General features: G+C 44.5%; 1 protein-coding gene and 1 long non-coding RNA gene across 2 annotated transcripts; both read left to right on the top strand.

Moving 5' to 3' along the window:
- The first annotated feature begins 1,428 nt into the window (after nucleotides 1-1,428).
- LOC116981855 lies at nucleotides 1,429-61,862 on the top strand. The gene is made up of 7 exons (XM_033035034.1): nucleotides 1,429-1,458; nucleotides 3,493-3,724; nucleotides 23,780-23,933; nucleotides 29,620-29,732; nucleotides 33,221-33,320; nucleotides 51,245-51,358; nucleotides 61,600-61,862. Exons 1-7 carry the CDS (start codon nucleotides 1,429-1,431, stop codon nucleotides 61,664-61,666), a joined length of 810 nt encoding a protein of 269 aa, XP_032890925.1. The 3' UTR covers nucleotides 61,667-61,862.
- Nucleotides 61,863-69,846: 7,984 nt separating this feature from the next.
- Nucleotides 69,847-79,436, top strand: LOC116975204. The gene is made up of 3 exons (XR_004412569.1): nucleotides 69,847-69,857; nucleotides 73,656-73,666; nucleotides 79,342-79,436. It is a non-coding gene; the product is annotated as an uncharacterized LOC116975204 (long non-coding RNA).
- Nucleotides 79,437-121,896: the final 42,460 nt, after the last annotated feature.

Below are 121,896 nucleotides of genomic sequence, written 5' to 3'. Positions count from 1 at the left end.
CAAAATGTATAAAAATGGCCTTTTATAAAATCTGACAATGTGCACTTTAACCACGTGATTTTTTTTCTATTACAAATCTCAAATTGTGAAGTAGAGAGGCAAATAAATAAATGATGGGTCATCGTCCCAAACATTATGGAGGGCACTGTGTGTCCTCACCAGAGAGGCACCCTGCCCCCTCTTTTTTCTGTATTTGTATCACAGGTGTAGCATCTATGTTCTTAAATTACGGAGTTGCTGGTCCTGTCCTTCACTCAGCCACCTTTCTGTTATGGCTATGATATCCCACTCCTCTGAGCCAATCCAAGCCCTGAGTTTGTCTGCCTTTCCTGTTAACCCCCTTACGTTGAAATAAATACAATTTAGACCACCGGTCTTTCCTCTCTTTACCATGCGCTTGCTTATCCTGTCTGCTAATCTTGTTTTCCTTGAGTACTATATTTTCCCACAACCTCACATTTGCTTCCTTTCTGCTCTGGAATACTCCAGCCTGCCAATCTAGTTTAAATCCTTCTGAATCGCACTAGTGTATGTCCCTCCCAGGACATTAGTCATCCTCCACTTCAGCTGCAACCTGTCTCTTGTACAGAACACCTCTGACCCAATGATCCAAAAATGTAAACCGCTCCACCAGCTCTTTAGCTATGTATTCATTCAGTCTATCCTGCTATTGCTGTTCTCGTGGACTATTCCCAGAGATTATGTCCCATGTGGTCCTGTTTTCTAACCACTTTCCCAACACTTTATATTCACTCTGCAGGACCTCATCCCTTTTCCTACCTGTGTCCTTGGTGCTGAAGTGCACAACCACCTGTGGCTGCTCAACCTACACCTTAATAATGTTCTGCAGTATCTTTAGATTTCCTGGACCCTGGTACCAGGAAGGCAACGCACCATCCTGGAGCTTTTTTTGTGGCCAAATACATCTCCTGTCTGTTCTGCTAACCAATGAGTCTCCTATCACAATCTCCCTCTGACTCGACCCTTTCCAAGTTTCTCAGAGCCAGGCCTTTTGCTGCAGACCTGAATGCTGGTCACCCTCCCAACAGCATCTAAAAGGGTATACAGTAAAAACCCGTTTTAATTGACCACGGGGGGAGGTCGGGTCTGTTATTGCCGATTGTCCAGTATAATCTATTAAGGGATTATCATTGTATAAATAGTAGGAACAAATAACTACAGTTGCTGGTTAATATACAAAAGTGCTGTAGTGATTCAGCGGGTCAGGCAGCATCGCTGGAGAACACGGATCGGTGACATCTCGGGTCCAGACCCTTCTTCAGACTCTTGGTCTGGAACGGGACTCGGAAACCAGGTGAGGCGATAGCTGTGGGAGAAGCGTGGATCGGCGCAGTCATTGGTTGCATACTGCAGGCGGCAGGAGTACAGGCAAGGGTTGACAGTGGTGGTGGCCACGGCGTGGGCGTGATGACAGGAGTGGCATGTGAGGCGGCACTGGTAGCCCAGCCTGGCAGTGAAGGTCGGTGGGTCGGTATGCTGTAAACGAAATCCGCTATAAAGAATTCCGTAACAACAAGGGTTTACTGTACTTGGAGGGAATTGGCCACAGGGGATTCAATAGACAATAGGTGCAGGAGTAGGCCATTCGGCCCTTCGAGTCAGCACCTCCATTCAATATGATCATGGCTAATCATCCCCAATCAGTATCCCATTCCTGCCTTCTCCCCATATCCCCTGACTCTGCTATCTTTAAGAGCTCTATCCTGCTCTCTCTTGAAAGCATCCAGAGAGCATGCCTCCACTGCCCTCTGAGGCAGAGAATTCCACAGACTCACCACTCTGTGAGGAAAAAGTGCTTCCTCATCTCCGTTCTAAATGGCTTACCCCTTATTCTTAAACTGTGGCCCCTGGTTCTGGATTACCCAACATCGGGAACATGTTTCCTGACTCTAGCGTGTCCAAACCCTTAACAATCTTATATGTTTCAATGAGATTCCCTCTCATCCTTTTAAACTCCAGTGTACACGCCCAGCTGCTCCATTCTCTCAGCATATGACAGTCCCGCCATCCTGGGAATTAACCTTGTAAACCTACACTGCACTCCCTCAATAGCAAGAATGTCTCTCCTCAAATTAGGGGACCAAAACTGCACACAATACTCCAGGTGTGGTCTCACTGGGGCTCTGTACAGCTGCAGAAGGACCTCTTTGCTCCTATATTCAATTCCTCTTGTTATAAAGGCCAACATGCCATTCGCTTTCTTCACTGCCTGCTATACCTGCATGCTTACTTTTATAAAAACAAGACCTAACTTTTTCTTACCGTCACCCTATGCTTGGCCTTCTCGCCAAAGCCCCTCCAGCCAATGCCTCAACACATCTGCAAATTACAACTCTTGCACCTTTATAACACTGCCTGTCCCAGAACGCAGCTCCCAATAGGCTCCTCTATTTCTTGACTCTTTGTAGGATGCTGTGATTCAGAATGGGCTAATCAAACTGCATCTGCAATTCCTTTCCACATAGTGCTTTTTTTAAACCTTACTGCTGCTCTGCTTTGCCTCCTGGCTTGAAAATCTCCGATGCAGGCAAAAAGGATTAATGTGGACATCATGGACATGGTGGGCTGAAAGGGAGTATTCCTGTGCTGTGTGATTCTATAACTTGCCTCTTTATAAATTGGTCCTGTAGTTGGCCTGAAATTAAGGCGGACAGGAGAGCTCTTCAGAGCATCATCCACAGAGAGCAGAAGATCATTGGGACACCGCTACCAGCCTTGGAGGGCATCTACCGCACACGATGCTTCAGGAAGGCCGTCAGCATTCACAAAGAATCCTCACACCCCTGTAATGGACTGTTCGAACTACTTCCTTCTGGCAGACGTTACAAGGCCTTCTACGTCCGCACCTCCAGACTCAGGAACAGCTTCTTTCCCAGAGCTATAGTGGCTCTGAACCGGCCCTGCTGAGTGCCCCCCAGCCCCCATGGACTGTCTCCCTCGGATGGTCACGTCGCACAGACACATCTGCACTTTAGTCTGTTTTGACTATTTTACTGTTGTAATGTTCTTTGTACAAACCATGTTCTCGGGATATCTAAAACTAAATTTTAGTAGCTACTTAAGTTATGATGTCGGTTGGAAGCTGCATACCCAAATCTCGTTGCACTTATGTGCAATGACAATAAAAGATATTATTATTATTATTATTATTAATAAAACCACCAATTTTCCTATTTCTAGCTCAGACTTTGCAAGAATCCGTTAAGCTTTCTTAAAAACTCAAATGAAGAAATTATAAACTAGATATTTGCTATACTTTCTTTATCTATTATTGTACAATATATATCAACACATTTCAGTCATTGGTATTAAAAAGCAATTTGGGGATCTTTTCGTAGCGAAAAGCCAACTGCCACTCGGTACCCAGACTGCACAATTACGAAGTACCAAGTTTTTCTTGATTTTGATGATAAATAGGTTATTGGAGTTCACAAGGACGTTGTTTTTATTTTACACTCTTGTCCATTAAAGCTGAGGTGCTGCAGTAAAGACCCCGACTCCGCCTCGTACGCTGAGGGCAGTGATATCCTACGAGCAGCGCACGTCGCTGGCTCTGTGCCCAGAGGGCGGCCAGTAGTGAGGCCACACGATGGAAAGGCAGCCAAGCTCTCGGCGGCATTAATACTTTGCGCCGAGTCCCGGGGCAAGATGAGCCTACGCATTTTGCTCCTGGCATCCTTAGCACCCATCGTTCGCACTGAAGGTAAGAGTTGAACAAGAAAGCAGCGCTGGCTACACGGTTGACTGAAGACAAAGGGGAAGTTTGCCTTTGTTCGTGTTGATTGACGCCCCCGGTATCTAATTAAACAAACGGACTACAATGCCATGGACCAATGAGAGTCCAAGTAAATGAGAGATTTTGAATAGTTGAAGCAGTGTTTTAAACTTTGCTCATTGGAAGGAGGGGTGCATGGTAACACTTGTTTGTGCCATGGCATTGTTGTCCAACCGATCTTCTCACGCAGTAGCTGGAGGTGGATCAACCGCTCATCAAAGGCACTGGCCGACCACTGATTTGATGGCATCATTTCTACCTAGTGCTTCACAACACCCCCGTCCCGACCTCGCCGCTCCCACACTTCTGACCCGTTTCTTCCTCGCTTTATTGTGTTTCAATATGCAGGCAACTTTGGGAAGTATTTTCCATCAGCCTGGGGATTCCTAGATGCGTCTCTATTGCAAGACTTTATACACACAGGCAATTTAATTTGAGTAAAACACAAAGTGCTGGAGTAACTCAGCGGCTCAAGCAGCATCTCTGGACGACATGTTTTGCGTCGGGACCCTTTCTAAAGACCCCAGTCGCTTATCCATGTCCCCCACAGATGTTACCTGAACTATTTATTTCATCCTGTTCTTTGTGTTATGCTCATGATTCCAGCATCTGCCGATACTTTGAACAATAAGTTTTATGCCATCTCCCGGCATTCCTCTACTTCTGGCTTAGTATGGGTATGATGACACCTTCCCGAAGCCTGAACTATACTGGAAAGAGTGAGCTGACTCGTTCCATTGGGCTACTTTAATCGCATTAATTGCGAATTGCATGAAATAACGAGAGAGGTCAAGGAGTTAAGATTACCATAACGGTGGGAGGGTTCAGATAACGATACATTACAACTGCAGTGAAAACTCATGTTCGTGGAGCTAACAACTAGGATAAGTATCAAACATTGTCGGGGTAGATAGTTGATCAGTGGTAAAGCAGCATTTTGTTACTACGGCGCCAGGGGTTTCATCTAAATAAGTAGGGGAAGTAACATGGTGGAATCATCAACTCTCGTTTAATTAATGGCAAATAACGCTCAACTTGATGCAATGTAACAAAATGCATCACGTCGTTCTTAACGGCAAATGGATACTCAATATACACAACACTGCTTGCATCTAACATACAAACAGCCCACAGAACAATAACAATCCACATATGCAACACTTTCAATGAACTATATACAAACTCGTGAATGCCAATCAGATATTTACGAGCTGGAAAGTAAATGAACCAACAGATTTCTTGAATCTGCAATTAACGGCAAATGTGTTTTTATTTTTAACAACTCGAGTTCCACCTTGATTCCGCGAAGTTGCCTCCACCTGCAGGCTAAGTGTTATCTGTGCAGCTTTTGGTCCACTGTTGCCACTGATCCATATCCTACCAAGCTAAAGTTGTGACCCAATCCTGTAACTCAAATTTAGGCTCATCCTGCCCATGAATTTGATATGAACTTGCTAAAGTTGATTGGAGTAGGTGGTTTGCGGGCAAAGTGATGCCCTGATAGTGAGATGCTTTTAAAAGAGTGAAAGAAACAGTTTAGGACATGTATGTTCCCATGAGAGGGAAGGACGTCTGAATGATGAGAGAAATTGAGACTCTGGTTGGGGAAAATGGAGGCGTGGTATAGGCCGATGAGATGAACCTGTGACTAGTTCTCAGGGTTCGGTGCCGATCCCATTACTGTTTGTGTAGGAAGGAACTGCAGATACTGGTTAACACTGAAGATGGACACAAAATGCTGGAGTAACTCAGCAGGGCAGGCAGCATCTCTCAATAAAAGGAATGGGTGGCATTTTTGGTTGCGACCCTTCTTCAGACTGAGAGTCAGGGGAGAGGGAGACAGAGATATGGAAGGGTAAGGTATGAAAATGTGACATCAAAGGGGATGAAGATCAAGCAAAGTGAAATATGAGGTGCTGTCCAAGCGAAATATAAAGTGCTGTACCTCCAATTTGCATTGGCCCTCTGACAGTGGAGGAGGTGCAGGACAGAAAGATTATCATGTGTCCCTTTACCTCCGCCATCGACTCTGTCCAAGGACCCCTAATAGTCCTTTCAGTTGAGGCAGAGGTTCACCTGCACCTCCCCCAACCTCATCTACTGTCTCTGCTGTTCCAGGTGTGGACTCCTATATATCGGGGAGACCAAGTGCAGGCTCGGCGATCATTTTGCTGAACACATCCGCACAGTCTGCCCAAACCTACATGATCTCCTGGTTGCTAAACACTTTAACCTCCCTCCATTCCCAAACTGACCATGTTATAGGAAAGATGTTGTCAATTTGGGAAATGTTCGGAGAAGATTTACAGGGATGCTGTCGAGGGTCTGAGCTGTGGGGATTGGTAGAGCAGGTTGGGACTATTCCTTGGCATGCAGAAGGATAATGGGTGACTCAGGGGTGTGTAACGTTATGAAAGGGATAGATCGGGTAGACGCTCAGAATCTCTTGCACAGAGTAGGGGAGTCGAGATCTAGAGGACATAGGAGTTAAGGTGAAGGGGAAAAGATGTAATAGGAATCAAAGGGGTAATTTTTTCACAAAGGGTTGTTGGTGTATAGAATGAGTTTCCGGAGGAATGTAGTTGAGGCAGATACTATCACATGGTTAAGAAACATTTAGACAGGTATATGGATAGAGGGATGTGAGCCAATCGCAGGTAGGTGGATGGGACATGTTGGCCGGCGTGGGGAAGTTAGGCCGAAGAGCCTGCTTCCACGCTGTAAGACTCTAACTCTGTGAAAAGGAGTTAAAAGGGTGTCAGATAAAAAGAGGAGAGGAATGAAATATGGGTGGAAAGGAAGCGTGTCAGCGTCATGGAACCATACAGTATGGCCACACGCGCCTCAATCTGGCGCCTCAATCTGGCGCCTCTTGTATGTGGCTCAGTAGACTATTTCTGTACTCTTTGCTAATCGGGAACATGTTTGGGTGTGGCAATACATTACTGAACTATGTAAGAAAATAATTTCACTGTGGTGCAAATAAAAGCACCATTGAAAATGATTAGCATACGGGAGATCCTGCAGACCTTGGCAGACACAGAGCAAAACGGTTGCATAATGACATTTGGTCTCACCAATGCAAGTAAACATGCCACAGCGTGAGCACCAAATGCAGTGTAGGATTTTGGAGAGTTGCATGCGAATCTCTTGTCGCTGTAGGCTCTAGAAGGTGCAACTTCTCCTGCAGCTCATTTCCTTATCCTTCTCGCATCATTCCCAGATCACTATTTTATGGTTTTGTCTCCGGGATGGAAAATTTATCTTCAGCAGAATTGTGCTTGTGCTGGCCCACTTGAAAAATATCACAAACCCCCTGCAATTTGCATACCGGGCCAATATGATGTCTAGATAGATCAGTGGATGACGCAGTCAACCTAGGCCTGCACTTCTAGCACCCAGACCGCCAGGGGACCTATGCAAGGATTTTGTTTGTGGATTTTAGCTCTGCATTCAACACCATTGTGCCAGAGCTACTACACTCCAAACTCTCCTAGTTAACTGTGCCTGAACCCCTCTGTCAGTGGATTATCAACTTCCTGACAGACAGGAAGCAGCATGTGAGGCTGGGAAAGCATGTCTCTGACCAGTAGACACTCAGCATAGGAGCTGCGTATTCTCCCCTCGCCTTCGTTCTCTCTACACCAATGACTGCACCTCCACAGATTCCACTGTCAAGCTTTTCAAGTTTGCGGACGACACAACTCTGATTGGACTGATCCAGGATGGGAAGGAATCTGCCTACAGACAGTGACACAACTGGCGTCCTGGTGCCATCGCAACTACCTGGAGCTCAATGCTCTTAAGACAGTGGAATTGATTGTAGACTTTAGGAGAGCTTCCCCTCCCCTGCCCCCACTCACCATCAACAACACCACAGTCACATCTGTGAAGTCATAAGTTCCTTGGAACCATCATCTCCAGGGACCTTAAATGGGAGGCCACCATCGACTCCACAGTCAAAAAGGCCCAACAGAGGATGTACATCATGCAGCATCTGAGAAAACACAATCTGCCACAGGCATCGATGGTCCAGTTTTATATTGGCATCATAGAGTCTGTCCTCACCTTCTCCATCATGGTCTGGTTTAGCTCAGCCACCAAGTATGACATCCGGAGGCTGCAGCGCATCATTCGATCAGCCGAGAAGGTTGTTGGCTGCAACCTTCTCCCCATCGATGAACTGTCGACGAAGATCATCTCTGACCCCTCTCACTCTGGCCACAAACTCTTTGAATCACCCCCCTCTGGAAGGCGACTCCGGACTGTCAAAGCCGCCACAGCCAGACATAAAAACAGCTTATTTTTCCCCCCACGAGCAATAGCTCTACTCAACAGCCCAAAGTCTGTAGCCTCCTTTTGCTCTGGTATTTCACTTAATTCTTCACATGTTTAAATTATAATGTTTTATTTTTAATTGCCTACAGCATATCGTGGTGTTACTTGTGAGCAAAGCACCAAGGCAAATTCCTTGTATGTATACATATTTGGCTAAAAAAAACAATTATTCAATTGAATTGTAATGTCAGATCACTTTTTTGACGTCCTATATTCCAATGAACTCAGTGAAACAAAATACAGCATCAAATGGCCTTTAAAGTAAGTAAGTTTATTGACCAAGTATTCACATACAAGGAATTTGCCTTGTTGCTCCACCCACAAGTAACAACATGACATACAGTGACAGTTACGAATGACTCAGAAAACACTAAACATTAATTAGCAATGTTACAAAATTTTGAGATTTTAAAAATCAAGTCTGTAATTTATCCCATCAGATAAAGCATAAAAATAAGTTTAATTTGACACCTAATTCACTTTCATATCTCAAGTATTTAAAAAGTTATGGCCATTTTCATACTCGGAAATGAGCATCTTGTTCCCTATTGATTTTCTATGGACATAACAAAAAAGTTGTGATCGTGAACAGTCAAAAGCCCATAACTTTCTTAAAAATTAAGAGAACTGAATGAAATTTTCAGTTATCATAGATTGAAGCATTCTGAAACAAATATAAAATAATCTTACTTGGATGACCTGAAATTAAAGCATATAATTAGTTAGTTACCTAATTGTAGCTAATTTCAGACTTCAATTACTAGATCTAAACATCTATCCATTTCTTAATAAATGATTAACATTTTTAAATAGCCTAAATGTCCAAATAATATTCACAAATAATTCACAATAAAACATGATTTTTAAATCTCATTTACATTAATTTATAGGCCAAATGGAAGGAATTCAGTGTTCAATTGCTGTATATAAATGCCCATTTAAATCAGCTTTCCAGTGGGTCCCTGTGGAACGCGCTGGTGTAGAACGTTCACATTGCGGTAGATTTGTGCCCTCAAATGCCCAGAAAAATACTGCGCGATATAATGGGCCCAAAATGAGCTACTCGCAATATTAAACTTTGTATAACGGGATCTTTAGAAGCCCTTTTTAATGTAAAAATATACAACCTTCCTTCAGTTGTCTGCTTTATGAGACCCTGCGGTTGCTGGCGGTCGCGGGTTTAGAGATTGATTTTTAAACTACTATAACTATTATTCAAGGCCTTTAAACCTAATAATAGCTTTTGTGACGGGGTCTTCCAGCGATTTTTCGTTAATAATTAACTAGGCTGAACATCTTCGATTTGAACAGCCTAGAGAAAATCGCGTTTTAAACCCGCCCCCTCTAAACGGCGCCAAAATCGCGCACACCCGTAGCGGCAGATTTTCAAAGACGCTTCAGGTAGGCTTTGCAACATACCTACATTAATAATAATAAAACATTAATGATAAAACACCATTGATCAAGCATTGTGAACCAACAAAATACCAGATCAAAGAGTGGCTAAATGGTGATTGAGGCTATACTTTGTATTTCAATGTGGTTCAATAGCTGCCGTGAGTTTAACTTCTTGGCAGAATTCTTTAGCATTTCTTTGGTCTTAATTATAAAGTCACTTTTATTCTTGCTGTCTGTGCAGTAGACTTGCGAGAGAATGATGCCTTGAGGAATCCTACAATACAAATTGATAACAAATAATGCAGGAGCATTCTTTATAACTTGTATTTCTGGTCTTAGTATTGGCGTGTTAACTTGTTTCACAGTAGACTGAGAAATTCTAAATATACGTCAATGATATATAGTTTCATTGGAACGTTAATGGTCCACTGACTGAGTTCATTGTGTTAAACTCTCAGAAAAGTTTCAATCAGATGACACACCCATTTAAAGGTACTACTACAGAATAAAAGTTGAGCGTCTTTTATCTTTTCATTTCATCATCGAGATTATTTTTCAACATGTTGGACATAGAAAACATAGAAAAATAGGTGCAGGAGTAGGCCATTCGGCCCCTTCATGCCAGCACTGACATTCAATATGATCATCTAAAATCAGTACCCTGTCCCTGCTTTTTCCCCGTATCTCTTGATTCCTTCAGCCCTAAGAGCTAAGTCCAACTCTCTCTTGAAAACATCCAGTGAATTGGCCTCCACTGCCTTCTGTGGCAGAGAATTCCACAGATTCACAACTCTCTGGGTGAAAACATTTTTCCTCATCTCGGTCCTCAATGGCCTACCCCTTATTGTTAAACTGTGACCCATGGTTCTGGACTACCCCAACATCGGAAACATTTTTCCTGCATCTAGCCTGTCAACTCTTTTAAGAATTTTATTTTATATGTTTCTATAAGATATCCTCTCATCCTTCTAAATTCCAGTGAATACAAGCCCAGTCGATCCATTTTTTCATCATATGTCAGTCCTGCCATACCAGGAATTAACCTGGTGAATCTACGCTGCACTCCCCCAATAGCAATAATATCCTTCCTCAAATTAGGAGACCAAAATTGCACACAATACTCCAGGTGCGGTCTCACCAGGGCCCCGTACAACTGCTGTAGGACCTCCTTGCTCCAAAACTCAAATCCTCTCGCAATGAAGGCCAACATGCCATTAGCTTTCTTCTCTGCCTGCTGTACCTGCATGCTTACTTTCAGTGACTGATGTACAAGCACACCCAGGTCTCGTTGCACCTCCCCTTTACCTAATCTGACACCATTCAGTTAATAATATACCTTCCTGTTCTTGCCACCAAAGTGGATAACCTCACATTTATCCATGTTATACTGCATTTGCCATGCATCTGTCCACTCATCCAACCTATCCAAGTCACACTGCAGCCTCATAGCATTCTCATCGCAGTTCACACTGCCATCCAGCTTTGTGTCATCCGCAAACTTGGAGTGTCACATTTAATTCCCTTGTCTAAATCATTAATATATATTGTAAATAACTGGGGTCCCAGCACTGAGCCTTGAGGCACCCCACTAGTCGCTGCCTGCCATTCTGAAAAGGACTTGTTAATTCCTACTATTTGCTTCCTGTTTGCCAACCAGTTTTCTATCCATGTCAATACCCTACCCCCAATACCATGAGCTCTAATTTTGCACACTAATCTCTTGTGTGGGACCTTGTCAAAGGTTTTTTTAAAGTCCAGATACAGCACATCCACTGACTCTCCCTTATCCATTATTCTGTATTTGTACCTTATCCCCATAGGTACCTCCCACCTCCCAACACACACTAACAAATGTAATATGTACAGTTATATTTACATCAAAATAAAATGTCCATGTATTTTTACAGGAATGAAATGAAACTTGGAGGTAGAGGCAGAGTGGTGCAGCTAGTAGTGCTGCTGCCACACAGTGCTAGATACCTAGGTTTGGGTGCTGTCTGGAGTTTGCTCATTCTCCCTGTGACTGTTTGGGATTGTTCTGGGTGCTCAGTTTTCCTTTGATATCCTAAAGACATGCGGATTTGTAGGTTAACTGGCTTCTGCAAAATTGCCCATAGTGTGCGCACTGACCTCCTTACCCCTCCTCCACTCTGCTTCCTCTCCCAGTTTGACCTGGTCACCCCTATTGAAATCTCCAAACTCATCAGCTCTTCCAAACCCACTACCTGCTCCCTCGACCCTCTCCCCACTCCCCTGCTGAAGTCCTGCCTCCCCGTTCTCTGCCCCTACCTCACTAATCTCTTCAACTCCTCATTGTCCCAAGGAATTGTCCCCTCCGCTTTCAAAACTGCTGCCGTTACACCAATCTTAAAGAAACCTGGTCTTGATCCCTCCTCTCTCATTAACTACCGCCCAATCTCAAACCTCTCCTTTCTTTCAAAAACCCTGGAGCGTATCGTTGCGTCGCAACTTCATTCCCACCTCCTTGCGTATAACCTACTTGAACCCCTCCAATCTGGCTTTCGCCCCCTCCATAGCACAGAAACTGCTCTCCTCAAAGTCCTCAACGACCTCCTCACCTCTGCTGACACTGGTTCCCTCAACATCCTCATCCTCCTCGACCTGAGCGCAGCCTTCGATACAGTGAACCATAACATCCTGCTCACCAGACTCAAAGACCTCGGCATTGAAGGCTCTGCACTCAGCTGGCTCCGTTCCTACCTTTCCAACAGATCCCACTTCATCTCTCTCCACAACCACACCTCTGCTACAGCCGCAGTCACTCAAGGCGTTCCCCAAGGCTCCGTACTCGGCCCCCTCCTCTTCATCATCTACATCCTCCCCCTTGGTCAGATACTCCGCCACTTCAATCTGGACTTCCACTGTTACGCTGATGACACCCAGATCTACCTCGGCACCAAATCCCCCCCCGACCCCCCCCCTCTCCCATATCAACTCCTGTTTGTCAGCTATAAAAACCTGGATGCAACATAATTTCCTCAAACTCAACAGCGATAAGACAGAATTCCTCCTCATAGGCTCCAAAGCCACACTCAGCAAAATCAATAACCCCACTCTCACCATCGACGGCTCCACTGTCTCCCCATCTCCCCAGGCCCGCAACCTTGGCGTCATCTTTGATTCCACCCTCTCCCTTGAGCCTCACATCCGCCATGTCATTAAAACCTCCTTCTTTCATCTCCGCAACATCGCCAAACTCAGACCCTCTCTCACACCGCCTGCTGCTGAAAGACTCATCCATGCCTTCATCTCCTCCCGACTGGACTATTGCAACTCACTTCTCCTTGGCATCAGCTCCACCTACATCAACCGACTCCAACTGGCCCAGAACGCAGCCGCCCGACTCATCACCCACACCAAATCCTGGCATCACATCACTCCAGTCCTCAAAAAACTTCACTGGCTTCCCATCTCCCACCGGATCACCTACAAAATCCTGGTCCTCACCTACAAAGCCCTCCACCATCTGGCCCCCCCATATCTCACTGACCTCCTCTCCCCCTACCAACCCTCACGGTCCCTCAGATCCACATCAGCCGGTCTCCTCTCCATCCACAAGTCCAACCTCCGCAGTTTTGGGGACAGAGCCTTCTCCAGGGCAGCTCCCAGGCTCTGGAACTCCCTCCCCCAACTGATCCGCAATTCCGTGTCCCTCACCATCTTCCAGTCCCGCCTCAAGACCCATCTCTTCACCTCTGCCTATCCTTAGCCCCACGTCCCCGTCCCTTTTCATCTGTGCATTAATTGCCTCATATTGTGTTTTGTATTGTATTCTGTCTTTACTTTGTGTACTAGTCATGTTTCTACTATTTATTTCATTCCCCTTACATGTTTTTCCTCTACATGCTCAATTTTTGTAAGGTGTCCTTGAGACTCTTGAAAGGCGCCCATAAATAAAATTTATTATTATATTATTATTATTAGGGAAAATCAGTGTGAACAGATGATCGATGGTCGGCATGGACCAGGTGGGCTGAACAGCCTGTTTCCATGCTGTATCTTTCAATCAATTTCCATTGAGTCAAATCTAGTCTACTGCATTTGGTGCTCTTGATGTGGCCTCCTTTAAATCGGCAATTCCAAGTGTGGACCGTTTTCATCAAACAGTTGTGCTCCGTCTGCCAAGGTGTTGTATATGAATGCGCGAAGTATAAGAAATAAAGTGAACGAGCTTGAGGCTCAGTTAGAAGTTGGCAAGGATGATGTTGTGGGAATTACAGAGACATGGCTGCAAGAGGGCCAGGGCTGGGAACTGAATATTCAAGGGTATACCTCCTATTGAAAAGACAGACGGGTGGGCAGAGGGGGTGGGTAGCTCTGTTGGTGAGTAATGAAATTCAGTCCCTTGCAAGGTGTGACATTGAAACAGGAGATGTGGAGTCAGTATGGATGAACTAAGGAATTGTAAGGGTAAAAATACTCCAATGGGTCTTATCTACAGGCCCCCAAACAGTAGCCTGAACATAGGGTGCAAGTTGAATCAGGAGTTTAAATTGGCATGTAGCAAAAGTAATGCTGTGGTTGTTATGGGAGATTTCAACATGCAGGTAGACTGGGAAAATCAGGTTGGTACTGGACCCCAAGAAAGGGACTTTGTAGAGTGCCTTTGTGATGGATTCTCAGAACAGCTTGTATTGGAGCCTACCAGGGAGAAGGCAATTCTGGATTTAGTGTTATGTAATGAACCGGATTTGATAAAGGAACTTGAGGTTAATGACCCATTAGGAGGTAGTGACCATAATATGGTCAGGTTTAATCTACAATTGGAGAGGGAGAAGGGTAGATCGGAGGTGTTAGTGTTGCAGTTGAATAAAGGGGACCATGGGGCCATGAGGGAGGAGCTGGCCAAAGTTGACTGGAAAGATACACTAGCACGGATGACAGTGGAACAACAATGCCACGTATTTTTAGGAATAATACAGAAGGTGCCGGATCAGTTCATTCCTAGGAGGAAGAACGATTCCAAGGGGAGAAAGGGATGACCATGGCTGACAAGGGACGTCAGGGACAGTATAAAAATAAAAGAAAAGAAGTACAACGTAGCAAAGATGAGCGGGAAGCAAGAGGATGAGGTAATGTTTAAAGAGCAACAGAACATAACTAAAAAGTCAATACGAGGAGAAAAGATGAGGTACGAAGATAAGCTAGCCAAGAATATAAAGGAGGGTAGTAAAAGCTTCTTCAGGTATGTGAAGAGGAAAAAAAAAAGTTGGGCACTTGAAGACCGAAAAAGGTGAATTTATTATGGGGAACAAGGAAATGGCAGATGAGTTGAACAGGTACTTTGGATCTGCCTTCACTAAGGAGGACACAAACAATCTTCCTGATATAGTAGTGGCCAGAGGATCTGGGGTGACGGAGGAACTGAAGGAAATCCACATTAGTCAGAAAATGGTGTTGGGTAGACTGATGGGACTGAAGGCTGATAAATCCACAGGGCCTGATGGTCTGCATCCCAGGGTACTTAAGGAAGTGGCTCTAGAAATCATGGATGCATTGGTGATAATTTTCCAATGATCTACAGACTCAGGATCAGTTCCTGTGGATTGGAGGGTAGCTAATGTTATCCCACTTTTTAAGAAAGGGGTGAGAGAGAAAACAGGGAATTATAGACCAGTTAGCCTGACATCGATGGTGGGGAAGATGCTGGAGTCAATCATAAAAGAAGAAATAGCCGCACATTTGGATAGCAGTAACAGGATCGGTCCGAGTCAGCATGGATTTACAAAGGAGAAATCATGCTTGACTAATCTTCTGGAATTTTTTGACGATGTAACTAGGAAAATGGACAAGGAACAGTCAGTGGATGTAGTGTACCTGGACTTTCAGAAAGCATTTGATAAGGTCCCACATAGGAAATTAGTGGGCAAAATTAGGGCACGTGGTATTGGGGGTAGAGTGTTGACATGGATAGAAAATTGGTTGGCAGACAGGAAACAAAGAGTAGGGATTAACGGGTCCCTTTCAGAATGGCAGGCAGTAACTAGTGGGGTACCGCAAGGCTCAGTGCTGGGACCGCAGCTATTTACAATATACATCAATGATTTGAATGAAGGGATTCAAAGTAACATTAGCAAATTTGCAGATGACACAAAGCTGGGTGGCAGTGTGAATGGTGAGGAGGATGCTGTGAGAATGCAGGGTGACTTGGACAGGTTGGGGGAATGGGCAGATGCATGGCAGATGAAGTTTAATGTGGATAAATGTGAGATTATTCACTTTGGTATCAAAAACAGGAAGGCAGATTAATGGCGTCAAGTTGGGAAAAGGGGAAGTACAACGGGATTTGGGTGTCCTTGTTCATCAGTCTATGAAAGTCAGCATGCAGGTACAGCAGGCAGTGAAGAAAGCGAATGGCATGTTAGCCTTTATAACAAGAGGAGTCGAGTATAGGAGCAAAAAGGTCCTTCTGCAGTTGTACAGAGCCCTAGTGATCCACACCTGGAGTATTGTGTGCAGTTTTGGTCCCCTAATTTGAGGAAGGACATTCTTGCTATTGAGGGAGTGCAGTGTAGGTTTACAGGGTTAATTCCCGGGATGGCGGGACTGTCATAGGCTGAGAGAATGGAGCGGCTGGACTTGTACACTCTGGAGTTTAGAAGGATGAGCGGGGATCTTTTGAAACATATAATATTGTTATGGGTTTGGACACGCTAGAGGCAGGAAACAGGTTCCCGATGTTGGGGGCGTCCAGAACCAAGGGCCACAGTTTAGGAATAAGGGGTAAGCCATTTAGAACGGAGTCAAAGAAACATTTTTTCGCACAGAGAGTTGTGAGTCTGTGGAATTCTCTGCCTCAGAGGGCGGTGGAGGCCGGTTCTGTGGATACTTTCAAGCGAGAGCTAGATAGGGCTCTTACAGATAGCAGAGTCAGGGGATATGGGGAGAAGGCATGAACGGAGTACTGATTGGGGATGATCAGCCATGATCACATTGAATGGCGGTGCTGGCTGAAAGGGCCAAATGGCCTCCTCCTGCACCTATTGTTTGCTGAATCTCCCAGTTGTGAACCATTTTAACCTCTTCCCATACTGAAAATTTGATACTGCTGAAAAGAGTAGAGAGGATTTATGAGGATGTTGCCAGGACTTGATGGTCTGAGCTAAATGAAGAGACTAGGGCAAGCTACGTCTTTATTTCTTGGAACACAGGAGGCTGAGGGGTGATCTTGCAGAGGTGCATAAAATCATGAGGTGAATTGAACAGAGTGTTACCCAGAGTAGGGGGATTAAGAAACAAAGGACATAAGATTAAGGTGAGAGGGGAAAGATTTAATAGGAACCGGAGGGGCAGCTTTTTCACTCGGTGGGTGGTGGGTATATGGAATCAGTTGCCAGAGGAGGTAGTTGAGGCAGGTACAATAACAACATTTAAAATACACTTTGACAGGTACGTGAAAGGTTTAGATTGATATGTGCCAAATGGGATGTGGTATCTTGGTCGGCATGGATAAGTTGGGCCGATTGGCCTAACTGTGCTGCATCACTCTATGATTACAGTGGAGATACTAGGTTTGATGAACAACAGTTTAGTCAACTTGGTAGCTTTTAAGATGCATTATAATGGAGTAAAGGTGGCATGACTCTGTATAGGGAGGTAATTGCAAAGGTAAGGGGTTTATAAACTGAGGCATGGTCAGCAAAGATGCAATTTATGCAATATATGATTTTGGCCTTTCATGCCCATGCCAAATATGCCCAATAACTTTAATCCTAATTTCTTGGAGTGTGAATAATAATAATAATAATAATAATAATAATAATATCTTTTATTGTCATTGCCCATAGGTGCAACGAGATTTGGTATGCAGCTTCCATCCGATGTCATAACTTAAATAACTAATAAAATTTAGATTTAGATACCCCGAGAAACATGATTTATAAAAGAACTGTAAAACAGTCAAACAGTCAAACAGTCTAAAGTGCAAATGTGTCTGTGCCGGGTCGATGTGCGACGTGACCATCCGAGGGAGACGGTTCATGGGGGAGGGGGGCACTCAGCAGGGCCGGTTCAGAGCAGCTATAAGCTCTGGGGATGAAGCTGTTCCTGAGTCTGGAGGTGCGGGCGTAGAAGGCCTTGTAGCGTCTGCCGGAACGTAGGAGTTCGAACAGTCCATTACAAGGGTGTGAGGAATCTATGTGGATGTTGACGGCCTTCCTGCGGCACCGTGTGTAGTAGATGCCCTCCAAGGCTGGTAGCTGTGTCCCAATGATCTGTGCTCTGTGGACGACGTGCTGAAGAGCTCTCCTCTCCGCCTCCCTGCAGCTGAGATACCACACAGAGATGCCATACGTTAATATGCTCTCTGTGGTGCAGCGGTAGAAGGTTGTCAGCAGCTGTTGGGGCAGACCAGTCTTTTTCAAAGTTCTCAGGAAGAACAGTCGTTGCTGTGCCTTCTTGACCAGCGCAGCGGTGTTGGTGGACCATGTGAGGTCCTCTGAAATGTGAGTGCCCAGAAACTTAAAGCTGGACACTCTCTCCACACTGTCCCCGTAAATGGAGATTGGGGCGTATTCTCCATTATGGGACCTCCTGAAGTCGATAATCAGCTCCTTGGTCTTGGAGGTGTTTAAGGACCAGTCCGCCAGGTTCTGCACCTCCGCTCTGTAGTTTGTTTCATCACCGTTGTGTGCTCTGCAAACTTGACGGTGGTGTTGGTGTCGAATGCAGGAACACAGTCGTGTGTGAAGAGGGAGTAGAGCATGGGGCTCAGTACACAGCCCTGTGGTGTGCCGGTGCTCAGGGTGATAGTGGAGGACAGGTGCGGGCCCAGTCTCACTGCCTGCGGTCGCTCCGTCAGACAATTCAGGATCCAGTCGCATATCGGCGAGCTGAGTGAGGCCTAGCTGATGAAGTTTGGTGGTGAGTTTGGTGGGGATGACTGTGTTGAAGGCAGAGCTATAGTCTATGAAGAGCATCCTCACGTACGTGCCCTGTCTTTCCAGGTGAGTCAGGACAGTGTGAAGAGCCAGAGAGATGGCATCCTCTGTGGATCTATTTGCCCTGTATAAATAAGTAATTGGTAATAAGTAAGCAATATAAGTAATTGGGGGTGTTTTCTGATGAACTGATTAATTGATTAATTTTGAAAAAAATGAATAGTCATTAATTAATCACATTGCCACTGCGATTAATTTTCAAAAATCATGTTTTCATGACTTTCAAATTAAAACTCATTCCTTCTTGGCGAATTGGCCTTTATTTCACAAATGTAAACCTACTTTAGACTGTCAAAGATCTCAATAAACATAAGGTCTCAATGGTCTCATTACGCAATGCTGTGCGCAGTTTCGTGACAAAGAGGCCAGCAGCACTAAAACAAACTTCAGATTCAACAAAGCGACAAAAAATTGTCATGAGTGCTCTGAACATTTTTTCTCATTTCAAAATCTTCTAGATGTCTTGCGGGTGTGACTATGGGTATGTTGACTTCATTTTCTTGACTTGCTTTCTGGAGAGATTGGCATTGAGCTGTTATTAACTTTGCCTCACAGTGGGGTCAGCTTGATCACTATCTTCTTCACCATTGTCATCAAATGATTCATCGTCTTTGAGAACAGCTACATGGAAATGTCTCTCACCATTTTGGAAAGATCATTTTGGTGGAAACGCAAGTCGGGAATTTCAGGCAGCGTCATAATCCATTGGATCACCCAAGTACATGAGGAGTCGTGAAATACCTAAGTTTCTTCTCTGCTCAAACCTTATTTAATCAAATATTTTGTCAGCTTTGACTAAAGGGGCTGTCCCACTGCGGCGACCTAATTAGCGAGTTTAAAGGAGTTTGAAAAAGTGTCATGTTAAAGGACCTCCTTCGACTACGTTGAAGACTAGCTTCGACTAGCTTTGGGAAAATTGGGCACCGAGTAGTGGAGAGTGAAGACAACCTCCTTCGATCCCCTTCGACCTTCCTTCGACTATGTTGAAGACTATCTATGACTACCGACGTCTACCGTTGATTACCTACGAATAACATGCTGACCTACTACGACCTACTTCGACTAAACCTAAGTGGTGACCTTTTTTACTCGCGGGCATTTTTCAGCATGTTGAAAAATACAGTGCGACCTAGCTGAGGCCTCGAGTACGCGGGGGCTACTCTCGAGCATGAAGGAGGGTTACAAAGACCTTCTAGGACCTCATGTCACCATGCTGCGAGTATGAGTCGAGGGCAAAGTCTTCTAAACTCGCCAATTAGGTCGCCGCAGTGGGACAGCCATTTAAGTCGCAATCACGTCGTCCAAGGGCGAGGACACTCATTTCAATCAAATCCGGACTTCCAGCTAACTCGGATGCCTGCTACAACTCAATTTCAGATGGGAATACATAGATAGATTAAAACTCACTAAGCACAGTTGGAATTACACAGGGGTCGCGGAGCGTTTTTGAAAGTGGGGAGGCTGAGCGACCACTAATCACCGGCCTCGGGGGTACCCGGCGAGGGAGAGGAGCGACTGAGTGGTGGGAGGGTGTGGGACGGGGGCACCCCCCATCCCTTGGTAGGAACGTTTTGAAATTTGATGTATTAAAATCATGTTTTAATGCATGTTTTAGTGCATTCAGTGTTTTTTGTTTTAAGTATTTTTAAGATAATGTAGGGCCTACATGAGAGATTATTCTACAGGTAATTATTCTTTTAGTTATTGCTCGACCTCCAAAAAGTTTTGCCCAGAGCAGGTGAATCGAGGACCAGAGGACAGATTTAAGGTGAAGGGGAAAAGATTTCATAGGAATCTGAGGGGTAACGTTTTCCACACAAAGGGTGGTTGGTGCATCAAGCTGCCAGAGGAGGTAATTGAGGCAGGGACTATCCCAACATTTAAGAAACAGTTAGACTGATACATGGATAGGACAGGTTTGGAGGGATATGGACCAAAAGCAGGTAATGTAGCTGGGACATGTTGGCAGGTGTGGGCAAGTTGGGCCGAAGGGCCTGGTTTCATGTTGTATCACTCTATGACTACGTTATACCTCCACCATGCATGAATGCTTCAAAATCAAGTGGTCGAGATTTATTGTCATAAACTCAAGCATGAGCAAGTTACATAGAAACATAGAAAATAGGTGCAGGAATACGCTATTTGGCCTTTCAATATGATCATGGCTGATCATCTAAAATCAGTACCCCTTTCATGTTTTTTCCCCATACCCCTTGATTTTCCTAGCTCCAAAGGCTAAATTTAACTCTCTTGAAAACATCCAGTGAATTGGCCTCCATTGCCTTCTATGGCAGAGAATTCCACAGATTCACAACTCTCTGGGTGAAGTACGTTTTTCCTCATCTCAGTCCCAAATGGCCTACCCCTTATAACTGTGACCCCTGGTTCTGGATTCCCCCAACATGGGGAATATTTTTCCTACAGTTACAGTAACGGTGAAAATCTAGCACCTCAAAACCAGCACTTCCTCCAACATGGACCCATATCAATTCGCATATAGAGCCAACAGGTCAGTAGAAGACACAGTCAATCTGGCCATCCATCACACTCTGCAACACCTGGAAACCGCCAACACTTACGCCCGCACCCTGTTCATGGACTTCAACTCTGCATTCAACTCCATCAACCCGGTCAAACTCTTCCATAAATTAACGGACATGAACATTGACCCCTGCATCTGTCACTGGATCCATAGCTTCCTTTGGAACAGACAACAAAGGGTGAAGATACACAACACCACATCTCACCCTCTGCACCTCAGTACAGGAGCCCCTCAGGGCTGCGTCTTGTCACCCTGGTTATTCTCACTCTATACAAATCAACTCACATCCCAGTATAGTTCAGTCAAAATATACAAATACGCAGATGACACAACCATCATAGGTCTCATCTCTAACAACAACGAAACAGAATACCGCACTCAAACACACAAAGCAGTCACTTGGTGCACAGATAATAACCTCCTACTCAACACATCAAAAACCCATGAACTTATCATCGACCTTAGACGTAAGGCACAACCCAAGACCCCCCTACTCATCTCTGGCGAACCCATATCCACCACTGACTCATTCAAATTTCTTGGCACTCACATAAGCAATAACCTCAAATGGAAAACCAATTCAGATCACATTTATAAAAAAGCCAACCAAAGACTCTTCTTTCTCCGTCAGCTCAAGAAGTTCAGAGTGAGGAAACATCTCCTAATCCGATTTTACACAGCCATCATCCAAATCATGCTCACTTCATCAATAACAGTTTGGTACAGCAGTTTAGACACTCACTCCCGTAATAAACTACAGCGCATTGTCAACAAAGCATCCAAAATCATCAGCACCCCCTCCCATCAATAGAATCACTCAATCTCAAACGGTCCGTGTCAAGGGTGAAGAAAATCATTTCTGATCCCTCCCACCCAGCTCACCACATCTTCCACCTGCTGCTGCCCTCAGGGAGGCGCTACAGCTCACTGTCTGCCAAAACATCACGATTTAAAAACAGTTTCTATCCATATGCAATTCGAACTCTGAACTCTATGATAATATCACAAAGCCACCTCGTGCATGTACTGTATACTGTATGTTGTTTGTTTTATGTTATGTTTGACGGGAATCAGCTTATTGTGTAACATCCTGTACTGAATATGAATTCCACCAGCTTGACTGTGTGGTCATTAAATAATCTTGAAATCTTGAATCTTGAATTTCTTCCTGGATTTTTGTTCCAAACTTCATGACCATATCACAAAATTCTTTCTCTCATACTTGACATTTTCAGACTTTGTGCTTTCCAACTATTTTTGTTGTCCACACTTTTGGTCAAAGTTTTAAAATGTGTTGTAAGAGTTGTGAAATGTGCAATAACAAACTCGGGTGTTTTTATTGATTTCTTCTTGAAATGTGAAAGAATAGTTCCCGGATTTGTGCAGGATGAAATGCCAACTGCCGAGTTTGAATAACTGGGTCAAATTTGAAGGCATGTTTGTGTTCTAGATGATATTTGAATGGGGATGGCTTATATTTGAAAGTTGCTTCATAATGCTTCCACGTCACTAAATCCCCATTGTTTTAGTTCACAAGAAGGTTCCAACAAACGTCCGAATCCTTACCTAGAACATCAATCCAGTTATTTGACAATTTGCCGTTTGAAATTTTTCTGAACGCATTTAACTGATTAAATTAATCAATAAATGAATCAATAAATTTATCAATTAAAGAGCTGAGAAAAACATAAATATGATTATATTTATGTTTTTCTCAGCTCTTTAATTGATAAACGCTGAAAAAATACCAAATATTTATTTACAAAACAAGGAATTCTCGTACCATCCTACTCTTGTACTAGCCTTAGAAAAAAGAGAGTTTAGAAATGTAATCACTTTAGTCGATTAATCGTGGGTGATTATTCATTAATCACTTTTTTGATAAATAAGTGATGCATTAACAATTAGTTTTTTGAAGCCTTACTTTGAAAAGGTTTGAAATTTTGAAAATAACATTTCACTTTTATTCTTCATATGCATTTGTTGAACCCTGTAGATTTCTATGGGTGGTCGAAAGGTTTTTGGCACATTGGCGTTCATCAGGTGTTTGAGGTTATAGTATAGAGGTTGAGAGGTCATGTTGCAGTTGTATAAGACGACGGGAGGCCACATTTAGAGTATTGTGTTCAGTTCTAGGCACCGTGTTATACGAAATATGTTATCAAGCTGAAGGGTATAGAGAAGATTTATGAGGATGTTGCCAGGATTAGAGGGTCTGAGCTATGGGGTGAGGTTGAGTAGGCTGGGACTATTCCTTGTACAGGAGGATGAGGGGTCATCATGTATAAAATCACGAGAGGAATAGAACAGGTAGATGCACAGTCTCTTGCTCAGAGTAGGTGAATCGGGAACCAGAGGACATGGGTTTAAAGTGAAGGGGAAAAGATTGAATAGGAATCCGAGGGGTAACGTTTTCACACAAAGGCTGGTGGGTGTATGGAACAAGCTGCCAGAGGAGGTATTTGACCACCATCTGTAGAAGTTTGTAAGAGTCGTTGGCTACAAACTGAATGTTCTCAGTCTCCAAAGGAAGTAGACCTTTGGTGTGCCACCTTGGCTGTTGCATCAATATGGTTGGTCACAACAGATTGTTTATAATATTCATACCGGAGAACTTGAAACTCAACCATTTTCATTTCTGCACCATTGATGCTGATTGGGGCAAGGGGCATCTTGATTGGCATGGATGATTTAAGGTATTTTTGTGCTGTATCACTATGACTCTCTCCATGTTGTTTGTTACAGGGAACTCAGAATCACATGTTGGTGTGCATTTGGAAGTGGAGAACTCTACTACCCTACATATTGAGTGGGATTCGCATATTTTATCCGTATTTGAATGTGTCCTCCTGATCTTTGTAAAAGGAAGGAAGGAAGATGAAATATTCCTCCTGCCAAGGTAAAACAATGTTCTTCAAGTGTTGGGAGAATAAAGGGATCTCTGAGATTTTACCAAAAATGTTCTGCTGAAAGGGCCAACACTTTGCCTGCATCGGAAATGTCCTCGTTCTTCAGGGAACGGGGATTCCCCTCCGCCACCATAGATGAGGCTCACACCAGGGTCTCATCCATACCCCGCAACACTGCTCTCTCTCCCCATCCCCGCACACGCAACAAGGGCAGAGTCCCTCTGGTCCTCACCTTTCACCCCACCAGCCGGCAAATACAACACATAATCCTCCGCCATTTCCGCCACCTCCAACGTGACCCCACCACTCGCCACATCTTCCCATCTCCCCCCATGTCTGCCTTCCGCAAAGACCGCTCCCTCCGCAACTCCCTCGTCAATTCTTCCCTTCCCTCCCGCACCACCCCCTCCCCGGGCACTTTCCGTTGCAACCGCAAGAAATGCAACACCTGTCCCTTCACCTCCCCCCTCGACTCCATTCAAGGTCCCAAGCAGTCGTTCCAGGTGCGACAAAGGTTCACCTGTATCTCCTCCAACCTCATCTACTGCATCCGCTGCTCTAGATGTCAGCTAATTTACATCGGTGAGACCAAGCGTAGGTTGGGTGACCGTTTCGCCGAACACCTCCGCTCAGTCCGCCTTAACCTACCTGACCTCCCGGTGGCTCAGCACTTCAACTCCCCCTCCCATTTCCAATCCGACCTCTCTGTCCTGGGTCTCCTCCATTGCCAGAGTGAGCAACAGCGGAAATTGGAGGAACTGCACCTCATATTCCGTCTGGGGTCCTTGCGCCCTTATGGCATCAACATTGAATTCCCCCAATTTGGCTAGCCTGTGCTGTCCCCTCCCCTTCCTTCACCCTCTAGCTGTCTCCTCCCACCCTCCCATCCGCCCGCCCTCGGGCTCCTCCTCCTCCCTTTTTCCTTCTTTCTTTCCCCACCCCCCATCAGTCTGAAGAAGGGTTTCGGCCCGAAACGTCGCCTATTTCCTTCGCTCCATAGATGCTGCTGCACCCGCTGAGTTCCTCCAGCAATTTTGTGTACCTTCGATATTCCAGCATCTGCAGTTCCCTTTTGAACACTTTGCCTGCCTTACAGGTGTTGGCTAACTTGCTGTGTATCAGCCATGAGAAGGGACCTGAGCCAAAATGTCACCTTTTCAATCTCTCTACAGATGCCGCCTGACCTGCTGAGTTACTCCAGCACTTTGTTTTGACAAGATTCCAGCATCTGCAGTTCCTTGTATCTCCAGCATTTGCTGTTTTATTGATCAGGTTCTTGTGAATGTATAACCATTTCCTTTAATGTATGAATCAGTAAAACAATCTTTTAAAGTGTACAGTGTAACACATGAATCGCATAAAAGACAATAATGGTATTTTTAAAGCTAAGTAACTTTGAAATTAACATTATTAGATTTAATAAGATTCAGTACAATAAGAGTAGTTAATGATGTTCCTTGATTAAGAAGAGAGGTAGAAAGAATCCAATAAATTATAGGCCGGTGAGCCTCACGTCAATGGTAGGGAAGCTATTGGAGAGGATGGAGAGGATTCTTTGGGATTGGGTTTACTCCCGCTTAGAAGAGAATGGGTTAATTAGGACTAGTCACCATAGCTTTGTACATTGCAGGTCATGACTTTAATGTCGGGTCGGGTCGAGTCAGGACGGGTGATCTCTTTAATGGCTTCCGCTTTCCATACCCCACTCCCTCATCTTTGCTGTGGACGTTCAGTCACTCTACACCTCCATCCCCCACCAGGAAGACCTTAAAGCCCTCCGTTTCTTCCTCTACTAACACTCTCCTCCGCCTAGCGGAGCTGGTCCTCACTCGTAACTTCGACCCCTTCCACTTCCTCCAAATCAAAGGCGTAGCTATGGGCACTCGCAAGGGCCCCAGTTATGCCTGCCTCTTTCTAGGATACGTTGAATAATCCCTGTTCCAGGCGTACACTGGCCCTATCCCCGAACTCTATCTCAGTTACATTGATGACTGCATCAGTGCTACCTCCTGCACCCATGCAGAACTCATGGACTTTATTAACTTCACTACCAATTTCCATCCCGCACTCAAATTTACTTGGACCATCTCTGACACCTCCCTCCCCTGTCTTAATCACACTGTCTCTATCACAGGAGATAGACCATCGACTGACATCTATTACAAACTCACTAACTCCCACAACTATCTCATCTACACTTCTTCCCACCCTGCTTCCTGTAAAGACTCTATCCCCTACTCCTAATTCCACCATCTACACCGCATCTGCACTCAAGATGAGGTGTTCCATACTAAAACATCCGAGATATCCTCAATCTTTAGGGAGCTGGGGTTCCCCTCTTCCAACATCGATGAGGCCCTCACACATGTCTCCTCTGTACCCCACAGCTCTGCCCTTGCTCCCCCTTTCTCTAGTCCTTACCTTTCACCCCATCAGCCATCACATACAACACATAATTCTCCGGCATTTCAGCCACCTCCAACGGGATCCCACCACAAGTCGCATCTTTCCATCTCCACCCATTTCCGCCTTCCCTCTGCAACTCCTTGGTTAACTGATCCCCACCTAAACCAACCCAGGCCAGGTACTTTCCTCTGCAACTGTAAGAGATGCAACACCTGTCCCTTGACCTCCTCCCACGACTCTGTCCAGGGACCCCGGCAGTCCTTTCAGATTAGGCAGAGGTCTTGCACCTCCTCCAATCTCATCTACTGTATCCGTTGTACAAGAAGTTGACTCTTATACATCGGCAAGACCAAACGTAGATTGGGCAATCATTTCGCAGAACACCATCGCACAGTCCGCCTGGACCTACCTGATCTTCCGGTTGCTAAACACTTTAATTCCCCTTCCCATTCCCACAATGACCTTTGGAACCAATGTCCTTGGGGGAGTGTTTGCTAGTGCTGTCGGGGAGGATTTAAACTAATGTGGCAGGGGGATGGGAGAATGAGCAGAGAGACAGAGGGGTGTAAAATGTGGGTAGAAGCAATGGGTTGCAAGGTGAAAAGTAAAAGTGGCAGGCAGACAAATCCAGGGCAAAAATCAAAAAGGGCCACTTTTCAACCTAATTGTATAAGGGGTAAGAATGTTATAAAAACAAGCCTGAAGGCTTTGTGTCTCAATGCAAGGAACATTCGTAATAAGGTGGATGAGTTGAATGTGCAGATAGTTATTAATGAATATGATATAGTTGGGATCACTGAGACATGGCTCCAGGGTGACCAAGGCTGGGAGCTGAACATCCAGGGATATTCAATATTCAGGAGGGATAGACAGAAAGGAAAAGGAGGTGGGGTAGCGTTGCTGGTTGGAGAGGAGATTAACGCAATAGAAAGGAAGGACATTAGCTTGGAGGATGTGGAATCGATATGGGTAGAGCTGCGAAACACTAAGGGGCAGAAAACGCGAGTGGAAGTTGTGTACAGGCTAGACAAGAAAGTTACCCGTGGAGCCGTCGGATTGTTGTTGTGACGGGAAAAAAAGATGGCAGTCTGAAATTGTGCAAAGGCCGCACTGTGGTGGGGTGTCCTTTGCGACGTCTGTCAAGTAAATATGGCAAGTCGGGGCAGGGCAAGTGGGGGCACTGTTTTATTTTGTTTTAAGTTTTAAACGTCAATAACTTGTTTAATTTACATCACAGGACAATGGTGAGTAAGGTGGGCCAAAAATTGTAGCGCTAGAGATAGATGTGGCTGTGTTTTCTTTAGTTGGCCACAAGATGGTGCTATTACTCTTTCTAATGTTAGTGGAAAAACTAATGCTTGGATTTTTAGGGACAGCCAATTAACCTCCCAGGATACACAAAAATGCTGGAGAAACTCAGCGGTTTCACCAGCATTTTTGTGTACCTTCAATTTTCCAGCATCTGCAGTTCCTTCTTTAACCTCCCAGGATAAGTTGAAATAATCAAATGTGTATCCAGAATCTAACGTGAACTCCCACGGGAAGAATAAATTCTAGGCTATGAATCCATTAAGAAATGAATTTTTTGACATGCATTTCAGGTAAATAGATCAAATTAAAATAATTTGTAAATAAGCTAAACTGAAAGATTAAACTTCTGGTTCTAGTAGCCCAGGATCTTAGAGTTTCAGCCTTCCTACTGAGGAATGTTTGTGTTTTCCCAGCTTGTTGAATTTCGCTGTCCTTGTCAAATGATATAATTCCATTTAACAATAACTAATAATAGACTGAAAAAGGCAGTATAAATGAGACAGACACAAAATGCTGGACAGGCAACATCTCTGGAGAGAAGTAATGGGTGACGTTTTGGGTCAATAGACAATAGGTGCAGGAGTAGGTCATTCGGCCCTTCGAGCCAGCACAGCCATTCAATATGATCATGGCTAATCATCCACAATCAGTACCCCATTCCTACCTTCTCGCCATATCCCCTGACTCCGCTATCTTTAAGAGCTCTATCGAACTCTCTCTTGAAAGCATCCAGAGAATTGGCCTCAACTGCCTTCTGAGGCAGAGAATTCCACAGATTCACAACCCTCTGTATGAAAATGTTTTTCCTCATCTCTGTTCTAAATGGCTTACCCCTTATTCTTAAACTCTGGCCCCTGGTTCTGGACTCCCCCAACATCGGGAACATGTTTCCTGCCTCTAGCGTGTCCAAACCCTTAATAATTTTATATGTTTCAATAAGATCCTAATCCTAAATTCCAGAGTTGAGTCCCTTCTTCAGACAATTTATTAACTTAAGCTCTCAATGCTACAAATGTGGGTTCAAAAAAAAAAGGGAAGCCATGGAGTTAACAATGTGTTAATCATTAGGAAAGATTGACAGAATAAGATTTAAAGTTGCCAAGTTCCAAAGTTTAGATCCCTTGAGATTGCTTGAGATTTTGACCCTTGCCTACACTATCCATTTTCTGGGGAGAATATATAGCTCTTGGTGCTAAAATTGTTGGAAGAATCAAGGTGGGTGATATAAGGATCACATTTTGACAAAAGGTGGTGGATTCCAGCCTGTTATATCCATGCAATATTGAGCCCATTGCTGGAGATGATTTGTGTGAGGGTTCTGATCTTGGCACGGTCAATACACATGTTGAGAAAATGTTGAGCGCTGAGATTAGGTTGCATTTCACTTCATTCTTGATGAATTTTGTTGATACCAGGTTAGAAATTGTGCCAAAATGTTGTGTTGCCATCCTTTGCTTTAGAAATGAAACTAATTAAATAAAAGTAGCGCGGCACAGCTGATGGAGCTCACCGTGCTAGAGACCTGAATTTTGATTCTGATCTCGAGAGCTGTCTGCGTGGAGTTTGCATGTTGTCCCTGTGATTGTGTGGGTTTCCTCCGGGTGCTCCGATTCCTCCCACATCTCAAGGATGTGGGGGTTTGTAGGTTGAATGGGCACTGTAAATTGCCCTCAAGCACATATGGAGTGGATGCGAAAGAACATGGAACTAGTGTGAATGGGTGATCGATGGGCAGTGTGGACTCTGATGGCTGAAGGGCTTGTTTCCATGTTATATCTTTAAACTAAAACCTTAAGTCAGAACACCAAGCATATAAAGTTGTCAGATAAATGCTTGAGTAACTTAGTGGGTAATCTCCACAAGCGTATAAAGTTTTTGTGTTTATTATTACAATCGGCTTCTGAGCCCCTTGTTTGCTAGCTTTTCTGTACATTCACCTAACTTCTTAATCATTTTCAGAAATGGAAGTTTAAAGCTTACAGATCGGAAACCCGGGACTCTTTACACCATCAGCTTGACCTGTTTTAATGGAAAAACAATTCTCAAGTCTTCAAATGTCACCGTTGATACAGGTATCAAACTGTAGCTTTTTAGAACTATTTAGTAAGAAGATTTTTTTTCTGCAATAATACAGAAATTGCAAGAAATGTGCAACGTTGTTTAAAGAGAACCAGTTAAAATTTATTTGGGTCATTAAGCATTTTCTCTGTATATCTCTACACAGATGCTGCCTCAACTGCTGAATTTTATGTTATGTTTCAGGTTTCCAGCATTCACAGTATTTTGGTTTTAAATGGTATTTGGTAGTTTGGATTCCTGTTAATAGATTGGTCTTATGTTTGGCAAAAAGTATGAGAATATTTTCGGTTCCTCATATGCAAGGAGAGAATAAACCCAAAGGCTGGCTTACATGCAAGATGTATATTAGTAGTATAATTTTATATTTGTGTCTTCTGTGTGCACCTTTAGTTAACTACAACAGTAATGGAACATCTCTATTTAACTGTTCCTAGAATATTTTTGTTGTGACCCTCGAATCAAGCATGTTTTGCCATGTAGTAGAGTGACCTTGTAATGTTTCGCAAACCTTCTGTAATATGAGGGGTTAAAAAGATACGTACTTTTTTTAATGTCATATTTTCCAAAGATGCTGCCTAATCTTTTGAGCATTTCCAGTATTTTTGTTTTCATTACTGATTTCCAACAGAAACAGTTTTTGATTTCTTATTACTGTACTTTTTCACATGTGGGTCTTTGCACTAGCCTTTAATTTTTCTGGTTCAATATTTAGCAGTTCCTAGTGTCAATAGACAATAGGTGCAGCAGTAGGCCATTTGGCCCTTCATGTCAGTACCGCAATTCAATGTGATCATGGCTGATCATCCACAATCAGTACCCCGTTCCTGCCTTCTCACCATATCCCCTGACTCCGTTATCTTTAAGAGCCCTATCTAGCTCTCTCTTGAAAGTATCCAGAGAAGTGTCTCCAGGCCTTTAGGTTTAAGTTTATTATTATCACGTGTACAGAGATACAAGGTAGAGTAAAGAGAGCGATACCAGAGTGCAAAAGAGTGAGGAGATTGTATTCAATGATAGTAGATCCTCCACTGGAAGCAGCACACACAGAGTCGTCACGGTCAAACCATCTTTGTATTATGCCCTCTTGTAATCAGGTGGAAATATGTCTAATGTAGTCACTGAGCCTTTGTGTACTGATAGTATGCAGGCAATCAGTCGGTCTGCCTTTAGACCCAACGACCTTCACAACAGAGAGAAAGAGCCAGAGTAGTTTAAATTTTTAAGTGGTGTGAAGGATTTTTTGCTGACAGCCTTGGCAGCAAAGCTCTAGCAGAGGAGCCATTTTGAAAAGGGTCTGCTTGAAGGTGTTGCTGATTGATCGAAATGCAGCAGGATATAGATATGGCAGATGTGGGCGGAGAAATGGAAGTTGGAGCTTAATTTGGGAAAGTGTGAGGTGTTGTACTTTGGTAGGTCAAATGTAAGAGGAAAATACACTGTTAAAGACAAGACTCTGAGCAGCTTTGATGTACAGTTGATGGACTTTGGTGGCCCAATTCCACAGGTCCCTGAAAGTAGAGTAGTAAGAGACTGGAAAATGCTTCCAAGGTGGTCGTGGAAGCAGATCCGATAGGTTTTTAGATATGCACATGAGTATGGGGGGAATGGAGGAATATGGATCACGTGCCATCAGTGGGCAGTAGTTTAATATGGCATCATGTCTGGCACTAACATCATAGGCTGAAGGGCCTGGCCTGTTCCTGTGTTATACTGGCTTATGTTTTATTCCAGCTGCCACTAGTGATGACATATCCACATTTACTTGAGTCAGTATAGGAGTGAATCTTATCATTGCTGCCTCGAGAAATTGAAAGATCGGAAAAATAAGATCAAAACTAGGCCTTTAGGTTTTTAGGTACTTTGGTACATGAGATAATAATTTTAGCTTACATTCCTTACCAGATTTGTTTAACATGAATTTATCAATTGAAAACATAAATCTGATATAACATCATGTGCTGTATGAGGTAGAGTGCAAAAGCTCCAACACTCTGTTTAGACTCTTCCGCTGGCAATATATATATATTTTTTATTCATCTAGAAATTTTCTCAGAATGCATTGGAAATGTTGCTGATCTCACCCCTTAACCATAAAATTCCAGACAATCCCTCCTTGTAAATTAATGTTTGGGGTCTAGGTATTCTGGTAAGTCTATGCAGAATTCCCAGCAATGCTTCCTAAGATATTCAATATTGTATTCCTGGTGCTGTCTAACAACGTTTTGTAGCTCGTGATTTATCCTCCAGACCTTCAACCTTCTCTGCTTTATGTTCGTGTGTAGTATTTATTACAATTATTTATTCTATTGCATGTTTTCATAGAGTCATAGAGTGATACTGTGTGGAAACAGGCCCTTCGGCACAACTTGCCCACACCAGCCAACATATCCCAGCTACACTAGTCCCACCTGACTGCATTTGGTCCATATCCCTCCAAATATGTGGATACATGTACCTGTCTAACAGTTTCTTAAACATTGGGATAGTCCCAGCCTCAACTACCTCATCTGGCAGCTTATTCCATACACCCACCACCCTTTGTGTGAAAAAGTTACCCCGCAGATTCCTATTAAATCTTTTCCCCTTCACCTTGAACCTATGTCATCTGGTCCTTAATACCCCTACACTTGGAAACTGTGCATCTACCCGATCTATATAAGATCACCCCTCATCCTCCTGTGCTCCAAGGAATAGAGACCCAGCCTACTCAACCTCTCCCTATAGCTCGCAGCCTCTAGTCCTGGCAACATCCTCGTAAATCTTCTCTGAACCCTTTCCATCCTCTAACGTGCATTCAACACTTGCAACAGTTATCAAGTTTGAAACATTGATCAAATTTCTCAGCTCTACACTCTGCTTACAGTGCTTTCTGTTTGGAAACACTCGTACATCAAATGACCACATGTGAAATGGCACTCTTCATGTTGAGCTTAAGTCTGTCATCATTTTAACAAATCCCAGGTATTTTCCATTAACGTTTTCTTGCAATTTGGTTATCATCAAAACCAGTTAAACCTTTTCACCTAAGCCATGTATTAAACTTTCATTAGAATTCACGATTTTTATGAAAAGTTAGAAGCAAAGGAAAATGTGCCCATTTGAACTTCTTCTTCTTGCGTATGGCATGCACAGCCTAAAGTTGTAGATGTAGTGTCATGAAAAACGACATCTATTTGTTTGTGCACGTCAGGTTGATTGCATTAGTCGAAACAGGGTGGACCACGTGAAGGTTGCAATCTCCCAACCCATTTGATGAAAACTGTTTAAGTCTCTTTATTATTCCAAATTAGTTCTATATTCAATTCTTTGTTTTGAAGCAAAACATTCCAGATTTTACATAGAATAACATATTCTGCCAATCATTTGGAACTATGTCAAACTGAAATGAAAATGCCTTCATTCTGGGTTCTAAACTTACATGAAATAAATGTTACTCAGCTTTGGTGCCTTTTATTTATGTAGTGTTTTTTTTACATTCCAGGTATAGAACCAAGCACACAGTCCACATCACAATCCACATCGAGAACAAACGCACAGTCTAATTCAGATGGCCGCTCAAACCATGCCAAGTTACTCAGCTCGTATGTATAACTAATATTGGTTTTAAAGTGGGATCTGTAACTGATCACTTCAAACTATGTGCATCACATTTTGTCAGCATTGTATGAAACTTGGTTTAAATAATTTACAATTGTTAGGTACATTTTATTTTACTTTATTTTCGAGATACACCGCGAAAACAGGCCCTTCAGCCCACTGAGTCCACACCGACCAGCGATCCCTGCACATTAACGCTATCTACACACACCAGGGACAATTTACAATTATACCAAGCTAATTAACTTACATACCTGTACGTCTTTGGAATGCGGGGCAAAACCGAAGATACTGGAGAAAACCTACGCAGGTCACGGGGAGAACGTACAAACTCCATACAGACAGCACCCATAATCAGGATCGAACCCGTGTCTCTGGCGCTGTTAGGCAGCAACTCTACCAATGAGCGATTGTGCCACCCAGATGTTAAAATCTAAATTAGGGCTCAATTTAGAATCAAATGGCAAAATAAATACTTATTTATAAATTGCATGTATATAAACTTGCAAATATAGCTCTACTGCTTAAAAAGGATAAGATTTTTTATTAAATCGTTATCAGTTAGTCTAAAATCTATTCTGGGGAAAAGTGCTTGAGGATTTCAGCGGCTCAGGCAACATTTGTGGAGGGAATGTACAGGGCATATTTCAGCTTGGGACTTATTCAGACTGAAAGTCCTGACCCGAAAGGTCACCTGCTCATACCTTCCACAGATGCTGCCTGACCCACTGAGTTCCTCCAGGACTATGTGTTTTGCTCAAGATTCCAGCGTCTGCAGTTCCTTGTGTGTCTAACTATTCTGGGGAATTATTGGGAAATGTAAGTAAGGACAGAGTAACTATGCATTTGAAGAAATGCATGGCTGGATGTAACCAGTCAGAGATATAAAGGAGTGGAGACTCGGAGCTCCTGTGGATTTGGAAGCAAAAGCAACAAAGAGAAGCAGGAGAAAACACTGATTGGCTCTAGCCCGAGTGGGAGAAGAGTTAGAAGTGAGTCAGAGGGGGAAAACAGTTGAAAACTGAGGAATTTGGTTTGTTAATTGGTAAATTAGGCAATTTATCAGTCAATATAAGCAAGACGGCTCTTAGGGAGTGGCCTTGTGAGGGAAGTGCCCTGTGAGAAAAGTTAGAGTCTTTGGCACGAGAGTCTTCGGCGAGGAGAGGAGGCTACGCAAAATGCTGGAGAGGGAGAGACGAAAGAAGGAGATGTCAGGCAAGCTGATTCAGTGTGATGCTTGCAGTATGTGGGAGGTCAAGGACACTGCTGGGGCCTCTGGCTGCTACAAATGTGAGAAGTGCATCCAGGTACAGCTCCTGAAGGACCGTGTTGGGGAACTGGAGAAGCAAGTGGATTTGTCTGAGAAACTGAGTCGTTCCTCGACAAGCCCTACAGTAAGATTGTTACACCTAAGGTGCTGGAAGAGAGAAGGTGGGTGACGGTGAGAAAGGGAGGGAAGCATGGAATGCAAACGTCCCCGGGTGTTGTACCTCTTGTGAACAGGTTCACCCACTTAGAAGCTGTCGGGACAGAATACATTATCACACTGAGTGGTGCACTGGCTTGCGAAGCAAATAGGGCTGTTGAGCCAAAACCAAATAGGCCAACATCAGGCAATGCCATTGTAGTGGGAGACTCCATTGTGAGAGGTACGGACAGGGGTTTCTGCGGCAACAGACGGGATTCGAGGATGGTGTGCTGCCTTCCTGGTGCCAGGATCCAGGATGTCACAGACAGAGTGCAGAAAATCCTCAAGAGCAAAGGTGAACAGCCGGAAGTGGTAGTGCATGTCGGCACAAACGATGTCGGAAAGCAGCGTGACTTTAGAGAGCTCTGAAAAATGCTGAAAAGCAGGACCTCCAGTGTTGTTATCTCCGGTTTGCTTCCAGTTCCTCGTGCTGGCGAGAGCAGGAACAGGGAGATACGGGACCTGAATGTGTGGCTGAGGAACTGGTGCACGGGGCAGGGATTTAGATTCTTAGATCACTGGGATCTGTTTTGGAGTAAGGGGGAACTGTACAAAAGGGACGGATTGCATCTTAACAGTTGGGGGACCAGCATTCTGGCAGGCAGGTTTGCCACTGCTACACGGGTGGTTTTAAACTGAACAAGGGGGGTGGGGTGTCAAATAGGATAGTCGAGGATGGAGTTTAAGGGAAAGGGTTTCTTAAATGTATGAGCGGAGAGACAGAGGGGTGTAAAATTAGGGTAGAAGCAATAGGTAGCAAGGTGAAAAGTAAAAGTGGCAGGCAGACAAATCCAGTGCAAAAATCAAAAAGGGCAGCTTTTCAACATAATTGTATCAGGGGTAAGAGTGTTGTAAAAACAAGCCTGAAGGCTTTGTGTCTCAATGCAAGGAGCATTTGTAATAAGGTGGATGAGTTGAATGTGCAGATAGCTATTAATGACTATGATATAGTTGGGATCACGGAGACATGGCTCCAGGGTGACCAAGGCTGGGAGCTGAACATCCAGGGATATTCAATATTCAGGAGGGATAGAGAGAAAGGAAAAGGAGGCAGGTAGCGTTGCTGGTTAGAGAGGAGATTAACGCAATAGAAAGAAAGGACATTAGCTTGGAGGATGTGGAATCGATATGGGTAGAGCTGCGAAACACTAAGGGGCAGAAAACGCTAGTGGGAGTTGTGTACAGGCCACCTAACAGTAGTAGTGGAGTTGGGGATGGCATCAAACAGGAAATTAGAAATGCGTGCAACAAAGGTAAAACAGTTATAATGGGTGACTTCAATCTACATATAGATTGGGTGAATACAATTGGCAGGGGTGCTGAGGAAGAGGATTTCTTGGAATGTATGCGGGATAGTTTTCTAAACCAACATGTAGAGAAACCAATGAGAGAGCAGGCTATTCTAGACTGGGTATTGAGTAATGAGGAAGGGTTAGTTAGCAGTCTTGTTTTGCGTGGCCCCTGGTGCAAGAGTGACCATAATATGGTTGAGTTCTTCATTAGGATGGAGAGTGACATAATTAATTCAGAAAGGGTTTTGAATTTAAAGAAAGGTAACTTTGAGTGTATGAGACGTGAATTGGCCAAGATAGACTGGCAATTGATTCTTAAAGGGTTGACGGTGGATGTGCAATGGAAGACATTTAAAGACTGCATGGATGAACTGCTACTATTGTTCATCCCAGTTTGGTAAAAGAATAAATCAGGGAAGCTAGTGCATCCATGGATAACAAGGGAAATCAGGGATAGTATCAAAACAAAAGATGAAGCATACATATTAGCCAGAAAAAGCAGCCTACCGGAGGACTGGGAGAAATTCAGAGTCCAGCAGAGGAGGACAAACGCCTTAATTAGGAAAGGGAAAATAAATTATGAAAGAAAACTGTCAGGGAACATAAACTGACTGCAAACGTTTTTATAGATATGTGAAGAGAAAAAGATTAGTAAAATCAAATGTGGGTCCCTAGCAGTCAGAAACGGGTGAATTGATCATGGGGAACAAGGACAGGGCAGACCAATTGGATAGCTACTTTGGTTCTGTCTTCACTAAAGAAGACATAAATAATCTGGTTAGCCGGGAAGTGGTGTTAGGTAAATTGAATGGATTAAAGGCCGATAAATCCCCAGGGCCAGATAGGCTGCATCCCAGAGTACTTAAGGAAGTAGCCCCAGAAATAGTGCATGCATTAGCGATAATTTTTCAAAACTCTTTAGATTCTGGAGTAGTTCCTGAGGATTGGAGGGTAGCTAATGTAACCCCACTTTTTAAAAAGGGAGGGAGAGAGAAAACGGGGAATTACAGACCAGTTAGTCTAACATCAGTAGTGGGGAAACTGCTAGAGTCAGTTATTAAAGATGGGATAGCAGCACATTTGGAAAGTGGTGAAATGATTGGACAAAGTCAGCATGGATTTACGAAAGGTAAATCATGTCTGACGAATCTTATAGAATTTTTTGAGGATGTAACTAGTAGAGTGGATAAGGGAGAACCAGTGGATGTGTTATATCTGGACTTTCAGAAGGCTTTTGACAAGGTCCCACATAAGAGATTAGTATACAAACTTAAAGCACACGGTATTGGGGGTTCAGTATTGATGTGGATAGAGAACTGACTGGCAAACAGGAAGCAAAGAATAGGAGTAAACGGGTCTTTTTCAGAATGGCAGGCAGTGACTAATGGGGTACCGCAAGGCTCAGTGCTGGGACCCCAGCTATTTACAATATATATTAATGATTTGGACGAGGGAATTGAATACAACATCTCCAAGTTTGCTGGTGACACGAAGCTGGGGGGCAGTGTTAACTGTGAGGAGGATGCTAGGAGGCTGCAAGGTGACTTGGATAGGCTAGGTGTGGGCAAATGCATGGCTGATGCAGTATAATGTGGATAAATGTGAGGTTATCCACTTTGGTGGCAAAAACAGGGAAGTAGACTATTATCTGAATGGTGGCCGATTAGGAAAAGGGGAGATGCAACGAGACCTGGGTGTCATGGTACACCAGTCATTGAAAGTAGGCATGCAGGTGCAGCAGGCAGTGAAGAAAGCGAATGGTATGTTAGCATTCATAGCAAAAGGATTTGAGTATAGGAGCAGGGAGGTTCTACTGCAGTTGTACAGGGTCTTGGTGAGACCACACCTGGAGTATTGTGTACAGTTTTGGTCTAATCTGAGGAAAGACATTCTTGCCATAGAGGGAGTACAGAGAAGGTTCACCAGACTGATTCCTGGGATGTCAGGACTTACATATGAAGAAAGACTGGATAGACTCGGCTTGTACTCGCTAGAATTTAGAAGATTGAGGGGGTATCTTATGGAAACTTACAAAATTCTTAAGGGGTTGGACAGGCTAGATGCAGGAAGATAGTTCTCGATGTTGGGGAAGTCCAGAACAAGGGGTCACAGTTCAAGGATAAGGGGGAAATATTTTAGGACCGAGATGCGAAAAACATTTTTCACACAGAGTGGTGAATCTCTGGAATTCTCTGCCACAGAATGTAGTTGAGGCCAGTTCATTGGCTATATTTAAGAGGGAGTTAGATGTGGCCCTTGTGCTCTGCCCTAAATCCCCCCTATTTCTAGCCATCTAGCTAGCTAACCAGTATGTAGCTCAGTCTAGCTACCTAGTTATCCAGTATGTAGCCTCAGTCTAGCTAGCTACCTAGCTATCCAGTATGTTGCTAAGTCCAGCTATCTATCTAGCTATCTATCTAGAAGAAGGTGCTGTAAGGCAGCAATATCGCAGCACCATTATGCTGCAGAAAAAGGATGAGACTCTTTTACAGACCTTTTCAGATCTGAAGGGCCCGGACCTGAAATGTGATGAGTCTAAAGAAGGATCCCAACCCAAAACATAACCTATCCACATTATCCAGGAATGTTGCCTGATCCGCTGAGTTACTCCAGCAATTTTCTCCTAAGCAACATCTGCGCTAGGTGCACTGGAAACAATCTTACTTTGTTTAACAACTCCATTCTATGGCCATTCTATTCTATGGCCATTCTATGGCCATGGTCGAATGTTGTACTTTGGAGGCTAGTTACATAGCACAGGGAACATCTGAAGCCTCCCAGGCATGATAATGGACATGGAGCTGAACACTTCACAACACCAGCATTGCGTCCTCTAATGTGTAGGAAGGAACTGCAAATGCTGGTTTACACCAAGGAAAGAACCAAAATGTTGGAGTAACTCAGCGAGCCAGGCAGCATCTCTGGAGAGAAGGAATGGGAGACTTCGGGTCAATACCTTCAGGCTGAGAGTCAGAGGAGAGGGAAGCTGGAGATATGGAAGGATAAGGTGTGAAAATTTATTTTTAGTATTTATTTCAAGAGGGCTTGTATACAAAAACAGGAAATGTAATGCTGAGGCTCTTTCAGGCACTGGCCTGGTTGCATTTGGAATATTGTTAAGCAAATTTGGGCACCATCTCAGATGAAGGATATGCTGGCTCTGGGGAGGGTCCAGAGGAGGTTTACAAGAATGATCCAAGGTATGAGTGGGTTAACCCATGATGAGCGTTTGTTGGCACTGGGCCTGTACTTGCTGGAGTTTAGAAGAATGAGGGGGGACCTCATTGAAACATATAGAATAATGAAAGGCTTGGATAGAGTAGATGCGAGGAGGATGTTTCCACTAGTGGAAGAATCTTGGACTGTCTTAGCCTCAGAATTAAAGGATGCTTTTTTTGGAAGGAGACGAGGAGAAATTTCTTTAGTTAAAGGGTGGTGAATCTGGAATTATTTTCCACAGAAGGCTGTGGAGGCCAAGTCAGTGGATATTTTTAAGGCAGAGATAGAGAGATTCTTGATTAGTATGGGTGTTAGTGATTATGGGAAGAAGGTAGGAGAATGGGGTTAGGAAGGAGAGATAGATCAGCCATGATTGAATGGTGGAGTAGACTGTAGGGTGTATGAAGTAGTGAAGACGACAAGGGATATGGGGAGAAGGCAGGCACGGGTTATTGATTAGGGGACGATCAGCCATGATCACAATGAATGGCGGTGTTGGCTCGAAGGGCCGAATGGCCTCCTCCTGCATCTACTTTCTATGTTTCTATCCAGGAGATGGTTAACACCTGTGAAATATAATTATATGGATTTCCAGAACAAATTTGACAATTCAATCGTGAAAACATTAGCTAAAATTAAAATTCATGGATGTGAAAGGAAATCAATGTGTTGGTTAGGAGATTATTTCTGTTGTAGAAGAAGAAACATAGTAATAGTAATTAAATATATGTAATTAAAGAGCAGTAAATGACAAGCCGTGCCCCATAGTGAATTGGGCTGTGGCCTTTTCTAAATTAATGACTAATGAATAATGGAGAGTGATGTATTCAAGTCTACTCTTGGCACAGAGGTTGATGACAGTTAGTATATGTTGGGAAGCATTAAATTACACGGCGACATTGATAGATTAAGCAAGTGAGCAATTTGTGGGATGGATTTCAAAGAAGGGAGGCATTCACTTCAATCTTAAAATTGGAAGGACGTAACTATTTTTCTTTTAAACGATAAGGTTTGGAATGATGGAGCTCAAAGTATTTTAGGGGACAATTTACTAAAATGTTTCAGTCAGATGCAAAAGTATTCAAGATGTTTACTTTAAGAGGGGGGCTTTTAAGAGGGAGTGATTTACAGCTGAACAAAATCCTTGGTTAGATTGCAATTGGAGTATTTTCACAGTAAGTGCTCTGGACAAAGACTAATGGCCTTGAAAGGTTGAGGCAGTACAGATTCAGCAGAATATAATATCACAACTCCAAGCGTTACATTATGCAGAGTGATAATGTAATGTAGAGTTTATGTACTGGAATAATAAAAAGGTGAAGAGGTCATATTGTGGAGAATTATGGAATCCATTTTCTACAGGAGTGAAATTTAACCCCAAAAAAATGTTACAAAGGAGAGTTTACTTTAGAGATACAGTGTGGAAACAGACCCTTCTCCCACCGAGTCCGCACCGACCAGCGATCCCACGCAAGTCACGGGGAGAACATACAAGCTCTGTACAGACAAGCACCAGTTGTCAGGACTGAACCCGGGTCTTTAGCACTGTAAGGCAGTAGCTCGACCACTGTGTGGCCCATAAGTTGAGGAAACAGTTCAGGAATTTCCCCCCCACAAAAAAAGCAGTGAATAATTTGAATTCCTTTTTCAGTTGATGCTTTTTCAGATAAGAATGCTGAGGGAAATGGAATCAATGCAGGTGAGTGGACTAAGGATACTGGTCAACTCTGATCTCTTTGAATGGAGGAACAGAAAGAAGTAAATGGTGTGCTTTGTTTCATCTTGGGATTCTCACTCCCTTCAGTAGACTGATGGAAATTCACGTCACCATAGGAGGTCATTTGACTGATTGTATCCATGCTGGTTAAAACACAGATAGCCTTGTCCTTGTGACACGTCAAGTGATTGTCCAGGTAATGTTTAAAGATCATGAGGGTTTCAGACTCCAAAGTCCTTCCAGATTACTCTTTACCTGAATAATGATGCAAAATAAATAACAGTGTGTGCACGAGAGTTCCTGCCCATGGCTACCATTTCACGTTATAGGCTAAACTAGGGCACTTGAAACAATGTGAAGAGTTATAGCCATTCAGATCCTGCTGCATTGAAGTCGATCTAACCTCAATGACCTTCCGAAGAAAACACCTCCATTGCTCAGTCATTTTATTTACCCAGTCATGTTTAATTGCCTTTTAACTTTCGCCACTAGAGGACAGCAAATCATTACTTTTGAAATTCCTATCCACATTAACATTGTGAAATGAATTCCTGTTGTTTGTTTTGGAGAATTGTTTTCTCTGTGATATTGGAGGTTGTGGGGAAATCTGATAAAAGTGTATAAAATTATGAGAACCATCTATATGGTCGACAGATAGAAATATCAAACACTAGAGGACTTTAAGCTGAGAGGGGCAAAGTTTAAAAATAATATTTTTGTGTGCTTGGAACCTGCTGCTGGGGTGATTGGGGGCTAATACAGTGACATTTAAGAGGATTTGAGATAGGCGCATGGATATGCAGGGAATGGAGTGATATGGAGTGTGTGCAGGCAGATAAGAGTTAATCTTGGCTCATGTTTGGCACAGACATTATGGACCCATGGGCCTATTCCTGCCCTGTTCTCTTCTATGTTGCATTTAATAATTTTCTTGTCTTTAAAAATAATAATTATTGACAGTTTAAAAATATATTTTCCTCATTCATTAAGAGCTAAAAATTATAATGGGGGAATATAATCTTTTTATTGACTGGCCATTTATGATGTTTCAATTCCCATGTCAGCATTTTTTTTTCAATAGATGTTAATGCTTTTAAGTTGGATACCTCTCTTTTTCTGGCTGCCCATCTACTATCTTTGTACACTTGCAGCTTTTGCTGTGTTTGTTTTCTGGTATTTCTGACATTTCTTCTTCAGTTAAATGCTTTTAGGTAGGCGGCACGACCACCGTTGCAGCGGCCTCTGCAGTCTGTCTATCTTTTTAAAAAATAATTTTGTCCCGTTGAGTGTATAGTTTGTATTGGTTTAAAATTTTTTTTTTTTAACTGTGTATGTGTGGGGGGTGGGGCATGGGGGAAGCTTTTAAATCTCTTCCCTATATGGGGGACCCGTCCTTTTCCATGTCGGGTCTCCGTTGTCGTTGGGGTCTAGCACCGTGGAGCGTCCTCCAGCTGGAACGACCTGGGGGCTCCTGTCGCGGAGCCTGCGGACTTACCATCGTGGAGCTGGCCGGCTTCGGAGAGTGGTGAGCTGTGGTGGCGCGCTGCTGTGACCCGACTCCGGAGCTTTGGTGGCCCCAGCCGCAGGCCCGGTGGACGGTAACATCGGGAGCTCGCGGGTCGCTAGTGGGAGACCGCTTTTCGGAGCTCCCGCAACGGCAACTTCTCCCGCCTGAATTGCGGGGCTGGAAACAAACTGGAGCGGGGCCTTACATCGCCCGGCTCGGCTTGAACGACCACGGGACTTGCCAGCGCCCGCCGGGGACTCCAACATCAAGACCTGGAGCGGGGCCTTACATCACCCGGCGCGTCATTAACGGCCGCGTGATTTACCATCGCCCGCCGGGGACTTTGACATCGGGAGAAGAATGGAGAGCAGGGGAGAGACAAGACTTTGCCTTCCATCACAGTGAGGAGGAGATTCACTGTGATAGATAGATAGATAGATAGATAGATAGATAAATACTTTATTAATCCCCTTATTCAGGGGAAATTCTGATGTCCTTGCAGCACACTAATAAAAATACAACACAGTATTCATAAAGAAATTCAACACCAAAACATCCCCCCACAGTGATTCCCACTGTGGGGGAAGGCACAAAGTCCAGTCCCCATCCTCTTGTCCACCCATAGTCGGGCCTATTGAGGCCTCCACAGTCGCCGCCACGGCGCCCGATGTTCTCGCCGGGTGATGGTACTCCGGCGTCGGGAGAACCCCCAGCAGCTTGGGGTGCCAGGAACGGCCGCCTTCCCACCGGAGCCTGCGGCTTCCAAGCCAACAGACCACGCCAGACGGAGCTCCGCACACTGGTGATCTCGGCGAGATGTAAGTTCAAACGTCGCAGCTGGCCGCTCCGCAGAACCGCGGCTCCACGATGTTTTCCTCGGCGGCACCAAGCATACTGGAGTCCCAGTGCGGCGACCCAGGAAAGGCATCGCCCGCTCCGCAATAGCGCTCCAGCGCTGCACTGCCGCCAAAGCCGATGTTCTGCGCTGCCGCCAACGCCGACGTTCTGCGCCGCCGCCAAAGCAGATGTTCTGGCCAGGTCCCCTCAGGGAAACGTCGCTCCAGGACCCGCTGGTAGGCCGCGAGGACAGGTCGAAGACGCTGCTCGGAGGAAGGCAACACCTCCGACCAGGTAGGGACTTAGAAAAGCAGTTTCCCCCTTCCCCCCCACCACCCCCCACACATAAAAGATTTAGACCCCCTGACTGTACACTTAACGAACTAAAAATAATTAAAAAAGAAGGGAAAAAACGGACAGCTGCAGGACAGGCAGCCGTTCAGGACAGCGCCTCCTCCGGATGGATGTTTGTGTAAATTGTGTTGATGTGTGTCATGATTCTACAGTGTGACTGCAGGAACCAAATTTTGTTTGAACTCCATGTGAGGTTCAAATGACAATAAACGGTATTGTATTGTATTGTATTGTATTCAGATCCTTCAAAAGTCAAAAATGGTCAATTTTTTTAAATGTTTCAAAATTTGCCATTTTGTGTACTAAGGCAGTGAAATTCATTGGTGCGTGACTATCTTTTTTGGAAGAAGGTAGTCTGAGGACATGGTGGAGGCTGGGAAGGAACATCGTTGTTATTTGAGTGTAGGGAATGGGGAAGCAAGAATTGAGGAATACACATTAGTTGTGTATTTTCTCACAGTGATGATCAGCTGTAAAAATAATGTTTTGGAGCTGTGAAAGGTGCTTCGCAAATCTGAGCCTTTTTTGTCGTCCCATCTCGGTGCAAGGACATGGCTCTGAGTTCTCAGGATTTGTCTGCAATGTTGTCAGATGTTCTCCTCAGCAAGTAGGTATTCAGACACATATTTGGTATCATTGTATCTAAAGACTGCCATTAAACTGATCATTTCAGCCTCTCACAATACAAGAACAGAAACAGTTCTGAAGCCTGGAGTTTGTAGCTTAAGGTTCCAATTTACAGAAATTCTGTACATTTTTATATGAAAAAGTTTGAACGTATTTATTTTCCAGAAACCTGGCTACATGTAGCTCAGTGAAGAAATACTGACAAATCTTGTAACTTCCTGGCATGCCATCGTGCCTCCAATCTGTAGGAATTCTCCAATTGATCACTATCACAATCTCATAATACATTTTGATATGCAATATTGAATATTCATTATATTCAAGCAATATTTTCATAATCATAGAGACGTTAAGTATGGAAACAGGCCCTTCAGCCCAACTTCCCCACACCGACCAACATGTACACTTGTCTATCCCACCTGCATTTGGGCCATATCCCTCTAAACCTGTCCTCTCCATGTACCTATCTAATTGTTTCTTAAACATTGTGATAGTACCAGCCTCAACTACCTTCTCTGGCAGCTCAATCCATACACCCACCACTCTTTGTGTGAAAATGCCACCCTTCTGATTCCTTAAATCTTTTCCCCTTCAACCTCAAACCTATGTCCTCTGGTTCTTGATTCCCCTACTCTGGGCAAAAGGCTCTGTGCATCTACCCGTTCTATTCTCATTATTTCATAGAGCTCTATAAGATCACACCTCATAGAAAACATAGAAAATAGGTGCAGGAGTAGGCCATTCGGCCCTTCTAGCCTGCACCGCCATTCAATGTGATCATGGCTGATCATCCAACTCAGTATCCCGTATCTGCCTTCTCTCCATACCCCCTGATCCCTTTAGCCACAAGGGCCACATCTAACTCCCTCTTAAATATAGCCAATGAACTGGCCTCAACTACCTTCTGTGGCAGAGATTTCCAGAGATTCACCACTCTCTGCGTGAAAAATGTTTTTCTCATCTCGGTCCTAAAGGATTTCCCCTCTATCCTTAAGCTGTGACCCCTTGTCCTGGACTTCCCCAACATCGGGAACAATCTTCCTGCATCTAGCCTGTCCAATCCCTTAAGAATTTTGTAAGTTTCTATAAGATCCCCCCTCAATCTTCTAAATTCTAGCGAGTACAATCCGAGTCTATCCAGTCTTTCTTCATATGAAAGTCCTGACATCCCAGAAATCAGTCTGGTGAACCTTCTCTGCACTCCCTCTATGGCAAGAATGTCTTTCCTCAGATTTGGAGACCAAAACTGTACGCAATACTCCAGGTGTCGTCTCACCAAGACCCTGTACAACTGCAGTAGAACCTCCCTGCTCCTATACTCAAATCCTTTTGCTATGAATGATAACATACCATTCGCTTTCTTCACTGCCTGCTGCACCTGCATGCCTACTTTCAATGACTGGTGTATCATGACACCCAGGTCTCGTTGCATCTACCCTTTTCCTAATCGGCCACCATTCAGATAATAGTCAGCTTTCCTGTTTTTGCCACCAAAGTGGATAACCTCACATTTATCCACATTATACTGCATCTGCCATGCATTTGCCCACTCACCCAGCCTATCCAAGTCACCTTGCAGCCTCCTAGCATCCTCCTCACAGCTAACACTGCCCCCCAGCTTCGTGTCATCCGCAAACTTGGAGATGTTGCATTCAATTCCCTCGTCCAAATCATTAATATATATTGTAAGTAGCTGGGGTCCCAGCACTGAGCCTTGCGGTACCCCACTAGTCACTGCCTGCCATTCTGAAAAGGACCCGTTTACTCCAACTCTTTGCTTCCTGTTTACCAGCCAGTTCTCTATCCACATCAATACTGAACACCCAATACCATGTGCTTTAAGTTTGTATACTAATCTCTTATGTGGGACCTTGTCGAAAGCCTTCTGAAAGTCCAGATATAACACATCCACTGGTTCTCCCCTATCCACTCTACTAGTTACATCCTCGAAAAATTCTATAAGATTCGTCAGACATGATTTACCTTTCGTAAATCCATGTTGACTTTGTCCAATGATTTCACCACTTTCCAAATGTGCTGCTATCCCATCTTTAATAACTGACTCTAGCAGTTTCCCCACTACCGATGTTAGACTAACTGGTCTGTAATTCCCCATTTTCTCTCTCCCTCCCTTTTTAAAAAGTGGGGTTACATTAGCTACCATCCAATCCTCAGTTTTGAAAAATTATCACTAATGCATCCACTATTTCTGGAGCTACTTCCTTAAGTACTCTGGGATGCAGCCTATCTGGCCCTGGGGATTTATCGGCCTTTAATCCATTCAATTTACCTAACACCACTTCCCGGCTAACCTGGATTTCACTCAGTTCCTCCATCTCATTTGACCCGCGGTCTCCTGCTATTTACGGCAGATTGTTGATGTCTTCCTTGGTGAAGACGGAACCAAAGTAGTTATTCAATTGGTCCGCCATGTCCTTGTTCCCCATGATCAATTCACCTGTTTCTGACTGCAAGGGACCTCCATTTGTTTTAACTAATCTCTTTCTCTTCACATATCTATAAAAACTTTTGCAGTCAGTTTTTATGTTCCCTGCCAGTTTTCTTTCATAATCTATTTTCCCTGCACTCGATTCTCCTGCACTCGAAGGGATTTCCCCTGCAATCATTCTCCTGCACTCGAAGGAATAGAATCCCAATCTGCTCAACCTCCCTATTGCTCAGACTCTCGAGCCCTGGCATCATCCTCGTAAATCTTCTCTCTACCCTTTCCAATTGGAAAGCCAACCCAGATATTCAAACTGGATGCATTTAAGCATAGTAGAATATGATTAAAATGAATCATTAGTCTGTTTTCTGAATTGAGGGATCATCTAAACGAAAATGTTTCTCCAACAGAATTTAATTTTGCATGAAAAAAATCATATCACATTTACTTAATTTACATTACCAAGTGTAACTAACATGTTAATTGTTTTCATTGCCTTTACAGTGTTACAAAGAAACTATCAGTGGAGTTATTTTTCAGAGGCATAGTCATATATGAATATATGTGAATGACGTAGAATGATTTGGCTGATTATGCCTGAAATTCTTTCTTGTGGTTAAATTGCAAAACTATTTCTCAAATTTGAGCTGTGCTTCTCGGTTAGAATTTGAGCATGTTTCCTGTAAATTGGAAATTTTGTTTACAAAGTGCACTTGGAACTGCATCTGTTTCAGTTTAGACTTAGTGCAATGCATTCAACACTGAATGAGTGCTGACATCTTTAGATTGTACCATTCATGTTAGAATCATCTATGAGGAGTTCTCTGCAATGAGGATTTATTGTACATTGAGTATCTATCCCGAGTACACAGTGTGTAAGGTATGGTGTGCATATGACTACAGACAACTTGATCATACTTTTTTCAGACGTGTCCCACAGTTTTGATCAGACATTTTATCTTTGTATAGCTTGAGTATGCTGACTATCAGGTTTTCTAACCCATCCAAGTTATTTTCATCTTCATCCTTGTTTACTTTGACACCTTCATGGATATGTTGAAATGTTTAGCAAAGATGCTTGGAACATCCCACAAATCAACTACCTTTGAGAAAGTGGTGAGGATCAGTCCTTCTGATGAAAGTACTTCAGCAGTGCTGAAGAGTAGGGAGTTCCAGGATTTAGACACAGTGATGTTGAACGATTGGTGATGTATTTCCAAGTGAGGATGTTGCATGACTTGGAAGAACACCTGCAACTGGCAAGACATGAAATGCTGGAGTAATTCAGCATGTCATGCAACATATCTGGAGAACATGGATACGTGACGTTTTGGGTCAGGACTCTTCTTCGGACCCTCTGAGTACTTTATGTCTTTATTTGTAAATTACAATCTGCAGTTCCTTGTTTCTGTGACTGGCAAGGTTTCCTTGCACCTGTTACCAATGTACTTTTATGTAGTAGAGGTCACCGATGTGGGAACTTTCAGAGCTGCCTAATAGCCCTGTCCCATGGTACGAGCTCATTCCAAGAGCTCTCCCGAGTTTGCCCTGATTCGAACTCGGAGATTTACGGTAATGGCCACTTGTCGGTACTCGGGGCTCTCATGGACATTTTTCAATATGTTGAAAAATCTTCACGAGTCTTCCTGTACTTACCTGCCGTTAGCGAGTCTTCCTGAAACCTGCCGTTAGCGCAACAAGCCGCCAAGAGACGTCCCAGACGTACCCGCTACGTTCATTCTCCGTGCTTACCACAAATTTAATTTTTGGAGCTCTTGGAATGAACTCGTACCGTGGGACAGGGCTTTAAGGAAGAAACTGCAGATGTACGCACAACAGCCATTACGTGGAGGGAACGGATAATTAGGGTATGATTGGGTGTCAGTCAAGTGCCAAACAGTGTTTAATATGCAATGCCATTTAGCCCAGACTGTAATATAACCAGTGTTCTGAGGTCTTAAAGATAAATTTCTAATTATGCATTCTTATCATGGAACATTCTCTTATGGGTACATTCCTTTGTATCTGCACACGCTTGGCCTTTGACTTTCTAACCATCAAAGTGAACGAATTAATGGATGAAAAATCATGGGTTGCATATGAATGATGTGTTAATGTTCACAATTTGCAAATTGGTCTCTCCAGCTACAGTATGTAGGTAGGAAACTGATTCTGTCCAGAAAGTTGAAACTGGGTCCTTTGTGTCACTCATTACAGTGTGACTTACAGCCATGGTACTATAACCCACATTTATCTTACACTTTCTATCTTGCAGTTAGCTCAATTAATTATACATGTAGTTCTATCATCTGAGGAAATGATAGAGCTACTTGATGGAGACTAGAGAGGGAGGGGGAGAGGGGAAGAGTGGGGAGGGAGGGGGAGGGGCGGAAGGGGAGAGAGGGATGGGGAGAGGGGTAGGGGTAGGGGTGGAAGGGGAGAGAGGGATGGGGAGAGGGAGGAGGGGGAGGGAGGAGAGGGAGTGGAGGAGAGGGAGTGGAGGCGAGATGGGTGAGGGCGGAGAGAGGGGAGAGGGAGGGAGGGAGGGGGAGATGGAGAGGGGGGGAGGGGGAGGGGGGAAAGGAGAGAGGGGGGTGGGGAGTGGGAGGGAGGAGGGGGAGGGGAGGGAGGGGGGAGATGGAGAGAGGTGTGGGGAGGGGGGAGGAGGAAGGGTGGATGGGGGAGAGATAGGAAGGGGGGGAATGGAGAGAGCGGGGAGAGGGGGAGGGGGGAGGGAGTGGGGAGGGATGGGAGAGGGGAGGAGAGCGGGGAGGGTGAAGGGGAGACGGGTAGATGGGGAGAGGGGGAGAGGAGGAGAGAGGGGTGGGGTGATAGGGGTGAGGAAAGGGGGAGAGAGGGGTGAGAGGAGTGAGGAGAGAAGGGTGAGGGGAGAGGAGAGAGGGGTGAGGGGAATAGGGAGAGAGGGGAGAGGGGTGGGGAGAGAGGGGGAGAGGCGTGAGGAGAGTGGTGATCACGCGCTTCGACACGGGGGCGGGGCTGGGGCTGGAGCAAAGGCAGATGTAAATGAGATCCATTGCGATTGGACATCTGTGAACATTGGGCATTGTGACATCACACTATGGAACATTCACCAACGGGCGAGAAGCTTTGATTTTTTTTCACATTTTGAAATTATTTATGTTTTTTACCGAAAAAGCAGGGAAAGGTTGTACCGAATTTTTTAATATTACAAACATGAAGAGGAGGATGAAAAACCCTACCGGAGATTCACAAACGCCTAAAACGAATATTCGCGGAATATAACCCGGACAAACCAACACGAGAGTTTTAAATATATACTAGACCAAGTGCAGACCCGCTGGGTCTGTTCCCCACAACGCGCGGTGCGGGGGGGGGGGGGTGCTGTGGCTTCACACACACACTAACCACCCCCCACACACACAGGGTTATGGGGAAAAGGCAGGAGAATGGGGTTAGGAGGGAGATATAGATCAGCCATGATTGAATGGCAAAGTTGACTTGATGGGCCGAATGGCCTAATTGAGATCCTATCACTTATGATGGTTAAAATGTTGTTCAAGGCATAATTTAACACAGTGGTTCCCAACCTTTTTCGTCCCATTTACCCCTGGCAACTTTAATAGCACATAACAATGTTATTTCACTTATTTATGAGCAACTAATGATGAACAGATACCGGTATATCAGAACGAAACACAGTCAGTCAATGAGAAAAAATATGTACAAATACAGAATCAACAAATTTTTGTCCCTGGGTAGGCGAAATTTACCCCAGGTTGGAAACCCTTAATTTAACAGATGAGTTGCCACTTCTTGAACAGACTGCTTCCCATGGCATTATTGTATGTTTAAGGCTTGCCTCGAGGGAAAACCCAAGTAACATTTCTGTAGGGGAAATTGATAGAGGTTCATTTTAAGCATTCAGTTCATAAGATAAAGATTAACATAAAATAATATTTTCATGAATCATTTTGCAATTGAAAATGTTTTGGAAACGGCTTGGTTACTGCCCCTGTCCCACTTAGGAAACCTGAACGGAAACTTCTGGAGACTTTGCGCCCCACCCAAGGTTTCTGTGCGGTTCCCGGAGGTTGCAGGTGGTTGCCGGAGGTTGCAGGTAGTGGAAGCAGGTAGGGAGACTGACAAAAACCTCCGGGAATCTCCGGGAACCGCATGGAAACCTTGGGTGGGGCGCAAAGTCTCCAGAGGTTTCCGTTCAGGTTTCCTAAGTGGGACAGGGGCATTAGTATTTGAACAGTCATTTTAAAATAAATGTTCAGCTATATTTTGCAAAGAAATCATCCATTAACCAAACAAGCACTTTTTAAAAAGATGATGACATTAATTTGTTTGAAAACTTTTTTTTGAAAACAAATTGGCTATTTGTAATACATATATTTCTAGATAGTGTTTGCAAAGTTTGACCATCAATGCATATTTTACTTTCTTTTCTGGGTAGTGATGTGCTGACTGGAGCTGTGTTTGGTTGCATTGGTGGTGTCATCCTGATGTACATGTCCTATTCATTTTATAAAAAATGGCGACGAGATGAAAGACTACGAGCATTTCTAAGGTAAGGCACATTTGCTGAGGGATTGTTGCTTATTTGAAGGTAGGCAAAAATGCTGGAGAAACTCAGCGGGAGAGGCAGCATCTATGGAGCGAAGGAAATAGGCTACGTTTTGGCTGAAGAAAGGTCTGAACCCGAAAAGTCGCCTATTTCCTTCGCTCCATAGATGCTGCCTCACCCGCTGAGTTTCTCCAGCATTTTTGTCTACCTTCGATTTTCCAGCATCTGCAGTTCCTTCTTAAACGTTGCTTATTTGAATGTTATTTTGTTTTAGAAAATTATGAACCATGATTTCTTGCTAAGTGTCTAAGGTTAAAATTACTTAATGCTGTGGTTACACTAACTAAATGTGCTTTCTGTCCAAGGATTAACAGTCATAATGGCACAAAATATTTTCAGTGCAATAAGATTTCCCTTTATCATTGCAACCTAGAGTTTCAAAGAAAACCAATACAGTTTTTTGAATCTCTGAGAAGCAATAGGTTATGGAGTACAGAATAACCAAATTAATTAATTCCAAGACATTAAAAATGTTGAGGATTGGGATCTTCTTATCGAGTCCACATCACAAGATTAGAAATTGTTCAGCCAGAGCTGAACACACTTCTCGGCATCTGCACACAATGGCATCTTCCGCTTCTTGCTCTTAGTGGTGGAAAGATTGGTGAAACAGGGCCGCGATGTGAACGCTCTTTTCTTGACCCCAGGATTGGGATGAAATCATAGCACACCCCACCAGCCTCAACTCCAGTCACCCAACTTGTAAGGCTCTGATCAGGTTCCTCTGAGACTTCCCTATTGTAATGTATTCATGCATATTCATGTATATGCTAATGAGTTGGTGTTGTATATAAGTAGGGAATGTTGGGTAATAAATCTCTCTTGTGATCCAGCCAGCCTGCGTGTAAGTTGTTATTCATTCTGCTGTCCGGAATATAACACCTATCCATTTACCAGTCCAAATAATTTTTCACATTCAGTATTACCTATTGTGCATTGAATTTTTATGCAATGAATATCCCAAGGGCCAAATCATCTTTAGTTAGATGCTTAAATATAAGAAAGGAATTTCACTGATAGGTATATGTTAGGGAATTACACTGATAGGGAAATGTTTAAAGACAGATGGCTTTAGACTTGTCTACGTTTAAAAAAACCCTCACAAATTGCACTTCAGATACTGATTCTGACAACTAATATAATTTTGAATGGAAATTCATTTAAATGCAGTAGCTGATCTCTATTCTTTGCTTATTGGGTATTAGCTTCAGGCAGCTGTTGAAAATTATAAGGCTGGTGATAATGAATGCTTATTAGCGATAGGAAGCCACAAGTATTTTACATCTGCTTACTGGGCGGAAGAAGGCTTGACTTGAAACAAATGTCAAAGGTTCTGTCAGATTATATGGCTTTATTGTAGGAAATAAACATACAGAACAGATTATTAATGAAATGCATTATTGTTACAATAATTTAGTTTTTGTTCATGTTGATTTAAGATAAGAAGAAAAGCAGAGTCAACATATGTGCGGCAAAGATCTGCATTTGTGGCAAAGCTTTGATAAATTCAGTCCATATGTTTAACATTTTTATGGCATTAATTTTTCTTCACTGATACTGGTACCAATCATTTGCTCAATATTTGCCACACAAATTTGTGGTTCAGGTAATTTTATGCTCCTCATATTTTTGGCTTATTTTGCTCTTCGAGTTGAAACTGAATCCTTTTCATATTGATTAAATAATTAAAATGATTGTACAAAAAAATCCTTTGACATTGTCAAATTGGTAAAGTAACTTCATATGAAATATAGATTAGATTTTGGAGTACAGTTTTAAGGTATTTGGTTTAGTTATAGTTTTAGGATTTTGTGTGTGATATTCTCTTGAATTCTGTGATTGTGTAGGGGGGTAGAGGTTGGCTTAATTACTTGGGGATAAAATGGTGGATGAAACCGTACATCGACGTAAACAATGTCGAGAATGCTTATTGTCAATAAACAGCAGGCAAAAAGTTGGAGAACCTGAACAAGATCTAGAATAGTTGACAAAAATCTCTAAAAATAGATGCAATCATAAGAAGTTAATAGGAGTGGAATAAAGTTGTCACAAAGTCTCAATGGCGTGGACCTCAAAATAGTTTGGGGAAGAAATAGCCGAACCTCTAATGATTAATCGCAAAGCATTAGCTATAGGAATTTAATCAAAGCACCAAGAGTGGGAAGTATTCCCTCCTCTTCAAAAATCTTATGTTTATGCACTGGAAAATCACAAATCAATTATTTTACCCAGCGATTCAATATATGGGTGAAGTTTGTGATACTTGGAAGGGCTTAAGTTAATCCGCACTGCTGCCATGTGTCTGGAAAAATAGATAGCATCTTCAAAGTAGGTATTCTATGAGTGCCATGTGTGTATTGTTGAATCTTGCTGAGCACCACGTTAGAATGGTTATGACAACAAAAGTAGATGATAACATTGCTGTGTCCATATGGATAGAATGATTAGGAGTCATCTTGGTAGGACTGAAATTGAGGTGAGACTTGGGCCTCATTCATTTATATTAGGAGCACGATGCATCAGTAGTTTCAGCGGTGATTTAATTAGATATTTTTGGCGGAAACTGCAGATAGGCAGGATAGAGGCTTGTGTGGATAGGTGGCATTTAATGTTTAATGCTTAATAGTGATGTTTAATAGGAGGGATTGTGTATAACACATTTTTTGGAGGTGATTGGAAGGAGGAACAGAAAGAATATGGAAGAGAAATATACCCCAGATAGAAATATTCAAAGCCAAGATCCAAAGCCTGTTACGGATACACAAGAAAATGGGCAGCATTCTAATAATTGCAGGGATTTGATGGAATGCAATTGAAAGTAAGATTGGGACCATTGTGAAATGGGTGTCTGTTTCAATCATGTTAGTTTCACAATGATTATAGAATCATGGAAATGCACAGCACATAAATTGCCTCATTGACCCATTATGTTCATGCTGACAGTTTTGCCTGTCTATACTAATCCCAGTTGCTTGCCTGAGGTCCATTACCTTGTATGTCTTGCCTAGTCCTGCATCTATCTAAATGTCTCTTAAAGCAGGGCTGCCAACATTGGGTGAGAGTTGAGGGTGAGAAATTGCGAGGGAGCGTTGCGACGGGGGGGGGGTGTTCAGGTTTTTTGGGTTACGGCCCATGTGCCGTAGGTTGCCGAACCCTAGATATTTGGCCTCATTGTGGTCCTCCCCATGTTTTACAACCGATTCACCTGGTTAGTTTTATCTCGGCTGCTTCATGTTCTCGGCGGCTGCACATCCAACCAAGAAAGAAGAGAAGAGATGCGACGTCACTCACAGCCGCCAACTGACGCTCTTCCACAGACCGCACAGATCGTTGTGATATAGCGCAAAAAGACAAATTGTGCATGGACTGAAGACAGCATGAGAATTCTGTCATTAGCGTGAGAATTGGCTGAAATGCGTGACTCTCACGCTCAAAGCGCTCAAAGCTCAAAGCGTGAGAGTTGGCAGCCCTGTCTAAGGCCAGGATGTGACAACAGACGCACAGGGAGACACATACACAAAGGAAGACACACACACACACACAGGGAGACAGACACACACACACACACACACACACACACACACACACACACACACACACACACACACACACACACACACACACACACACAGGGAGACAGACACACACACACACAGGGAGACACACACACACACACACACACACACACACACACACACACACACACACACACACACACACACACACACACAGGGATACACACAGGGATACACACACATACACACAGGGAGACACACACACACACACACATACACACAGGGAGACACACACACACACACACACACACACACACACACACACACACGGGGAGACACACACACACACACACACACACCACACACGGGGAGACACATACACACACGGGGAGACACAAACACACATGGGGAGACACACACACACATACAGGGATACACACACACACACACAGGGAGACACAAACACACACAGACACAGGGACACACACACACAGGGAGACACACACACAGGGAGACACACACACAGAGAGACACAGACACACACACACAGGGAGACACACACACAAGGAGACACACACAGGGAGACACACACACAGGGAGACACACACACAAGGAGACACACACAGGGAGACACACACACAGGGAGACACACACACAGGGAGACACACACACAAGGAGACACACACAGGGAGACACACACACAAGGAGACACACACAGGGAGACACACACACAAGGAGACACACACACAGGGAGACACACACACAGGGAGACACACACACACAGGGAGACACACACACAGGGAGACACACACACACAGGGAGACACACACACAGGGAGACACACACACAGGGAGACACACACACACAGGGAGACACACACACACAGGGAGACACACACACACAGGGAGACACACACACAGGGAGACACACACACAGGGACACACACACACACACACACACACACACACACAGGGAGACACACACACACACACACACACACACACACACAGGGAGACACACAGACATGTGCACACACAGGGAGACACACACACACACACACACACACACACACACACACACACACACACACACACACACACACACACACACACACAGGGAAATACACACACACACACAGAGACACACACACACACACACACACACAGGGAGACACATACATAAAGGAAGACACACACGGAGACACACACACACGGAGACACACACACACACACAGGGATACACACACACATTTCCTTCCCCCCCTCCATCCTCCCCCTCCCTCCCTCTCTTTCCTCCCCTCCCTCTTTCCTCCCTCTTTCCTCCCCCTCTCTCTTTTTCCACATGCTTCCTCTTTCTCCCCTTTCTCCTTCCCTTCCTTCATCCCCTTTCTACATTCCCTCCCCTGTCTCTCTTTGCCTCCATCCCTCCATGTTTTTCTTCCTCTCTCTCTCTTTCTCCCCTCCCTCTTTCCCCGGGCATGGTGTAGCGTGGATTGGTGGCGCTGGCACTGCCGTGTGAGTTGAAGGGCAGGAGGGAGGGAGGGAGCGAGGTTGCCGCGGTAGCCGGAAGCACAGCGCTCGCAGACAGCACACAAAAGCGCGGACACCCGCTGCCCGGGACCGACGCGCTTCCCCAATCCGTGCAGATCGCTGTCATGCGGCGCAAACTTGAGACAAACTGTGCAGCAAAGATCCTATAGCTCCGCTATAAGATCTTTGCTGTGCAGGGACTGAAGACAGCCTGTTAGTGTGAGAATTTTGTCTTCAGTGTGAGGCCGTGAGAATTGGCTGAAATGCGTGAGTGTCACGCTCAAAGCGTGAGAGTTGGCAGCCCTGCTTAAAGTGATTGTATCGATTCCATCCCTTCTGTTTGTATGTTCCAGATATCAAACAAACTTTCCCCTCAGATCCCATTTGAAACCGCCTCCTCTCAACTTAAGCCTCTATTCTCTTGTTTTACATGTCTTTAACACGAGAAAAATATTCTGATTATCAACTGTATTTACATGCCTTACATTTTTACATACTCCATCAGGTCACCCCTCGGCCTCCTTCATTCCAACAAAAAAAAAAAAGCACGATCTATCCAATCTTTCCTCATAAGTAAAGTCCTCCAACCTAGGCAATATCCTGGTGAGTCTCTTCTGCACTCTCTCCAACACAACCACATATTTCCGATAGAGTGGTGACTAAAACTGCACACAATACTCCAATTGAGGTCTGACCAGCATTTTGTAATACAGCAACATTACTTTTTTTTAATCAAACTTTAGATTTTATCTTCCAATCTATAAAGGTTAGGTTAAATTTAAAACAGTCGTCCATTTACCATATCTGCTTTTACCCAAATTCTTATCTTTGACAGAACAAGAGTTTTCTGTATTTCATGAAAAATTTAAATATAAAATGATAGTGAATTTACACTAATCAGTGACCTGGGGAGAAACACAAAAAGCGTCAGAACACAATGCAGTTAGAAAAAATATTTTCTCAATGTTTTCTGAAACATTGAATTATTTAACATGATTATTTATGCAGAGAGAATAACATAATTTGAAAGTATTTTCAAAAAGTATTTGTAAAGAAAATATGAAGAAAGATATGGGGAAAGGGTAGAGAATGAGTTTAGGATTGTCAGCTGTCAACAGAAATATAGAAAAAATGTAGTGAGGTGTTCTGTGCTATAATTTCTAAAAAACTGACTTGCATTCAATTGTTTTGCAATGAAAGATTTAAAATAGCTTGCATATTTATTTGAAGAAGGTCATAAACTATTTGGCTGTTTGTGTAACTTTCTGTTTTGCAAATTCAAATGTAATGCAATGAAAAGGTTTTGTGTCCTTTGGAAGAAGTTATGATTGGACCAAGTTTTGGATTTCCTGCTGTATGTTTGTGTAGTTACGCAAGATATTATCAGTGGTTTTGGTTTGGACACTTTGCACATGTTGATGGGTTTCCGTCTGACCAAAAAGCATGGATTACCAGCAGGACACGTCACATTTATGTCATTCAGGCAATACGTGGGTGTACATTTCAACCACCCAATTAAGTTTTCTTATGAAGTTGTGTGTTAGAGTTGCGCAGTCATTGTTATTGGCAAGTAAAGATAGTTCTTTAAAATTTATTTCCTAAATTGCTTTGCCTCCATTGGTCGTGGAATATCAGGTTTTAGTTTCTACTTGTGTTCTTGGCAAAATGAAAGATAAATACAACAGGCATTCTCCCTGCAGGCTGTGAATGGTCTGTCCAATTAGGGTAACTGAGCAAGGAAACAGACCCTTCATCCCAACGCATCAGTGCCAAACAACATGCACCATCTAAGCTACTCCCATTTTATTCGCATTTGGCCCATATCCCTCTAAACCTTTCCTATCCATGTATCTGACCAAATGTCTTTTAAATGTTGTTTTTGTACTTTTCTCAACTACTTCATCTGACAACTCTTTCCATATACCCACCAGCCTCTGTAAGGAAAAAGTTGCTCCTCGGGTTTCGATTAAAACTTTCCACTTTCACTTTAAACCTATGTCTTCTGTTTCTTGATTCCACTACACTGGAGGGAAAAAAAACTGAACATTCACCTTCCCTATTGCTCTCATAATTTAATAAACCTCTATAAGATCACCTCTCAGCCTCCTGCGCTCTAAGGATTAAAGTTTGAGACTACTCAACTGATGATTAAAGAGGGTAGAGGGCCTGTCCCACTGTACGAGGTAATTCAAGAGTTCTCCCGAGTTTCCCCTGATTCGAACTCGGAGAATTACGGTAATGGCCGCTCGTAGGTACTCGGGGCTCTCGTGGACATTTTTCAACATGTTGAAAAAACATCACGAGCTTACCGCATTTCCCGAGTACCTGCCGTTAGCGTTACGAGCCGCTAAAAGACGTCCCGAGCTCCGACGTACCCGCTACGTACATTCTACGTACTTACCACAAGTTAGATTTTTTTTTAAACTCGGGAGACGTTTGGGTAAACTCGTATAGTGGGACAGGCCCTTTAGGGTCCAAGACTTCGGCGGCAGGGGTTAAAAATTACTGTAATTATAGTGAGGATGCCTGAAGGTTAAAAGATGTGTATAATACTTAATTTCTTGTATTAATAAGTTAATTACAATTGCTCTCTATTGCTCAGGCTCTCGGAAATCATCTCTATACTCTTTCTAGCTTAACAACATCTTCTTTGTAGCAGGGGTGACCAAAACTAAACACAATACTCCAAGTACAGCCTCACCAACATTTTTGACAACTTCTCCAACTCGACTCAATACAACTCCTCAATACAATTAATAAAGGTGAATGCGTGAGGTTTGTGTTCTAACAGCAGTCACTAAATTCATTGAAACACATTTCTGCTCTTTTTTTTACCAATTATGTTAACATAATTTTAAACAAAAGGATAAATTTACCATGACTATATCAAGTATAAAAGCAAATAAAATAGAAATCTGAAATAGAGACGGTTAATGCTGGAAATAAGGAGGAAGTCAGTTGGGGATACAGATGTGTTCAAAAGGGAACTGCAGATGCTGGAATATCGAAGGTACACAAAATTGCTGGGGAAACTCAGCGGGTGCAGCAGCATCTATGGAGCGAAGGAAATAGGCGACGTTTCGGGCCGAAACGTCGCCTATTTCCTTCGCTCCATAGATGCTGCTGCACCCGCTGAGTTTCCCCAGCAATTTTGTGTACCTGGGGATACAGATGACTTGGATTGTCATCTAGGACTTTCACCCAGCGACAGTGGCAATGAATGGCAATATATTTCCATGTCACATTGAACTAGGTGTTCTTATTCTTTTTGCTGACCGAGTCATGGCTTTGGAAGTTGCTGGCTAAGCACTGTTGGTGCAATGCATCCTTCAGGTAGTACAAATCTCTGCTACTGTGCAGCAATGATGAAGTGAGTGGAGGGGGTGCATATCAAGCAAGCTAGTCTATCCTGTATTATGCCAAGGTTCTTGAGTGCTGTTGAAGTTGTGTCCCTCCTGACAAGTGGAGGGTATTCCGTCACACTCCTGACTTGAGCCTTGCATATAGTGGTCAGGATTTGGGAAATCTGAGGAATAGGCTGGTGCTTGGCAACTTAGTACTCAATACAAAAAAAAACAAAAATGCTCATCATTGACTCCAGGAAGAAGCAGGGTGACCATCCCCCACTGCACATAAATGGAGAAAGAGTGGACAGAATCTCCAGTTTCAGGTTCCTGGGCGCCCACATCTCAACAGATCTCAGGTGGTCAACTAACACGCACTCCCTGGTAAAGAAGGCACAACAACGGCTTTACTTCCTAAGATCACTCAGGAAAGTCAACTTGCCACAACAGCTGCTAGTATCATTCTACCATTGCGCCAAAGAGAGTGTCCTGACACATGGCATCCTGGTATGGTATGTCAACAGTTCTGCGGCTGACAAGAAGGCTCTGCAGAGAGTCATCAATACAAGATCACCAACACAAACACCTGCCTGCCCTGGAAGAGATCTATAGCTCTCGTTGCCTGCAGAAGGCATTACGCATACTAAAGGACTCATCTCATCCCTCATATCACTTGTTTGCCCTTCTGCCCTCAGGAAAGCGTTACAGGTCCATCAAATCACCAACCACAATATTAACAAACAGTTTCTACCCCAAGGCCATCACCACTCTGAACTGAACACGCAGCCCCCATAGCCAATATTTTGTACTGCCACAACACTATACTGTGAATATGGCACATTGCACATTCTGACGACGTTTTCTTGCTGTTTTTGTTATTCGTTATTATTTATCTGACACGTTGGAGCTCCGCTCGGGCAGTGTGCCTGAAATTTTGTTGTATGTCTTTGCAATGACAATAAAGTATATTATTATTATTATTATTATTACCATTATGAGGCAGGTTATTCACTGCAGGATTCCCAGCTTCTGATGTGTTCTTGTGGCCACATTTTGTACATCGTATTCAATTTCAGTTGTAATCACCAGGATTGTAATAGTGGAGGAATTCTGTGATGGTAATGCCGTTGAATGTCATGGGGAGATAGCTGTATCTTCTCTAGTTGGATATCATCATTGCTTGGCACTTGTGTGGCATGAAGACTATTGCTAGTTTCTATTCATTTCAACTGTAATTGACCAAACCAATACAACATATCTGGGAATTGAAAACATGAACAAAACTCTAAACCCCCAAATGCTTGTGTTTTCCGAGAACTTTGTTATTGTAGTTCCAGACTTCACTTAAAAGTGTAGCCATACTGAGTCCGTGTATTCCAATTGTGCTCATTTCGTTAGCTATACTTGCTCTGGTGGTCACATTTTGAACGTTCATTTGGACCTCAAGTAAACGTGTATCCCGGCGAAACGCAGCAGTTTAAAAAATATATGCATATTTTTCTCTGCTTTTAAATTGACATTCTCAAAGATAGAGGACTTGGTGTCCATTCAGTAAGAGTATTTGTAGCTGCATTGTTAAAACTATTGGCTGCTACTTCTAAATTCACAAGGTATTCTTTTAAAGCAAATGTAAAACATTTTTAGGGTTTAATGTTGATTAGATTCAAAAGATATTTATATGTTCCTGATGGAAGTGTTGGTAATATGACGTTGCTAATTTTAAGGAGTTCATTGCATTAGTAAAGCAAATGTTAAAAGACTGTAGAACTGACAATTTGTTCCTTCTTCTTCTCTAGAATCCATCGAAATGCAGAAGTTGCCCCTTACTTCATTTTTGGTGTGAATGAAGAAAATGCTGGGTGAATGGTCAAATCATCCTGAAGAGAGCAATGCACACAATAACTTTAATGCCTTCTTTGCACGTTAGATTTTTGGATGATTAATTTTACTCTATAGTGCAAGTCTCTTTTGGAACTGTACGTATCATAAAATAAACCAAGTGCCTGTCTCTGTGTATGCATATGTATGTGTATGAAGTAAATCACCACCATCCAATATATTCTACAAAGGTTAATCCAATTCAATTCATGACTGATGCAAAGCTTTGTACTAAGAGCTTTTACCTTTTCTATAAATTAATAGTTTATTCCTGTTAAGTATTATAAAAACCATTGTGAGCTTGATTTTTAGCTCTCAATCACACCCAAAAAGTTACTTCCTGTGTTTCAAATGTGTTTTCTTTCAATTATTTGATTCAACGCAAAACCATTATCTTCTAATTTCTCCAATGTTATATGTTCATTAAGTATTTTTAAATAATCACACTAAATGAAAGTATAGTAACAGGTAAATGTATAAATAGGCCATCACATGTACAGCTATAGTGTGCCGATAGGTTCACAGTTTGAGAAGCATTGGTTTTATTTCGTACAGTGCAACATCAGTATTTATGTGATTTCCAAACTATTTTCTACTAAGTTAAAGAGGTTTTACCTGCCAGGTTAAGTTGAGTCTCCAGTTGCTTACTTGTCAGGAAGGTTTTCGACTTCTGTTCCTGTTGGATCTCGAGGTCAACATTTGGTTTGGTGAAAACTGGGATGTTCCAATTTACCTAAATTTCTTAGAACAAGGGAGGTATCTGAGAATTTTGATTCTAATTACTAGTTAATTGTGCGCTTTAAAAAAAAAAAAAAGTGTCTGTGGAGAACATTCCTGCACTTGAAGTAAGTGACTACTGTCAGGAAGTGGAGTAGTATCAAGGATCAATGAATATTCTGAGAGAGTTTATGTGTCCTGGGCAAGAAATTCCATTCCTTATAAAAATCCTTCCTGTCTCCAAGGGGGGCTTGGACACTTTCCAGCATGTGGGCTTTGTGGAATGGCAGCATGTCTATAGAAGCCTGTTTGTAGGAGGCCTGGAATCGACTTGCAAGTGGGAGAGTGAGTAGTTTGTTGGGGGAAGATATTTTCATAATGTAGCTGTTTTAATTTACTACTGTGCTGTGCTTTTGAACTACATATGGAATATTGGGAAGCATCCAACGACAGATGTGGGAGTTAAAAATCACATTTCATGTTTTTTTAAATAAAACGAATCGGGTTCAACAAACCATAGGTTTAGTACACTTACTGCTTGAATCTAATATTTTGGCTAAAGTTAAGACAACAGTAAATAATGCATAATAAAAGAAGCCGATTTAACCAGTTGCAGAACACCAATTGATCAAACATGTGAAACTTGCTCCATCAGCTGGAGGTTCAAAGCTACTTGATGCCTACACACGCTCAGCCAAAGCAGGAACTGTAAAGAAGATGAATGTGAATAACAAAAAGGAACACAGCCTCCTCACGCTCCACCTGCCTCAGAGGGCCTTGAAGCCAGTCACTGGATTAAAGCGCCTGCAAAAACGAACAAGGCAAGATGGCAGAAACATGGCGCTCTCAAATGAACAACTTGTCAACATTTGAGTTTGCAAATGTGAAAATCCAGCCATTAGTTGAGTTTAGTTTAGAGGTACAGGATGGGACAGCCCCATTGGCTCCCCAACTCCACTCTGGCCATCAATCACTCGTTCACACTGCTTCTACGTCATCCCACTTTCTTGTCCATTCCCAACACAGTATGGGCAATTCTAAAGAGCCCAATTAACCCACCGATCCGCACGTCTTTGCAATGTGAGAAGAAACCAGAGAACTCGGTGGAAACCCACACAGTCACATGGAGAATGTGCAAACTCCACATGGACAGCACCCAGGTTCAGGATTGAACCTGGGTCAAATTACCCGGGTCTGCAATCCTCAAGAAGCTAGTAAACCAGTTAGTCGATACCAAGAGTCAAAAGTATTTTATTGTCATGTGTCCCATAACAGAATAATGAAATTCATATTTGCAGCAGCACAACAGGTATTTAAACACTGTATTTAGTAGATACCACAGTAAACAACAACAAGTTCAATACATTTAAACTTATTGGAGAAAAATGTATAGATAGCAGCCAATGGGGCTGTCCCATCCTGTACCTCTAGACTAAACTCAACTAATTGCTGGCTTTTCACATTTGCAAACTCAAATAACATTAAAGGGCCTGTCCCACTTTCACGACCTAATTCACAACCTTTTTTACTCGTGGACATTTTTCATCAGGGTAGAAAAACGCCCCGACCTACTTGATGCCATGAGTACCTACGACTAGCATCACGACCTACCTAGGACCTCCTAAGCATTCGTGACGACCATGCTGTGATGAGTCATGGGCAAACTCGGCAGAGGTCGTGAATTAGGTTGTGAAAGTGGGACAGGTCCTTAAGTAGAAAACTCAGTTAGTGCCACGGCCCTCACATGTTGTAGATCTCAGCCAGGAAGGACAGTGCTGTCATCTGTGAAGAAGACAGAGGCAAAAATAAGAAGGATATAGTAAAAATAAAAATAAGAAGGCATCAAAATGTCCAGCTGTTATCAGTAGTTGAAGATTGGTTTATTATTGTCACGTGTACCAAGGGTACAGTGAAACGCTTTTGTTTGCATGCTATCCAATTAAATCAGGTGAAGCAACCTACAACAGGTGGTGCAAATAGAAAACTACCAGTGTGCAGAATATTATATTTACAGCATTGTAGTGTAACAGTTACAGAGAAAATTCCAGCAGCCATAATGAAGGTAGGTTGGAAGATCGCGATACCCTATAAATTATGGGAGTACCATTCCGTAGTCTGATAACAGAGGGGAAGAAGCTGTTCCTGAGTTTGGAAGTACGTGATATCAAGCTTTTGTGTCTTCTGCCTGATGGGAGAAGGAAGAAAAGGTAATGACCAAGTAAAAAAGTTTCCTGATTATGTTGGCTGCTTTTTCAAGGCAACATGAAGTGTTGATATGGTGTGGCGTTTAGTCTGTGTGATGAACTGGGCTACTGTACATCTATAGCATTCTGCAATTTTTTGCAGTCGAGGGTGGAGCTGTTCCCAAACCGAGCCTCTACCCAACGGTATACCTTCTATGGTCCATCTGTAGAAGTTGGTAAGAACTGTTAAGAGATATGATGAACTTCCTTGGTCTTCTGAAGAAGTAAAGGTGTTGGTGTACTTTTTTGGCCATAGCTTCAATGTATTTGGTCCAGGACAGATTGGGAGTGATCTTTATGCTCAGGAGCTTGAAACGTTAGAGCATTTCTGCTTTAGCACTATTAATGCTAATTGGGGCATGTGGTCCACCATGGTTCTTGAAGTCAATAACTAACTCTGTAATCTGCAGCAGAAGAGTTCCAACTGGCTGCTCAAGTTATTTTGGGTCCATTACGATTTTAACGGTACATCCTAGTTATTCAGCAAAGCAACCAACAAACTGCAGTCTATCAAACATAATGCTAAGAATTAGCAATCCATTAGTGTTCCAGTCAAAATGCTATGTTTCTTAAAAGTAGGATCTCAGGCTGGTGAACTGTTGGGCCAAGTGTAAGAAGAGCCTGCAGAGCAATCCTGCTGCAGGCAGGTTCATTATAATAGGTCAGATATCGCATTAACATTGTGACCTCTGCTATTATATTTACTTACTGATAGAAATCCATTCCTTGAGCTAATCTGTCTTTGTGTTATGTCTAGATGGCACTGGCTGCTGCAATTTAATCCTGGATGAGAAAAACAGTCTGCTGTGTGCAAGTATTTGAAATGTGACATAAGTGGTTAGAGTTCCTTTACAAAACAGATTCATTGATGCAAAGACCAAACATTGATTAATGTAACAGTCAGACAGCAATGTATCTGAAAGTAGCCGACATGATGCAAAAGCACACAATGCAAGCATCAATCTACTAAATGATGTCAAACATGGAAGAGAAACTTTATTTTTTTTTAAATTTATTCATTCAGGGGTCTGAGGACTCAGCAAGGACAACAGCTATTGTCCCTAAGGTAGCGTTGGGTTGACTTCTTGAAGCATGGGGGTCAAGGTTGTGCATAGGACTTTAAATATTTTGGATTTTAATCTGCCCTTTTCTACAATTGCAAGTTTTGAAGTATTGTATCATTGCACATTTTCATCATGTCAGCTGTTAATTGGCCAAGTTGGAGTCGAAGGCATTTTAAGGCTTTCCAAGTGGTCCAACTTCCCTCCATAAAAAGCTACTTGGTCACCCTATAACCCCCATGCTGACCCTACTGTTGGGGTGCGCAAGTCACACTTGTCTCCCCACCTTGTGGGTGACCGTCATCATACTGTTGATTACCTGTGCCATCATGAAGAAACTCACATTTTTCTGTAGCAAAGTGAAAATGCAGCCAAAAGAAACCCAAACTGCTGGAGGAACTCAGTGGGTAAGGCAACATCTACGAGAGAAATGGACAGATGAAGGTCTGGGTTGGGACCCTTCTTCTGGGCCGAGACATCATTGGTCTGTTTCCTGCCACAAAAGCTGCTTGACCTGCTGAGCTCCTTCAGGCTCAAGATTCCAGAACCTGCAGTCCTCTTGTATTTCCAGCTGAGAACTTTGCGTCTCTTTGCACAGATGCTGCATGACCTGTGGATTGTATTGTAGCGGCACCTGCTGGTGCAAGCAAGTAATCAAATCCTGAGGTTGGGTTCCTCGAACACGTGACTCTGGGAGGGGTCGGGTTTTAGCGCAGCCGCCTTTTCCTGGTGGACTCCGGCGCGATCTCCCCCCGACCGGCTGTGATACCCGTGCTGGTAAGAAGGGCCCTGTCCTCTCGGCCATTAATGGGAGCGACATTTGAACGTACGGTACGCGGACTCTTCACCTCATTTTCGACTCCTGCCCGTACAAGTGGAAGTTCATCATCGCGAACGTAGCCCAACCGTCCTTGGGAACCAATTTCCTGCGCGAGTTCTCTCTTGTCGTCGACTTGCGGGGCGGTCGTATGGCCTCGTGGTCAGACATCGGCCCCGCTGCACCGCGCAGCCCACCCCCACCCATCCCGCAGCCTGACGCCGTCACCGGTCAAGCGCCCGCTTGCTGTCCTGTTCCCCGATTTCCCCAAGCTCCTTACGCCCCGTTTCAGCGGGGCACCTCCTCGCCACGGGGTCGTGCATCACATCCCCACCGAGGGCCCCCCGGCGTATGCGCGGGCGCGCCGCATGCCGCCGGACAAACTGCAAATTGCCCGGGATGAGTTCCAACTGATGGAAGACATGGGCATTGTCCGGCGCTCCGACAGCCCATAGGCCTCCCCGCTCCACATGGTCCTGAAGGCATCTGGGGAGCGGAGGCCGTGAGGCGTTTACAGGCGCCTTAACGTGGTGACCACGGCGGACCGTTACCCGGTGCCTCAGACCCAAGATGGCGCCTGCTTGCAGCGACTTTTGCGGAGCACCAGAACCTAAAAGGCTTAAATACAACTTCAATCAACTCACCTGGATCAGGTGTGCCGTTTCGGACAAGCTGCTTGAGCACCTCAAGGCTCTCGCAATAGCGCGATCTCCCGCAGCTGCGGGAGCCCCGGACTTTAAATTTTCCCACGCTGGCTGGAAATCACCCGACCCAACTGAGGATCACAGGTACTGTACCTGGAAACCCCGGGATGACCTCCGGAGCCGACGGGCTGGATCTTCCAGGAACAACGTAGCTGGTGCTGCCGACTTTGACGGAGCTGGAGCTGTCGTCTGTGAAGGAATCCCCGTTCCAGCGCAGGTTCGCGGAAACAGCAGGAACAGCAAGTACAGTACCTGGAAACAAAGGGGAAGCCTCCATTGTGTCCGGAAACGTGGCTGACGGGCAGGATTTCACGTCAGACTGAAGCGCAGGGGACTTCGGCCCCCTCTCCCTACTATCCTACTGGCAAATGTACAGTCCCTTGAAAACAAAGTGCAAAGTGACTTAAGGGCAAGGCTGCTTTATCAAAGGGAGCTGAGGGAATGCTCTGTGTTCTGTTTCACAGAGACATGGTTCACCCCCAGCTCCCCAGACTCAGCGGTCCAGCCTGAAGGGTTCTCCATCCACCGTATGAACCGTACACTGGCATCTGGGAAAGGGAGGGGAGGGGGCGTCTGCCTCATGGTCAACTCTGCATGGTGCTCAGACGTGGCAGTCCTGTCCAACTCCTGCTCTCCGCACCTGGAACATCTGGCGGTGAAGTGCCGTCTCTTCTACCTTCCGAGGGAATTCACCTCCATCATCCTGACCGCGGTCTACATCCCACCCCAGGCAGATGTCCGTCTGGCACTGGAGGAGCTGCACGCCGTGGTCAACAAACACCAGACGTCTTACCCCCAGGCATTTACCACCATTGCTGGGGACTTCAATAAGGCGAACCTAAAGAAATCACTCCCTAACTTCCACCAACATGTCTCCTGCTGCACCAGAGGACCAAACACCCTCGACCACTGCTACACCACCATCAAGAATGCCTATCGCTCTATCCCTCGCCCTCACTTTGGTAAATCTGACCATACCGCGGTGCTGCTTCTTCCTGCCTACAGGCAGCAATTGAAGAGCGCCCCCCAGAGGTGAGGACAGCACAGAGCTGGTCGGGGGGGGAGGTGGGGGGCAGAGGAACAACTACAGAACTGTTTGGAGTCTGTAGACTGGGCAATGTTCAAGGACTCGGCAACGGACTTGAACGAATACGCCACAGTCGTTACAGACTTCATAAAGAAATGTGTGGAGGACTGCATCCCCACCAAAACCTTCCGAGTGTTTCCCAATCAGAAACCTTGGATGAACTTTGAGATCCGCACTCTTCTAAAGTCCAGACACAGGGCATTCATGTCTGATGATACAGAGGTCTACAAGAAGTCCAGATACGACCTTCGTAAGGCCATCAAAAAGGCCAAAAGGGACTTCTGCTCCAAGCTGGAGGATGAGACAGATGTTCGACAGCTGTGGCGGGGCCTGAATGCAATCACCTCCTACAAGGCAAAACCAGGAGGCAGCTCGAATATCGGCGAAACATCACTCCCTGATGAGCTCAATGCGTTTTACGCACGCTTTGATAGGGAGAACACCGATGTGCCTTCCCGAGCCCCCATTCGCTGTGATGGTATTTCAGTCAGAGGCCGACGTCAGGAAATCCTTCAGAGGAGTAAACCCTCGAAAAGCGCCTGGACCTGATGGTATACCTGGTCGTGTTCTAAAAACCTGTGCGGACCAACTTGCTGGAGTTTTTACGGACAATTTCAACCCCTCACTTCTGAGGCCTGAGGTTCCCACCTGCTTCAAAAGGGCATCAATTATACCAGTGCCCAAGAAGAGTAAGGTGACGTGCCTCAATGACTATCGACCTGTGGCCTGTGGTGATGAAGTGCTTTGAGAGGTTGATCATGGCGTAAATCAACTCCTACCTCGACAAAAACCTGGACCCACTGCAGTTCGCATACTGCCACAACAGATCAACGGTGGATGCGATCTCGCTGGCCCTCCACTCTGCTCTGGACCACTTGGACAACAAAAACTCATATGTCAGGCTGTTATTCATTGATTACAGCTCGGCATTTAATACTATCATCCCCTCCAAACTGGTTATCAAACTCGCAGAACTGGGTCTCTGCGCATCCCTCTGCAATTGGATCCTCGACTTCCTCATTCACAGACCACAGTCTGTTCGTATTGGTGGAAATGTGTCAGACTCGATACCAATCAGCACGGGAGCACCTCAAGGCTGCGTGCTCAGCCCCCTGCTGTACTCACTCTATACTGATGACTGCGTAGCCGGTCATAGTGCGAACTCCATCATCAAGTTCGCTGACGACACCACTGTTGTGGGACGTATCACTGATAGGGATGAGTCTGAGTATAGAAGAGGGATCGAGCAACTGCCCATATGGTGCCAGCACAATAACCTGGCCCTCAACACCAGCAAAACCAAGGAACTGATTGTGGACTTTGGAAGGAGTAGGATGGGGACCCACAGTCCCGTTTATAGCAACGGGTCGATGGTTGAAAGTGTCAAGAGCTTCAAATTCCTGGGCGTGCACATCTCTGAAGATCTTTCCTGGTCCGAGAACACTGATGCAATTATCATGAAAGCACATCAGCGCCTCTACTTCCTGAGAAGATTACGGAGAGTCGGTTTGTCAAGGAGGACTCTCTCTAACTTCTACAGGTGCACAGTAGAGAGCATGCTGACCGTGGCTTGGTTCGGCAACATGAGCGCCCTGGAGAGGAAAATATTATAAAAAGCAGTAAACACTGCCCAGGCCATCATCGGCTCTGACCTTCCTTCCATCGAGGGGATTTATCGCAGTTGCTGCCTCAAAAAGGCTGGCAGTATCATCAAAGACCCACACCATCCTGGCCACACACTCATCTCCCTGCTACCTTCAGGTAGAAGGTGCAGGAGCCTGAAGACTGCAACAACCAGGTTCAGGAATAGCTACTTCCCCACAGCCATCAGGCTATTAAATTTGACTCGGACAAAACTCTGAACATTAATAACCCATTATCTGTTATTTTCACTTTATCAGTTTATTTATTCTTGTGTGTATATATTTATATAATGGTATATGGACACACTGATCTGTTTTGTGGTCAATGCCTACTATGTTCTGTTGTGCTGAAGCAAAGCAAGAATTGTAAGCAAAGCGAAGCAAAGCGAATGGTATGTTAGCTTTCATAGCAAAAGGATTTGAGTATAGGAGCAGGGAGGTTCTACTGCAGTTGTACAGGGTCTTGGTGAGACCACACCTGGAGTATTGCGTACAGTTTTGGTCTCCAAATCTGAGGAAGGACATTATTGCCATAGAGGGAGTGCAGAGAAGGTTCACCAGACTGATTCCTGGGATGTCAGGACTGTCTTATGAAGAAAGACTGGATAGACTTGGTTTATACTCTCTAGAATTTAGGAGATTGAGAGGGGATCTTATAGAAACTTACAAAATTCTTAAGGGGTTGGACAGGCTAGATGCAGGAAGATTGCTCCCGATGTTGGGGAAGTCCAGGACAAGGGGTCACAGCTTAAGGATAAGGGGGAAATCCTTTAAAACCGAGATGAGAAGAACTTTTTTCACACAGAGAGTGGTGAATCTCTGGAACTCCCTGCCACAGAGGGTAGTCGAGGCCAGTTCATTGGCTATATTTAAGAGGGAGTTAGATGTGGCCCTTGTGGCTAAGGGGATCAGAGGGTATGGAGAGAAGGCAGGTACGGGATACTGAGTTGAATGATCAGCCATGATCATATTGAATGGCGGTGCAGGCTCGAAGGGCCGAATGGCCTACTCCTGCACCTAATTTCTATGTTTCTATGTTTCTATGTTTCATTGTCCTATCAGGGACACATGACAATAAACTCACTTGAATTTGATACACAGGATTTCTCTCGGCGCACCTCGAGGGTGCCACTTTCTTCTCGAAAGTGGATCTGGTCTGGGGTTATAACCAAATCCGTACCTCGGGTTCTGGGGGGGGGGGGAGGGGGGGGGATATAGCGGCTCCTGCTGGTGCACGCAAGTAATCGAACCCTGCGGTTGGGTTCCTCGAACACGTGACTCTGGGAGGGGTCGAGTTTTCGCGCGGTTTCTGGGCTGTGCCCATTCAGTCGATCGAGACAACTGTTGTGGCTAGATCTGTACTAGTAGCGTTTGTTAGACTCATTGTCGTTAAACTGTTTGCGAATAAAACTTGGTTTAAAAATCTGACTTTTGTCTACAAAGTATCGAATAATTTCTGCTTTTAATTCAGAATTCATTTGCAGCTTTTTTATTTCCAACAGCAACACATTGCTTATTTCTATTTGACGCCCAATTTAGTATTACAGTCACATTTCCAAGTGGCTCAATGCAATGTAATTGTGAAATGATGTACATGAATGAGGCCAGAGGGATGCTTCCAGAGACCCATGCATTTTTTCTGCAGTTAGTGCAGGAATAACATTTTTGTTATCGCATTTTTATAACATGAGCACCATGTTTTGCCATGGATCATATCATCGTTAATTCTTGGAAGTTGGTTTAGCATTAAATTACAGCATTGGAACTGGCCCATCAGCCCACCCTGGCCATGTCGACCATCGATTGCCTTTTCATACTAGTTCTATTGTCTTCCCACTATCGCCTCCTCTCCCTACACATTAGGGGCAATTTTATAGAGGCCAATTAACCTACAAACCTGCACGTTTTTGAGAATGTGCAAACTCCACACAGACAGCACCCAAGATCTGGATGGAACCCAGGTCTCTGGTGCTGTGACGCAACAGATCTGCCAGCTGTTTTTCAATACAGATCAGAGGCCATTTTTTCCATCATTTATAGAAATGTAGCCAATAGTGAGAAAATAGATTATCTCTTTGGTGTGCAGTATTTTGTAAGAGGAAGACGAGGAGCACATTAGAGAGACACGGGGTATTTTGGCATTTGCCTGAGGCACAATTCATTGCCTGGTGCCCTCATCACACTCAAATGAACAAGTAGGATTTGTCAGATGTTTTTCCTGAGAATATTCAGTGCAACGGTGGCTGTGGTGGGCCTGTTCCTGCAGGAAAAGCGCCAGTTAATGTGTACTTTTGGGCTAGAACTGCTGGAGGGATGTAATTGCAGTTGTGGCTTCTTCCTTTACCTTTTTCTTTCTGGCAAGCTGCAATGTTGTTTTATGGGGAAGGAGCCTTGGATCAACAAACACGACCACCTCTATTTTTACTCATTGCAGGAGCTCATCCATTGAGCCAGCTATTAAACCAATGATTCAAGTATTATACCACTCCATCATTTCGTCCTTTCCTGTCTCCTGTCTCCATATTTATTTTGGTAGCTACCGGATTTTGGCAGTCATTTGCAAAACCTGAAATAGATGTGAAAATATTTGGTTGTAGTGAGCTACATGGTATTTTTAGCCTTGTATGTGCTTTCGTGTCTTTAATGGTTATTTCTTTTTTATTTGTTCCTTTTACTGCTTATGGCCTGTTATAGCCTATTGAAGATCACGCAGACCATCCATTAAACCCGTCCATTGAAATCAACATCAGCTATTTGAATGACTACTGTATTTGTATCTGGAACTCCTTTTCGAGTTGTTGATGATCATTAACGAGAGGTGACTTGGTGTATTTACTGGGGCTACTCAAATGAATACAATTGGCTCAGGGTCTTTTACTCACCGGTCCCAGTGGTACTTGCTGTTGGATGTCCGTCTTGTATTACTGTTTCATGTTCCATTTAAAGGGCAGTCCCACTTGGGCGATCTAATCTGCGAGTTTAGTAGAGTTTGCCCTTGACTCAAACTCGCAGCATGGTCGACAGGTGGTCCTAGGAGGTCCTATGAGGTGGCTGGAACTCTCCTTCATGCTCGAGGGAGGTTCCCGCCTACTTGCGGCCTCAGCTAGGTTGCAGAAAAATTTCAGGATATTGAAAAAATATCTGCGAGTAAAATTTGGTCAGCATGGGTCTTTTACACTCGTAGTGCAGTGGAGTGGGGTCGCTATTTACTTACAGGCACTCGAGGGAAACCTTAGGCAATCTCCTTCGCTGACCGGCCATTTAGATTGGCTCATTGGAATTTCACAACCTAGGAAGACCTACGGATAGGTTAAATGCCCGCTAAACTTTATTATACCTCTTAAAATGTCTCCACACCTCCCCTCCTCCTCTCCCCCTTCTCTCCCCTTCTCTCCCCTTCTCTCCCCTTCTCTCCCCATCCCTCCCCCTCTCCCCCCACCTCTCCCCGTGTGTGTTTTGTTTCACTAGGTAGAAAGTGGAGAGAGAGTATTCATATTTTTTTCCAAATGTTTTAGAATCTGTGATGTTTACGTATCTTACTGATGTGTTTGCAAAACAATAATTTCACTATATCTTATTACACGTGATATTCAAGAACCATTGAACACTATTTGTGCATAAATAATCTTCAGATTTTATGGTGGTATCAGTTAATATGGTGGGAATCAAAGTTCAGCTGGTTATTATCACTGGTGTTTCTAGGAACTTGCTGAGTATTAATAGGCTGTTACATTCTTTACATGGCAACGGTTTCAACACCTCAAATTGCTTTGGAAACTATGATTATTTTGGTGATTTAATGCTTTAGGATGTCCATAGGATATGAAAGGCCGCTATATGAATAAAAATGTTCTTCATCAACTAATGTTCAATCTACAGTTCTATTGTAAAAGCTTAAGTACTAAAACTGGGAATTTTCTTTCCAACAACTGAGTCACCAATCTCCAGAGGAGTCATGTTAATTATCATAGTTAACCCACTGAGCTTCTGTAACTTGGTGATCTTTTGCTTCAGTGGTTTGTCCCTTTTCATTTGAAAGTCCACAATGAATTCACACTTTAACTTAATCTGTTGTGAAGATTTCTTGTAAACTAAGTACATACACAAAGCTAATCTAACTCTCTGCTTTATGTCCTCTGACTTTTCACTTAGAATCTAATCCTTTCATTATTTTAGACTTTTTAAATACCCTCTTGACATTTAGGCATACCCAGCAAAATAAACCTTTTTCCACTGCTTCATACATAAATGAATGCCCAAAACATGCATCTCACCATGTTTCAATTCATTGGAACTTTATTATCAATCACCAGTATCCAAAAATGATTAAGGAAGCTTCAATTTTTATTCTTCATTATTTCTCTCAGATTGTGCGTGATTTACAAATAACAAATTATCTTGAAATGCGGTATCCGGATGTATGTAATGTTGTTTAAGAAGGAACTGCAGATGCTGGAAAATCGAAGGTAGACAAAAGTGCTGGAGAAACTCAGCGGGTATAGGTTGATTCTCCGGTCGAGGAAGAACCGTAGGGCTTTGAGACCACCCTGGTGGGGATGGAGGTGTAGAGTGACTGGACGTCCATGGTGAAGATGAGGGGATGGGGGCCTAGAGAGTGGAATGCCCGGAGAGGACGGAGAGTGTCTGAGGTGTCTTGAACATAGGTAGGGAGGGATTTAACCAGGGGGAATAGGATGGAGGCAAGGTATGTGGAAATAAGTTCGGTGGGGCACGATCAGGCAGAGACACTGGGTCTACAAGGACAGTCAGGTTTGTGGATTTTGGGGAGAAGGTAAAATCGGGCCGTGCGGGGCTGGGGAACGATGAGGTTGGAGGCTCGGGGGGGACAGGGAGCCGGGGTGGATGAAGTTGATGATGGTGCTAGAGATAGTGGCCTGGTGCTCGTCAGTGGGGTCATGGTCCAAGGGTAAGTAGGAGGAAGTATTCGAGAGTTGGCGCGTGGCCTCAGGTTTGTAGAGATCGATGCGCCAGACTACCACGGCACCTCCCTTGTCGGCGGGTTTAATAACCCAGTCTGGGTTGTTGCAGAGTGAGTCGATGGCTGTACGTTCAGGGGGGGGGAGAGATTGGGGTGAGACGGGGGAGTGGAGAAGTTGAGGCGGTTGATGTCTCGCCAGCAGTTTTGGATAAAAAGTTCTAAAGCCGGAAGACCATGAGGGGGGTCCACGAGGAGGGGGTGCGTTGGAGACGGGAAAAGGGATCATCAATAGGGTATGAGGACTCCTTCCCATGGAAGAATGCTGTGAGGCAGAGGCGACAGTAGAAGAGCTCCAAGTCGTGGTGGGCGCGAGGTTGAGATGAGGCCTCTGCTGAGGACCGACCATTCGGTGTCGGAGAGGGGGAGGTCAGGGGAGATGGTGAACACACGGCAGGGATGGGGGTTGGGGCCGGAGGAAGGCAGGTGAGTGGACTGAGGCCGAGGCGATGTCTGGTGGGGGGGTGGTGGGTGGTCAGATGGTGTAGCGGGACTCGGTCAGGTGGTGCAGGCCAGAGTTGGGGCCCGGGGCCTGCAGGCGGTCGAGTCGCGGAGTGTCGATGCCAGGTGCGGCCTGGAGGCGGGCGAGTTTCAGGTCCTTGGTGGAGTTAAGGTGGGCCAGGACTCGTTGATTGAAGATGTGGATCTTCCGGCGGATGAAGTAGAGTTGAGGTCCGTTGCTGGTCTGGGTGAGTGAGGCCCAAAGTTTCGGGAGATTCAATGCGAGGTCCTGCTGGTGCCGACGCATTGTAGCCAGAGTAGATCTCAGTGCCCGGTGGGAGAATTGTTGTGTATGGCGGCAGATAGCCAGTCGGTATCGATAGTCTGGCTTGGGTCTAAACTGGGAGGTAGGGAACTGGAGCTGGAAGCCATGAGGTACGAGATGGAGGCGCAGGCATGTCCCGAGGAAGCAAATGTGGCTGTGGTATCGGGTCTGGGTTAGGATGTGGTCGTGGAGTTGGAGGGAAGGGGGAATCACAGGGGGGAACAGTTAGAGAGGATGTTGTGAAACTGTCTTCAGAGGGAGGAGGAGAACTTCTTCAAAGTAGGCATACCTTGAGGAGATTTTGCAGTGGAGTAGACAAAGTGTTTAAGAAGGAACTGCAGATGCTGGAAAATCGAAGTAGACAAAAGTGATGGAGAAACTCAGCAGGAGCAGGAAACTCCAGCACTTTTGTCTACCTTGTATGTAATGTTGGTCGTGAACAATAATATCTACTTTGAAGATTCTGTCACCCTTAAAGTACAAGTTCTTCATTCTAACCGCAACGTGATATAGAAAACTTTGAATTTTCTTCCTGGATTCGACACTCTAGATAAGAAATGTTGGACATTAAGTCAACTCTATGTGGCCAATGTTATGCCAAGTAGCATCATAATTTTATTACAGCACAAAATCTTGTGGAAAAGAATAAACATATGTGGAAATATATGGAAATATGGATGGGTCAGTATAACAGTGATTTGCCCTCAAGAAAGGTGGTCTGTAATAGATGATAAAATGTTTCAGATATTAAAGATAATATTAAGTGTCCCGGATGTTCCTTGGGGTTTTTCTATCATTGCGACAGTGGAATGTTGTTGAGAAAATTGTTAAGGTAAATACAACAGGAATTAAAACTATTAAATTGGGGCAGATTGAAAATTCAATTATGGTCAGCTGTGGAAAAGAATGCTCGTGGAGAAAAATGTGCTGAAAAAGAATGATATATTAAACTTGCAGATAGTGAAATTCAGAGTCATGGTTTAGACTATGGTGCTGGTCAAAGCAGACAAATATATTAAATCTATCTTTAATGTGTGATAGAAGTATGGTCCTGGAAACAGAGCCGGAAGACTGATTAAGAGGGAGAAATATCCAAATGAACCAGTGTTACTGAAACAAGTGACATTCGTGACAGGAATGAGTGGAAATGTATCATTCAAGGAGAAGCTCCTGTGCAAATATACGGGGATGATGAGGACTAGCTCAATCTGTTAAGAAAAAGATGAGGGTGAGGTGGCCCAGGAAATTGGCAGAGCATAAGATGAGTGTAAAAGTTATATAAATTATGGGTCAGAGAGAGGGCAAGTGTGACCAGATGGAAAATAATCTACAGTCAATTGAACACAGCAAGATGAAAAGAGATGGATGTCATAGTTGCACAGGGGGAGATGTGTTGAAGACCGGACTTGACTACTGTGTGGTTAATTATGACTTTTTACTCAAAATATTAGTTAAGTAAATCAGTTGTGCTTCTAATATAAACACAACAGATTTAATTCCCATGGCTGTTTTGGTGTAGTCAGAAGAAAGTCTCTTGAGATACTATAAATTAAAACGAACTAGAAATGGGCAAATCCTATGGCAACTCAATTATTTGTATCACCATTGAATCTCCCCTTCCTTATAGAGAAGATAGACACAAAATGTTGGAGTAACTTAGTGATTCAGGCAGCATCTCTGGAGAAAAGTAATTGGTGATGTTTTGGGTCAAGACCCTTCTTCAGACTGAGAATCAGGGAAGAGGAAAACTGGATGTATAAAAAGGTACAATGAACAAATCAGAGCCGGCATCGATGGCCAAGGAGCCCACAACGGTCCATTGTTGGCTGTGGAGGAGGTGAAAACGAAGTTTCCTCTCCCCTGACTCTCAGTCTGAAGAAGGGTTTTGCCATGAAACGTCACCTGTTCTATTTATCCAGAGATGCTGCCTGACCTGCTGAGTTACTCCAGCATTTAGTGTCTATGTTTGGTGCAAACTAGCATCTTTCCCACACTACTCCCTGCCTTATTATTGTGCTTTCCTTTTGTCCCCCCTCCCCCCCTTCACATTTTAAACTTGTTGTTCTCTAACTTTTCCCAGTTCTGTTGAAAGATTCCTTAAGGTTTCCTCAATGTGATTTTGTATGTTTGACTGTCCAGTTAGAACCCATAAATTAGGCCTCACTGGTAAGATTTCCAGAAGTCATTAAACCACTTGTGTTTCATTATTACGCAGTGATGGTGACAAATTGGAATAAAGTGAGATCATTTTATACATGGTACTAGAAATCTAGAGTGATTTTGGCAGCAGAACAAACCAAAAACGCTGAGCATCATCAGTGTACAGCAAGCAAATAGACGTTACCAAACTATGAAAGCTGCAATATTTATTTGCCCAATTATGGTTTTCCAGGCTCCAGCTCTGTGGTTGTGTTTATGTTTCTCTCTCAGTAAGCAGCGTTTATTCTTTGGTGTCCATTACTTTATTCATTTTGCACATTTCATAAGAGTCATAGCGTCATACAGCATGAAAACCGGCCCTTAAGCCCTACTTGACCATGCCGACCAAGATGCCCCATCTAAGCCCCTGTATTTGGCTCATAAACCCTCTAAACCTTTCCTATCCATGTACCTGTCCAATAGTATTTTAAATACTGTTATAGGCGACATGGTGGTGCAGCGATAGTTGATGCCATACATCGCCAGAGGTTCGATCCTGACTATGGGTGCTGTCTGTAGGGAATTTGTGCGTTCTCCCCGTGACCACATGGGTTTTCTCCTGGAGCTCCGGTTTCCTTACACACTCCAAAAACGCACAGGGTTGTATATTAATTGGCTTTGGTAAAAATTGTAAATTGTCCCTACTGTGTAGGATAGTGATAGTGTACAGGGATCGTTGGTCGGTGCAGACTTGGTGGGCCGAAGGGCCTGCTTCTGCATTGTATCTCTGAAACCTGCCTCTTGCTGACATTGAGGGAGAGATTATTGTTCAGACAGCATGTTACTACGTTCTCTGTTTCCTTGCTTGAAGAATCTTTGGTATCCACTGTACCCGAGTAGGTGAGTGATGGCATGGTTATACTGTCTTCTCGCAGCAGGACTGGCAAATCAAATTATATTTCACTGTTGCCAGTGAGCTGCAAGCACTAGATGGCGCTCTGCTGCAATTGGAGAAGTGCTAGCTTGTCATCAAGAGCTGGCCATTTGATTAGAGGTGGCCCTGTAGAAATGAAAGGTACTTCTGGTGCGGCACATCCACCACTGGTCTCTTTTAATACCATCTATTTGCATTTGAAGAGAGGGGCGAAGTGGGAGTGTCCGGGTTAAGACTTGTCATTGATTATGCTGGTGGCCTTGGTGAGGCAGCATGAAATGTAGATGGAGTCAATGGAAGGGAGGTTGTTTCGTGTGATGGTCTGGCCCGTGTCCACAATTCTCTGCATTTCTTGCGATCTTGGATGGTGCTCTTCCCAAACCATGCTGTGATGCATCCCGATAAAATGCTTTGTATCATGTCGCTGTAGAAGTTAGTGAGAGTTGTTGGGGACATGCTGAACCTTCTAGGCCTTCTAAGGCAGTTGAGAAATTACCTGCTTGGAAAAGTAACACAAGCATAAAGAGTGGTATGGTCTGGTCTGGTCATTGAGTGTAAAGGGCCTGTCCCACTTGGCCATCATTTACGCCTCATGTACGCGTTATATGTAAATTAGGTCGACGCGTCGTGATGCGTGGGGTGCACATGCGTTGCGCATGGTGAGGCGTGGAATCGTAAGCGGTGGCGCGCGGCGCTCCAGGATTTAGTACAGGAACTAAATCCTCGCGCGCCAACTGCGTGACGTATCGTGTACACACACTGACGCATTGGGTACGCACGCTGATGCATTAGCGTTGTACGCTGGCTTATATTGCGTGGTCTCTCGCGTGGTGATGCATGGTTACGTACTGTGCGCTTACGTCCTTGCGTCAACGTCCTGCCGCACGCCGCAGGGTATTCTAATGACGTCATGCTCACCAGCCGGCTGTGCTGACGCGTGACTTGCGCATGACATCGCGCATCACGACGCGTCGACCTACTTTGCATATGACACGTAAATGAGGCGCAAATGATGGCCAAGTGGGACAGGCCCTTTTGGATCAGGAAGTCGTGATGCAGTTCTATAATACTTTGATTAGGCAGCACTTGAAGTATTGCAAAGAGTTCTTATTGCATGATTACAGAATGGATATGGAGGCTTTGATGAGGGTGCAGGTTTACCAGAATACTGCCGGGATTAGAGGGAATTAGCTACAAGGAGAGATTGGACATTCTTGTTTTCTCCAGAATTCCAGAGGCTGAGTGGGGGTGTAAATAAATTATGAAAGGCGTAGATAGGATAGTCAGGCCTTTTTTCTCAGGATGGCAACATCAAATACTAGGGAGCATAGCTTTAAGGTGAGAGGGGCAAAGTTTAAAGGAGAAGTGCGGGGCAAGCTTTTTATACAAAGGGTGGTGACTGCCTGGAACCGCTGCCAGGAGTGATGGTGGAAGCAGATACAATAGTGGCATTTAAGAGGCTTTCATGTAGGCACATAGAATACGCTGGGAATGCAGGAGCATGGATCATATGTAGGCAGATGAGATCAGTTTATCTTGGCTTCATGTTCTGCATAGATACTGGACGAAGAGCCTGTTAGTCCATTCATGGCCTCGCATCACATTTGCATCTGACAGCCTCCATTAGGCAATTGATAAACAATAGACCAATGAGAGCTTATTTTATTCTTGTTGGGAAAATTAGAAATTATCTTACCCATCAGAGTGCCAGAGACCCACATTCAATCCTGACCTCAGGGGCTGTCTAGGTGGAGTTTCCACATTCTCCCTGTGACCACGTGGGTTTCCTCCAACATCCCATAGAGGTGTGGGTTAATGATCCCCTGTAAATTGCCCCGAGTGTACAGGGAGTCGATGAGAAAATGGGATAATACAGAACTAATGTGTATGAGTGATCAGTGGTCGGTGTGAACTCGGAGGATCAAAGGGCCTCTTTCCATGCTACATCTCTAAAACTAAAACTTGTTACCAAAAGAAGCAGTTTAAGAGAGTAGTGTAGAGGCATTTAGGAAAGTCAGATAAATGCTTGAAAAATTATAATTGCGTATCTGTAAAATTCTTTGTTAAGGTTCAATGTGGCAATCTGAGAATTTGAACCCAGTTAAAAAAATGCTTTTGGGAAAGGAAATAGTCAACGTATCATGAGAACCCACCTAGTTCGTAAACACCCTCAGGGAATGAAAACGTTCCGTCCTTTCCTTGTCTAGCACACAGTTTACTGCAGTGCCACATTATGTGACTGCCCGTCAGTCAACCTCTGAAGTGGCCTAGCAAGTCATCAAGCCTATTGCAGGGCAACCAGACATGGACAATAAATGCCAACCATGCCAATGACACTCACAGCCCGAGAATGAGTTATGAAAGCACACTTCAGTTTTAATTACTCAATTACTTAATACATCAAATGTGAAGTAATGCCGTCCCCTGAAGGAATTTGAAATGATTACCTGTGCTTGTGCTCCTAAGACTTGAGTTTTGGCACGAAACTGAATCACGAGGTACGATTTCTATGATTTAATCAATGTAAAGGAACCCAATAAGTGACTTGGCAATACAGAAATCCACTATCACTGCTGTGTTGACACCATCAAAGCAGGTTTAATTTTAGATTTATTATTATCACATCTACTGTGGTACACTGAAAAGCTTTGTTTTGTTTGCATTCCAATGAGATGCAACGAGACCTGGGTGTCATGGTACACCAGTCATTGAAAGTAGGCATGCAGGTGCAGCAGGCAGTGAAGAAAGCGAATGGTATGTTAGCATTCATAGCAAAAGGATTTGAGTATAGGAGCAGGGAGGTTCTACTGCAGTTGTACAGGGTCTTGGTGAGACCACACCTGGGGTATTACGTACAGTTTAGGTCTCCTAATCTGAGGAAGGACATTCTTGCTATAGAGGGAGTACAGAGAAGGTTCACCAGACTGATTCCTGGGATGTCAGGACTTTCATATGAAAAAGGCTGGATAGACTCGGCTTGTTGCCTGGGTTTCAACAACTAAGTTACAGAGATAGGTTGAATAAGTTAGGTCTTTATTCTCTGGAGCGCAGAAGGTTAAGGGGGGACTTGATAGAGGTCTTTAAAATGATGAGAGGGATAGACAGAGTTGATGTGATCAAGCTTTTCCCTTTGAGAATAGGGAAGATTCAAACAAGAGGACATGACTTCAGAATTAAGGGACAGAAGTTTAGGGGTAACATGAGGGGGAACTTCTTTACTCAGAGAGTGGTAGCGGTGTGGAATGAGCTTCCAGTGGAAGTGGTGGCGGCAGGTTCGTTGGTATCATTTAAGAATAAATTGGATAGGCATATGGATGAGAAGGGAATGGAGGGTTATGGTATGAGTGCAGGCAGGTGGGACTAAGGGAAAAAAATTGTTCGGCGCGGACTTGTAGGGCCGAGATGGCCTGTTTCCGTGCTGTAATTGTTATATGTTATATGTACTCGTGAGAATGTAGAAGATTGAGGGGGTATCTTATAGAAACTTACAAAATTCTTAAGGGGTTGGACAGGCTAGATGCAGGAAGATTATTCCCGATGTTGGGGAAGTCCAGAACAAGGGGTCACAGTTTAAGGATAACGGGGAAGTCTTTTAGGACCGAGATGAGAAAATCATTTTTTACACAGAGAGTGGAATTCTCTGCCACAGAAGGTAGTTGAGGCCAGTTCATTGGCTATATTTAAGAGGGAGTTAGATGTGGCCCTTGTGGCTAAAGGGATCAGGGGGTATGGAGAGAAGGCAGGTACAGGATACTGAGTTGGATGATCAGCCATGATCATATTGAATGGCGGTGCAGGCTCGAAGGGCCGAATGGCCTACTCCTGCACCTATTTTCTATGTTTCTATGAAATCAGATAACACTATACATAACTACGATCAAGCTCAATTCAACAAAAGTAGGTACAGAAAAGTAGCCTTTGCAACTGTGGATTGTTTTCAGTAAATGTGGAACGAAAGTGTAGGATTAGGTTAAGGGGCGTTTGATGATAGATTCAGTGGGCTGATGTCCCTGTTTCTGTGGTTTATGAGTGTGACTGTGATTATTGTTGTAAATTCATATTGGTAGCTGAGTGCATAATAAAGACAGTTTAATATTTTTTTCCCCCTCAATAAATTATATATTTTGTTAAAGGTGTTTTGTTTTGAAACTCATGATTATGCATGAGGTAGAGGTTAACCACTGCTCACCCCGTGAGGGTGAAACTATTTCATTTGAAATAATGAGCTTCCAAATGTTCTTTTTTTTTACCTCAGTGACTGGATTAATTATCATACATTATTTAATGATACCGTATTGCAATCAAAACAAAGCTCTCTCGTGTTGTTGTTTTGTTAATGCCCTGAGCTACCTTCATTAATCAATTCGCTTGGGTCATGGTGAAGCTGTAACTAGTCAGAATAACATATGCATATTGATCTATGTGTACATAAGGCATTTATAACCATAACTTGCAACTTCTTCTGTGGATGAAAATAATTCTGAAAACTGATCCATGCACAACTGGCAGAAATGTTGATGCAGTCTCTAATTTTGATTTTCAACAAACCGATTATTAAAATCTATAAATAATGGATTTCATTGACAATGAGTTATTTCTAGGATTTCTGCAATTCAATTAATTGCAGTAAATAAATGTGATCAAAGCAGGGCAAATAAATGCGCTTTAAAAAAAGACGAGTTAGACATCGCTACAATCAGCCATGATCATATTGAATGGCGGTGCAGGCTCGTAGGGCCGAATGGCCTACTCCTGCACCTATTTTCTATGTTTCTATAACAATTAAATAATTGTTAATTTATTTAACAATTAAGTGCATTTGATTGGATTTTCTGGTCAGCAGCAAATTTAAGTAGTTTTTGTACTTGAGGATTGACCATTTAGAACTTCCCATCCAAGGAAGTGTAGGAAGGAGCAGCAGGAGAGTGCAAGAGTCCTACATACAAGATTGCTGGGAATAAGCTTTGACAATTGTCTCTCTAAACCATAGTTTCAACTTGGAAAATGCTCAGAAGCAATCAAATATCATTTAATTGTATTGAAACCATCAAAAGTTAAATTATTATAAACTTCAGGCTTAAAATAAAAGGATTTTAGTGTTTTACTGCATTCAATCTTTCAAAAATTATAATTAATGCTATTCTAGTATTTACAGTGTGATTCAAACTACAATTAGCACAATTCATTTAAAAGCACATGACTGCATTTTGCAGCATTTAAATTAACTCATTTTTCTAGACATTGGTTTGTAACAAAACTAGTTGGTCATCATGTGGAGACACAAGGAACTGCAGATGCTGGAATCTTGAGCAAAACACAAACTGCTAGAGGAACCCAAAGGGTCAGGCAGCATTTGGGGAGGGAATGGACAGGTGACATTTTGAGATGGGACCCTTCTTCGAAAGTCATCAAGTGTCTGCTTTGAAAAGGACATGATTACCACTTTCTGCAGTCCCTACATTTTAGGAGAGCAATCAGAGTATCGTGTTGAGTTTTTGTCAGGAAAGATGCTGTCAAGCTCTGAAAAGGTTCAGAGAAGATTTATCAGGATGTTGCTAGGACTCAAGGAACTGAGCTATAGGAAGAGGTGAAGCAGCCTAGGGGTTTATTCCTTGGTGCGCAGGATGAGGGCTGATCTTATAGAGGTGTACAAAATCATGAGAGGTATAGATCAGGTAAATGCATAGTGTCTTTTGCCCAGAGTGGGGGAATCAAGAACCAGAGGACATAGGTTTAAGGTGAGGGGGAAAAGTTTTAATAGGAACCTGAGGGGTAAATCTTTTACACAAAGGGTGGTGGGTGTATGGAACGAGCTGCTGGAGGAGGTAGTATCGCTACGTTTAAGAATCATTTAGACTGGTACATGGATAAGGGTAGGTGTAGAGGGATATGAGACAAAAGCAGGCATTTGGGACTAGTGTAGATTGGGCATGTTGGTCAGCATAGGCAAGTTGGCCTGAAGGGCCTGTTTCCACGTTGTTTAACTACGATTCAATAAGCGTGTGAATATACAAAAGGACACAGAGTGTTGAAGTAACTACCTGCTGAGTTACTCCAGCACTTTGTGTCTTTTTGTGTATTAACCAGCATCTGCATTCTTTGTTGCTACATGTGTGTGAATTTGCTGGATTGAACTCTTCTAACATAAATTATTTGCTGATGATGTAGACAATTGTGAAAATATTCCGGAGGAGGGAACCTTTTCAACTCTGTATAAAAACTTTGGAAAACCACAACAAACTCAATTGGGGAAGACCCCATTGCTTACATTTCAAGTCAATTAGGGATGAACAATATATTATCAACTTTGCTGTTGGCAGCAACATCTAATATATATTTTTTGAGTTTTTAGTAAATAAAAGCTTCTAGTCACACAGCAGTTCTTGGAAAAGAAGACTGTTTGCAAACATTTCTCTCATTATAATTTGTAACATCCTGTCTAAATATTTAATATGGTATCACACGTTTATTTTGTTGTCCTGGGAATCAAATTTTAACTGTCCCCAGTATTGAATTTCTGCATGAGGAACCTTCTTCATGACAATGGACATTGGTGCACAGTGGCGCAGCGGTAGAACTGCTGCCTTACAGCGCCAGAGACCCGGGTCCTATCCTGACTACGGGCGTTGCCTGCACAGAGTTAGTATGTTCTCCCTGTGACCACGTGGGTTTTCTCCGGGTGTTCTGCATTCCTCCCACACTCCAAAGACGCACAGGTTTGCAGGTTAATTGGCTTCTGTAAATTGTCCCTAGTGTGTACGGGGTGATCATTGGTCGGCGCGGACTCTATGTGACGAAGGGCTTGTATCCACGCTGTATCTCTAATGTCTAAAGATCTCCCATGTACAAAACCATGCTGACTATCACTCTCAGTAACTTTCCAACTACAGATGATAAGCTGTTTAACTACCAGTTTGTACTAACCGTGCTGAATGCCCCTCTGAGAGAAAATCAATTGCCATTGATTTTGTGGCAGGGTAATCAAATTGATCAGAAAGCTACTTTTCTAAACTAGGATTTAAGTTTATCAAGTTTGATTTTAATCAAGTTGGTGTTGGGCAGGATAGGACTGTATTCCTTGAAACGTAGGAAGATGAGAGATGATCTTGTAGAGGTGTATAAGACCATGAGGGGAATAGATAGGGTAGATGCACAGCCTTTTACCCAAAGTGGAGGAACAAGAACCAGAGGACATAGTTTTAACGTGAGAGGGGAAAGATTTAATAGGAATTTGAGGGGCAACTATTTCACACAGAGAGTGCTGGGTATATGGAATGAGCTGCCTGAGGAGGCAGTTGAGGCAGATATTATAACAACATTTAAAGACATGTGGACAGGGACATGGATAAGAAAGGTTTAGATAGATATGGGCCAAATACAGGCAGGTGGGACTGTTGTAGATGAGGCATGTTGTTCAGCGTGGACAAGCTGAGCTGAAGAGCTGAATGACTCATTACTCTGACCATTTTAATAACAACATTAGTTTACCCCAGTTAAATTGTTTGTAAATTCAGAAAGGAGTGACTGGTGGTTGAAACCTAAACCTTCCTTGGAACTTGGTCTAGTATCTTTTCCTACCTAATTTGTTACTGATGGATGCAACAGCTGGGACAAGGCCTTGATCATTTCAGATTCTCTGATGTAGAAACCTTAGCAGCCAATGTAAGGAGAAAATAAAATGTTTGTTTGGTTCTATTAGGACCAAATAAAAAGAACATTGGAATTTATTGTTATTAATAGGAAACTGAGGGGGTAACCTTTTCACACAATGGGTGGTGGGTGTGTAGAACAAACTGCCAGAGGAGGTAGTTGAGGCTGGGACTATCTCAACGTTTAAGAAACAGTTAGACAGGTACATGGATAGGACAGGTTTGGAGGGTTATGAGCAAAGTGCAGGCAAGTGGGACTAGTGTAGCTGGGACATGTTGGCCGGTGTGGGCAAGTTGGGCCGAAGGGCCTGTTTCCTCACTGTATCACTCTATGACTATGATTAATGCTTAAAGTGGGTGGCACCGTGGTGCTGCGATACAATTGATGCCTTACACAGGGCTGGATTAAGATGAAGAGAGGCCCTAAGCTATTTCACTTGTGAGTGCCCCGCCCCCCCTCCCAATCCCCCATCCCCACGACTAGTCAAGTCAAGTCAAGTCAAGTCAGGTTTATTCATCACATACGCATACGCGATGTGCAGTGAAACTATCGGTGGGGGCGCTGCAATGGCGGCAGCCCTGTCAGCAGCGCGTTAGTTTTTTCAACTTTTTAAAATTTTTTTAGTATGTTTTAAAGTATGTTTTTAATGTTTCTTTGTGTGTTTTGTGTGGGGGGTGGTGTGGGGGGGTGATGGGGAAACCGTTTCGGCCGCCTCCTCCATGGAGAGGCGACTTTTTCCAGGTCGCCTCCCCCGTGGCCTAACAGCAAGGATCGGCGCGGCCTTTCCCGGAGACGCGCCCGGGGCTTCAGCGGCGGGCGCAGCGTGGACTCTCGGCGTGGAGCGGGTGAGCCCTCGCTGGGGCTCGCTGGAAGGGAGCGCTCCGTTTCGCTGGCCCGGGGCAGCCGGCAGCCTGAAGCCGCGGTCTGCACAGCTCCAGCTGGCGCGGCGTCTACAGCCCAGGATCCCTCGTGGGGGACCCGGGGGAAGAAGAAGCCATCACTTCCGGCCCGCGGCCAACTTCTACCACGGGCGCGGTGGCGACTTACCATCACCCCTGAAGGGGAGCTTCGACCGCCGGCCCTGCGGTCTGTGGTGCTTCTGGCTGCGGCGCGGCGGAAACTTTAAACTTTAAATCTCGACCGCCGGCCTGCGGCCTACACCAACTTAAAGCCGCGGTCTCCGGTGGAGAAGAGCCGATCCTGGACTTACCTGGACTAGTACCTTGTCCTTTTACCATCTGGACGCCCGCAGCAACGGCTGCGGAGGGTTGAGGTCCTGACCACGGGGGAAAATGGAGGAGGACTGACCAAATTGTGTGCCTTCCACCACAGTGATGAATGCTGTGGTGGATGTTTATGTTAAATTTTTATTGTGTTTTTGTGTGTGTTCTTTATCATTGTACCGCTGCTGACATATTCATTTCACTTGCACTTTATGTGCAATGTGACAAATAAACCGTATTGTATTGTATTGTATATTGTATGAAAAGTGGCAATGCTTGCGGATTGTGCAAAAACGAAAGCTACAAAACAGAATGGAACAGAATCACATATTCACATATTACATATTTGTGGGAGGAAAATCAGCAATTTAAAAAATACATCACACAACAGTAAATTGGTACAGTAAAGTTAGTCCCTGGTGAGATAGGAGTTTACAGTCCTATTGGCCTGTGGGAAGAAACTCCTTCTCATCCTCTCCGTTTTCACAGCATGGCAACAGAGGCGTTTGCCTGACCATAGCAGCTGGAACAGTCTGTTGCTGGGGTGGAAGGGGTCCCCCATGATCTTGTTGGCCCTGGAGTTGCACCTTTTGATGTATAGTTCCTGCAAGGGGGCGAGTGTAGTTCCCATAGTGCGTTCAACCGAACGCCCTACTCTTTGCAGAGCCTTCTTGTCCTGGGCAGAGCAATTCCCAAACCAAATTGTGATGTTTCCGGACAAGATGCTTTCCACAGCCGCTGAGTAGAAGCACTGGAGGATCCTCAGAGACACTGTGAATTTCCACAATTGCTTGAGGTGGTACTGCCTTGCCTTACTGGTGGAACTGCAGGAACTATACATCAAAAGATCAGCCAACCGGGAGGAGGTGGCTGATCTGGCACTCTGGTGTCAGGACAACAGCCTCTTCTTGAATGTCAAAAAAACTAAGGAGCTGATCGTGGACTTTAGGAGGGCACATCATCCGAGGACGTACACACCATTGAAGATAAATGGGAGTATGGATAGGGTGAGCTGCTTTAAATACCTGGGAGCCCACATCTCAGAGGATCTGACATGGACATCACACGCTGCAGCACTCACCAGTGCCAATGCTTGCAGATTGTGCAAAAACAAAAACTACAAAACAGAATGGAACAGAATCACATATTCACATATTACATATTTGTGGGAGGAAAATCAGCAATTTAAAAAATACATCACACAACAGTAAATTGTGCTGCAGCGTGTGATGTCCATGTCAGATCCTCTGAGATGTGGACTCCCAGGTATTTAAAGCAGCTCACCCTATCCATACACCCATTTATCTTCAATGGTGTGTACGTCCTCGGATGATGTGCCCTCCTAAAGTCCACGATCAGCTCCTTAGTTTTTTTGACATTCAAGAAGAGGCTGTTGTCCTGACACCAGAGTGCCAGATCAGCCACCTCCTCCCGGTTGGCCTTCTCATCGTTATCTGAGATCAGGCCCACCACCACAGTGTCATCAGCAAACTTGATTATAGAGTTGGAGCTGAACCTAGCCACAGTCATGTGTGTACAGGGAGTACAGTAGGGGGCTGAGGACGCACCCCTGGGGGGATCCTGTGCTAAGGATGAGGGACTTTGATGTATTTCCTCCCATCTTGACTACCTGGGGCCTGGTGGTGAGAAAGTCCAGGACCCAGGCACACACGGGGGTGTTGAGCCCCAATTCAAGCAGCTTCTCGGCCAGTCTGGTGGGGACTATCGTATTGAAGGCTGAACTGAAGTCTATGAACAGCATCCTCACGTAGCCCCCCTTCTGGCTGTCAAGGTGAGAGAGAGCGGTGTGCAGAACCTGGGAGACCGCATCGTCCGTGGATCTGTTCAGACGGTATGTGAATTGTAGCGGGTCCATGTTACGAGGGAGGAAGGCACAGATGTGTTTCTTGACTAGCCTCTCAAAGCATTTCATGACTACCGAGGTGAGGGCCACTGGACGGTAGTCATTCAGACAGGCTGGGGAGGCATTATTTGGTACAGGTACAATGATGGATCTTTTGAAGCAGGGAGGGATCACGGACTTGGCCAGGGAGAGGTAGAATATTGTAGTGAGCACCGGAGCTAGCTGCGTAGCACAAGACTTAAGTACTCGCCCCGAGATGCCATCTGGGCCTACAGCTTTCCTCATATTCACCCGTGTCAGAGCCCTCCTCATGTCGTGCTTGGACAAGAGAATGTGTGCACATCCCCAGCGATGGACCTCCCTTCAGCTTCGTTAGCCAGCACGCTGGTGGTGTTGTTGTTAGCCGGTAAACCTGGGGTGATGTTGCCCGACTCGAAACGAGCATAGTAGGAGTTCAGCTCATCAGCTAGGGAGGTGCCGGCACTTCTGGTTGAGGGTGGGGTGCTCCGGTAGTTGGTTACAGTCCGTAGCCCCTGCCACAGGCATCTGGTGTCCTGCTACTCCATCTGTGACTCCATCTGAGGACCATGACTACCCGACAGTGAGAGTGACACTTTTAGATCCTACTGTATGTTGTCATTAAACAGTTGGTTTTAAAATACATATTGGATTCACCGCAGAGCGGGCGATGCCTTACCTGGATCGCCGTTTGAAGTTCTGGAGTGTTGGGCCTGCTGCTTTAACATAATGGAGCTGTGGTTTGCGGAGCTCCCAGCCTCAGGCTGCGTTGATTTCAATATCGCGGAGCCCTGGGATCCATTTGCCGAGGGCCGCCCGTGTGAATCTCCGCCAAGCTCAGCCTGTGGACTTCGGGAGCCGCGATCTCCGGTAGGAAGTGGCCGATTCGGAAGTCCAAGCAGCTGAGAATGTTCTCCCGTTCCGACGTCGGATGGTGACCCCCAAATTTCATTGTACCAATGGCCATGAGGGGGGTCCAAGAGGAGGGGGTCTGTTGGAAACGGGAAAAGGGGGTGAGAACTTGTTCCCATGGAAGAACGATGTGAGGTGGAGGCAACGGAAGAAGAGCTCCAAATCGCGGCAAGCGCAGAACTCATTGAGGTGGGGATGGAGGGGGACAAAGGTGTGGCCTCTGCTGAGGACAGACCATTCAGTATCTGGGAGGGGGAGGTCAGGGGGGATGGTGAACACACGGCAGGGATGGGGGTTGGGGCCGGAGGAAGGCAGGTGAGTGGACTGAGGCCGAGGCGATGTCTGGTGGGGGGATGGTGGGTGGTCAGGGGGTAGGGGGGTATGAGGACTGTAGTGCGGGTGGGGAAGAGCAGGAGTCACATGGTTTGAGGGGAATGGGGAAGAACCAGTGGAACAGCCACTGAGGTTACCAGGGTTAGGGGACTAGTACTAGGACCCAGCGCATTCAAACTATGGGGAGTTGGAGTCTGCAGCGTGAAAGCTTCAGGCCCAGTGCTGAGTCCAGGCTGCAGGTAAGGCGATGGCTGTGGGCTGCTGGAGGGCAGTGGAGTGGCCAGGGTCGACAGACAAAGACTAGGAGGTCCTCTCCACAATGAATATAAACCTCACCTGCATTTTCATCCCCCCCACCCCCACACCACCAAAGCCTCCGGAATCGCAAGCACAGCGCCACCGATGGTAGGGTTTGTAACAACTCCCCTATGTCAAAAGTTTTATACACCTTGGTGGAGCGGGCCGAGGCCTCCCTAGATCTCGAGGCCCTAAGCTTAAGCTTGTCTAGCTTATACGTAAATCCGGCCCTGGCCTTACAGTCAAAGACCCGGGTTCCATCCTGATTACGGGTGGTTGTCTGTATGAAGTTTGTACGTTCTCCCAGTGACCTGCGGGGATTTTCTCCGGTTTCCTCCCACACTCCAAAGACATACAGGTTTGTAGGTTAGTTGGCGTGGTATAATTGTAAATTATCCCTAGTGTGCGTAGGATAGTGTTAGTGTGCGGGTATCGCCGGTGGGCCAAAGGGGCTGTTTCTGCGCTGTATCTCTAAACTAAATTAAACTAAACTAAATTGTGGTTACATTTGTTCTGTCCTTGAGCAAGGAATATGACTTACACCAGCAATTAATAGAAAGATTAAACGAGAACTTACTGTTTGAAGTTTGATCTTTATTTTATGAGAAGTTGAAGTGAGGGAATACGTGAAGAGCCCGCCAGCCCGCATGCGCGTCAATCTTCAGAGCAACTGTATGAAACCACAGACCAGTGGCAGAACTTAAACTAAAGAAAGATTAACGAGCCTAGAGTTACCGGTTGATCTTTTATGAGAATGAGGGTTGGGAGTGGAGGGCACGTATTCCCTCACTTCAACTTCTCATAAAATAAAGATCAAACTTCAAACGGTAAGTTCTCGTTTAATCTTTCTATTCTATTTCGAAATCACGTGAGTGATTACGTGAAGCCTTCAAAGCTATGTGGTTTCATGCAGTAACCCAATCTGTGTGTGAAACACTTAAACAGATAAAACCATAAATGGCGGCAGCTGCACAGGCTGCGCCCGTCAGCTACTCCGGGCCCGCTGTACCGCAGTGGCCCGTACCTGAAAACAAAATTGGCTTACCTGCTAGAGCAGTTTCGAACTGCTCAGATTCCCGCGCCATGTGTCGACGTATTGACCCGCATGCGGGCTGGCGGGCTCTTCACATAGTCACTCATGTGACTTCGAAATAAAATTACCTATACATCTCACAAAGATAAAAATTTCTCAGAATAAAACTACACAGTATATATTTCCTGTGGATAACTAAGCATTTCATTTTGCCCAACTAATATATACGTATAAAATATACTTCCATTTAAGAATGTGTTTTTTGCCCAATTTCTTGCCCAGCCACCTCAAACATGATGAAACCAAACTCCACCGAGGCTAATTGGCAGTAGAAAAATGTGGTTTGCCATACGTTGGGAATAAAAGCCAGGAGCTGAATGAAAGGAGTCAATAAAATTTGTGCAAATAGGTAGTTTCAGCCCACGGAAAGCAAATTTTGATGAAATCAATGCCATCCTTAAATATTGCCCATGAAACATAAATTTGACTTAGTGACATGCAAGCCGCTTTCTGTAATTTGAACTCTGTTTCTTCCCTCAAGTTTTATTTTTAGTATGTCACTGTGGTGAAGGCAGGGACTAGGTAAATGCTGTCTGTGTGCATTAGTTTTGATATTGTTAACCCAGCAGCAATGTATGAGCCAGCTATATGGCTCAGTAGTAACACTTGATTCTCGGTCATACGGTTCACACAGCTTCTCATTGCAGTAAAGAGATTTCTGTACAATATCAAGAGATCCGATTAACTTATGTTCCATTTCTCTCTCTGCAGATGCTATCCGACCTGCTGTTTATTTCCAGAATTTTCTGTTTTAATAACAAAATTGTTCGCTCAGGTACATTCATACTCATACAGCGTGGAAATAGGCCCTTCGGCCCAATTTGCTTACACTGACCAGCATGCACTATTTACCTCCTTCCACCTGCCTGCGCTTGGCCCATAACCCTCTGAACCTATCTGTCCGAGTACCTGTCCAAAAGTTAGTTTTTTAAACCTTATGATAAGTAACTGCGTCAACTACAGTGCCTCATCCGGCACCTTGTTCCATATACCATGATTTGGATGAGGGGATTGAAGTCTTTGTGGCCAAATTTGCGGATGTTACGAAAATAGTTAGAAGGGCAGGTAGTGTAGAGAAAGTAGGGATTCTGCAGAAGGACTTGGACATGTTGGGGAAATGGGCAGAGAAGTGGCAGATGGAATATGGTGTAGCAAAGTGTTGAGTTTTGGTAGTAGGAATAAAGGCGCAGACTATTTTCTAAATGGGAGAGAATCCAGAAATCGGAGGTGCAAAGGGACTTGGGAGTGATGGTGCAGGATTCCCAAAAAGTTAAACTGCAAGTCGACAAAAGCAAACTCAATGCTAGCATTTATTTCAAGAGGCTTGTATACAAAAACAGTGATATAATGTTGAGAATCTATAAGGTGCTGGTAAGGCCGCATTTGGAGCATTGTGAGCAATTTTGGGCACCATATCTGAGGAAGGATGTGCTGACTCTGGAGAGGGTCCAGATGAGGTTTACAAGAATGATCCCCGGAATGAGTGGGTTAACCCATGATCAGCGTTTGTCGGCACTGGGCCTGTACTCGCTGACGTTTAGAAGAATGAGGGGCGACCTCATTGAAACAGACAGAATAGTGAAAGGCTTGGATAGAGTGGATGTGGAGAGGATGTTTACACTAGTGGGAGAGTCTCAGACTAGAGGTCATAGCCTTAGAATTAAAGGACGTTCATTTAGGAAGTAGATGAAGATAAATTTCTTTAGTCAGAGGATGATGAATCTGTAGAATTATTTGCCACAGAAGGCTGTGGAGGCCAAGATAGTGGATAATTTTAAGGCAGAGATAGATAGATTTTTAATGTATAGGTGTCGGAGGTTATGCGGAGAAGGCAGGAGAATGGGGTTAGGAAGGAGAGATAGATCAGCCATGATTGAATGGTGTAGACTTGATGGGCCGAATGGCCTAATTCTACTCCTATCAGTTATGACCTATAACCTTATCACTAGCGGGTTCCTATTAAATCTTTCCCCCCTCACCTTAAAGTTATGTCCTCTTGTTTATTGATTCCCCTACTCTCGGCAAAAGGCTGTGCACTTACTCAATCTATTCCTGTCATGATCTTGTACACCTCTATATGATCATCCTTTATCCTCTTGCACTCCAAGAAACAAAGTCCTAGCCTGCACAACCTCTCCCTGGAGCTCAGGCCCTTGAATCCAGGAAATCCTCAAATCTTATCTGCACCCTTTATGGCTTGAAGCAATTCCATGGCAATACTTGGAAGGTGAGCATTGCAGTTATCTGAAGAGACACCGGCAATATTTAATTATCACCCAAAGAAAACAAATATCTGGTTATTATCATATTGCTGTCTGTGGGACCTGGCTGTACATAAATTACCTGCTTTGTTTATGGCATTGGAACAGTGACAACACTTTAAGTGCTTCTTTGGCTGTATAATTTTGGTCGCCTAATTATAGGAAGGATGTCAACAAAATAGAGAGAGTACAGAGGAGATTTACTAGAATGTTGCCTGGGTTTCAGCAACTAAGTTACAGAGAAAGGTTGAACAAGTTAGGGCTTTATTCTTTGGAGCGCAGAAGGTTAAGGGGGGACTTGATAGAGGTTTTTAAAATGATGAGAGGGATAGACAGAGTTGACGTGGAAAAGCTTTTCCCACTGAGAGTAGGGAAGATTCAAACAAGGGGACATGAATTGAGAATTAAGGGACTGAAGTTTAGGGGTAACATGAGGGGGGACTTCTTTACTCAGAGAGTGGTAGCTGTGTGGAATGAGCTTCCAGTGAAGGTGGTGGAGGCAGGTTCGTTTTTATCATTTAAAAATAAATTGGATAGTTATATGGATGGGAAAGGAATGGAGGGTTATGGTCTGAGCGCAGGTATATGGGACTAGGGGAGATTATGTGTTCGGCACGGACTAGAGGGGTCGAGATGGCCTGTTTCCGTGCTGTAATTGTTATATGGTTATATGGTTATATGGTTATAATACTTTGGGTGATTCTCAGGTTGTGGAAGGCACTAAATCCTTCTTTCCAAAGTGGTCCTTTGAACATATTCAATGAAACAATCTTTGTTTTGGAACGTTGAGCAATCCCTGTTCCAGGTGTACATTGGCCCTATCCCCAAACTCGACCTCCACTACATTAACGACTAAATCAGTGCCACCTCCTGCACCCATGCAGAACTCACTGACTTCATTAACTTTACTACTAATTTCTATTCTGCACCCAAATTCACTTGGATTCAATTCTCCGACATCTCCCTACTGTTTCTTGACCTCACCGTCTCCATAGCAGGAAATAGACTATTGACTGACATCTATCTATTATAAACCTACTGACTGCCACAGTTATCTAGACTGCACTTCTTCCCATCCTGCTTCCTGTGGAGATATAGTGCAGAAACCGGCGCTTTGGCCCACCGGGTCCACGCTGACCAGCAATCCCTGCACATTAACACTATCCTACACCCACTAGGGGCAATTTTTACATTTACCAAGCCAATTAACCTACAAACCTGTACGTCTTTGGAGTGTGGGGTGAAACCGAAGATCTCAGAGAAGACCGCCCTTTGTTCTATACCAGAACATCTGAGTTGTCCTTATTCTTTGGGGAATGGAGGTTCCCCTCCACCATCAGAGATGAGGCCCTCACTATGGTCTCCTTGATATCCCGCAGCTCTGCTCTTGCTCTCCCTCCCTCCAATCACAATAGGGACAGAGTCCCCCTGGTCCTCACCTTTCACCCCAACAACCATTGCATGTAGAACATAATCCTCTGACAGTTTCACCATGTCCAATGGGACCCACCACTAGCCACATCTTTCTATCTCCACCCCTTTCTGTTTTCTGCAGGGACCATTCCCGCCGCAATTCCCTGGTTAACTCGTCCCTTCCCACCCAAACCACACCTCCCCAGGTATTTTCCCCTACAACTGCAGGAGATGCAACACCTGTCCCTATACCTCCTCCCTCGACTCTGTCCAAGGACCCCAACAATCTTTTCAGGTGAAGCAGAGGTTCACTTGCACCTCCTCCAACCTCGTCTACTGTATCTGCTGTTTCAGGTGTGGACTCATGTATATCGGTGAGACCAAGCGCCGGCTCGGCGATCATTTCGCTGAGCACCTCCGCTCAGTCTGCCTAAACCTACCTGATCTCCCAGTTGCTCAGCACCTTAACTCCCCCTCCCATTCCCACACTGACTTTTCTCTCCTGGGCCTCCTCCATTGTCAGAGTGAGGCCCAGCACAAATTGGAGGAACAGCATCTCATATTTCTCTTGGGCAGCTTACACCCCAGTGGTATGAACATTGACTTCTCTAGCTTCAAGTACTCTTGCTCTCCATCCCTCCCCTCTTCCCAGTTCTCTGACCAGTCTCTGTCCTTGATTACATTTTATCTCTGTTTGCTTTGCCTTTACCTCCTAGCTAACAATGATCTATTCTACATTTTCCTTGATCGCCACCCGCTTTGGCTCATTTTCACACCTTACTCTTCCTTATCTCTGTATCTCCCTCTCCCCTGACTCAGTCTGAAGAAGGGTCTCGACCTGAAACGTCACCCTTTCCTTCCATCTAGAGATGCTGTCTGACCTGCTGAATTACTCCAGCATTTTTGGTTTAAACCAGCAGTTGCTTCCTCTAGTGGATTGCTTTTTGCTCCAGATTCTGGCATCTGCAGTCTCTTGTGTCTCCGCTTCATTCATTTACTGTTTACATTTCATTATTTAAATAGGATGAGTGTTTCCAGTAAATCCCGTTTTTTATTTTACATTTCCAGATTCTGTGTTTTTTTTCTCCCACTCACGTTACACAGCTGGCAACAACATTTAAGCATTTAAGCTGGCAACAACATTTCCCCTCCATGTTGAAAAGAGCAAATGTGAGGCAGATTAATGCATATGTAGTGCAAGGGCCAGCATCACAACATTGAATTACACAGCGGCCCATAGTTTTAGTTTAGTTTTAGAGGTACAGTGTGGAGTTACTCAGCGGGACAGGCAGCATCTCTGGAGAGAAGGAATGGGTGACACTTCGGGTCGAGACCCTTCTTCAGACTCTTACTCATGTTATCCTCGTGTCTGTTTTGAATAGTACTACCTTGCCAGATGATGAAATTATAGATTCATACAGCACGGACCTACTGTCAGGTCAAGGCGTAGCCTTGCAACTGGTCCCATGTAGTCCAGTTCAACCTGTGGGACATGCTCATCCTTCATGTAAAGTCTGCTTTAGTGGACCAGGCGGAAGAGATCTTAATGAACCAACGGCTGGAAAGGCGGTGCAGCAACGCACTGTGGAAAGTGAAGGGCTAGTCAGAGCACTAAAGACAACATGGCCATCCACTGCAGCCAAGAAGTCTCCAGCTGTGATGATTTTTCATACCACTGGACTCTGACTTCTGCAGGCGAAAGGGTGGGGTTATTACAGTGCAACAGCTTCTCCACCTTAAACTCATTCATGCACAGGTTTTTGTGCTGCCCTCTTTTCTACGGACTCGTGAGCTATGTCAGAACTCACCATTGTCATTACCGGCAGCATGGAAAGATGCTCAGCACAATATGCCCACACTGACCATGATGCCCTATCTACACAGGCCCAACCTGCCTGCCTTTGGCCCATATCCCTCGCCACCTTTCCTATCTGCGTATCTATCCAAATGTCTTTCAAATGTTTTTATATAAATCATTTAGCAAAATATTTTTATACAATGTCTTCTGTGGGGAAACAGCTCATTGAAAGTTGTCCCTGTTGGATCTGAGAATATTTTCTTTCCCTTGGTGTAAATAATAAAGTTGCTGACAATAGATATTCAGATCAAATATGTCTAACCTCTGTGGGCCATTTGATGGAAACTCAATGGTTTTGGGAAACCTTTGAACAATGAGAAATAAATATGTTTGCAATGATTGATCTATCATGGTGTATACCCAGGGAACACATTTGTTTTTAAGATTATTGCTTATGAAACAGATGCCACAATGGTTCGGTGAAGTGGATGTTCTTCAGACAATGTTGCCTTGTTTGATAGTGTTAGTGTATGGGTGATTGCTGGTAGGCGGAGACTTGGTGGGCTGAAGAGCCTGTTTCCGTGCTGTATTACTAAACTATACTAAAAATTGCAGGGGTTAGTTTTGTTTACAGCATGGAAACAGCCCTTTGGTCCACTGAGTCCACACTGATCATTGATCACCCGTTCACACTAATTCAATGATATCCCACTTTATAATCCGCTCCCTACACATTTGGGACAATTTACAAAAGCCAATTAACCTATTTAAATTACTGTGCAGAAGTCTGGGGCAATAACTATAAAAGTTCGCTACATTCATTAACTATTCTGCAAAAAAGAGCAATACGTATTATGCACAATGTCAGGTATCTGGGTCACACTAATCCATTATTCTTACAGTCAAAATTATTAAAATTAGCAGATTTGGTTGCATTTAAAACAGCACAGATAATGTTTAGGGCCAAAAATAAAAACTTACCTGGAAATATACAAAAATTATTCAATGAGCGAGTGGGGGGTTATAATTTAAGAAGAATATTTAATTTTAAGGTACAAAGAATCCGCACGACCAGAAAAACTTTTTGTATTTCGGTCTGTGGAGTAGGATTGTGGAACAGTTTGAATGTGGAGTTAAAGCAATGTCCAAACATGAACCAGTTCAAAATGACATACAAAAAACTTTTTTACACAAGGTACAGGGATGAAGGGGATGGTTGACAAACAGGGGTTAATGTTTATTTATTATTTTATTTATTATTTATTGATGTTTTTTGGTTACTTCATACAAATTACTTGTAAGTGTATATCAGTTGTATGTATATATATGTCTATGCATCTCTAAAAATTGTCTGGGGTATTATTATTATTAATTAATTAATTAATTATTAAATATGGAAGAAGGGTTTAGGGAGAAGGGGTGAGATTAAATAAGTTATTCTTCTTCTCACTCCTTTTCGAGCTTGTAAAGAAAAAGTGTTGGACATTTAAATTTTGCTTTATGCTTTTTATTGCTTTGCAAATATTGCCTGGAATGTCCAATTGTTTGACTATTTCGATTTTGTTGTTGTTATTTATTCCTATTTATGTCTTTACTTGTTTGGAACAAATAAACAAATAAATAAATAAACCAATAAACCCTTTTGGGATGAGGGAAGAAAACAGAGCACTTGCAGGAAACCCATGTAGATACAGGGAAAACATGCAAGCTCCACAACGGCAGCATCTATGGTCAAGATCTTAGAGATTAACCTTAGAGATAAAGATGACCTTGTTTCGAGGATGTGCACACTGGCTTGAGCTGGCATCCTACATTAATCTCGTGAGTCTTACTTTCAGTGTGATGGTCTCTTGATTTATTGTGAACGAATTAGAAGAGCTGCAGGCACTGAGTTTTCAAATGCAATTTTTGTTTTAAGCGAGCTGTGCACACTGAAGCTGTGATTAGATGTGGGAAAACATCACAGACTTCATGGTGAATAAGGAGAGTAATGTTGGCTCAATTTTTTTCCTGCATAATTAGCATGCTAAAAGCAGGTGCAGAGGCATGCAATTTCTACGCTTCTTTATTGAAGCACTTTTTTACAATTCCGCTCCTGAGTACATGTAAATTAAATGAAAAATCCCTCCGCAACCATTTTGTTGCTCCTTAAAATGATAGCAATCAGAATTCTAGGATGTACCTACAACATGGGAGAATACAGCACAGGAACATGCCCTTTGGCCAACAATGTCTATGCCAGATATGATGCCAAGTAACATTAGACTATAGATTATGCGTCTGTTTAAGAAGGTCTGCAAGTAAAGACCTAGGAAATATATGCCCAGTGAGTCTGACATCTGTGGTCAGAAAGTTATTGGTGAGTATTCTGAGGGATTAGATATGCATGCATTTAGATATACAATGACTTAGTAGGGATAGTCAGCACGGCTTTGTATGTGGGAGATCGTGTCTCACAAATGTGATTGAGTTTTTTAAGGATGCAACCAAAAAGGTTGATGAAGGCAGATCTTTAGATTAGATTAGATTAGATTAGATTAGATTTTATTGTCATTGCACTTTTCAGTGCAACAAATTGGTTTAGCCTGCAGTCATAACATAGAATAAATAACAAAATAAACACTCAACACAGTTTAAAGTCCCCAAGTCATTGTTTCTTCCCTCCTTGCTCTCCCTCTGCACTGAGGCAATCCAGGCCTCCGATATTGTGACCCCGCCGGGTGATGGTGAGCAAGTCCCGCGGCTGAATCCGAGCTCCGCAAATGGGCCGGTTCAAACTCCGTGGCCCGGGGCGGTCGAAGCTGCCGCCCTCCAGTCCAGCGGACAAAGCTGTTGTTGCGGGAGCTCCGGAAAAACAGGTCACCAACCTGTGACCTGCGAGCTCCTGACAATGTCGTCTAATGGCCCGCGGCCGAGCCTCCGAGGCTCTAAAGTCGGGTCGCAACGGCACCACAGCCCCGAAGTCGGCCAACCTCGCGTTGGTAAGTCCTGGCTGGCTCTGCCTCCGGAGCCTCGAGGTCAATCCCAGTTGGAGGCCGCCAGCTCCGCGATAGGCATCAGCGCAGATGGACACGGAGACGGGGGATACGGCAAGAAAGGTTGCATCCCCCCGAAGGACGAGTCAAAAAACATGTTTCACCCACCCCCCCACACATACACAACTAAATAAACTGTAACAACGGGACAAAAGAAAACAAAAAAAGAAAAGACAAACGGACTGCAGGCGAGCCGCAGCTGCAAGGCAGCGCTGCCACTTCCGGATATGGAAGTGCCTATTGGACATTGCCTATATAGATTACAGCAAGACATTTGACAAGTTTCTGCATTGTAGGCGGCTCTGGAAGATTAAATCGCATGGGATACAGATAGAGCAAGCTAATTGGATAGAAAATTGGCTTCATGGGAAGAAGTGGAGGGTGATGGCGGAGTTATTTTTTTGAACTGGAGGCCTATGACTAGTGGTGTGCTTCTAGGGCCCATTGCTGTTTGTGGATTATACCAATGATTTGGATGAAAACGTACACGGCAAGATTAGTAAATTTGCAGATGACACTAAAGTGGGTGGTATTGTAGGTAGTGCAGATGTATACTGCAGGATCTTGATCAGTTAGGCAAGTGGGCAGTGGAATAGTTAATGGAGTTTAACGTTCAAGGTTCCAAGGTCAGTTTATTGTCACATGTATCAATTAAGGTACAGTGAAATTTAAGTTGCCATACTAAGTGAAAAGCAACAAGACACACAAGCATATAAAAGTTAACATAAACATCCATCACAGTGGATTCCACATTCCTCACTGTGATGGATGGCAATAAAGTTCAATCTTCTTCCTCTTGTTCTCCCGCGGTCGGGGCAGTCAAACCATCCGCAGTCGGGGTGATCGAAACTCCCACGTCGGGGTGATTGAAACTCTCTCCGCACCATGGAGCTCCCGAATCGGCCTCTTCTTACCAGAGGCTGCAGGCCTCACGAAATTAAAGTCCACAGACCCCGCGGTTGGAGCTTCGATCCCCAGCAAAGGGATCACAAGTTCCACGATGTTAAAGACCCGCAGACTCCTGTGGCTTGGAGTGCCTGTCGGTCTCCAGGAAAGGCCGCCAACTCCACGATGTTAGGCCGCAGTGGGGACGGAGAAACGATACGGGAAAAAATCGCATCTCCATCGAGGTGCGAGATTGAAAAAAAGTTTCCCCCAACCCCCCGCCCCATCCCCCCACATAAACAAACCAAGGAATACTAAAACATACTTTTAACACATACTAAAAACTAAAAATAATAAAAAGAAGGCAGGACAGAAAGACTGTTGGCGAGGCTGCCACCCGGTTTAATACAGATAAGTACAAGGTGTTGCATTTTGGGAAGTCTAACCAGGGCAGGACCTTTACAATAAATGACAGGGCTCTGGGGAGTATTGTAGAGCAGAGGGATCCAGGGGTGCGGGTACATAGTTCCTTGAAAGTGGCATCACAGATAGATAAGGTGGTCAAGAAGGCTTTCGGCATATTCTGCTTCATCAGTATAGAAATTGGAATGGTATGTTACAGTACAATGTGCTATAATATTGTGTTCAGTTTTGGTCACCGTACTATTGGAAAGATGTTGTTGAGCTGCAAAGAGAGCAGAGAAGATTTACAAGGGTGTTGTCAGGACTTATGGGCGTGAGCTATGGAGAGAGGGTGGGCAGTCTAAAGCCCCTGTCCCACTTTCCCAAGTTACTCACGAATTCTCCCGAGTTTTCCCCTTGATTCAAACTCGGAGAATGTCCGTAGCGAGTCCGTAGATATTCCGTAGGGGCTCGTAATGCCAGCCGTAGGTACTCGGGGCATCAGGTAAGTCGGGACGTTTTTTCAGCATGTTGAAAAATGTCCACGAGTAAAATAAATAGCCCTGAGTACCTACGGCTGGCAATTACCGTAATTCTCCGAGTTTGAATCAAGGGGAAAACTCGGGAGAATTTGTGAGTAACTCGGGAAAGTGGAATAGGGCCTTAAGACCGTATTCCTTAGAGGAGGGTGAGAGGTGATCTTGTCGCGATGTATAAGATGAAGAGGGGAATAGATAGGGTAGATCCACAAAGACTATTGCCCAGAGTAGGTGAATCCAGGACCAGAAGACATAGGTTGTCTCCTCCCGACTGGACTACTGTAACTCTCTTCTCTTTGACATCAATTCCAGCAACATCAACCGACTCCAACTGGTCCAGAATGCAGCCGCCCGACTCATTACCCACACCAAATCCTGGCATCACATCACCCCAGTCCTCAAAGAACTTCACTGGCTTCCCATTTCCCACCAGATCATCTACAAAATCCTGGTCCTCACCTACAAAGCCCTCAACCACTTGGCTCCCCCTTATCTCACTGACCTCCTCTCCCCCTACCAACCCTCACGGTCCCTCAGATCCATTTCAGCCGGTCTCCTCTCGATTCTGAAATCCAACCTCTGCACTTTTGGAGACAGAGCCTTCTCCAGGGCAGCTCCCAGGCTCTGGAACTCCCTCCCACAATTGATCCGAACTTCTGAGTCCCTCACCATCTTCCAGTCCCGCCTCAAGTCCCATCTCTTCACCTCTGCATACCCTTAGTCCCATGTCCCTCTCCCCTTTGCATCTCTGTCTTACTGCTCTATTTTGTTTTGTTCTTGACTCGCCATGTAAAGCGACTTTGAGTCCTTGAAAAGCACTATACAAATAAAATGTATTATTATTATTATTATTATTATTATTATTATTATTATTATTATTATTATTATTATTATTATTATTATTATTATTATTATTATTATTATAGGTTGACGGTGAGAGGGGAAAGATTTAATGGGAATCTGAGGGGTAACCTTTTCACACAAAGGGTGGTGGAACTTCTGGAGGAGGTAGTTGAGGTAAAAACTATAACAACATTTAAAAGGTATTTGGACAGGTACATGCATAGGAAAGTTTTAGAGGGATATGAGCCAAATGTGGGCAGGTGGGACAAGTGTAGCTGGGGCACCTTGGTCAGCTTGAGCAAGCTAGGCTGAATAGTCTCTTCCTGTGCTGTATTATTCTATGACTGTATAGACACATACAAACTTCAGTTAAACTATAACATGATCAGATTATTCCAAAGACTCTCTTAATTGTTTCAGTTTTGTACTCAGACAACTGAGGAAGAGCACAAGATACTGATGAGAGAAGAAGGAAGTTTGGCTTATCTCATTCATTCATCTTAAATCCTCATTCGAGATGGCATTGTTCTAAATTATTCCAGTGCCTTAGTTTTCATGACTCACTGAAAGAAGCACGACCCAAACATTGATCATTCACTTCAAGGAGAACTATTTGCTCCCATTAGTCCTGAGGGTAACTTTCCTGATTTTTGCCTTTGTCTGCATCCACTGCCACAGATAAATTGATGTTCCACTCTCAGTTTCAATTTGTCCTGTGACCTTTGTTCATGGTCCACCGGATTGAGATTTCCCAAGTACATTTTTTATGGAACCACTATAGACAGCAGATTAACATCCGTCTCAATGTGCATTGAGAAATCAGATTGCAAAATGCATTAAACCATCCAACCCTATCATAATGAAAAAAGGACATTCTTCTGAAAAGATTCATTTGATCTATTTATTAAGCAAGACGTTTTCATGTGATCTATTTTGTAGAATAGTTTCCTGGCTTGGACTGAGTGTTTTGCATTTCTTCCTTTGGAGGGAGTCACTAATGTGTTATTCTCAGTCAAACAGCGCAGTTCAGATTATATATGCTTTTGAAATTAAATGCGGCGGTATATTTTACATGAGCTGAATATAAAACAGTTCTCTCAGGCTCCCTCATCTGCACCAGATGTGCTGTGAACACTGAAACCTTTGTCCAAAATGTGTGTGGGAGAGTTCTGAAAGCAAAATCCTTTAGAGTAGAGAGTCCTGGTGTTCTTTGACAAATCCTAAAATACATTGAAAGCACATCACGGCTATATCCGCAACAACGTTTTCTACACTGGATTTCTTTCATTCCTTTAAATTTACTTTACGTTTGAATTAAGCAGTATATTTTCTCAAGCAGAAGTGTCTCTGCTGGCTTAGACATGTACACAGGATGGAAAATGGATGCATCCCCAAAGGTGTGCTGTACAGGGTGGTCGCCAATGCATGGTGGCCAAGAGGAAGACCAAAGCTTAGCTACAAGGATACAATGAAAAGAGATACATTATGTACAGATAGATGAAAAGAGATACAGTATGTCAAATTTTAACATAGCCACTGACAACTGGGACGTGGCTGCTGAGGATCTGAGGAGGCGGAGAAAGGTGGGTTGAGTTCTGTTGAGTTCTAAATTTCTCCCAGTCAACTGGGTTGCTGCTTCCTAGATACATAGATACATAGAAAATAGGTGCAGTAGGCCATTCGGCCCTTCAAGCCTGCACCGCCATTCAATATGATCATGGCTGATCATCCAACTCAGTATCCCGTACCTGCCTTCTCTCCATACCCCCTGATCCCTTTAGCCACAAGGGCCACATCTAACTCCCTCTTAAATATAGCCAATGAACTGGCTTCAACTACCCTCTGTGGCTGAGAGTTCCAGAGATTCACCACTCTCTGTGTGAAAAATGTTTTCCTCATCTCGGTCCTAAAAAATTTCCCCCTTATCCTTAAACTGTGACCCCTTGTCCTGGACTTCCCCAACATCGGGAAGAATTCGTGAGTAACTTGGGAAAGTGGGACAGAAGTAAGTGCAGGGAGTAGCTTTTGTATTTCAATAAGGAAACCAGATTATGTTTACACCAGTTCTATGTTATCCCATTTTCTCATCCACTCGCTACTGAGGGGCAATTTACAGAGGCCATTTTGTTTTAGTGCAATTGTCTTTTTTTCTCGGGCTGAACATGCCTAGGTGCGGAAATAAAGAAAGCACTAATCTTAGAGGACTATCAGATGACGGCACATGTGAACAGACCTGTGAAGACTCTGAGACACATAATGCATCTAATGAGAAGGAGATCATTGGACTGAATGGGTTTCGCCAGTACATATTCGAGAGAGCTGCATTTGAGCAAAGTGATCCCCAGCTGCTTATGGTATGAAGCCTCTCCAGGGATGCTTGTGGGGATCCATGCATCCAGTGTAATGATTTGGTGCCTTCTCCCGTCAATGACTTGTTTTTTTAATTGACTTTGACAGCTATCATCGTGGGATTTGAATTGACATGTGTAGATTAATTAGCCCAGGCTTCAGGTTATTAATCTCCCGAATTAACCACAATACCATCTCTGCATCCTGTTCTCAGGGACCTGGTGTAACGTGTCATATTTGATATCAGTCTCCAGCAAATAATTGTTTCTTAAAGGTATAATTTTAGTTTCATATGGGTTCCATATTTAGTTTCATAAAAATATAAAGAAAGCACTAATCTTAAAGGACGATCAGATGATGGCGCGGTGGTGGGAAAGATGCTGGAGTCAATTATTAAAGAGGTAATAATGGGGCATTTGGATAGCAGTAAAAGGATTAGTCCAAGTCAACATGGATTTATGAAAGGGAAATCATGCTTGACTAATCTTCTGGAATTTTTTGAGGATGTGACAAATAAAATGGATGAAGGGGTGCCAGTGGATGTAGTGTATCTAGACTTTCAGAAAGCCTTTGATAAGGTCCCGCAATGGAGACTGATGACTAAAATTAGAGCACATGGTATTGGGGGTAGGGTGTTGACGTGGATAGATAATTGGTTGGCAGACTGGAATCAAAGAGTAGGAGTGAACGGGTCCTTTTCAGAATGGCAGGCAGTGGTGAGTGGAGTGCCGCAAGGCTTGGTGTTGGGGCCGCAACTGTTTACCATATATATTAATCATTTGGAAGAAGGAATTAGGAGCAACACTAGCAAGTTTGCAGATGACATAAAGCTGGGTGGCAGTGTGAATTGAGGAGAGGATGTTAGGAGGTTGCAGGGTGACCTGGACAGGTTGAGTGAGTGGGCAGATGCATGGCAGATGCAGTATAATATAGATAAATGTAAGGTTATCCACTTTGGTGGCAAAAACAATGGGGTTAGGTTAGGTAAGGGGGAGTTGCTGCAAGACTTGGGCATCCTTGTAAACTGGTCACTAAAAGTTGGCTTACAGGTACAGCAGGCAGTGAAGAAAGCTAATGGAATGTTGGCCTTCATAACAAGAATGGCCTCCTCCTGCACCTATTTTCTATGTTTCTATGTTTCTATGTAAGCAGACCTCTGAAGACTCTGTGACACATAATGCATCAATTGAGAAGGAGATTATTGCACTGAATGGGTTTCGCCAGTACATATCCGAGAGAGCTGCATTTGAGCAAAGTGATCCCCAGCTGCTTATGGTATGAAGCCTCTCCAGGGATGCTTGTGGGGATCCATGCATCCAGTGTAATGATTCGGTGCCTTCTCCCGTCAATGACTTGTTTTTTTAATTGACTTTGACAGCTATCATCGTGGGAATTGAATTGACATCTGTAGATTAATTAGTCCAGGCTTCAGGTTATTAATCTCCCGAATTAACCACAATACCATCTCTGCATCCTGTTCTTAGGGACCTGGTGTAACGTGTCATATTTGATATCAGTCTCCAGAAAATAATTGTTTCTTAAAGGTATAATTTTAGTTTTATATGGGTTAGTGTTATGAGAGGTTATGCCATTTTTGACAGGTTAAATTTCTGATTTTCTTCTGCAATCATCTAGTAATAAGTGAATAAGCAAGATATTGAATCAGTTTTGTTTGTTTTTGAGCTTGTTTAGCAAAATGTGGGTATAGCTCCCTTCCAGTTCATTGACTCTTTAGATGTCTATTCTGTTTACTTTTGTGCAGCTTTCAATAAAAACATCGCCAAATAGTACACAGATAGAAAACTTGGCAGTGTTCAGTATTTCCTGCAATGCTTTGTTTGCTGCCTTTGGCTAGTTTGCCTGCCTTCTGTTATTTACCAAAGATCCTTTCAATAGTCTTAAAGTGTAGGGAAGGATCTCGAGCGGATGCACGGAAGCAAGATAATTGAGCCCTTTGAGATTTTCACTGAATTGTAGCAACATTTTCTGCAAAACCTTTTGTGGTATTAACATCCAGTGCCTGAAAGTTCATTTTGGGTGCAACAATCGACAGTTTTCATTTGGATATTAATTTTAGTAGAGCATGGCAAAATCCTGTTGACTGAAAAAAAGTGGTACAGTCTCTAGGCAAACATAAACATCAACCTATTCAACATGATTCAGCAATGGTTCAATGATTCTTTTATTGTCGCATGGGCGAAGTGCAAATGCACGCTGAATTTCTTTTCTTACAAACAGTCCAGCAGAGTATTGCCATACCTGAGCACATCCCCGATTAGCAAGTGTACAGAAATAGTCCACTGATCCCCAATGCAAGAGGCGCCATGTTTTGGTGCCATTTTTAAAGTCCAGTCTGAGCTCTAGTTGTTATGAGCATTGCCCGTTCCAGGGAAGGCCCAGGATTGTAAGTGAACTACACAATAAAATTATTTTGCCTTTTAGGTGCATTAGAAAACTTCTGAAGTTCTTTGAACTTCCAGGTGCATTATCACTCTAGAAAGGACTGTTGCAGTCCCTAGCCCTCCCTATCAAGCCTTCCAACAATTAGAACAAATCTTGTACTATTTCCTTTGGTACTGCCAACATCATAAATCTTTCATTGGCAACCATTAGGGTGGCAGAGTGGTAGAACTGCTGCCTCACAGCGCCAGAGACTCAGATTCAATCCTGACTTTGGATGCAGTCTGCGTGGAGTTTGCATGTTCTCCGGGTGATCGCATGGGTTTTTTCTGGATGCTCTGGTTTCCTTCCACATTCCAAAGATGCGTGGATTTGTAGGTTAATTGGCCTCTGTAAATTGCCCTTAATATGCAGTGGGTGGATGAGTGGGAATGTGTAGAATTTGTGAGAACGGAAGATCGATGATCAGCATGGACTCGGGGGGCCAAAGGACCTGTTTCAATGCTGTATCTTTCAAAGATTCAATGAAACTTCCAGGAACCATAATTATAATGTATTATAGTTAAAATATCTTCTCTAACTCAGTAACATTTTCAGATATCATTCAGGATTAATGAGGAGAAAGCAGTCATCCATTTTTAAAATTAACTAAACAGAACTTACTTGGTTTTCATCGTGGTTTAAAAAACTAGTGTCAAAATAATTTTAAATAGCTTCTGAAAAATTCACCTCACTTGAGAGTTGAAAGTCTTCCTCAGCTTCAACCAAGTAATTGCATCATAGACACAAAATGTTGGAGTAACTCAACGGGACAGTTAGCATCACAGGAGAGAAGAAATGGATAACGTTTCGGGTCGAGACCCTTCTGCAGACTGATGTCAGGGGAGAGGGAGATACATAAATAAGAAAGTGTAAGGAGTGAAAACAGGACAAAGGGGATGGAGATCTAGGCATATCTTGGTTTGTTTTTCTATCCATTTTCCCTTATTAAAGGTCAAATTATTACAATAAAAGAAAAAAAGGGACCAATTACTGATCCCACTGTCCATTGCCCATATTCCAGACACAAAGGCACCCACAGTCATTGCCCACTGCTTCCAGCCATTGAGTCCATTTTGGATCCAATTTGCCCCTTTCTCTTGGATCCTAAGCAACTGTTTCAGATGAATTGCTCTCATCAACCCTCCTTTTCACTTCCTCAAACAATCAATTAATTTAGTTAGATGTGACCTTCATTTATCAAATCCTCACTGATTATTCTTGATAGATGAGTGGCTTTTAAAACAGTTTATCCAGCCCCTCAGGCCAGATTCCAAAAGTATCCAACACTAAGGTTTAAAATAATTGACGTACAATTACAAAGACATTCAACACAGGAACAGATAATTCAGTCCATTGCATCCAAGTCTCCTGTTGTGCCTGTTGACACTAATCCCATTTATCTGCATTAGCTCTGTAGCCTTGTGAGCCCTGATTATTCAAGATGCTATCATTGCCGAGTCAAGCCAGTATCTTTCACCATTGACTAAATGTTCATGGATTAACATGATATCTATAGTACGGCAATTAAATGCGGCATTCTCATGGAAAAGCTACAAGAAGGTTCACAGGTAACTAGGAAGGAAGGCTTAGATAGGGGTGACAGTCAGAGTCTTTTTCCAGGGTGGGAATATCAAATACTAGAGGGCAGAAATTGGTGCTGTCTGCAGTGTTTGCTTGTGGATAAGAAATGGTGAGAGGAGTGAAAGTTTAAAGTAGATTTGTGAGGCAAGCTTTTTTTTTACATAGGCTGGAGTATGCTGCCAGGGCAAGTAGGTATGATAATGATGTTCAAAGGCTTTTAAGCAGGCACATCAACAGGCAGGGAATGGAAGCATACAGACAATATGCCGGCAAATGGGATTGTTTAGATTGGCATCATGATCGGCACATACATTGTGGGTCTGCGGGCCTGTTGATTGATGGAGCTGGCTTGAGGGGCTGTGTTCAATGGTTCTTGATTATCACGTGTCCAGTGAAATAATTTATTTGCATTCAGATCAGTAAGATTAATGCCACATATAAGTACATTCCCTGATTAAGTGCAGAATGTATAGATATGGCCCACTGAGTCCATATGTAAGAGTTGCCAGGTTGTGCCTCATTTTCAAACTCCCATGAAGGCCCATTGCAGCCGTCACCTCCATCCGGATTGTTCCGTGAACTGTCACTCTCCACGCCCAGCCACCTTCAGTGTTTATGCCTCAGGGGCAACTCCCACAGCTGACCTTGAGGGCGCAGCAGGTAAGACGCCGCCTTCCACCCCCCTCGCCCCCCTGGTTCTTCTTACTGGCCCTTTGTTCCTGCATCCTCCTCCGTCGCCGACTTCCGCCATCCTCCTCTCCCGTTTCTGGTCCTCAGGGGCGAGCAGGAGACAAGCCTCAGAACCCTGTTCCACGGCAGGCAAATTTGTAGTCCACTACTGCTCCCAATTTCTTATCCAGAATCAAATACTGCAAATGCCAGATACCTATTTCCTCTATTTCTTATGTATGCCATTAAAATCTATAAAGGAATAGAAATCCTGCTTTAGCAACAGCTACAGAAATATATCTCTGATCTGAACAATGAAACAACAAGCCAAAGTTAATTTCTTATTAGCTAATGTTAATATGGGTGAATTCGTGCTTGTTTTAAACCACAGGGGAGAGATTCTCTGTGGGTGTCCATCAACCAAATGCCATACATTTGCAGAACCTAAGACCAGACCCCGCACAAACCAAGTAATTGTTGATTGTAGCCACCAATTCTGCATTACTTGAGCTTTAGTGTTAGTCCCCTGGCGAAACATTGGCAGAAGGTCTGGGTGTATCGTTTACACCACTTCAGAGTAGACTTGTTTATAAAGGAATAGGTTTTATATAGTTTGTGTATAGTGAGTCTTGCAGTGTTGATATTTGAACTCTGTCACTGCTGTGTGTTTATAAGACAAGATGACTTGAGGAGGGGGTGATTAGGATATGTCTCCGTGTTTACATGTTGATCAAAACAACAGATGCAAAGAAAGTTCAGTGCTTTAGCAATTTTAATACAGCATTGGTTGACATTTACTGACGGAGCTTTGACATATGATAAATGCTTACTAGAAATGCCAAGATGACTAATCCCCGGGTCACAAGGATTGGGTTTTTAAAGTTTAGGGGAAGTCAAAAGCATTAGCTAGTGGCTGTGAATCCAGAGATGGGGGAGAATGGAGGGTTATGGTCTGAGTGCAGGTAGATGGGAGTAGGGGAAAAAAAAAAAAAAAAAAATGTGTTCGGCACGGACTTGAAGGGCCGAGATGGCCTGTTTCCGTGCTGTAATTGTTATATGGTTATATGGTTATATGGAGATTCGAATCATGCTTGAATCGAGTCCTAGAGTTATACAGTGTGGAAACAGGCCCTTCGGCCCAACTTGCCCACACCGGCCAACATGTCCCAGGTACTCTAGTCCCATCTGCCCGCTTTTGGTCCATATCCCTCAAAACCTGTCCTATCCGAGTACCTGTCTTACTATTTCTTAAATGTTGGGATAGTCCCTGCCCCAACTATCTCCTCAGGCAGCTTGTTCCATACACCCACCGCCCTTTGTGTGAAAGAGGAAGAGACTGTCTGGATAGGCGATACTGAAAGCAAAGACACCTGAATCACCGCTGAACCCTTGGCTGGCCTCCTTCTCCCAGTCAGGAGAGGTGAGGTGTGCCAAATAAAAATCAGACTTCCTGCTGCACTGAAGGTCTGAATCTTAACTGGAGCCTGAGGCACAGGAACTCCTACACTTTATTATCACTGACCTTCAACAACAAGGACCTTGTTAGCCGGGAGCTCTGGCCCAACAAGGCCAGTCAGGAAATCCATTGCGTGGCTGGGAGACGGCAGAAACACTGGTTTAAGCCCCATTGTTGCATATTATTATGTGAGCTTCACCGCTGCTCTTTCTTTTGAGCATTCCTCTGTTCTGTGCCAAGGTGGCACAGTGGCACACAGGGCCAGATTTAGATGAAGAGAGGCCCTAAGCTATTTCACTTGTGAGCCCCCCCCCCCTCCCAATCCCCCACACCCACGACTAGAAGACCATGACTACCCGATAGTGACAGTGTGACACTTTTAGATCCTACTGTATGTTGTCATTAAACAGTTGGTTTTAAAATACATATTGGATTCACCGCGGAGCGGGCGATGCCTTACCTGGATCGCCGTTTGAAGCTCTGGAGTGTTGGGGCTGCTGCTTTAACATCATGGAGTTGTGGTTTGCAGAGCTCCCAGCCTCGGGCCGCGCTGATTTCAACATCGTGGAGCCCTGGGACCCCTTTGCCGAGGGCCGCCAGCGTGAAGCTCCGCCCAGCTCAGCCTGTGGAATTCGGGTGGTGCGGGAGGGAAGGGAAGAATTGACAAGGGAGTTATGGAGGGAGCGGTCTTTGCGGAAAGCAGACAGGGGGGCTAGATGGGAAGATGTGGCGAGTGGTGGGGTCACGTTGGAGGTGGCGAAAATGACTATTTGTTGCATGTGACGGCTAGTGGGTGAAAGGTGAGGACTAGGGGGACTCTGCCCTTGTTACGAGTGGGGGGATGGGGAGAGAGAGCAGTGTTACGGGGTATGGAAGAGACCCTGGTGAGAGCCTCATCTATAGTAAGGGAGGGGAACCCCCGTTCCCTGAAGAAGGAGTACATTTCCGATGCCCTGGTGTGAAACACCTTATCCTGGGAGCAGATGCGGCGTAGACGGAGGAATTGGGAGTAGGGGATGGAGTTCTTACAGGAAGTACGGTGGGAAGAAGTGTCGTCTATATACCATGGGAGTCAGTGGGTTTATAGTGGAGGTCGGTCAGAAGTCTATCACCTGCGATGGAGATAGTGAGGTCAAGAAATGGTAGGGAATGTCGGAAATGGTCCAGGTGTATTTGGTCCGAGTGCCGGATGGAAGTTGGTGGTGAAGTGGATGAAGTCAGTCAGTTGTGTGTGGGTGCAGGAGGTAGCACCAAAGCAATCATCGATGTAGCGGAGGTAGAGGTCGGAGATGGGGCCACGGTACGCCTCGTACAAGGATTGTTCGACGTACCCGACAAAGAGGCAGGCATAGCTGAGGCCCATGCGCGTGCCCATAGCTACGCCTTGTACTTGGCGGAAATGGGAGGAGTCAAACGAGAAGTTATTGAGGGTGAGGACCAGCTCCGCTAGGCGGAGGAGAGTGTCAGTGGACGGGTATAGGTTGGTTCTCCGGTCGAGGAAGAACCGGAGGGCTTTGACACCATCCTGGTGGGGGATGGAGGTGTAGAGTGACTGGACGTCCATGGTGAAGATGAGGGGGTGAGGGCCTAGAGAATGGAATGCCCGGAGACGACGGAGAATGTCTGAGGTGTCTTGAACATAGGTAGGGAGGGATTTAACCAAGGGGGATAGGATGGAGTCAAGGTATGTGGAAATAAGTTCGGTGGGGCACAAACAGGCAGAGACTATGGGTCTACCAGGACACAAAAAAGCTGGAGAAACTCAGCGGGTGCAGCAGCATCTATGGAGCGAAGGAAATAGGCAACGTTTCGGGCCAAAACCCTTCTTCAGACTGATAGGGGGTGGCGGGGAGAAGGCTTCAGACTGATAGGGGGTGGCGGGGAGAAGGTCTACCAGGACAGTCAGGTTTGTGGATTTTGGGGAGAAGGTAAAATCGGGACGTGCAGGGCTGGGGAACGATGAGGTTGGAGGCTCGGGGGGGCAGGGAGCGGGAGTTGATGAAGTCAGTGATGGTGCTAGAGATGGTGGCCTGGACGGCACCTCCCTTGTCGGCGGGTTTGATAACCCAGTCTGGGTTGTTGCAGAGTGAGTCGATGGCTGTACTTCAGGGGGGGAGAGATTGGAGTGAGACAGGGGAGAAGTTTAGGTGGTTGATGCCCCGCCGGATGTTTTGGATCAAAAGGTCTAAAGCCGGAAGGCCATGAGGGGGTGTCCACGAAGAGGGGGTTTGTTGGAGATGGGAAAAGGGATCATCAATAGGGCGCGAGGACTACTTCCCATGGAAGAACGCTGTGAGGCGAATGCGACGGTAGAAGACCTCCAAGTCATGGTGGGCGCGGAACTCATTGAGGTGGGGACGGAGGGGGACGAAGGTAAAACCTCTGCTGAGGACCGACCGTTCGGTGTCGGAGAGGGGGTGGTCAGGGCGGATGGAGAACACAAGGCAGGGATGGGGGTTGGGGCCAGGGGAAGGCAGGTGAGTGAACTGAGGCCGAGGCGATGTCTGGTGGGGGGGTGGTGGGTGGTCAGGGAGGAGGGGGGCATGAAGACTGTAGTGTGGGTGGGGAAGAGCCAGTGGAACAGCACTGGGGTTACCACGGTTAGGGGGACTAGCACTAGGACCAGTGCAGTCAAACCCATGGGAGTGGGAATCAGCAGCGTGGAGGCTTCAGGCCCGGTGCTGAGTCCAGGCTGCAGGTAAGGCGACGGCTGTGGGCTGATGGAGTGGCCAGGGTCGGCGGACCGGATGGTAGGAGTCCGCGGGCAGAAGAGTCCGGGTCGGCGGGCGATGCGTGGGAGGTCCCGGTTGGCGGATGGTCAGTGGGGTGGCGCGGTTTGGCCAGCCCCGGTGAGGCGACGAGGTGGGTAGGGCGTGGTGCAGCAGCCATGGTCGGTGAGCCCCGGTCCGGCGGCGATGTTAGATGGGTGGGCACAGTGCGAGGTGGGTCGGCGAGGTACGGCGGCGAGGTGGATAATAGGCCCACAGTGCGGATGCGAGGTGGATAGGCCCCCAGTGTGCCCGCGAGGTTCGGTGGGGGAAAAGGGTTAAATAAACTACATACCTTTTGCTTTGTCCTGCACTTCCAATGATCCAAGGATCTGTGGAACAAATTCCTCTCCACAACGAATATAAACCTCACCTCTATTTTAATCCCTCCCACCCACACACCACCAAAGCCTCCGGAATCGCAAGCACAGCGCCACCGATGGTAGGTTTTGTAACAACGCCACTATCTCAAAAGTTTTATACACCTTGGTGGAGCAAGCAGAGGCCCCCTAGATCTCGAGGCCCTAAGCTTAAGCTTGTTTAGCTTATACGTAAATCCAGCCCTGGTGGCACAACAATAGAGTTGCTGCGTTACAGTGCCAGAGTTCCGGATTTGATCCTGACTGTGGGTGCTGTCTGTATGGAGTTTGTACGTTCTCTCTCCTTGACCTGTGTGGGGGTTTTTTCGGGATCTCCGGTTTCCTCCTACACTACAAAGATTTACAGGTTTGTATGTTAATTGGCTTGGTAAAATTGTCCCTAGTGTGTAGGATATTGTAAGTGTGCTGGTTGGCTCAGACTCGGTTGGCCGAAGGGCCTGTTTCCTTGCTGTACCTCTAAACTAAACTAAATTAGACTAATAGGGAATTTAATTCCTTCTTGCTAATATCTACTTAGAATTTTCATGAAATTCCATCAGGAAAACATGCCAAGTAGATCAACAAGTGTATGATGGGGGTCACATGAGACTGCTGGTCAACATCAGCATTGCCTCTAAACTTATCACCAAGTTCAGAGAACCAGGTCTCACCTTGTCCTTATGTAATGGATCCTCGATTTCCCCACTGGCAGACCATAAGCAGCACAAATTGGTAATAGCACTTACTCCTTTATAATCATCAACACAGGAGCACCTGAAGGCTGTGTGCTCAGTCTCCTCCTCTCTGTACCCATGACCGTGTTGCCAGACACAGCTCCAGTGCCATCTGTAAATTCTGTAATGATATCACCATTGCTGAATGAATGACAGCTAACGGTGGATCAGAGTACAGAAGGAACTGATAATCTGACTAGTGTGTAAGAAAGCACTGCACATGCTGGTTTAAATCGAAGGTAGACACAACATGCTGGAGTAACTCAGCGGGACAAGCAGCATCTCAGGAGAGAAGAAATGGGCGATGTTTTAGGTCTCAACCCGAAAAGTCGCCCATTCCTTCTCTCCAGAGATGCTGCCTGTCCCGCTGATAATCTGATTAAATGGTCCCAGAAAAACCATCTTGCTCTCAACATTAGCAAGACCAAGGAGCTGATTGTTGACCAGAAATGAGAAAGGCTTGGATCCATGAACCTTTCTTCATCGACAAGATTGGTCAAGATGGCATTCCAATGTTCAATAGATTCAGGATCAGTTCCTGTGGATTGGAGGATAGCTAATGTTATCCCACTTTTCAAGAAAGGAGCGAGAGAGAAAATGGGGAATTACAGACCAGTTAGCCTGACTTCGGTGGTGGGAAAGATGCTGGAGTCAATTATTAAAGAGGTAATAATGCGGCATTTGGATAGCAGTAAAAGGATTAGTCCAAGTCAACATGGATTTATGAAAGGGAAATAATGCTTGACTAATCGTCTGGAATTTTTTGAGGATGTCACAAGTGAAATGGATGAAGGGGTGCCAGTGGATGTAGTGTATCTAGACTTTCAGAAAGCCTTTGATAAGGTCCCGCACGGGAGACATCTGACTAAAATTAGAGCACATGGTATTTGGGGTAGGGTGTTGACATGGATAGATAATTGGTTGGCAGACCAGAAGCAAAGAGTAGGAGTGAACGGGTCCTTTTCAGAATGGCAGACAGTGGCGAGTGGAGTGCCGTAAGGCTCGGTGTTGGGGCCGCAACTGTTTACCATATATATTAATGATTTGGAAGAGGGAATTAGGAGCAACACTAGCAAGTTTGCAGATGACACAAAGCTGGGTGGCAGTGTGAACTGTGAAGAGGATGTTAGGAGGTTGCAGGGTGACCTGGACAGGTTGAGTGAGTGGGCAGATGCGTGGCAGATGCAGTATAATATAGATAAATGTGAGGTTATCCACTTTGGCGGCAAAAACAAGGGGGCAGATTATTATCTCAATGGGGTTAGGTTAGGTAAGGGGGAGGTGCAGCGAGACCCGGGCGTCCTTGTACACCAGTCACTGAAAGTTGGCGTACAGGTACAGCAGACAGTGAAGAAAGCTAATGGAATGTTGGCCTTCCTAACAAGAGGATTTCAGTATAGGAGTAAAACGGTCCTTCTGCAGTTGTACAGGGCCCTGGTGAGACCACACTTGGAGTATTGTGTTCAGTTTTGTTCTCCTAATTTGCTGAAGAACATCCTTGCTATTGAGGCAGTGCAGCGTAGGTTCACCGGGTTAATCCCCGGAATGGCGGGACTGTCATATGAGGGAAGATTGAAAAGACTAGGCTTGTATTCACTGGAGTTTACAAGGATGAGAGGGTATCTTATAGAACATATACATTCATAAAAGGCCTGGACAAGCTAGATGCAGGAAAAAAATTCCCAATGTTGGGCGAGTCCGGAACCAGGGTCCACATTCTTTGAATAAAGGGGAGGCCATTTAAGACTGAGGTGAGAAAAAACTTTTTCACCAAGAGAGTTGTGAAACTTTTTCTCAAGTTCTTACCTTCCCGGAGATGTGATTGATTTTCGGATCACATTCTCTGGGCTCTGCGGCCTATCATCGCTGGAGCTGGGAGCCGCAGCGGACTGTCGTGAGCCCCACCGCTGGGCGCGGACTTAACATTGGAGCGGATCCCTTGCCTGGGATCGCTCCAACCGCGACCTGCGGACACCATCAAGGGCTCACAGTCTCGGGAGAGGCTAGTCAGGAGCTCCAATGCCGCAGAAGGTTTGACCAGCCCCGACGCGGAGTTCGATCACCTGGCGCGGGGGAGCTGATAACCCCCCGATCCGGGAGCTGAACGCCTCGTTGCGAGGGCCCGAACGCCGCCGGCTACGGGAGTCAAGACCGTCCCGTCAATGGAGGGCTCGAGGCCCCCGACCGAGGATGAACAAAATGAAGAGACTTGAACTTTATTTCACTTTCCATCACAGTGGTGAATGTGTAGGAGTCACTGTGGTGAATGTGTAGGAGTCACAGTGGTGAATGTGTAGGAGTTACTGTGGTGAATGTTCATGTTAAAATGTGGCTTTGAGGGTACCCGGACATGGCACCAAGAGACAAGAAGCTGAAGCAAAGAAGTCGAAGCCAAAGAACGGAATGGAAACAAGGCCAAAACGCCAATAAACCAAAAGAGTCCGAAGACGAAACGCCTACCAACTGAAAGGATGGGACGCCTAAATGCAACTAATCGAAAGGGCGGGATGCCTAAAACCCAAGGAACTGAAAAGCTGCGTAGCCTAAAAGCAAACTTACCGAATGGCCGCTCTGTCGAAACGCCACCTACCCGAAAGGCGGCGTCGCCTACAGGCTAAAAGACCGATTGCCGCTCAACAGAAACGTCCAATAACGGACATGACGTTGCCGGGGGGCGGGACTTGTCAGCGATTGGTCCAAACCCCCGTGTCCATCACATCACTGTGAAGGCATGAACATTGTCCCAACCCTCCGCTCCACCCGACCCGCAGCCCGCGGAGTGTGGCCGTGGGAGAGTGGGCGCTGTCCCGAGCGATGCGCACCTTTGGCCGCTTTCAACTTGGTGTGTGGGTTCAGATTGCCCAGTCACCTATGGCTTGTGTGGGAAAATGAACCCCACGCTCCTGTCTCCCCCTTCTCTCTCCCATCTTCTCTCTCTCCCCCCCTCTCTCTCCTCTCTCTCTCTCCTCTCTCTCCCTTCTCTCTTTCCCTTCTCTCTTTCCCTTCTCTCTCTCCCTTCTCTCTCTCCCTTCTCTCTCTCCCTTCTCTCTCCCCTTCTCTCTCCCCTTCTCTCTCCCCTTCTCTCTCCCCTTCTCTCTCCCCGTTCCCTCCCCATCTCTCTCCCCCCCTCTCTCTCCCTTCTCTCTCTCCCTCCTTCCTCTCTCCCTCCTTTTCTCTCTCTCTCCCCCCTCTCTCCTCCTCTCTCTCCACTCTTCTCTTTCTCCTCCTCTCTCTCCTCACTCTTCTCTATCTCCTCCTCTCTCTCCCCCTCTCCCCCCCTCTCTCTCCCGTCTCTCCCCATGTCCGCACACGGTTCCTGACCTGGCCAGTGAAATTCCTCGTATGTTGCAAAACATACTTGGCGAATAAAATCTGATTCTGATTCTGATTCCTTAGAAGATTGAGGAGTTCAGTAAGTCACTAAATACTCTATTGCAAGACAGAAATATGGCAGAGAACATACTGGCTGATTGCACCACAGCCTGGTTTGGTAACTCAAATGCACAGGAATGGTGGAGACTGCAGAAAGTGATACATTGTCTAGTTCATCACAGGTACTGACCTCTCCACCATCAAGGGATCTACAGGAAGCATTGTCTCAAAAATGCAATGAATATCATCAATGACCCAAACTCCCCCTGGCCATGTTCTCATCTCGCTACTACCACCAGGTTGAAGAACAGCATCTTTCCATCAAACATCAGGCTCATAAATACTGCACAACACTAACCATAACCTTACCTTAGGCCTTTATAACAAGAGGAATCGAATATAGGAGCAAAGAGGTCCTTCTGCAGTTGTACAGAGCCAAAGTGAGACCACACCTGGAGTATTGTGTGCAGTTTTTGTCGCCTAATTTGAGGAAGGACATTCTTGCTATTGAGGGAGTGCAGCGTAGGTTTACAAGGTTAATTCCCGGCATGGCGGGACTGTCATATGGTGAGAGAATGGAGCAGCTGGGCTTGTACACTGATTTAGAAGGATGAGAGGGTATCTCATTGAAACATATAAGATTGTTAAGGGCTTGGACACGCTAGAGGCAGGAAACATGTTCCCGATGTTGGGGGAGTCCAGAACCAGGGGCCACAGTTTAAGAATAAGGAGTAAGCCATTTAGAATGGAGATGAGGAAACACTTTTTCTCACAGAGAGTGGTGAGTCTGTGGAATTTCTGCCTCAGAGGGCGGTGGAGGCAGGTTCTCTGGATGCTTTCAAGAGAGTTAGATAGGGCTCTTAAAAATAGCGGAGTCAGGGGATATGGGGAGAAGGCAGGAATGGGGTACTGATTGGGGATGATCAGCCATGATCACATTGAATGGCGGTGCTGGCTCAAAGGGCCGAATGGCCTACTCCTGCACCTATTGTCTATTGTCTTAGCAACTACAATCTATTATAGACTTTATTTTGTTTGCACTAGGGATTTGGGTTTTACACTATTATGGTTTGGTTACCAAATATTACTAATCATTAATTCATTTTATTATTGATTACTGTACATTTATTTGCATTAATGGTCCTGTGAAGTTAGAGTCATAGAGTCATTCTCTGTGGAAACAGGCCCTTCAGCCTAACTTTGCCCATGCCGACCAACATGCCTCATCTACACTAGTCACACCTACCTGCTTTTGGCCCATATCCCTCTAAACATACCTATCCATGTACCTGTCTAAATGTTTCTTAAATGTTGTGATTGTACCTGCCTCAACTACCTCCTCCGGCAGCTCGTACCATACACCTACCACCCTTTGTGTGAAAAACTACCCCCAGGTTTCCATTAAATCTTTCCGCCCTCACTTTAAATCTATGTCCTCTGGTTCTTGATTCCCCTACTCTGGGCAAAAGACTGCGTTTATCCATTGCAGCAAGTAAGAATTTTATTAGTCTGTTGTCAGTACATGCGACACTTAAACACCCTTGACTCTTGAGATCTTGAAAATTGGACAAAAAACAAAGGAAGTCAATGGATAGACAGGGCCCTGATTCGGAACGTCACCCATCCTTTTTCTCCAGAGATGCTGCCTGATCTGCTGAGTTACTGCAGCATTTTGAGTCTATTTTTGCCATAGACCAGCATCTGCAGTTCCTTTTTATTACAAAGGAACTCAATGAGTCAGGCAGCATCTGTGGAGATAAATGGACAGATGACGTTTCAGATGACGCGGCCTTGCAGCAAACACAGCATCGGAGACCTGGGTTAGATCCAGACTACGGGTGCTGTCTGTACGGAGTTTGTACGTTCTCCTTGTGACCTGTGTGGGCTTTCTCCGAGATCTTCTGTTTCCTCCCACACTCCAAAGACGTACAGGTATGTAGGTTAATTGGCTTGGTAAATGTCAAAATTGTCCCTAGTGTGTATTGGATAGTGTTAATGTGCGGGGATCTGTTAATGTGCAAATGGGCCTGTTTCCGTGCTGTATTTCTGTATCTGTATCTGTAGGTTGGGACCCTTCTTCATAAGTGTATGATAAAGTTTATTCTCTCAGAGCCTTGTGTTCCATAATTCCACAACTGCAGCCCTTAATATTTTTCCGTCCACCTAATTTTGAACATTGAGATTGTGAATGGAAATTTCTTTTGAACTGTACTGGCTTCATCCCGGTCTAAAGTTCTGTAATATCATGATCTATGCATCAGTAACTGACTGGTTATTTAATGTAGGCATAAAAGTGCCTGGTGTAACTCATGGATTAGGCAGCATCTCTGGAGAAAAAGGATGGGAAACTTTTTGTGTCGGGAAGTCTGAAGAAGGGTCCTGACCCGAATTGTCACCCATCCATTATCTCCAGAGATGCTGCATGACTTGCTGAATTACTCCAGCACTTTGTGTCTACCTTTGGTTTAAACCAGCATCTGCAGTTCCTTGTTCCTATTGGTCCTTTAATGTGCTTTTCTGAAGTAGTGCTGCTGCCTCAAAAGTGACACAGTTCGATCCTGACCTCGGGTGCTCTCTGTGTGGTGTTTGCACTTTTTTCCCCGTGATTGTGTGGGTTTCCTCTGGGTGCCCCCTATTTCTCTCCCACATCCCAAAGACAAGGGTCTAAGACCTAGACTTAGTTCCTCCCACACTGTTGAGTGCTTTGGGCAGCAAGCTTTCGCCATTCTGTTCCGTTATGTGCGACGTCTTCCACCCTCGATAGGTTTGCGTCCCGGCTTCCACATCCATGTGAGTTTTAGTCCTCCTCTTT

This window comes from Amblyraja radiata, chromosome 1 (assembly GCF_010909765.2).
Source record: "Amblyraja radiata isolate CabotCenter1 chromosome 1, sAmbRad1.1.pri, whole genome shotgun sequence".
Taxonomy (NCBI): domain Eukaryota; kingdom Metazoa; phylum Chordata; class Chondrichthyes; order Rajiformes; family Rajidae; genus Amblyraja; species Amblyraja radiata.
Note: the sequence above shows the minus strand (reverse complement) of the source record. Positions and strands in the feature narration are given on the sequence as shown.

Coding starts and splice junctions, on each gene's coding strand:
- LOC116981855 (XM_033035034.1), top strand. CDS start 1,429: ATGACAGGAGTGGCATGTGAGGCGGCACTG. Junction 1,459..3,492: donor TGGCATGTGAGGCGGCACTG/GTAGCCCAGCCT, acceptor TGTCCATTAAAG/CTGAGGTGCTGCAGTAAAGA. Junction 3,725..23,779: donor ACCCATCGTTCGCACTGAAG/GTAAGAGTTGAA, acceptor TGTTTGTTACAG/GGAACTCAGAATCACATGTT.